We start from the raw sequence: 144,179 nt of genomic DNA on the forward strand, positions 1-144,179 counted from the left end.
CACTGTGTAGCCTAAGCTTTTTGTCTCGTTAAATGCATAGGGTGCTTTGAAAAACAAAGTAACATGTCTTAATAGCTGCTTTGGCAGGTCCTGTTCAGTTGAAGACTGAGTAAGAATCCTTGAAATTGATAGTACCTAATTTACTCCACACCTTAGTTTATGCACTTAACCAATAAGCAATTAGTTACAATGTAAGCAATAGGTAACCAATTTGGTCTTTATATTATACAGTTAAGTGAATTATGCACTTATCTGAAAGGTATGCAAGTAGGGTACACTGTAACATCTCTGGCCATGCTGACAACTGAAATCGTATCACTTCCTGACTAAACTGAAAGAGCAGTCATTGTTCATTAATACTTCCCACAGAATATGAACAGTTTGCTGTGATGCCACTTTTAATGCCTCAAGACCAGCTGTCCTTACATTGCCACAAACTAAATCAGTAATTCAGACCCCAAGGACAATACTGTCAATTTTCCAAGGAAATGCCCAAGGGATATCATTCCTTATTCAAAGGACAAACCTAACACAATGCATGTTCCCAAAGCCACTGTTATATATACTTCTTAGCCTATGTACAGAGAAGTTCCCAAAATATCCGTCCCTTCTCCCTCGTGCAATGGAGTACTTGTTGCAGAGGTGTAAACCTGGGTTCTTACCTGGTTTTTGGCACAAATTTCCAAACTGCCCAAAGTTATAAAACTGGACTCATAAGGCTTGAAACCTAAGCTTGATTGCCTGGATGGGGGTAGGAACTGGAGTTTGGGTTTCATTGTAAGTTCCCAACTCACCTACTTTGCAGTTGGGACAGAGGTGAAGCCCAGATTGTGGAGCTTGTGTTTTGATATCTTTCCTGGGCCAGCCCTTTGTTCCTTCAGCCTATTCTGATCCCAGAACAGACCACGCAGGCAGATGAAGGCTTGAACCATGTGCCAAGGGTCCCTTCAGGGATGGGCCTGAGGATCTGGTCACGGAAGAAGGGTCAGAATTCGAGTAGCCAGAGACATATCGGTTTCTGTCTTGTCTGTTCCACTACCAATGAGATCACACTGTTCAGTGCCACACTTCCATACAATGACTTTTGACTTGTTGGCTGCTGGGATATAATAGTTCCCACCACAAGCTGCCATTTAAATCCTTTTTATTTAATGAATCAGAGAGACTGTACAAATAGCAGGAGCTTCCTGCTTCCTGACTCAACTTTCTCCCCCTCACACACAGGCCAGCATATTGCTGTGTTGTCAGTGTTACTATCACACAGAGGTCTAACAAAACTGAGCAGGCATATAGCATCATATCCTCTTTGTATGGCACCCTACCATGTAAGAAAGAAGGCACACATCATATTTTATATCCTTTGCTGGATGATAGGCTCATTTGCTGGTTGCCGGAAGTTAGTTGCGTATTGAGCTCATCCTTAGCAAAAGCTTGCATTCCTAATCTCACAGATAAGCAGGGTGCAGAACAGCCCACTCATACAGGTGGATGCCAGCATGGCCAATACCAGAAAGGCTGGTCAGTACCAGCTTATGTTCAGTCAGACAAATGCTGAGCAGTTGTGGGATGGTGATGATGTGTGCATGTACCTTCTACTGTAAGGGGCTTTGATGTCAAGGAATATCTTGACTCAGGACTGTAGAGGGTAGGCTAGCCCCTTAAAATGGTCCAGCACAGTTTGGGAACCCATGCTCTCAAAGACAGCTAGTTATTCAGGCACACTAGCTATGCTCACAACTCACAGCGGTAGCCACCTCATAGACCTCCACTACCACAGTACAGACAAGTCACTTGCCAACATCCTGTTGGCTGGCCATGAACTCCACTATGTCCTGCAGCCCCTGTCTACATCCTGCTGCACCAACAAAGAGCAAGGCTTGTTTATTCATTGGTTTGTACCGGATCCATGCCTTGGCACTTGCAGAAGCAAGGCTGCGTATACAAGTGCCTCACTTGTATGTGCTTATATATGTGCTAGCAGCTATGAACACTTCTGCAGAGCTATATGAAGGGCAGAATCTATCACAAAATCCCTAGAGCAACTCAAAGTAGTGAGGTGCTGTGAATTCTGGGAGGTACCCCTGGAAATCTTAATACCAAACCCAAGCTATTGAAGGATCAGCATGGATGCAGCCACAGTGATAATACTGTGGCAGCACACAGCATTGGACCCACAGGCCTGAACCTGGGTAAGTTCTGCAGTGATGGCATACTTGACTTCATTTTGCCCAGCCAGAATAGATAGATGCTTGCTCGCTCTTTCTCCTTTGCTTCCTTTCTCTCTGTTCCTCCTTGGCACCCAGCTTCCCTTTACTGCCTCAGCAGCCACACTGGGAAAGGCACCTCTACCATTTCTCAGGTCCTTGTGGCCATAACCATGGAGAAGGGTATAGCATTCCTCCTGAACAGTCCCAGCTGCTAGCACAGGCCATTCTGCTGAAGGTTACTCCCTGCCATGCCAGTCACAGCAAGGAGTAGGGCTCTTTCTTACACCCGTGAAGTCAGGCCATTACCACAGGAGAGTCTCCATTTAAGTTACCTTCTGACAGGGCTTTCAGGTAAAGGGGGAAGACTCAACAGGAAATGAATGATCAGTGGGGGCCACTCTGATCCCTATCACTTACTGATCTGTTGCTCAGCTTATTGCTTCCTGCACAGACTACCACTGTACTTTCTGCTTCCTGCCCTGTGCTCCCCAATTGATCTGTTGCTCTACATTTTGTTCCCTGCCCTATCTACTGCAGGCCACAGAGGCTGCCCATGCCACAGGTCAGCATTCCCTCTAAGCCACACAGCCACACTCATGCCATGCTGCCAGGCACGCCTGTGGGGCCACGCACATTGCACAGCTTAGAGGGAATGCTGCCACAGGTTGGGCACCTTTGATGCAGACTGTTAATTTGCTGCGTGCGCGCTGAGGTGCACATGTGTTTGTCTGTGTATATGTTCCACACATATTTATGGGGTTGCATTACTCTCTGTAGGCAAAGTTTCACTTTAGCTCTTTGTCCTTGCCTAGGTGCTAGAGAACAATACAGATTTAAGAGCTATTTTGCCTATGCCATGATCCACTTCCAACAGGTAAACAAATGTTTTGGTTTCAAAATTCAGAAGTTTGATAACACTGCCTCTCTCTGCTGCCTGAACTCATTAAGTGAACTCATGTGTGACGATGATAAGGTTGCACAAGGTAGGATTCTGAGTGACAGCCAGCATGGCTTTGTCACGGACAGGTCTTGACTTAACAATCTCATCTCTTTATATGATCAGGTAATGCGTCACCTGGATAAAAGAGAAGCGGTTGACATTGTATACCTTGACTTCCAAAAAGCTTTTGATCTAGTACCCCATGATATTCTCACAAGAAAATTGGAGGATTGTGGGCGTAACTGTGAGACAGGTGGGTAGGACACTGGCTGTCATCCTAGCACCAAGCAGTCAGTGGTGTTCCTCAGGGGTCAGTGTTCGGTCCAGTGCTTTTCAACACCTTCATCAAAGATTTAGATGTGGGGGTGAAGAGTTCACTAGCCAAGTTCACCAAGTTATGGGGAAGCATGATCAGGCTTGAAGATAGGCTACAGATACAGGTGGACCTAGCAAGTTGGGCGGATCGGAACCAGATGAAGTTCAACATGGAGAAATGTAAAGTGCTCCACCTGGGGACAAACAATCCCCTGCACACCTACAGGCTGGGTAACACCAATCTGACCAGCACTACGAAGGAAAGGGACCTGGGGATAATAATAAACCACAGTATGAACATGAGCCAGCAGGGCTAATAGTACCCTGGTGTGCTTTCATTGATGCATTTCCAGCAAAACCAAGGAAGTGCTCCTTCCACTCTACTCAGCATTGGTGAGACTACAGCTGGAGTACTGTGCCCAATTCTAGGTGCTGCACTTTAACAAGGATGTGGGCCACCCACATGCTCAGAGACTTGCACAGCAAGCCATACAAGGAAATGCTGAAGGACCTGGGACTCTTCAGCCTGAAAAAGAAGGCTGAGAAGGGACAGTGTAGCAGCTTGGGGTGTACGTCAAGGGCTCATTGAGCAACTATTCACCAGGGCACCCTTGGGGAAAACCAGGAATAATGGTCACAAACTCCTAGAAGGCCATTTCAGGCTCAAAATTAGGAAAAACTTCATGGCTATGGTGTCCAGACAGTAGAATAAGGTCTCTTCAGGGATGGTGCAATGTCCTCTTCAAGAGGAGACTGAGTCCCCTGACCCCAGTCACCTTGCCAGGGTCACCTGACCCCAGTTGTCTTTCCTGCTTGGTAGAGGGGGGCTGGACCCAACCACCTTCTGAGGTCCCTTCCAGCCCCTACAATCTAGGAATTTAAGAGGGAGAGGATCTTTTGCTAGCAGCTGTAGCAGGGGTGACACACAGAGGGTTCACGGGGATGCACCTGCACCCCCTGAGCATGGCAGTGCACCCCTGACAAAAATTAACTACTCACCACCCCTGCCACCAACACCTCTGGGCAGCATCTGCAGGCGGTCAGTGATCCCCATTGGCCGCTGCTGTTGGCAGTGCCTGTGGGTGCTCGCCAACCCCTGGTTGGTGCTCACCCTCTCCCCCTCCTGACAGTGTCAGTGGCATCTGCAGGAGCTCCCACTTATCGCCACTGTGCTCCTGTGCCATTCATGGGCTATAGTTCAAGGCTTTCTCTAATGGCCTAATAGACCCACTCTTCCACCTCCCCTGCAGATTCCTGTTCTTCCCATTCGGACCTGCGTTCATGAGTTTCCTTCCTTCTCTCCTGCACATCCTCCCTCTGCTGACAGACTTCTTTGCATGCCCTCTATTTGCCTCCTGCTCCCTACATTGCCCTGTGTATGACCTGCCACCTCATTTTCTTGCACTCTGCTTTCAACCTCTCCCTGGTCTTGACTATTTATCTGTCTTCATTCTTGAATGGCTCCTGGGCAGGCCTCAGTGGACCCATTCCTGTGACCCTAGGGTGGGGCACACAGCTTGCTTAAATGAATTTATGCTTATCATTATACTACATAGTTTGATATTTGTAGGTTAATTCTGTCACTGCAGATGGAATAAAACGGGAGGCCTGTGGCAAAAAGGGTCCGTAGTTCAAGTGAAAAAGATTAACCCATGTAATCTCACATGCTGTGATAGCAGCAGGTAAAATGGTTTGTTGTTAGTATAGTTTGGGGAGTTTTATGGTTAAGTCTCATATGTTAATTTACATTGATATGGAGGTAGCGGCATGCTGGCAGGGCTTTGATAGAAAGTTGCCAAAATGTCATTGCCGACATTAACAGGGCACATATATGAGAAAAGGTCTTTAAAAAACCAGACACTCCTTGAGGAGGGATGTCGGAACAAGTTGGAAGGGGAGCCAAATCCACAGCCAGTATGCCCCTGCAAGAGCTCCCAAGAACTGGGGAGGCCATTCACTTATTTTGCTGTACTGTGAAGCCTGGAATCTCTCTTCAATTCTATTGCACCTTCCAACAAATAGTTAAGGTTCACCTAGTCTCTTAAATTTAACTATTCACCTAACCTAGCACTTCTGTATTATGGCAGATATAAAGAAACCAAGATCCATATAGTGCTTATGGTCATGCAAATTTAATAAAACATTTGTCTTCAACTAATTTGCATACACTTATAACCATTTATGTAAAAGTGCTTAAATTTTTTTGTCGTACAGCTCTGATGAGTGAATCCTGTTTACCTGCAGAGGAAGTGGTAGGGTAAAAGTTCCAGTATTCACAGCCCTGCTAGCATACCTCAATCTTGATTGGGTGGCAAAGGGTGAGTCTACACGTTCACTAATGCACCGTAGTTACAGTGCATTAAAATTTAGTACTTGGTTAACCAAGTACTAAATATGCAGCAATACCAATGCACAGGTTTTTAGTGATGCTTAGCCTAAGCCTGTGTATTGGCCTAATACTACTGTGCAGTAAGTAGCGCATTAACCTGTTTTTTGCCTGGCACGCTATTGGGCAGTGTTATTAGGCTACTGCACAGTTAGCATGTAGACATGCCCAAGGAGTAGCAGTAAAGAAATATGCCGCAAGCTTCCATCAGCAGTAATTTAGTCACTAGAGCCCCTGCAGTTCTTGACCTTTCTATTGCATCTGTGGGGTGAAGTGTGGATTACAGTCTCCATGAACTGCTAACAGTTTATGAGAACAGTGCATTTCCTGGAGAGGCAGATCTACAGTTCCAAACCTTTACAAAAACTTATTTAGGCAGGATCTTCCACCCTTCACACACACACTAATCCTTTTCTCCCACACTAGTCCATTCAGCCTTCTTCAAAATAAACCTCATCATGTTGGCTCCCATCTGTCAAACACAAAAATTAACACACATTCGAATTCTACTCACTAAATAGATGTTTTTCTTTTTAAAAAGAAAACAGCTATCGCGGGATTCTGACACAGCAACTTACATCTACTTCCCTTCAACATGGGTCTCATCAGTCAAGCCTGGAACCATAACCTTCAGAGACAGACCTTTTCCACTTCTGCAGTAGGCGACTGAAAGCTTCCCTCCGAGTGATAGCCCTAAAGGGACATTGTATGCCCTTTGATTACAGACTTTTGCTATCTGGTCACTAATAAGTCAGGGGAAAAAAAATCTGTGGTGTCACTACATCAGATAAGGACATACAGTACTGTATTTACTTGAATACAAGATGACCCTGAATGTAAGACGACCTCCCTGCCCTCAATTAGATCCTACACATGGCAAATTTATAATTTTAAAATAAGTTTTCATGCATGGGATCTAATTATTGGAGGATCATTTTAAATTGCCTCCCCCCTGCCACTATTGAAGGTGGTGGGAGGAAAGGTGATGAGGGGAATAGTAATGGGACATAGGGGGACAGACAGTGGGGGAAGCAGTGGAGGGGGGGATGTGGTAGGGCAGGCAGGGGGGCAAAAATGAGGGGAAGGGAGTCCAGGAGAGCTGGCTGTATTTTAAAGAACACAGGAACAAACCATCTTGATGCACAGGAAGATTAATAATTATGGCAGAAGGCCAGCTTAGTTCACTAAACAGTTCCTTGATAAAGCCAAAATAAAAAAAAGAAGTTAACAAGAAGTGAAAACTTGGACAAACAACTAGGGAGGAGTATTCTTTAAGCATGCAGGGATGAAAAATCAAGGAAGACTGAAGCGCAATTGGAGATGCAGCTAGCAGAGGATGTGAAAGGTAACAAAGAAGAGTTTCTACAAATGTGTCATCACCAAGAGGAAGATCAGGGAAAATGTGGGTCTCTTACCAAACGGGGAAGGCAACCTAGTGACAGATGACACCAAAAAGGCTGAAGTACACAATGACCTTTTCAACACAGGCAAGGGTAGCCCCCAGACTACTTGCAGCACAGTTTGGGGAGGAGATGAGCAGCCAACAGTGGTGAAAAGACAGGTTAGAGGCTATTTAAAAAAGGCTGGATGTGTACAAGTCTATGGGGCTGGACACAGTGTACCCAAGGGTGCTGAAGGAGTTGGCCAATGTGACTGCAGAGCCACTGACCACTATCTCTGGAAACTCAAGGTGATTGGGAGAGGTCCTGGATGACTGGGAAAGGGCCAATATAGTGCCCATCTTTAATAAAGGAAAGGAGGAGGATCTGGGGAACTACAGGCTGGTCACCCTCACCTTAGTCCCTGGAAAAATCATGGAGCAGGTCCTCAAGGAATCCATTTCTAAGCACTTGGAAGAAAGATGATTAAAAACAGTCAGCATGGATTCACCAATTAAAAACAGTCAGCATGGATTCACCAAGGACGGCTGACCAACCTGATTGCCTTCTATGATGAGATGACTAGTTCTGTGGATGCAAGTAGAGCAGTGGATGGATGTGACATAACTTGAATTTAGCAAGGCTTTTGATACAGTCTCCCACAATACAATCACAATCAAGCTAAGGAAGTACAGGTGGGATGAATGGTCTGTAAGATAGATAGAAAACTGTCTGGATCATTGGCTTCAGTGTCAGTGGCTCAAAGTCTAGCTGGCAGCTAGTATCAAGTAGAGTGTTCCGGGGTCGGTTCTGGGGCTGGTTTTGTTTAATATTTTCATCAATGACCTGGAAAATCGGATGAAGTGCACCCTCAGCAAGCTTGCAGATGACACCAAGCTGTGGGGAGTAGAAGATATGCTGGAGTGTAGGTCTAGGGTTTAGAAAGTCTTCAAGAAATTGGAGTTTCAATAAGGGGAAGTGCAAAGTCCTGCACTTAGGATGGAACAATCCCATGCACTAATACAGGCTGGGGGCTGACTGGTGAAACAGCAGCTCTGCAGAAAGGGCCCTGGGGGGGTAAGCTGAATAGGAACCAACAGTATGCCCTAGTTGCCAAGGCAGCTAACAGCATACTGGGCTATGTTGGTAAGAGTGTTGCCAGCAGATCAAGGGAAGTGATTATTCCACTCTGTTTAGCACTGGTGAGGCCACATCTGGAGTACTCTGTCCCGTTTTGGGCCTTCCACTCCAGAAACAATGTGGACAAATTGGAGAGAGTCCATCGGAGGGCACTGAAAATGGTCAGGGGACTGGGGCACACAACTTCTGAGAAGCGGCTGAGGGAACTGGGTTTTTTTAATCTGGAGAAGAGAAGACAGAGGGGATTTCAGCCTCAACTACCTAATGGTTGGTTCTGAAGAATATGGAACTAGACGGTTTTCAATGGTGTCAGATGATAAAAAAGGAGCAATGGTCTCAAGTTCCAGCAAGGGAAGCTTAGGATAGGTATTAGGAAGAAGTTTCTCACAAGGAGGGTAGTAGGACACAGGAACAGGTTACCCAGAGAGGTTGTAGAATCTCCATCCTTGGAGGTTTTTAAGACCCAGTTAGACAAAGCCCCTTCTAACAGCTGTGTGAAGGATGAATCTTGGCAGACTCTAGGGATTGAACCAGGGACCTTCAGACATGAAAGCAAGTATTACTATAAGCTTGAGTTCAAGGGTACAAAATGAAAGCTGCAATATGCCAATGTCCTCTGCGGATTAGTCACTGAAAAGGGCCATCCCACACACTGAGAAGTGGGTTATTAAAGTCTGTAATTCTCCTTCCTAGTGAGGAAGGAATGTATGGACCAAGGACAGAAATGATACATAAAACTTAAGTGATCAGAAACCAGTTCAGTTCTGTAACACAAAAGAAATTCAGCGCACATAAACTGCTTTCAATATGGCCAAAACGGATTTAAAATAAACCTGGATGGATGTAGTATCACAGAATCAAAGAAAATTCATAGAAAATTAGAGTTGGAAGTGACTTCTGGATGTCAGCTAGTCCAACTGGGTTACTGAACTTGTCCCAGATCTCCTCCAGATTCAAGTTAACTCGCAATCTCCCAGAAACCTGCCTGTTTTGGCCCAAGCTGTTTGCTCCAGCAGAGCAGGGAGGCATGCTCTACCACGCCTCGCCCACTGGCTTTTGGCCTGGGCCAGTGCAGGCACTTGGCTGCGTTTCCAGTATCAAAAGGGAATATCTGTTCACTTGCCTATGGGTTCAATCTACATAGCTTAGATTAACCTGCAAAGTTTGAATTGGTTCAGCCTTGGTATTTTTGACTCTCTATACTTAACCATTTTGATACAATCTGAAAAACCTTTCTGAATTTACCAGTATCATATCATTCAGATCTTCCTGTGGGCTTTCATGAAAATGGACATTTATTATTACTCCTTCTTCTCTATGTTACAACATCCAAAAATATGTTTTTTGTTCTACAGTCCAGAAAGAAAGCACACTCCTGCAGCCCAGATTTTAAAAGGTTTTGCTACTTTCAGTGCTGCAAAGTCCACGTGATTTAGATGGCCGAATCCCATTTTCAAAAGTGATAGTGTAAATCGCATTGACTAAGTAGTACCTAAATCCCTTCTGAAAATGTAACTGAGACCTTTCCATTTTGAACAGTATCTACATATGCAATCAACATGCATGAATCAACTCTGGAGTTTATTGCTCCTGTGTGCTATGTCCGCATGTGGGCCTGGGACTGCAGTATGTTGAGCCCAGATGAAGCAGTCTATCAGCCTGCCAGCCCAGGGTTGCTCCCCTCGAATTAACATGCTGCGGAGCAGCTGGCTAGGGCATGAGGGTGCTTCAGTGCAGGGCTAGCTGGCAGGCAGGTAGCCCCTGCACTGAAGCACCCTTGTGCCCCACTCACTATCTACACGTGCACTGCTGCAGAGTAAAAAACTCTGCAGCAGGATAGTACTTGCATTTACAAGTACTATCCTGTTTAAGAGTTCATTAGTTTATTCCAGCCTAAGTAGATGAGCTAATTAGTCTACCATGCAGTAAAGGTCTTGTGTAGGTGCACCAAGTAATGCCTAAATAACGTTAAAAATACGGGCTCATCAGTTTGCCAATAACACAGGGAGCCAACTAGATCTTGGCTACTGTGACATGAACAGTGTGTACTTCCTGCTGATTCAGTAAAAGCTTTTAAGTATGAATTCCTCCATTCCCCTTTCCTACTCTCCCCACACCACCCCACTTTCCCCTTTTCTCTGAGGACACTGAAATTACAGTATTTTAAACTTTTGCATCATAACAATGTAGACCTGGATTACACAATTACATAGTCTTAACTATAAATCTGACTAACCTACGATCATTTTAACAAAAACATTTCAGAGACCTTCCCAATGATCAGTTAAGAGACAAGAAAATAATTAGATATTGAAAAAAAAATTAAGTCACTGCCTTCCAACAGCATCATCTGTTCTCATAACTGTGAACTGTTAAAAAACCCAAACATTTGATATGGACAAAATTTTTCTCTTGTTTGAATGTTTAACTGAAAAGGGGAACCCATTAGCAGAAGTTTCAACATTTTATTAAAATAGCATATTCAACCACTGGTAACCAATAATACATTAACTTTTTTCCCAGAGTACGCACAACACAGTAGTGATTTAAAATATCCTTATTCATGATAATTAATGAAAATATTTCAAATTCAAGTGTGCAACTAAAACTAAACCTTTGAAAAAACTCTGATTTAAAGAATATGTAAAGCTTTCATACAGAATTCTTTTATACCTCTATACACTAAATGCCAGTGTTTCACTCACCTGACAATACTGCTAAGTTTTCTCTGATGCATAGTATAACGTCTGATTTATAGTACCCATTTTTATAAATAAATTGGCATTTCCCATCCCATTTATGTTCATCTTCAGCTTCACAAAGAAACCAGTAAATAAAACTGTCAAAGACAGTCACAACAAATGATCTCACAGCAAGATATAAAACTTGAAGATACTCGAAGATGTCTCTACTCTATTTTACATAAAAAGACAGATTTAAAAAGTGCAAGGCAAGATTTGAAGGGTTTTGTTTTGTTTGTTTTTTTAGGCACATCCACTTCTTTAAAGCAAGCTTCAGAATGAAATTCCAGTTTGTTCTTGATACTTGTTTCAAAGTCTCTCTTATGTAAAAAAAATTACATCTTGTTAAATGCAAATTAGAGTGTCTCCTGTCCTCTGTAACAGTTTTCAGTTATGTCTTGTTCTTCCCTTTTTTATCCTTGCAGGCTTAGGCTTAGGGATATACTGATTGTTTGCCTGGTATTCAAGTTCCTTACGGAAGTAATGAATTGCTTTATTCAAGCCTTCTTCCAATGGGACCTGTTTCAAAGAGAGAGAGAGTGTGAGTGTCTCATCAACCTACAGGACTTAGCTACTGTCATCACAGCGTCTGTCGTTATGGCCAAGTTCCAGCTACACACACAAATCTTTATCCATATAAAACATTAACAGCACCACACACTGGTTACAGCCTGCCTAAGCATTTCTAATGCATCTACCTATTGTATCTAGGTTTCATATACTAAGCTAGAAATACCCCATTTTATTCTAAACAGCAACACAGCTTACTTCTGGGGGCAAAAACAAACCAATATATTGTTTCGGTATACATCTGTAAGAAGGAAATGAAAAAAATGCCTTTGGGTTGTTTTAAATTATATTAAAAGATCATCCTCTTGGCATGCTCTGTAAAGGGTGAGGCTCACCTAGGTTTAACATTTCATTTAAAAATTGTTGCACTAAGATATAGAATTGGGAACATAAACCACCACTAGGCAAACTGGCACTTAACTGCATGTCATGAGGAACTGACTGCCTCACTTCTTTTTGAAAACTTTGTTTAATCCTAGTTATTTGTGCAGGTGTATGAACACCATTTTTTCCTATTCTTTTTCTGGTTTTAAGCACTTCAGTGTATGGATGCAGGGACATGACAGTAAATTACACAAGCTTTTTAAGTCCAGTTCTCTCCTCTTGCTCACATTACCACCTGAGATGGAATAGCAATTATGCTTTACCAACTGCCAGCTATGTCCTAGAGCAGGAGTCAGCAATGTTTTTGGCTGGAGTGCCAAAAACACTTCAACCTTGACCCACATCTAGACTTGGTGAGCCAGAGGCAGATGGCAGGGGAGCTGCGAGAGGCCCGATCCTTGTTGCTGGCAGCAGGTGCACGTGCGCCTCTGGGCAGATGGCAGAGGGAGGGCCCCATCCCAGCAGTGTGCCCTGCGGTGTGCATGCAGTCGCTGCCATGGAGCCCGGTGCAGCCGTTTATATATCCAGCTCGGACTCTGGGCAGCTGCTGCCTCCCATGGAGACCAGGCTGCTCACAGCAGGGCTTGCAGCCTCCCTGCAAGCAACCCAGCCTCTGTGTGGCAGCAGCCCAGAGCTTGGACCAGCTGTGGCGTACTGAGCAAAACAACCTCACGTGCCATGCTCTAGCATGTGTGCTGAGGGTTGCCAACCCCTGTCCTAGAGTTTAAATGCTGTCAGGCTTTGTATTGCATATAATGGGTACAAGAGCCTCAGCTTAGTATTTGGGGCAAGGGAAAACAAAATAAAGCAAAAAAACAAATCTGACCATAAAAAAATCTGAAACCCTTTCCTTAGAATCTAATTCTTGACTTTAGCTACTGCCAGAGATCTTTTTCTCTGATAGCCGCTGAAGTCAAGAGCTGGTCTGTAAGGAAAGGATTTCAGTTTTTTGTTTTTATAGTATCTCCAATAGTTTTTTTTTTAAACATAGCTTCTTCTAATGACATATTTTATACATAATATATAGAGAAACAATAAAAAAGCAACATCATATATAAATTAATAAAGAAAAATAATGGCAATATCAGCAGAAAAAAAATCAGTGATCCCAGACACTGAACTTCTCAGTTCTTCATAGATCCCACAAAAACTGTAAACCTTTATGCTCATATCAAGCAGACAGTGGCTAACTAACAGGGCTTAGCAGTCGCTGGTGAGAAGCAGTGCTCTGAAGGACTGGATTAGTCTTTGGCCACTACTGGTGCATCTATACTAGAATTTGTTTTCAAACTGATTTCCCAGGAACCAGCACTGGATGCTGGAAAAACAGCTACTAAGTTCTGTAGTGACTGAATAAAGAATAGTTAGTTGCCCTGGTCACTTAAGTGGCTCTGTAAGCAGATAGCTAAAACAAAGAGACAGGAGAAAGAATATTCTCTCTTTTTGAAGAGCTGTTTTTAGGAAGGAGGAAGAGTTGGGCTTTTGTTAAGAGTGTACGTGGACAGGGGCACTCAGCGAAAACATACATAATGGTATTATAAATATTTTATTTAGTTTTCCCCGCCTGCTTAATGCAGTATGAGTGCTTATTTACTACTTTTGACAGCTCTGGTGTACTAAGCACATCTAACTGCTACCCACAACAAATCCTAGGTGCTTCCAATCCCCAAACAGCAGTACATGCAACTATGTTCCCAGATTAATAAATAATTAGTTCTCCATTAGGTATGACCATCCTTTAATATAAAGCAAATTTATACTGGATCTTTAAACATGTTTGGTCATAAACTGAAATCTGTTCTCAGTGAAGTGAGTGGCAAAATGCCTCAAACCAACCCTGAGGGCTTTGAGAAATTCTACCTTTAGGGACTGTTTATGCAAGGAGACATTTCTAAATAGTTCTACACAGAGATGCTTAAATTGGCTTTGGAAACAGGTGAAGCTATTAATTATTTGGACCTAAGGAAGAGAACTTTCTGATCAAGTCTGCAGATGACAAAAACTGGGAGAGTTTACAAACACTTGGGAGACTAGGCTCAGAATCCAAAAGAATCCTGACAGATTATTAGAGACTTGATAGACTAGGTAAGAAAAAAAAGAACTGTATTGAATTTCATTAGGGAATAGAAACTAAATGCACCAATACAGAACAGGAGACAACTACCTAAGCCGTTGTTATTATGAGAAGGATCTGGGAGTTGTAGTGGATCACAGACTCAACATGAGATAGCAAAATGATGCAATCTCCAAAAATCAAATGCAGTTTTGGGCTGTAAGATAGAAACAGGAAGCGACAGAAACACTTCACTTATTAGGCCTAAGCTAGAACAGAAAGCAGTTCTGGGCACCAGAATTCAAGAAAGACGTGGAGAAACTTGGGAGGATTCTGAGTGAAAGAGATGATGAAAGGGTTGGAATGCAAGCCATATGGTGGAAAGGCTGAGAGAACTAGGTATGTGAAAATGTGATTGGTGGAAATGAAATGGGAGTGAAATTTGAAAGCAGTTTTCAAATATTTGAAAGGTTGCCATGAAGGAGAACTGTTCTCTCCCACCACAAGGGACAGGGCACAAAACCATGGCTTTATACTCAGAGGGACAAAAAAATTCTTACAGTCAGAACAGTAGGAAAAATAGAAGAAACTGCCAAGGGCAGTTGTGGAATAGTCTTTGCTAGAAGTTTTTTAGAAAAGACAGACATTTATGTGCAATAGCGTAAGGGGAGCCTATACCGATTCTGTCAAGGGGACTGGATTGGGTACTCCTTGAAGGCTCTTTCAACCCTATGCTTCTATGACTAAACAGAAATAAGGATCTCATAAGAGTGTTTGTTAAAACTTAGATAGTACCTTAAAACCAGTTAAACTTCAAGCGTAGAAAGACACTAGGGGCATGTCCAGATGTGAATGGATGTTTGGTTCCCCAGGGACAAGTAGTGGCAGTGCACCTTGCACCACCGCTTCTCGTTTCTGGAGGATGCCCATGCCACGTGCAATCTGGTGTGCAGCAAGTTGCCCCGGGTGGTGTAGAGGAGCACTGTACTGGCCCCAGCTGCCTTACCTGGGGTCCTGGAGGCCTTCTGGAGCTGAAGCTACAGTGATCCTGTCTGGGGGAGTCTGGCTGGTAGCTGCAGCATGGCTCTGCTTTTTAGCAACACATGCTGCCTGAGCATGCGCTGTTTCAGGTTTTTTCCACAGTTTTTCTGACCCCTGGATATCCAGAAGTAAAAAGAAAAAAAAAAACCCTGGGGGGAAAAAAACAAACTAGAGCAGCATGGTAGCGTGCCCTTGCAGTGCAGAGAACACCGGACTGTGCAGTAAGTGGTCTTGCAAATGTGTTTACAGCACCACATACTGCACATCTGTGCTTATTTGGACATGCCCTAGAAGTCCACTACACTTTTATCCAGCTATGGAGGTTTTTATTAGTTTTTCTGTTACCCCTCACAATTGACTTGACTAAGCTCATTGATTCAAAAGATGTTGCAACCGTCTTTAAAAGGATCTCAAACATCAGAATATGAAGACGTTCCATTTTAGTTTGCATTAAAAAAATCCACATGAAAAATAAACTATTTTTTTTCAAAATTGGACTGCCACACTGAATAGGGAGGACGACTACATGAATAAATTCATCAGACATATGTATGACATACCTCATATTTTGTAGGTACTGACAGGCTTATGCTGGACTATCCCCTTGCCAATAACTCTTATTAATCATATGAAGGGTAGTTGTTGTTGTTGCTGCTACTTAAGTACCTTTCATGTATTTCATGGATGTGGAGATTTTAAGGCAGGATGGTACAATTGTGATAGAAGCATAGCAATAATCTATTTTCAGCTTCTGCATATCACTGACCATATGTTACCCAGTACTTCCGAAAAAAGTAAGGGTTTCAATAACAGACATAATACCTTATGATGCTTGTACATGGAATGCTTTTCTTTAAAATAAATGTAACAACTCCAGGACATCTACTTTTATAAAAATAGACAACCACCATAAAAAACATTTTCCATATTTTTATATATAATGCCATAGTAGATCCAATTTACATACCACAGGTTCCCAGCCAAGCAATAATTTAGCTTTCCTGATGTCTGGCTTTCTTTTTTGAGGGTCATCTTGTGCTTCTGAGAGAAACTGGATTTCACTTCCACTGCCTGTCAAATAAAATCCTCAGTGTTTACCATAGATTCAGTTGATACATTTTCCAGTTGTGAAGAGGTCCCTCTAAAGCCTATTTAGGTTATTCCCAGTTCTTCCCCCAAGTGCCTCAAGCCTTGCTTTTATGTGAGGAGTAAACAATTATGACAGATTGTTTAGATGACTATATGCTTTAGGCAAGTCCAAAACATCCCACACTATATTAAGGTACAAGGGAGCATATTTGAGTTAGCAAGCAGTGAAGCCTGGCAAATAGAGATACAGTATATCCTTGGTTATCCAAACTCCTTTGGAAAGCACCTACCAAAAAACCATTCGGATCATTTAAATTGATCCAGTAAGTGAAACTGTGGCATCGTGTGTGAAATTATTCATGCTTACACAGGAAATATAATGTTAGACCATACCAAGTTGAATAGTACAGATATTAAATATAATAAAACTTAAAATGGTTACATAATACCAACAGTTAAAAGTTACTATATCAAACTTAAGAGCAGAAAGCTTTAAAAGAGATGCTTATTACACAATTCCAACATCTTCAAGTTAATAAAACAATGCTTCTATTTAGATAATCAAGGGTCTGAAAACTGAGGCGGATACCATATAGTTTATTTAGCTTAGTGACATTGCATTTTTCTTGACACAAGGAAACCACATTCAAGACTTAGGTCAAGTCCTTTCTTCTCCAATCTCATAGGATTTGATAAGTCTGTAAAGACAGCACATTCAACAGCAGGAACAGGAAAGAGAGGCACAGCTTGCCATATATTCTCCAGCATCCTCTCTGACCAAGTCAGTCAGGACTGGCTTTGGAGTGAATCGCATCAAGCCCTCAGTGGGTAGGTTGGAGAAATGAAAGGAGAAAAAAAAAAGAGTGCTACAAGATGAGGCCTTTGAGACTGGTGGGAAAAATGTACATGGAGAAAAATGCCAGGAAGGACCATAGCTAAAACCCATGAAGCATTTCACCTGATAATGTACTTTACTGACCTACATTCTTTTTCCTGTAAAGTTTTCTGAATAAATACATTAACGTGGCAGGAAGTTTGTGCGTGATTCCTACACTGAATTTAAACCACAAGTCACAGTATGTATCCTTCCTGCTGCCTGCAATCATCTTATGCTTTTTCTTTCTTAAAAGACAAATCTCATGTACAGTAAAACACAGTTTACCTGGGCTGGGGGTCTGACCAAATAGATTACAGTATTCAGGACTAGCTGGTAATTCCCTCTTTAGGTGCTGACTTTCTAGTCTCTATATAACCTTTACCAGACATACAGAGAATGGGGGGCATTTTTGGAGCGGGGGGTGCACTACCAAAGAAAAGTACCCGGCCTCTTCTCCTTTGAACTAAATATGGGATACAGCAAGGAAAAATAGAACAGACTCTTCATTTGCATCCATCAGCCTGCATACACAAATTACTGGAATGTGATATGCTGCCACATAAAAAATAAGTTATTCATTCAGTAAAGGAAATACTGAGTGAAGTATAATTGAAACCTGAACCAAATTCAGAATCTTTTACCTGACTAATATTTAATTACAGCAAACATAGACAATTGCATGTCCTTGATAAAACTGCTGTTAAGAAATCCAAAGAAACGAATTCAATTAGCCTTATTACACATACTCTAATCAAGTAATTATCAACTGATAAGAAGTCTGTGACCTTCACTCAAGAATCACTTATCATACTCACCAACAAGTTTTTTAATTAACTGGGCAAATTCTAGGATAGTGTGTTCTTCTGGGTTCCCCTAGGAATGAAACAAGATAATGGTTAAAGGAGTAATTAAAAAGCATCTTAAAATGCTCATTTGTGCCAGACCAAACAAAGCTAACAGGATTATAAATCACGTAAATGAAAGACCTAAATGAAAGGACACTACACATATCAATTCCATTTTGAAATAGCCACTTACCACCACCAAAACTGTCTGATAATATTAGAAAACTTTCCCTACACACCATTTGCATTCACAATTTATAAATACAATTGTATAATTATCTGATTCTCCAGACCTTTTTAAAACAAAATACAAATATGCAACGTCTTTATAAACAAACAAAAAAATGCTCATCTAGGATGGGATTTAAAAAAAAAACATTTATCATTAGCTTAACCCTGGCTCCTAATAGAGTCAACAGGAACAGTAGTCTGAAAAATACAACATCTTGCTGAACGGGAAAGTTTAGCATACAAACTGTAGGCAGAAACCAAACTAAAACATCTATTTACTCAAAACAGGTGAAAGACTTCGTTTTTTCTTTACTTTTTTATATTACTGGTCCACAGATGAAAGTTGTATCAAGTTAACAACTATATATTAAAGAATCAAAAGGTGTTGATCTTGCAGTAGACATGCACAGGCAGGCCCCTATACTTAATGCTTCATCGAAATCAAGGATGCAGTCCCTTGGAATGGGACCATAAAAAAACTAGTTAATTAATCAGCCTCCATGTAGCTCAGTGCAAGATCAAGGCAACAGACTTCAGCAAAGCACTTAAGTATGTGCTTTATGTCCTTAAGACCCCTAATTTCAATGGTCAGCAACTTGAGGGTTTGCTGAATCGGGACTAAAGATATATTAAGACTGTTTCTAAATTATACTCAGTATTTGGAACCCAACATTTTAACTTTAACTCCTCCAATCCTGCCCCCAAGCCAAAGCACTCAGTATGCAACCGCAATAAATGCTTTATTTTTGCATATACCCATTTAATAGCCCACTGTTTACAGCAAATCTCATTGTCTTCTAAATATCTATTAATTCCCACTATCAGCGCATCAACAGAAGCTTGTTTTTCCCTCCTGCTTTCTTTTCAAGAGGGTTCAAAGGCACCAGTTCTTCATAACTCAATTTTTCACCTCTCCAGGTCTTGTATATCAACCCCAGGTTGTACATTTATTGAGGTACAGATGTAACACAACAGACTGAGACAAAACTTGCAGAGTGGTTGAGAAACATTTGTAAAGAAACAGATAAATCTCTTTCCAAATATTTAAAACAATTTGCAAACATGAGACTAAACTAGCAAACAAATGTCTTGCAGTGCTGAGAGTGGGCCCACAAGAAAAATGAAAGATTTTAAATGTCCTCCTCCTACTTTTACTCTCCAAGCAAATGGGTACAAACAAATGGGACACAGCAAGCTTGTTTTTATGCAACAGTATAAAAGTCTAATACTGTTTTACAAAAACAGTATAAGACTTCTGCCCAATCCCAACCCCCTCAGACCAAATCCAATGAGAAGCATTTTCTATGCATTGAAACTAGAGCATTTCAGTATTCTGTTTACTCTGCCTTCCTCTTCTAAGAGTTAGTCTATTGAACAAAAAGTTAAATACTTCGAAATTCAATATATATGGCAAGATTCTATCATTCAAATCAGTGTTAAGATCTGGGATACAGGGGCCTGAAGAATACCATGCAAAATCTCTTATTTGTAAAGCTGAATCTACTGTTTGTGCATGACAAAATACTCTTAATTACATTTAATTCTTGTAAAAAACAACTTTGATGACAGGGAAGAAAAAGGAAGAAAGGTAGACTATTGCAGAGTAAATGTAATTGAATGACAGAACTGTATACTCACCAAGTTGACAGGACTGCTGACATTGCTGTTCATTAAGGCCACCAACCCATTCACAAGATCACTGCAAAAAAGGGAAAGAGCAGATGGAATACATATTCATTTTTCTAGGAACAGAGACAATTTTTATTCCAAAAAGAGATGCACAGCCCCTTCACAACCTCACTGAAACAGCTCAGTTGGACAACAAATGAAGAAATCAATATAGAGCATGTTAATCAAATTAGTTCTCTGACTGCAGTGGGAAAGACACTGGTGATGTCCGTCTCCCATCCTTTTAACCTGTGGCATGCCACAGAGTAAGGGTTCTCAACCCCTAGCCCACAGGCTAGATCTGGACCCAGTAACTTGTCATTTGGCCCATGGGGTTCCCCATGGTAGCATACAGAGCCACAGCCATCTGGCACACAGGGAGGTGCAGGGCCCAAGAGCCTCATCCTGGAGTGCAAGGTCCAATGGAAGTAGCATGAGCCTGGGAGCCCAATCCTCACAAGAGAGGCTGGACAGAGGTGGTAGGGCCCTAGAGCCTGATCGCTGCATGCAGGGCTGTGTGGAAGCAGTATGGCACCCTGCTGCCCTGATCCTACTGCACAGAGCCTGGCAAAGGTAGCATAGGGCCCTGATTGCAGCAAGCGGGGCCAGGTAGAGATAGCACAAGGCCTAGGGTCCCAACCTCTGCATGGGGGGCCAGGCATGGGGTCTGGGGCCCTAATCCCTGTACTGGGGGTGCTGGGCTGAGGCAGTATGGGTTCCTGAGGGCTTGATCTACACATACAGGACTGGGTGGAGGTGGCCAAGGGACCTGGGGCCTCAATGCCAGCACACCAGGTCAGGCAGGGGAAGCATGATCCAGATCTGGGTATGCGAGTCTAATCCTGGGGCACAGGATCCAGTTTGACCTGCGGCCTGGCCCCACCTGCACTCTTTATCTGGCCTGAAGGGCCAAAAGGTTGAATATTACTGATGTAGAGTGCTTTAGGTTTTGTTTTCATAAAGTGGTCTCTGGCTGTGAAGTGTGAACAACCGGAGTTCGTTTCTAGAACTCTTTGGATAAGCAGACATCAGTGACCCTAAGGGGCTCCTGGGGCCCAAGAGGTTTACCTGCTACATGTATTACAGTTGGAAGTCCACAGTACATATCAACTAGAAACTCAATGGCTGGCTAATTTCTACATTTAGCAAGTACCCTGGTGCTTGACATTTACTGAGCTGAATGTTAGTTTTAGAAGGATAAATAGCTACAGCAAAAGCACATATTTCAGGGAGATACAGACAGCATGTTCCTCTACAGACACGTGGAAGGGAGACAAAACCTCCAAGGAATTCTGAAGTACTGAAAAAATTAGTATTTTATTATTTCCCCTGTCCTCCAAGCTTCATACTCCTTTAGGAGCCATTACGTCAGATGCACTGCAATATACTGCTCCATGGAGCAGTAGGCACATTTCTATCAGAATGGTTTCTTAAAGTGAGACAAATCCATGGAGGACAGATCCATTAATAGCTATTTAAACAGAAAAGTTGGGGATTAATTCTGACATCCTAAACCAATGATGCCAGATGTCAGGGAAGGTATGACAAGAGATGGATTAGTTTAGCTATACCCTGTTCATGTATTCTCCCACTAAAGCATCTGCTACTGCAGACACAAGATAGTGGCCTGGGTGAATCACTGGTCTGACAAAGTATGGTACTGCTTATGCTCTTATGAGACAACAATTCTGTGCCACGGAAATGCTCGTCTCCCTTCTGCGTAGTCAGGGCACAAGGCTTCACTGTCCAGGACCCTATTCAAGGATCATCTAGTCAAAATCCCTTCTCAGGGCAGGAACACCCCTGTTTAAGCCATTCCAGACAACTGGCAGAATTTGAAAACATGTAGAGTGATATTAGGTGGAAAAGAGATTCAGTGTTCCATATTCTGGATGTTATTAGAAATTTCTTCAGTCCTTGAAAGCTTTCTACACATGCTTACCTTGAAGCAAAAACAGTCCTCATTGAAAAAAATGGGACAGCTATCAGTACTGAAAATAATGTACATGTATATAGTTATGTATGTGTTTTTACATGCATAAATCTGTGCACTCCTGATGCCTGAGTCACTAAATAATCCAAAAAATGCTAGAAGGAACCCCAAACGCCCAAGGGAATTCTATTATGTGCTATTGCTACCACAAAGTTGTGTGAACAAATGAGAAAAATGCTACCATGTTGTTATCCAAACAAGTAATAAAAGAATCAGCATTTTTTTTTAATTAAAAAAAACCCATTGGAACATCTATTCACTGTGTCATGCAATTAAGAACTCCTAAGTTCTTAGAACTGATGTCTGAAGCAAGGTTTAAAATAGAACCATGTGTGAATTGAAGCTCTACTTGTTCTAGTCGCACTTAACATGGAAATTGGGAATAAAAACTTCAGAACGTCATTGCTCTAATCTCTCTCCCAAGAAAGAAGTCTGATAACTAACATATTCTGATCTTGCATATAGGGTTTTTAGTCAATGCAAACCCTCACTCCCCAGGGTATACATATTCACAAACTCGCAAGGTGCCGTTTCCCCTGAAGACAACCTGATGCACTACTCCAGTGGGGTAAGAACATCTGTGGCAAAAAACTAAATGCACACAAAGCCTCAACCTAGATCTGACAGTGGTCTGATAACATGCTACCAATGGACACTAGGTGGCAGCAGTGCATTAGGATGCAAGAACAAGTCAAGCCACTAAAGCTGCAACAATCCTGAGAAGTGAAACAGAACATGCCCTTTTCTAGTAAGGAGGAACAAAAATGACTACAGACTATTTATGTGATACAACAGTCTTCCTTTTAAAAAGTATAGTTTATATTTTGGAATGCTTTATTTTCAACATAAAAAAAATAAGTTAACCAGGCATACCTTTCCCATTTTGCTTTATGTTACATAGAGCAGATCGAGCCTTAAGAATGTTGGGCTATGCAAGTAAAGGTTAGATGGTGGAAATGAGCCTTACCTGACATACTGAAATGCTCTAGTCTGAGTTCCAGGGCCATAGACCTGAAAAACACAAAAGTTATAGGAACATGAAAAAAGAGGGTGCATCTTCAGTAGACAGCCATGCCCACTGGAGGCCCAAACACGGGACACAGGACCAAGACTAGCATTTCCTAGTGGCAGCTCATCTTACAGAAGGGTCATCTCCTCCTCTTCCTCTCCCCCACCCTTCCCCCAGCAATGACACCAAGTTGCAGAAGCCCACCTTAGAAGGTGGTAGATTTGTACCTTTCAAACTAACCAAAGTAGATATTTTTATATAAAAATAATCAAAATACCTACTTTGGTTTTACACACACACACACACACACACACAAACTGCCCGTTGCTGCCACCCACTGCCCCACAGTGCTACCATTTCGTCTCCAGCCCTGTGCACCACCTCCAAAACCTGTGTTCCCCCCACACCCGTGCGTTAGTTCCAGGGAAAAATGCAAATCTTGCCAAGTCTTATATACTTCTGAGACCAAACTCTTTCTTGCAATCTACAAAGTAAACTCATCCAGATATTTTTCACTTGTCTCGACTATCACCCTTCTTTCTGTCAGGACCTTCAATCACCCACCACTGTAGCCCCTCTTCACTTCATACACATTGCAGCTGTTTAAGTCATCTTCTCTGCCTGATCACATCACCTAACTGTCCCAGTCCACACACTTACTGCACTCCCCAGTTCATCACCACATCAAGCTTAAGACTCTTGTGAAGAAGCTTCTAAATCCTACAGAGTTGTGCGTCCTCCTGCCTACACACCCACGTCTCACTGCACCAGTTGTGTAAGTGAGGGTGGGCGGCCAGAGCAGCAGCCTAAGGCACTAGGAGGGTGGGAGGAGAGGGGGTGGGAATAACCACTGCTACAGTTGTCTGCCAGCCATGTGCCAGGAACAGAGCTGCCCACCTACACAGCTGCACTATATGGTCCTGTTCCCACCCAGCAATGATGTCAGAGATCCAGTGCCTTGCTCCCCTACACTCGTCTTCCACAGCACTCCAATAGGCATAAATAGCCTTCCTGACCCCTGGGCTTTCTTTTTAAGCTAGTTACTTCCCACACATAAGAAAGGTCTTAATCACATAAAACAATACTATAGCAACTTGCCTTTAAAAACGTTAGCTGCTTTACAGTCTTTAGTATGTTGGTGGGTCAAGAGCTCTTGGAAGAGATATTGCTAGAGAACAGGTGACGCAGTCAAAGAATAATGATAAATGCATCTAGCAAGGGTTTACAATCATGTAGTTAAAAGCATGACCAGTGCCAGGTCTGTGAAACATTCTGTTACATATGATTTACTCAACTGTGAATCTGAGGTCTCAGCCACCACTGAATCCATTCATCAACACCCAGTAATAGGACGTCTTGCCGATCCCCCATCCTTCAAGGAAGTCTGGTGTGCCATAATTCAGACCAAAAACAATAACGTGCCAGGCACGGATGGCATCTCTGCAGAGGTCTTCAAAGCACAACACTAGCACAAAAACTTCACCACCTTTTCATCAAAATATGGGTTAACAAGGAAGCTCCACCCGACTTACAAAATTACAACTCTGTGACTATATTCAAGGAAGGGGACAAGACAGTGTGTGGGAACTACTGAGTATTGTCCCTCTTCTACGTTGCTGGAAAGATTTCTACTTGCATCCTTCTGAATCACCTCCATCCACCCTCTTGCCAAAGATATCTTCAAGAATCCCAGTGTGGCTTTAGACCACCTCGGGGCACCACCAACATGATTTTTGTTGCAAGACAGATCCAGGAGAAGTGTAGAGAGCAACACCAGGAGCCGTTTATGGCATTTATTGACCTAACCAAGGCCTTTGATTCCATCAATAGTGAAGCTTTATGGAAGGTGCTGGCTAGGTTTTGTTGTCGACTAAAGTTCAGTATCCTCAGGCTACTCCATGATGGGATGACTGCCACAGTCCTTTCAATGGGTCAGAGATGGACCCATTTACCATTCGTACTGGTGCCACGCGCCATCGCCTCAACCCTGTTTTCCATCTATCTTGTGGTAATTTTGATTCTCATCTGTGACAGCCTTGATCCCGGAACTGGGGTTGAGTATTGAATGGATGGTCAGCTTTTCAATCTGCAGTGACTTCACAGCAAAACAAAAGCTACCAAGACTGGAATCACTGACCTTCAGTACACTGACGACTGTGTACTCCTCATGCACACTGAGACTGATTTGCAGTCCACCTTTGATCTATTTTCAGGTGCCCACCGTACCCTGAGACTCTTCCTTAGCATTAGGAAGACAAAGGTGTTCATCAGCCTGCCCCAGCGCAACCTGCCCCCTCCCCCCAGAAATTACTATTGATGGAGAACCCCTGAAAAACATCAAGCATTTCCCATACCTTGGCAGTCATTTTTCCCAGTCAGTCTTGATCTAGAAATCAAACATAGGATTCATCTCCCAAAGCAAGTCCTCTTCTCTCAACTTAGTCATGGTACGAGGACCCATGGAGGACAGAGAAAACACTACAAGGATACCCTGAAAGCACACCTTAAGAAAGGTGGCATCAACCCCACAAATTGGGAAGTGCTGGTTGGTAACAAGTCTCAATGGTATTGCTCCATACATAAGCTACCACCCATTTCAAAGCGAACTGTCTTGCTCAGGAAGCCAACAAATGGCACAGGAGGAAGGAAAGCACATAACATCCCGGCCAACAGTTGTGCCGCACCCAAGGCATCCCTGGTCCTATGTGTGGAAAAAACCTTAGCAGAGCATGGACTGGACTCCCAAGCCACCTTAAAATTTGCTGGTAATCCCCTGCCTTGGTAGACATCATCCTTGTAGTGAGGGATAGTTAATGATGATTTAGAGAACAAATAAGACCCCCTTTATTTTGGAAAAGAAGTGCACTAAGTGGGAACAAATAAGAAAAATATTTAAGTCTTTATCTAAGTGATTCATTTAACACCATATGGAAATACTCTCTCACAGTTCTGTCTTCCATCTAGCGATAACTCTTCATACAAGATGTATTTGATAGCTCCACTTATGCGTTGAGTCTGCAGTGTTTCAAAGCTGCGGGTGGATTTGTCTAGCTACTAAAATCCTTAATGGAACACATTTTGTAAACACTGGTATTATCAATTCACTGTGGCACATTTAATAATACTACAGTAATACACAAAGTCATTATGTCGTGTCTTGGCTAAATTTGATGTATACATAATACCTACCTGGAAGAAAAAGCATGGGAGCAAAGAATAAAAAAATTAAGGCTCCTTCTACACTTCCCAGGTATTGTGCAATTAACTGGTTAATTGCACAATTACCTAGAGACCAGCTACAAGTGCAAAGTTGCTATCACAGGATAATAAAACCTCCAGCTAGCTATAAAGTTAGACCTAAAACATGTGTACTAACTTTGCAGTTGGCTAGGGAGGAGATGAGCAGCCAACAATGGTGAAAGAACAGCTCGGGGACTATTTAGAAAAGCTGGACATATACAAGTCCATGGGGCTAGATGGGTTGCACCTGAGGGTACTGAGGGAGTTGGCTGGTGCGACTGCAGAGCTGCTGGCCATATTCTTTGAAAACTCATGATGATTAGGAGAGGTCCAGGACAACTGGAAAAGGGCAAACGTAGTACACATGTCTAAGAAAGGGAAAAAGGAGAATCCAAGGAACTACAGACCAGTCGGCCTCCCTTTAATCCCTGGAAAAATCATGGAGCAGATCTTCAAGGAATCTATTTCTAAGCACTTGGAGAAGAACGTGCTTAAAAATGAACAGTCAGCATGGATTCACCAAGTGCAAGTCTTGCCTGACCAACCTGATTACCTTCTATCATGAGGTGACCGACTCTTTGGATGCAGGGAGAGCAGTGGATGTGAACTTTAACTTTAGCAGGGCTTTTGATACGGTCTCTCACAACATTCTCACAGGCAAGCTAAGGAAGTATGGTCTGGATGAATGGACTGTAAGGTGGATAGGAAACTGGCTGGAACATCACGTTCAGAGGGTAGTAATCAATGACTTGCTGTCTAGTTAAGAGCAGGTATCAAGTGGAGTGCCCCAGGGGTTGGTCATGGGGCTGGTTTTGTTCAACATCTTCTTCAACAACCTGGAAGATGGCATAGAGTGCACCCTCAGAAAGTTTGCAGATGACACCAAGCTAGGGGGAATAGTAGATGCATTGGAGGATAGGGCTAAGATTCAGAATGACCTAGACAAATTGGAGGATTGAGCCAAAAGGAATCTCCTGGAGGTTCAACAAGGACAAGTGCTAAGTCCTGCACTTAGTACAGAACAATTTCATGAACAGTAGAGGCTGAAGGCTGACTGGTTAAGCAACAGCTCTGCAGAAAAGGACCTGGGGGTTACAGTGGACAATAAGCTGAATATGAGCCAGCAGCATGCCCTTGTTGCCAAGAAGGCTAATGGCATATTGGACTGCATTGTTAGGCGTGTTGCCAGCACGACAAAGGAAGTGATTATTTCCCTCTATTTAGCACTGGTGAGAATGCATCTGGAGTAATGTGTTCAGTTTTGGGCCCCCCACTAAAGAAAGGATGTGGACAAATTGGAGAGTCTAGTGGAGGGCAACAAAAATAGTGAGGGGAGGAGAGGCTGAGGGAACTGGGCTTATTTTGTCTAGAGAAGAGAAGACTGAGGGGATTTAATAGCAGCTACCTGAAGTGAGGTTCAAGAGGTTGGAACTAGACTGTTCTCAGTGGTGGCAGATGACAGAACAAGGAGCAATGGTCTCAAGCTGCAGCAAAGGAAGTTTTGGTTAGATATTAGGAAGAATTTTCTCACTAGGTAGCAAAACACTGGAATAGGTTACCCAGAAAGGCTGTGGAATCTCCATTAGGGCTGTGTGAAGCTTTGGTAGCTGATTCATTTCCGCGGAGATCTGGCCCGATTCGGTGGCTGAATCATGAAATCTGAATCAAAATCAGCAGACCCTTTAATCTCTCTGAATTGAAATTGGAACCCTCTGAATCGATTTGGAAAGACTCGACGATTTGGACATAGACTCAGCTTTAAATGGTTTTTCTATGTACCACAAGGTACAGAGGCTTGTGAATGATGAGATGGTAGGGTAGACAGAGTGTCCCACAGAAGCATGGGGGGGCGGGGGGGAGAGGGGGACCAGCACGCTCAGCAGCAGACCCAAAAGTGGATCAGAAGCACTTCCAGTCCACTTCCCAGTCTGCTCACCACTGGCCCCCCACCACGAGCTCAGCAGCAGACCCAGAAGTGGACCAGAAATAATTTTGGTCCACTTCCGGATTCGTTGCTGAGCATGCGGCCCCCCACCCCGTCCTCCTGTCGCACACTCCATCTGCCCCACCATCGCAGCGTTCATGAGCCGCACCAGGTACTTTGAGGCGTGTAGAAAAAACATTTAAAAGCTGTGTCTATGGCTGAATTGCTGATTCGGAGAAACAGCATCAAATCTTCAGAGTCAGCTGAATCGAGTCAGGACAGTAATCTGAATCAACAAATCAAATCACTGTCCTCGATTCGGGTCGAATCTGAATCAAACATGGCCTGTTTTGCATGCCCATAATCTCCATCCTTGGAGTTTTTTTATGATTTGTCTAGACAAAGCCTTTCTTGGGATGATCTAGCTGGGGATGGTCCTGCTTTGAGCAGAGGAGGTTGGACTAAATGACCTCCTGAGGTCCCTTCCAACCCTAATTTTTTATGACCATGTAGCAGGGTATCCCCTGTGGTTGAGAGCCCTGACAGATGACAGGGCTCCCAGTCACAGGGGTTGCAAGCCCTGAGAATTGCCCCTACTGCAATTCCCAAGGCTTGGGGGTGTGCAAAATCCCTGGACTCACGTGGGACTCTGGGTCCCGGCTGAGCCTCATGTGCAGCTGGGACCCAAAGACCCATCAGCTGATTGGGCTCTGGGTCCCAGCTGTGTCTCATACCCATGTGAAGCACAGCCCAGACTCAGAATCCTGTAGCTGATGGGGTGACAGTGTGCCCAATCACATGCCACAGTAAAAATATGAGAGCTGGATTTCAGTAAGTAAGGGAGAATTAGCACTGAGGATGAGCTAAATTTACGATGCCCCACAGAAGCCACCACACCAGAACACGTTGATACAGTCCATAAAAATGCGATAAAAGACACAAGATCCAGAGACAGTTACAAGGCTGTGACAGTGGACATCAGCACTGGGCCAGGACCTTCCTTCATGAAAACTTGGTCAGAGGAAAGGTGCAAAAAGGGTGCTCAAAATGCTGGGTGCTGTTCAAGGGTGAGTGTAATCTGGCATTGCCAAGAAATTCCAGGGGAGGGGAAGTTGGAAGCAAACCCAGAAAACTTCAGGAACAGGACTGTGACTCAGGATGGGACACAAGTTTGCCACTTTGATCCTTGATCCTGAGGTCAAGAAACACAGCATGCGGTGGAAACGCACACAGTCTCTGACCTTCCCAACATTTAAGAAGATAGCATCAGTCGGTAAATGTCTCAGAGACCATTTTTATGGGACATTAAGGCTAGGTACAGACATTCAAAAAGCCCAAGGGAGAATCGATCTAAGTTGTGCAGTTTGTTGTAAATGGCAGAATTTAGATTGGTAGCAAACAGAACACACGCTCGTCTTTTGGGGGTGGGGTGGACAGCGAAAGAGAGAGAGAGAGAGAGCGAGTGCAAGCGAGCATTGGGGGGGCATAAATCTCAGACTGTATTCCACCATTTTTAAATCAGTCAGCGTGCCAAACTTCTGTTCTGTTATGGGTACAGATTGGTTTCTGATCACTTACGCTGGTAAAATGTAATGTCTGTACCTGGCCTAAGGGGGTAAACAGGACTGAGTATCACTCAACTGGTCAAACCATCAATAGGTGTACTGGGTTAGTGAACTGTTGCTTTTCCAAGAAACCATCAAGAATGAGAGCTGTGAACATTGCTTCTCTAGGAAAATTCATCACTACACACATCCCGGGTTTCAGTGAGCACAGACATAAAAAACGATCACTTTACCATTCAGCCTATTCACTAGATTTGGTTCCCCCCGACTTCTACCCATTCCCTATGTTGAAGGAAAATCTTCATGGGAAGAATTTCAATGACAAAAATGAACAGCAGCAGCAGTCAGGGAATTTCTTGACATGCAGGAACTAGGTCTTCAGCAAGATAGAGCCAACCTCCACTGACCAATTCCACTGATGCCAAGTGGAACTATACTGAAGAAATGAACAGATAGTTGGAGATGCATCATGTTTGTACTTCCCCCAAACTAAAAGCTACCTACGCACCCCCTCGAAATTTGTGCCATGAAAAATGACGTTCGACTAAACTTCTGACATCTTCTAAAACATGTCTTCCTGTTGATTCCAATGGAGAGACTTTCCCCCCCTCTATATCCCCAACACAGCTCATTCAGTCTCTATACCACTTACCCAGCAAACTAGAGACTAAATAGTCAGCCATCACCATGGCCCTCCTCTTTAGTGACCCAATTAGTCATCCCAATTTTGTGAGATTAAAAGGGAGTCATTCTTGCCTTTGTTTCTGTCCACACTAGATTTGCTCAGAAATGTCCCAGAGTTGCAGCTGGTACTGCCAGAACAGAAGCTCTAGTATAATTCGCTGTTGGAGTTTTGAGAGTTAATAGCAGTGTTTGTCTGATGTCACGCAGTTAACTTACAGATTAACTAAATTAGAGTTGTACTAGCCTTTGTAAGCAGTGGCTTACTTCATCAGATTCTATGAAGGAATTTTTTAAGATGATTGTATCATCTAAGCCTGCTCAGACAGTCAAGAGAATATGGTAGTTATGAAACAAAATTTCCAGACAAGTCCTCTCACTAACTTCAAGCTTCTTTTGTTGATTCTCTGATATACTCATGATGAATGTGTATCATTTATAAAATTAACTAACTACTGCATACAAATGTCATTTATAAAAGCCTTCAGGGAATATCCTACCTCCTTGGTGACTTCACTTTCAAAGCTATTAAACAAAGTAAAGGCAATTCTGAATAATTGAGCAGTTCAGTACAATCTTGCAATGTCTTTATGCCAAAATACTATTGCATTTGAGCTCCTTGAATGACAATATCAGTAACAAGAAAAGAGGCATAAAGACCCCACAGCAATACCCGACTCCTGCAGCTCTCAACCGGTGATCAACTAGAGTGCCATGGCATGCTGCTAGCACTATTAGTTGTGCAAACATGATTCATAAGATAAACTCAGAGATTCCAAATAGGAATTCATAGTGTTAAAAAAGCCCACAACAGGTCAAAATGTTTTTGAGTTCTCTGCAACAAAAGAATTGGTCTATTATTTTTCTGTAGTTAAAAAGTTGGTGACAACTAAGAACTGCAAGTCCCAGGCATGCCTTGAATCTATCAAGGCTGAGAACCACACTATTCTATAAAAAAAATTCTACTATATAGATACTTTCATTCCCTCTGTATCACACCATACACAGAACAAATGCAGCAAGTGGTGTGAAATCCTCTCCCTATTTTGTCTAATCTAATACAACCAAAAAGTCTCAGACTGAAAACAGAACTCTTCTGTTTCTTTTTTTTTCAGCATCTTTCTGTCTACGCAGCAAGTGCTAGCTAACTCTCAGAAGCTTTTGAGAAGAGGTAAGAGATAGGAGAAAGAAGGCCCTTCCAAAACAATTATACACTGGGAATGGCCACAAAAGAGCAGCAGCAGTGGTGCGCAGGCAAAGTGGTGGCCACTGGAGGGCTTGTGGGGGGGGAGTGGCAGCAGCAGCAGGCGGGAGCAAAGTAGCAGCTTGGTGGAAACGTGGAGCCTGCACCAGTGCCTTGAGGCTAGACCAGTGGAGACCCAGGGTGGGGCGGCAGGCAGGTGGAGCCTGGGCCAATGGGGGTGCGGGGCTCACCTGGCTCCATTATGCAGTACTCATGTGCAGTTCCCAGATTGTCTGCCTGAGCCACATGTCTGGGAAGAGCGCTGCATGATGGAGCCTGCAGCCCGGCCCTGCTCACTACTACACACAAGTCATGGGCAACAGTAGGGAGCTCCATGCTATGGAGCTGGGCTGGCTCTGCCCCTCTCCCTGCTGCCCTGGCCAAGCCCCACGATCTCTACCACTGGTTTTACCCCGCAGGACTCGAGCATGTAAGCCCCATCTGATGGAGTCAGCAGCCCAGTCACGTGCAGTCGTGGGGCTCGCCAGGACCATGCACCACCAAGGGGATCCACCTGCTGTTGCCGCTGGTGACAGAGACTGTGCGCAATGGGGGCATGCACCCATACTCCACAACCCTCCCCACCAACCCATTTATCCCCAAACATACCCCGTACAAACCCCTCATATCCACCCATCCACACCCCCAACCCTCACATCCAAACATCCCCCCACACCCACCCACCATACACAAAGACTTGTTTTGAGCTATTATGCAATCACTTCTATGCACAAGACACGTACACAAATCGGGACAAAAATATTTTTTGAAATAAAATTCAAATATGTTATTGTAGATGTTTGATTTTTAGTATATAATTTGGTTTTATTCTGGTTCCAAGATAGCAAACCCATTCCCAAAAGGAGTACTTCTGGGGGTAAGAGGAGGGACTTCTGGTCCCAAAATAGTGATGAGAAGACAGGGAGCAGCTACCCTTGTGGCTGTTGACAGCTCCCCAAAACTTGTTAAGCAGCCCTCCAGTTGAAGTAATTGCCCACCCTTGTTCTAGGAAAACCTTGGGGGATTTTCCTGCTGTTAGAAGTGAATGCAATGCATCAAAACTGTTCTTATTGGAAGTCTTTCCTGAAAGTTTCCCTGTGAAACAAACCATTCTGCTCTCAACAAAACAGTAACATGCAAAGTTAAAAACAAAAAAAAAGACCAATTATAAGTGGCCAATTATTCTCAAACAGGATTTTTTCCCAACATTCCCTTTGTTCTAAAGTTAATCCATGCAGCTGTTAGTGCGTCAATAAGAAAGTGAGCAGCAGGATCCCTGAGAGAAGGTAAGCTGACAGAAGGTTAGAGATTCCAGGGAACAGATCCAGGGGGATATGATGGATTTCGATACAGTGATGTATTTCCTTTTCAAGGGCTGGACTGCCCTACAGACCTGCTCTGAGTTTGGGAGGGGAAAAGATAACCAATGGGATACTGACCAAGACTCTGTAGTAAGCACAGAACAAGATTAATTATACTTATGTTGAACATCATGCAATTAACTGCGACTGAGCCCCGACAGCCACAGCCAAACAACACAGTGGTATGAAAAAAAAAAAAGTGAGAGAGCCTGGCGGATCTCCGTTCCTTTAAGAGAAGCAGCAGCCTAGCCAGGGAGCCCTGCAGGCAAGGCAGAGTGCAGCAGTTGCAGGTCACCAGGGCAATAGGTTAATGGACCAATTAGCAGGTACCTGCAGGTGGTTAGCTGATAGGAGGCAGGCAGGGCCCTAGGAACTTATAAACCCAAGGCTGGGGCTGACTCAAGGAGCCTCTCCCTTACCGCTGCAGGGGAAGGAGCTCCTGCCCAGGAGAGCCACCCAGGGACACAGGTCTGATTGCTCTGCTGCCTCCAGGAGCACTTGGACTTGGGAAGCTCACAAGGAGCCAGGCTGGGAGGTAGGCTGGCCCAAGGGTGAAGGAAGTTTGCTCTCTTAAAGGGCCAGAGGGCTACCTTCACTGTTGAGATTTATGTTATAGCCTGAGGCCCTGTGTTTATACTGGAGGTTTGGGATAGGGCTGTCGGGCAGTTACAGAGGTCCCATTAATACTTGAGAGGCATGCAGTAGCTGTGAGCCCTGCCAGGGGTAGGCTCAAGCAATTATTGAGCCTGGAGTGGGCAGAGTGCAAGGCAGCAGTGAGACAGAGGCCAAGGGCCCGGTGCCAGAGGGCCGGAGACACAGAAGTCTGGCAGACAGGGGCCAAGCAACCAGAAAAGACAAGCAACAGCTAGTGCCTCAAAGCCAGGTCCAATACAGTGGGTACAAGCTAGAAGGCCTAGCTGTAGTAAAGAGACGGAGGCCGAGGAGACTGAAGCCCCAACAGAGGGAACAATGTTATAGTACTACATGGCGCACAACACTGGCAGACTGTGGCAGTGGCAGCAGCAGCAGGCAGGGTTCTCAGGGCACTTGTGCCCGGTGGGGTACAGCTCTGGCCAGTGCTGCACATTGCAATGAGGAGCAATGCATCGGTGCATCTCTACTCAAAGCCTCAGACATGAAGGTATTTTTTCCTTGAAACTCCCTCTAAAATGGTAAGTGCTATTATCTCCACGAGACAGGGGAAACTGAGTCACAGAGAAGTGAAGACTCAGATCTACAAAGAAGTATTTAAGCATTCAGCACCTGAGCTCAATATAAAACTTTTCATTTTTAGGGGAATCAATGGGATAACTTTTTCATGGATCTAGCTTTAAGAAACCTGCTCACAAATCACAAAAGGAAGTTGGGGTACAATTCTTCATATTCATTAGTATTGCATCATTCACACCTCTAAGACTGTAAGAATAAAGGCCAATATTATCAGTGATTGAGATACTGGAACTGAAGATATTGAGGTCTAATGTTTAGGGGGAGAGGACTCAGCACTTTTTGAAAGTCCAGACTCTCCAAAGCGTCACAGGCTATGTACCCACTATGCACCTCTCCAAACAAGCTATTTGACCAAGATTAAGTGGGGGAATTTCAAACCCAGCACCAAGTGGTAATGACTTACTGTTAGAGGTTCTCCCTGAAGAGCCTGTAGGATAAAGTTACTGACAACTCTGCCATCATTCATATGCATCCGAGGACCAAAGGTATTGAATATTCTGGCAACTCGCACTTCAACTCCTTCCTGTAAGCAAACAAAACAGCATGTCCATATTATGAAGATTCCTCCCTGTTGCCTATAATGGAGACATCCAGATTAACTTCCCTCCTAAAGATTTCCTTCAGTACAAGAATTTCTAATAGTTTTTTAAACACCTGCTGCTTCCTTACCTTAAGACACACCTACCCCCCCTTCACCTCTCTGGCTCTAATAGAAAATGCATATTACAAAACAGTTTATTCCAATTATTTATTACAATTATGCACCACTGTTGGAACATCTGATGCTTTCTTTACCACATTTCCTTCTATGGAGAACTGATGTCACATTTTTCAGTTTAATAGGGTCTTCCAACAGACACACCCGCCAGATTCTTTTAATATCACAACTTTCCAGTTAGAAGCATATCCATACATTGCAAAGTGGGTACAACTATGTGAGGTTTTCCCCGGCCTACAGAGTAGCTAATGGCTAAGCAAAAAGCAGGACCTTTTTAAGAAGGGTTTTTTGGTGATATCAGTTATTTGGACCAACTGAAGAGTTGCTGGACAAGGTTTCAAGCATCAACTGCTCTTCCTTGGGTCTAAGCCTTCATAACTGTGAGTCATTAGCATTACTGATGCACTGTATGTAGATCATTGGCTAGCATCCTGCTCAAAAAAAAATCTGTTATTTATAGGCTGTTTAAGCACTTTAATGCTTATTGAAGCTTTTAATCTGAGAAAAATTCTCATTATTCTCAGTAAGGCTTTGTAAGAACTATGTTAAATCTTGAAGTAATCAGCACAGCAAACTGAATTTCAAAAAGCAGAGCCAATAGTGATCTTGATTCTGCAAAACAGCAGCACTGAGACAGTCCATCTACAGATTTTTTAACCCCCCCCACCACTGTGAACAAGCTTTGCTTCAGCTAAATTCTTAGAGCCAAATCCTCAGCCTGCAGTGAAAAGTTCCTCAGTCATGCTGAGTCTTTTTACAGTCATCCTCAGCATGACTGAATGTAAACAGAACATACAGCCATGCTGAGTCAAAAACACCGGTTTGACTTCTGATGCATCTAGAAAGCTTCACCTCTGGAAGTGATGTATTTGCTGCTGATTCCCAAGTGGCTAAAGTCATAGCCACAGCCTCTCTGCATTGCAAAAGAATCATGTAATCTCTTTAAAAAATGATTTTCAATGAATACAGGGAGCAGTATTTTTGAACAGCCTACCCACTATCTTTACTATAGCTGGTTGACATTCCTTGTAAAAGTGAGACTTGAAAAATATGGTAGGAAATAAGCTTGTGGATTTTCTTCATAAGAGGATACTCTCTTCTCTACAAACACATTCAGCTTCACTGCAGCTTGAGCTCATGTGCTCCTCATTCAAGGGAGATCACGAGGTTACCATTTTCCTGGAAACAGGTTTGCTTGAAAGAAGCTTAATTTTTGATCTATCCAGATCTCAAAGTAATTTATAAACAAACATATCTGAATATCAGCTTTATGAAGGCTGGCATCATCATTTCACAGCTATGCGAGTAAGAATTAGCACAGTGGGGGGCAATCTTTTTGGCAGGTATGCCACAAGGCAGGAGAGCCTTGCTTCTTCCCCAAGTACCACTCCAATCCACTTCTCCTGCCCTCTCTTGCTTGCCCCGTCTCCTGTTCTCCATGCTCCCTGACAGATCTGCCACATGTCACACAAAGTGCCTGCTTGGGCCATGCATGCCGCAGATTAGCCACCCCTTAACTAGAGAATGGCTAAATGCTTGATTACATTAAAAAAAAAAAAAAAACCTACCCATTGCTGTGAGAGGGAAGATGTCACCAAGTGGTGCAGGTGAATATAGAAAATTACTGGTGTAAGAGAAAGAAGCAGGGTTCAGCATTTCAGAAGCTAAAAGTAAGACTTAAGATAGCAAACAGCAAGGTCTTGTTCACAGTTGCAATCACATGGTGAACTATTACAGTATCAACAACTTTTATATGAACACAGAAAAAGCATTAGTCACTTGCTCAAGGTCACAGAGCCAGTCCACTCCAGTACGAACATCACAGTGCACTCTCCTGGCATTTTTTTCTTCTCTTTTCTTTCTTTCTTTTATCCATAATTGGTAACAAACACGTTATGTTACGCACCATCACATTTCCCACCCATGCAAAGAGAGTACAATCAAGAAAGTGTTCCTAATTTGAAGTTATTTAAAGAGCTTTGTTACAAGGTGCATTATGTGTTCATGCTTCTGGCAGGACATTACACAATTCATGCCATGTTTTTGGATGCACTGCACTTTGAAACAGTTCACTTGGGTTGCTCTTCTTCGTTTCCCCCCTTCCTTGCTGTCCTAAAAGGACACCAGGTCCTCCAAGGACTGACTTTATTCCACAAGGATTTCCCAACAGTATAGATTTAATATTAAATGAAAATAAGGCATTTAGAAAAGTGGTTACCTTAAGGCAAAATAGTCATTGGTTTAATTGTGTTGGCCCCAAAACAGAAAACCTCTTTGTACTACACATACTGAGTCTGCAGACAGCTGTTTTCCAGTGCGTGTTGGAAACTGGCAGGGGTCTTACTGAGAGAGATAGGTAGACTTATGCGTGTGCGTGCCCCCTTCCCCTCCTACATCAATATTCAAGATATACCATGGGAGCAGGAAAACTTAGCAGAGATTTTTCAGGCTACATAACTGTCCCTAGGTCCTCTGTGAATCTGGAGGGGGACAACAGGAATCGCCCTCTCCCGCAGTGGAGTATTATTCCTGATGTTTATTTTCCACTGTTTTTTGCAGCCTGGTTTTCAGATGTTCTGTGAAAGCCAGACTTCTAAAATTTTCATTGTAAACTATTCCAAAATGGAGAGATCACACTGCCAGGAATTTTTTCCCAGAAGTGCAGTACTCATTTCCCCTCTTGTTTTGAACCCACTTTTCTTGGTGACCGCTTCCAAATTTCACAAAGAATTCCTCTCAGCTTTGTATATGATACACATATTTGATGGTTGTTACAGCAGCTCATACCCCATCATTAATTTCTACACCTACAATCCTAGGTTGCATTACCTATACCCCTCTGATCCCTGTCCCTCGGAATATATTTCCACCTTTAATCAGGGCAATGGCCTGGGCATGTTTTCTGGAACCTGGAGGAGGGAGTGAGGGAAGGTATATCAGCTTCTGCTTACAGATAGAGTAGGTCTGCCCAAAGAAGAACGAAAAGTCCAACAAGCCAAGCTGGTGGCATGAACAAAGGAAGAGATGAAAGAGATGGGCAACAAGTCAGAAACAAATTAATTGTTCAAAAGTAATTTAAAAGGAAAGCATGTTGATGTAAGGGGCAGCCAAGGATAAACAACTGAAAGTGCAGAATAAAGTTAACAATAGTAGAAGCCATTAATTGCCCCTAACTTCAAATTGGAGTGTAAACACTATAAATTCTCTGCATCTTTTTTCACAATAGCTATGGCTCTATGCTTGGTGAGCCACATTCCTTAACTGCAGAAAGCAGAAAGCTTGTTTTAATCCTTCAGTTTTACATGTGATGTATCTGAGATGTTGCTTTTGCCTGCTAAAAAAAATCCTAATTTTCTAATAATCTTTATGACCTTAGATTTATTTTTCAACTCCTCTAAAAGCTCTGGGTATTTACAAATGATTTTCAAGTTTGTATCTGTTCTTGTTTTACATAGATATCAAATCAAAGGCTAAACAAACAGACTGCAGGACTGACTTTTGGGAGCAGTATAGAAAGTGGAATTTTTCACACTCAAGTCTATACTAGCGCTTATATAATCAGTCTATATTATACTCCTACCCGTTTAATACTATTGGTTAGAGATGTAATTTTGGTGACATTTCTATGCTAGCAAGAACCATGGACTGTTATGTTATAGTAGCATAAAAGAGCTTCTGCTGGTATACATTTATTTTATTCAGAAATAACTTGTATGACAGTATCCAACAGTACTAACCAACTCAACTGAGAGTGGGTTTTTTTTGAAAATCATGGCATTGATTTAAGCATGCAAAGAAGGTTAGTGCTTTTCAGTCCAGTCCTGATATTTTTCCAAAGCACTGATATCCTAGAGCTCTCAGGGAAGTTAATGAGGACTCAGTACTCATAACTTACATAAAATCAGGCCACTACTTTAGTAATGTATCACTGGCACCCACTTTTGAAAATCTTTGCTCTTGTAATTGCTACAGGAAGGCATAATAGGATATTATTGTGTATTAAGGTGTATATGCATGTTTTGAAGAAATAAGTTGTATTTTCAATTCAACCAATTTTATGAAAAGACAACTCCTTGGTCTACACATGTTGGAAAACAATTCAGTGCAAAAATAACTTGGACATGAAAAGGTTCCCAGGGATGGTTTTTAAAAGTGAAATAGCTTCAAGTACTAACACTGTAATTGAGAAACAGAACAACAGGTGATTGCTTCTAACTAATTAATACTTTTAAGCTTCCATGCTTTGTGAATTTTGAACCATGTTGCTAATCATCTACTATGAATCACCAGCACAGCAAGCAAAAAGTTTAAGCCAGGAAAAGGAATAACTGCATGCATAAAATGAGGAAATGGAGAGCCAAGCACAGTGACCCAAGCAATTAGGAGAGTCATTGACATCAGAATTTTTAGAACAAAAAGGGGAAATAATCTGCTAGAAAGCTCAGATACCTGGCATGGCTATCAGAGTGAACATAATGGGGCTAATCAGCCTCTTTCAGATAAAATTATTAAAACTGCTGCCTGTATCCCTTGCTTAAACATCCCTTGTTCAACATCACCTCTCAGTATCTGAAATTCTGCAATCTGTCAGAAAAACACATCCTGATTACTAGGAAAATAACTGCTAGTGTTTGAAATGGACCATTTAAAATTACACCTTTATAATTTTGATTTGTAATCACACTGAAATTATTGGCAGACAGTCTTTTTTTAAATATGGCGGGATCTTATAAATACAAAATCCAATCCTGAATATATGAAAACACAGAGCCTCAACTTACTGGTTATGGCAGTGGTTTTAAACCTGGAGTCCAAGGACCCTAGGGGGGAGGGGGCATCACAAACTAAGCTTAAGGGGTCTGCGAAAGACAACTATGGTCAATCAAAAAGTATGTGAATACTTGCACTTACAATTCAAAGGGGTCTGCACCTCCATTTGAAATTTCCAAAAGGGTCCATCCATCATATCCATTCACAATTTTTAGGGGTCTGCAAATTAGGGGCATGAATGGTTAAATGGAAGGTCTGGGCAGCCTCCCCGATTAATTTAGCTAACCGCTTATCATTTGGCCTGGGGCTGTCAGATTTTGGGAGGAAAAAGGGGGGGAGGTGGCAGGAGAAGGAAGACCCGTAGGTGACATAGCTGGGGCTGGGGCTGCTGCCAAGTCAGGCAGTGTGTGGGGTTTGGGGCCCAGGACCACAGTGCGTAGCCATAGGGTGGTTTCTTCTTTCAAAGTCTAGCAACCTGCTCGTGGACCGCTCAACTACCATGTTCAATGCTCAGCCAACAAAAATTAATTTAAAAACAAATGCAAACAAGCTTTGCCTGGTATTTTCTGTTGAACTGCACTGGGTGGCAGCAGCACCTTTTTTCAGTGCAACATAAGGGCAAGCAGTTCAACACGTGGTTTTGGGGCTTTTTAGGGAAAGGGAGCCACCATGGCCAAAGAAACCAAAATTAATTTTTCCTGAGGTTCACATAAGCAACATTCAATAAAAACCAAATAAACAGCGAGGAAGACAACACATTAGGCAACCTCTGCACCTTAAGATTTAGTGCATCTAATCTTCCTAGGACACAGCAGTACAATTGCAGCAGTACAATTTCAGGGCCACATTCACAAAAGTTTGTCACCGAATTACATCTATCCCTGCCTTGTACCAAGGCCCATACTTAGAGCTGTCTGACTGCTTTAAGGAAAAGACATTTCTGCTGAATCAGAGGAAATGAAGCTCATTTCTGTAATTGATGCCGTTTAAAAATGGTCTTCTTGGTTGTTCCGACAGTTCTCTGTATTTGTTTAATTTGTTTGGCTCAATAAAAAACTAGCAATAATTATTTTCTGGAACTGCGGTATAAAAATGCACCTTCTGGCATGATGACTTGTTTCCGTAACGTACATAAGGAACACAAGTAGTAGTACTTAATACAACCACTTTTATAGCATCATTTTCCAATGCGTATAAATTCTCTATCTTGCTGTGCACAGTCTGGCAGAGGATCTGCGGAAGATAATACCATGGAATACAAGTGAAAGGATTGAGACAATATATTTTTTATACAGTACGCTGGGGGGGGCGGGGGGGGGCAGGGAGAGGAATCTAACAGCAGTATCTAGACTGAACTGGTCTTCCAGGAAAAGCAGTTGAAGTTGCCTCAACTGATGTTTAAAAACTAGACTAGAATAAAACTCTAAGAAACCTCATAATGCAAGGATGCATCTTCTCTTCGTAATTACTTAGTAACTGTATTGAGAGTTACCAATTATAATGTCATTCTTTTAGTAATTTAACCAACAATTTTCATCATCCCTATATTTTACATCTAGGATTTTTACAATTACTGAAACCAACTCAATTTGTGAATTAACAAGAATTAGAGAAACAAGTAATAATGCAGAAAAAACCAACAGGCAATCCACCACTAAAGAGTTATATTTACAATGTATTTATGTATTCAACATGTAGTCAAGTGTTTGCTTATCCATATTAAAAGCATGTTCTTTACTGTTTTGCAGTTATACAACTTAATTTTTCCATTCAGTTGTGTTTATCCTTCTACCAGTCACTGTTCAGCTTTCTGTACATTGAGTAGGATTGATAAAACCTAACCAACAAGGAATCTGGGAAGGATCACAAACCATATTTAAACAAAACTTAAATATTCCATATTTTTGTATAATTATCATTATACTCAAATCCTTCTTCTTTGTTGGGATTTAAGCATATAGAGTAGATTTTTAATTAGTAGACAAAGAAGGTACCCAAAAGCAATTTGGAAGCTATTATAGAACAAAGACCAGAAGACCCCTTATTATCACTGTTGCTTAATATAGACACCCAACAAGTATTATTCCAATTGAAGACTACCAAAAAAAACAGAAGAGGTACTTCCTATGAAAAGTATGGTTTCAAAAAGGCAAGGTGGGGGGGAGGGGAAGAGAAGTAATCTGCATACTTGCAGGTCTAAAACAGGTCAGCAGTGGTAACGAGGGGGGAAATTTAAATTGTAAAAAAAAAATAGAGAAATTCAACTCTATCCACAATACCGTATAGATTTTTTTAGTCACAACATTTAACATAGTTCAGTTACACTCCTCACTGGAGTAAAGTGAACATGTTTGATTCATACTCAGGGGTAGTATCAAATCCTAAACAGTGTTCAAACTAAATTTAGTGGTTAGAATGTGTTTAAAGTAAGTCTCAAACAGTTATTTAGTTACCATCATAAAATTAAAAAAAATAAAATTAAAAAAACGTAACTACTGACTTGCTGAATACCAAAGTGAGCACGGCATTATAATGTACTGTACATACAAAGAAAAAAAAACACTGGAGAGGTTATTTCTTCTCCCATGAGAATCAGAGAAAATTAGGGTTGGAAAGGACCTCAGGACATCATCCAGTCCAAACCCCTGCTCAAAGCAGGATCATCCCACAATAATATGCATTCCAACTTCAAACTCACAGCCTAACACAACACCTCAACAATGACCTCATGTTTTTGTATAAATTAATTCAATAGATCAGCTCCTCTGCCTACCTTTACCTTCCAAGCATTTAGGAAGTTATTCTTCCTTAACACTAGTGAGGTCACTGTTAGTTTTGTATCTCCTCTTTACCAATAAAGCAATTCTTTCTTGAGCTTCAGGAGTATTTTGATGCAGTAATCTCTATCCTGTGAAGTGAGTGAACCCCTTCAAATTTATCAAATGGAAATCTGTTAGATTTTTCAACAGCACACCTTGATGACTTAAAATGAAATAAAGAATATTTTGAAAGACAAAAGTATCAGCACTCTGGAAGTTTTCCAGTTCAACATGTAACACCCGAAACCTCATACCCACATGCCACCAGGTAAGCAGTAGGCCTGTGCAAAGCAGCTAGCATTCACTTTGGATTCAGACGATTCCGGGGACAGTGATTCGAATCGATTTGGCCCAATCCAATTTGGAGATTTGGTCACTGCCAAATTAGCCGAATCTCCAAATCAAAAAGGCCCCATCCTCTGCCCGTCCTCCCAGCCCCATCAATGGCTGCCCCGCCCAGCCCCAGCATCCCGGCACTTAAAAAACGAAAAACAAAGCCCCGCACTGACCGGCTCCTGCCAGGTGATGGGGGCAACCCCACTGCCCCGCGCTGCATGGGGGTAGGGGTGCTCTGCCACAAGCTCCCAGAGGCCCTGATGACTGCTGCAGCAACCAGTGAGTGCAGGGCTTTTTTAAAGTACCAGGACACTAGGGCTGGGCAGGACAGCCATTGACAGGGCTGGGAAAGCGGGCGGAGGTCAGGGGGAACTCAGTGCGGGGGGGGGGGAGTAGGCAGGGGATGAGGCCCAATGGGGGTCTCCCCATGATCCCCTCCCCCCTCCTTCAGCACCCCACCCCTCTACTTACCAGCACAGAGCCCAGGTCCAGGTCCCTGCGGTGATGAGCAGAGACTGCCCGAATCTCCTCTGAATCTATTTGGATGCTTCAAACAGATTTGGACTTTTATTGGACTCCCGATTTGATTAGATTCAGAGTCAAAGATTTGGCCACCGAATTGGGCTGAATCTCCAGTGAATCTTCCAGCAACCAAAGCTTCGCACAGCCCTAGTAAGCACCTCATGGCTAAGTCACTCTGGCTGTAAACAAATAATTCACTTGACATGATTCTGATCGAGTCAAAACTTGGGAGAAAAGAGGGCTACACACCTAGCCACTGCAAGCTGCACTTCTGCCAGGGAGTGGCAGGGACAGCATGCTGGTGGCCAGGGAGAGCATGCAGCTTGATAAGTTTACCCCTGGAAAGACGAGTAATTAACATGAACAAGCTGCTGTCAACTTAAAGACACAGCATTATCCTGGGAAAAACTGCTAGCATATTTTATTTGCAGATTTCACAGGTATTTAAAGTGAAATTATGAACTCTGCAGGATTTCAGGGAGAAATACTATGTCTGTTTATACTCTCTACTATGCAATCTCCTTACAGACAATCTCTTTCACTGAAGATGCCAGATCTAACTGCTACCAAAAAAAATTACCTTTTTTTCCCTCCAAGAGGTAGCAGAACATCCACAGAGGGACAATCCTATGAAAGAACCAGCGTAAAGGGGCTTCAGCATCAATGGCCTCATGGGACCAGGCTACGCAGAATCCCTTGAATCTTCACTGACCTCCACAGGAAGAATCTAACTTAGCTGCCCCAAGGACAGATGGCTTATTTATACCACCAACTTTCATTTAGTGCATGGTAGACTGGTTCAGTCCTACAAACCTTCACAACCAAAATACAGTGCACATATAGATCTCATTGCACCTAGAGTCCATAAGCAGCAATGATTTGCCAATTGGGCTGTAAAACAGCAATGCTACAGTACAGCAATACTGCACAGGATTCGGCACATCACAATGCAAGAACTGCTCATAAAGCTAATTTCCACAAATCCTTATATGAATGGCTACTGTACTGAATTCAATTACAGAACATATCACCATAACTGTTAGCACCATCTGCATTTTATAGCTTACAAGGAAAAAAAGAGCAAAGCAGATACAAATCTTGAAATTTCTTTTCTTTTCTGGTCCATAAGAGGAGTGGGCAATGACATCTATATGTTCAGACAAAATAGAATGTCAAGAATATTATGTTACTTTTTTTTTTTTTTTCAGGTTTAATTCAGGTTATGTTGGGTTTCTTTTAATGAGTATTTTGTTTATTTTAAAGGATATGGAATTTTGTACAGAAACACTAGAATTAAAATTAAACTTGGATTAATTGCCTTAGTACAAAACTGAAAGACATTCTACCCAATTTGTTACACTCCATACACTGACATTTTAAATTACCTCATATCTGTCAGCTTTATTCATGCAAGTCCAAGTTAACAATGATTAGGAAAAGAAGCTCACCTTGAACTACCCTATTTTTCCATTTTTAAAAAAAAGTAAAGTTGATATGTCATGTTATAAATACATTTTAAAAGTTATATTATCCTAGTGCTAAGTTACTAACCCAGTGATTCTCTCTCAGGGTGCCACAGTCATCATGGAGTGCCCTGAAATCCTTTTAAGGGCATTGCTCAATATGAGCACATTCAGGTACGCAAAAACCTACATGATGACTTGCAACATAAACCCAGAGATTTCAAACAGGAATACAGTGTCAAGAACATTTCTGGCCTGCTATGGCTTCTCTGATTTTTTTTCCACAACAAAACTGCTCTTTTTTTAGTCAGAAAACAAGAGAAAGCATTTTTTGAGTGGTGCCTTAAGTCTAAAAAGGTTGAGAATCACTGAACTAACCTGTCTGAAACAAGTGTTAAATAGGAGGACTGTTATTTCAGCTGCAATATGTTCAAGGCTTTAAAAAAAATTAAAGTCATTTGCCTTTATTAGAGTGTTATGACTTCATTTTTACCTATATTTAGATTTAAAATATTCATCTACCTGCTCCATGCTACTCTGTAAGGGCCAGATTCAGCTCAGCACTTAAGCACATGATGATTTAGGACTTAAATTAGCAAGGTTACTTCAGTTTAATCACTGCCTAGAAATTATCTGTGATATCAAAGGGCTCAGTGAGTCTAACAAAAAATGTCTAATAAAAAAAGTAAAATGTCCTTTCTTAGAGAGCACTGTTCATTAGAAATACCAGAGCAGATGGAAGTAATAAAACTACATTTAAGAAAGCACAGATTTTGCAATTATAGCAAGAAGTCCCCTACTCAAATTTTTTTACCCTTCTGCCACCAAATGAGTACTCTCCAGTTTTTTGTGCTTTTGTAGTCAGGAAATAAAGCAAACACATGAAATCTGATAACCAGTAATACCTGCTTCATGTAGGCATAGCACATAGTTTCTGCAACCCTCTTTCCTTCATCATAGCAGGCTCTCGGTCCTATGGGGTTCACATGACCCCAATAATCTTCATTCTGGGGGTGAACTTCAGGATCTAGGGAGAAAAACAAAAACTTGAATGGCTTCCTCTTTGCAATTAATATGAAAGGTGAATAATTCCTTTTTTGGTAGCAGTTCTTTTGATGTATGATTTGCTTTTATATAGTTTTTCCTCCAAACATGGCTTCTATTTTTTACATGGAATTTCAACATCGTTTACCAGAGAAGCACTCAGCACAGTCAAAAAAAGGATAAGGATTAAGGAAAATATAAAATCCGTAAGATCCACAATTGTGCGATGAAAGGTAATTAAACAAGGAGTAGTGGCTCTCATGTTTGCTTTGTCTCTTGACATGCTCCTGCATAATAAGAGCTATTGCTCTGTCAAGCTGAAACTTAAATATTTGTCTGGAAAAGGACCTTCAAGACAAAAAAAATGGAACAACTCTTGGCACATAAGATTCTGATGTAAGCTAATTCAATAAAGAGATTAAAGGTTATGTAAAAGTGCAATGCCAATTTCTATTTGATCAAAAATGAGCTAAGACACCTTGGCTTTTAAAAAAGGAGATGAGAAAAAAAGATAAGTGAGGAAAAAGAGGGGATTTAGTGGAGATCCGGGCATAACATGGCAACTGATTTAGTGAATGCAGAGACAAGTCCCTGTTTTTTCCTCATCCCAGTATGCGAGATCAGCAAATGGCAGACAGGTGGGATTTTTTCACCATCAATTGTATTAGAAGGATCTAGATAAGGCAGAGGCTGCTGAAGAAAGGGAAGAAAGAGTAAGATGCTTTATCTGAAATTACTTCAGATTATGCCCTGCTAAAATTTTTTTTACAAGCTCTGCTCTGGCTTCAGCCTCATCTATAACACAGTGACCTAACTGGTCTGACTTCTCTTGGGAAGAGAGAAAGGCCCGATTTAAGTATCTCTTTCAATTGAGACTATTCTACTTAATTTGCAATTTTGTGGTTTTCCCAGACACCACAAAAACCATCATGGTCTGCGATCACCAGGAAATATTGCATTGGCTATGATTTGCCACAAAATCAACCTGCTCCACCACATATTATTCATATAACACGCTGTTTTAGAATGTCCCAATGCTTACTGAAATACAAAAAACAGTGAGACAATCACTGCAGCCATGGATTATGTGAGTGAGAGTTACTGTCTGCTAGTGACATAGACTAAGTGAAGGCACCAATCAGTGCAGTGAAAATAGTTAAATGCGATGTTGCAATCTGAAGATGGGTGAAAAGAAATAAAACAAAGCTAAATACATTTCACAGCTCAAGATTCTGTAAGGCAGTCCCCTGTAGGAACCTTCCATGCAGATGGTGCAAAATTGTTTTGTTCATCTTGCAACATGACTCCAGATGTATTGAGGAAAAGCAGCATTGATTGCCACACTTAGAGTCTGAATTGGTTATAAAGTGAAAGGCTTCTGCAGAAGCTGAAAGTCAGAAGAAAATACAAATAACTGTCCCTGATGGTTAGAAGAACTACTGAAACAGTTTAACAAGAAGAAAAGCTACATTCAAGATGGTGGAGCAACCACTACTGCCAATATACCCTTGGAAAAAAATTGATAACCTGAAACTAAGGAAGTACTTCAACAAACATGCACAAAATACTGGCAGTTTCCCATGTGCAAAGCAAACTTTGCCAGGATTATCTACCAGGAGTAACTGCTTTACAAAATCTGCATTGGAAGAAAAAAAAAATCAATTTTGATTGTAGCAGACGAAGCAACAGATGCACAAGATACAAGATGACCACAACCCGCCTATTTTTCAAACAGCCAGTTCAACTCACACCTGTAAATTTTTCAAGTGTAACACAAGCTGTAGTGAAGACTGTTTGTTGTAAACTACAGCTCAGAAAATAGCAAGATCTCAGCACTTCTGTCTGATAATGCAATGTATATGTGCAACGCTTTCTCTGATGTGCTCCAGGGAAAGATGACCAATACAGTTCATATTACCTACAATGCACACATTCTTTTTTTTAGTAAGTGATATATGGCGCACAATTTCCTGATAATTAGACCGATTTTCTCTTTTAAAAAAGCCTTCAAACATTGTCCAGGCCATAAGCTTTGATACAGGGAGTCCATCTCCAAAGAGGGGATCTAAATGCAATGGTCACTTCCACCAGAACCAGTGCTTACAAGGTGGAATTTGCAGTTTGTTACCATGCAAAGAATATTAAGTACTACTAGCAATTTGTGTGTGATGAGCTTGAAATCACACTGGGCGGACAGTACGTTCTTAAAACTACACGATCTCTTAAAACAGGTGACACTGAAGATCAAGCTCAATTTGTGGCTGAAAATATGATCCGGTTCATCGAGCTTCTACTGTGGTTTAAAAGGCATCAGGTTTTGATTCACCAAGCACACAACAAGCTGGCACCGTTGCATTTAGATCCCCACTTTGATAAACTGGGTCAAAGACATGGCATTGCAACAACTTTCAGACTGTTGAACTGAAAACTAGCACAGACAAGAACTGTTCCAGGCAATAGGTGCAAAGTTAAATCAGTACTTACAAGTATGATCAGTCACTACCACCTGGATTTAAAAACTGGCTGCCTACTTTTTTAGCACTGTTCACATTTTTGACCCAAATCAAAATGCCTTTGAATACAACTGTGTTGTGGGATTCTACTTCTGATTGGTTTCCACATCTTTACAACTTGGCAAAACGATGCCTTATAATTCCAACCAATTCAGTGGACACAGAACATGCGATCTCAACATACTGCAAAGTTTTTACACCGCAGAGACAGACGATATTAGCTGCAACTGCTGATGGATGCTGCATGCTAGCATTTAACAACTAAAATGAATGGTTTCTGTTAAGGTTAGCATTAATTAGTATTACTAGATGTTTTGTAGAATATAATAATAAATTATGATTGTACAAGTTACAATTTATAGTGTATATAAATTTATAATATGCTTAAATTTAGATTTTAATTTAAAATTAAGATTAATAACATGATAAATTGTACGATACAATTTACTTTCCATGGAATTTGCTATTAAATTATATGGTATATGCCTCTCCTCCAATCAACAGCAAGGGATGGGGCCACCAGGAAATGCCCATTAAATAGGCCCTTCATGCCACGAGTTAAACAGACCCCTATTAACAGCTCTCTCAAGTGCTATCCAATGGTGGCTTTAATAATGAAGAGACTTTCCTGATGTTGTTGGACAGTCATTCTTGCCTTCCCATCACCTCAAGAAAGACCCAAACAAATATAAACAGTCATCTTAGTTATCTGTAGGGAGACAGCTATCATACCCTAATCAGTAAAAGGGTATTTTAAGGCAACGGCAGAATCTCCTACATGTTACTTGATATAAGGTGGGGGGAGGAGATAAAGGACAAGAAAGTTTCAGATGATTTTTAACTTCAAAATAAATTTACAACGGGTCACTATTAATATCTAAACCAGGAGTGTCAAATCTCATTTGGCCCTGTGGAACAGATGAATGGCACATGGAAGGTGCACGGGCCCAATGAGGCCCATGGATCCTACAGATCTGATCCAGCACAGGTGGCAGTCACTTGGGCTGGCCCAGGACAATGTGCCAAGCGAGTGCCACAGAAAACGCAGCCCAGGAAGGACCTGGCTCGAGCAAGCCCTGCAGGCAGTACACGTTCTGGGCACTGTACGTATGGTCTGGTGCAGCAAAAGGGGCAGCACTAGGGGTTGGATTATGGGAATCCATGAGCCATAGGTTTGGTGCCCTTTGCTTTGTGCTGCGTTCAGAAATGTTTTTGCCCCCGCTGTTACTCTGTCTTTGCAGCAAGAAACAAATGCTTTCTGGAGTCATTTTTTTCAAAATCATTATTATACTGCATACACTCATTTTGAATGTTAAATGTGACTTGACTTTTCTGTTTGGTCAGCCTGCCTTCCCCAGTCCCTTCAATAACCTGTTGGCTGTTACCTATACATCCTAGAAAGTAGAGGTGCACTGATACATTGGTCCCATATTGTATCAGCACTGATATAAGGAAAATTAATATTACTGGCAATCAGTTTTTTTTATGGCAGATAATGCCTCTGATAAAAGCCCTGTGCATGCATGCCCCCAATCTACATGTGGGGTGAGGGCAGGTTGCTGCTTTGGGCTGGGGCCAAGGCAGTGCTGAGCTCTTCCTGGTGGGAGGCTCAGATGAGTAGCATTCAGAGCAGTTGGCAGCACTCGGAGCAGGCTACGGCAAACTTTGGGGTGGCTGCTTCCCCCTTATAACCTCCCTCCCAATGCCAGCACTGTCCACCAGGAGCACAGCCCAGCCAAACCCCTGCTGGGAACAGCCCGGCACTACCCTGGCCCCAGCCTGCAGCAGCAACCCACCCTTGCCCTTTAGCAGCAGCATGCAGTGACAGGAGCTGGCACCACCCCCCCAGACAAGCTCCTCATGGCTCTGCCCCATGCCCCACCCCAGCTGTGTAGCACCTGCCACTCCCTGTATAGTTGGGAGATGTTAGAAAAGCTTTTGGGTACTAAATGCCCTTCCTCAGGGCTGGACAATCCTCAGTGAGATTTTTAAAACTGAAATTAGTATGCAATGCCTTCTTTCCTTTTTCAAGTTGCCAAGGCAGTTCTATACCTATTGCAACTATAAAGCCTGATGTTTAGTTAATCATAACAGTCAATACAAATAATCAGAAGGCAACAAGCTGCAATGCTCCTTCAGTTTGTGCAGATACTTCAGCACTCAGACAGCAGCAACTCTGCCAAAGTCCTTTGCAGGGCACAGTTTAAGCTCCTTTATGAAAAAACAGATAGACATCATAAGAGCTGCCGAAAACTTAAAACAACTCACCACTTACAGTTTATTCAGAGAGTAACTGATATGGGCAGACCCTCCTGCCTGACTGAATTTATCTATATTAAGTCTGACAAGCTACATTTCCTTAAGTCCCCTCCCTCCTGCCCCCAGTCCACTGCAGTCAGGTTGATTGGGAAGAGATGCTGCTCTGGAATCAGTTTTCCTGCAGCAATATTTCATCTTCTGGAACAGAGTATATACAACCCTGTTAACTTAAAAAGTGGCGTCTATGATTCTAAGAGCTAAAGAGACTGTACTGAAGAGCCTATGCTACAGAGAACAGGACCAGCAAGCAAAAATCAGAATTGCCCTTAGAATGGTTAGCCTGATTAATGGAACATCAAGACCATAAGAAAGGAAAGGCAACTGTTAATACCTTTAGAGTGAAAAATGAGCCAGTAAGCCAATTTACTCCATCAACTGTTGCACCGTGAAGCAGGACTCAAACAAGGGTGATTCTAACTTGAGGCAGAATAAATCAGCTTCCCATTTACTACATGCACAACAATTTTGGGGGGCCGATTTTGACCAGAGGTGTTATACATGAGGAAATACAATAGGCACTGGTTTACATAGTGCTCAGGTGGATAAGGAAAAAAGGAAAGATCAGAGTGCTTAACTATTAGCAGCACAGCATAGTTACGTGCTGACTAACCCTGCTTAGGACTCAAAGTGCCTTTGGCTACTAGCTAATTGTCTACAGCAAAGTCTGAATCTAGCTACCACCAGATGAACTAAGCATGCAACAATATCAAGACATTTTTAGGCAAAAGGCAGGATAGAGATGCCCCTTTTAGATTCACTGAGTCAGAGAAGCATAAGATTTTGTGAGCAAGAACTAACTTCATCAGATTCTATCAAAAGACATGCCAAGAATAGGCTATCAAATAAGAGTGATCTGAATACAAAAGACAAAGTGGGGGTAGGTAGGATGAGGCTGTGCTAAGAAAGGGGAACAAGAGTTTTTTTATTTTTGAAGCACTCTAGCCTCTGGATTGCAATGAGAAAGCTATTATTTTGAAACAGTCATCCTTTTATTAAGAAAGTACTATTAATAATTTATTTTACTTGTCAGCTACACACACCAGTTATGGAACAGTTCTGAATTTACACTTAGATCATTTTATGCTAGTTCGGCAGTACAAAAGGGCTTGGAAGTAAGTGTTAATGTCTTTATTTTAAACACTACAAATTAAAAACTAGCAAGGAAATCCAAGCTAAGAATGGCATAAATCCTAGCAACAAATTGTTTGCCCTCTATCATAAGCAACAAGTCCCCCAAGGTTGGTTATACTCATCTTACCTCCGTATACTTCAGAGGTGGACGCCAGTAGAAGCCGTGCTCCAACACGTTTTGCTAAGCCTAAACATTTAGAAAAGAAGATGTGAATATCAGCAAACTCAAGAGACTTCTACTTCTGTTTAGTGCTCAATCTAGGTCATGCATTGTCTACATATTCAGGGCTCTCCTAATCATTTTCTTTTAGGCCTAGCCTTTCTTATTCCAAGATTACAATTACTGACTCCAGTCTGGAAGGACTGTGACCAAGTTTTTCTGCTGCTACTCAGATCTCAGAACATTTATTTTACAGATTCAAAATTAGGCTGAACCAAGATTCTGGGCTGGCTATATTAAGTCCTGGATCAGGGCCCAGAACACACCGCTGAACTCAAGAAGAAGTGACTGTTTTAATACCCGATTATCTTGTGATCCACCAAAGCTAGACGTAGATGCTATGCAAAAATAGGAAGGCAACATAGTGTATGTCGTTCAGAAGATGAAAGGAAAAAGTTATTTTCTCCACTTAAAGTTGGCTAGAACTTCGTAACTCCTTCTAAATACAAGAGCAGTACAACAAATCCTTCTCAGTGTTTAAGGAAGCCTTTAAAACATCCCCTGCCACAGCAGCCCTCAAGCTGACTTAACAAGTGATAGGAATATCTTGCCCATGCAGGTATATGGCATTATGATGAAGAACTATTGAAGTAGTTTCTAAAATTACCTTCATCCTTGAATTATGTTCAGTGAAACATTTCATTGTTGGAGAAAGTCGGTCAGATCCCAGCCTGACCAGTTTCTCCTTTACTTTCTAATGAATCCTCAGGACTACTTGCAGCCAATATCAATCACAACATGATCAACAGCAAGAAAAATAGAAGCTCCCAAAGGTGACTTCACATCACCTTTCCTTCCTGCATACCCTCATCATGTGAACCAGAACCAAAACTGCCAAACATTAAAGCCTGGCCCAGAACTGTATCAGACTTTAGCAGCAGCATGGGAATTGCATGTTTTCTTAAAGTATACTATGAGGCAGTTAAAATAGGCGGCACTCAATCTTCCTTTTTAGATTTTATAGAACCAACATTAATTCTCCTGAGCTAACTTTCATGCTACTGAAATGGAATAATTTGTTATTTGTAACACAGAAATGCTCTACAGCAGGGGTGATCAATCTACAACTTGCATACCAGAAGTGGACTGGGAAGCCTCTGCATGTGGCAAACAGATCAGAGAAGGGACATGTAGCACAGTGAAAGATGAAGCAAGAAGCAGAAAGCAGAGCAGCATATTGGGAAGAGTGTACAGGACTGGAAACAACTCAAAGCAGAAGATTGGGCAGGAGTAGGAGATTGGAGTGGCACTCAGAAAAAATCCTAGAATGGAAGGAAAATTTACTGAAAGTGCCATTTTAGAAAATGCTGTTATTTGACTTATTCATTTCTTCCCTCCATCTCTTTAGGTATTCAAGTATCTCATTCAACAAGAGAAAGTGAAAAACAAAATAAAAGAATGAAAATAAATTGTTTTTAGGGTCAAAGGATTTTATTTTAAAAGCATGACTGAGATAGTTGTAGGTTATATTAATTTAAAATACTGATATTTTAAAATTTTATTAGAAACAGTATCTTTAACCTTCTTGACATCTTGTTTGCAAACTGTGTTAATAAACTCAGTCTCAAGATGTACAACAGGTGGGAGTCACTCTACTGCAAATGGATAAGGCCCAGATGTGAAGAGTTCCACTATTTTTTTTTTTATAATTGGCTAACAGGACAATTATGAACATACGTTATTCGGACATCTAAGTACCCTGGCAAAGGGGGTGGGGTTCTCAATTTTAAGTCCAAGAGTTGCTAATTGTTCTGAGTATTCCAAGTAAAAAAAGAATTTAATTAGAAAAAAAGAAAATATTTTAACTTACCCAACATGTTTAGTGTCCCAATAGTATTGGTCTTTAATGTCTTTATAGGATTATACATGTAATTTGGAGGAGAAGCAGGAGATGCTAGATGATAGATCTGGTCCACTATGAGACAGGAAAAAAAACAGTTATATAGTAATTTCCTACTACAGTAAACTAAATGAAGAATCATTACAGCTACAGAAACCAGACATTACAATGAAAACCTCACAACTAGATTTCTAGCTGAAGTTGCAGGTTACACTTAGGGCCCTGTTACACATTAATTTTGGGCAGCTCCTAGAGCTCTTAACCCCTGGAATGTCTGCAGATTAACACCTGAAACTAGTTTTAAGCACACTTTAGGCAGCTTGAAGTTATACCACTCTAGGGCAAGTTTCTTTCTGATCTGTATTACCCAGCTCATGTTCCATAAGTGTATGGCTACTCCCCACAGTTAAGCCATCTAAGTCCAGATCTCTAACATCCCAGGATGCAGTATCTCCTTTACCTTCCTGTTCTTTGTGGACAAACTTTCTACCCCCAGAACTCTACTGCCAAGTGGGAAGTTCTGGCACCAAGCCAACTCTCCCTTCTGTCCCTGGGGGGTACGGCCTTCCCACTCCTAGGGGTGCAACCCAATGAAAGCAGCATGCACAATACATGCCAGCTAGCCAAGTCAGAGGGCACAGACAGATCCAGGAGTGGTCGGGGGGGAGAGGCAAAACAAGGCAGAGGTCCAGATCCATGAGCTGGGGCTTCTGTCCGAGGGCAGGGGCAGTAGCTTCCCCAAAAATCACCTCCCCTCATTTCTCCCACCTCCCAGCCATTCTAGAATGAGCACCCCCTGCACCTCAATTCCAAATTACTAAAACATGAGACCTTCTTTAATTTACGTCCTCTTTCTTTTTAAATTCTCTCTGAGAGAGTTCTACTTTGAGCCAGTAGCTGGCTGATTTCATTTCACCCCCATTTCCTTTCCACCTCTCATTTCATTATCCACCCCCATCCCATTAACTCTCCACCTCCTAGCTTCATGCTCCCACCCCACCCCCACCCAACTCATCTTTCACACCCCCACACCTAGAGCAGGGATAGAAGCCTGCCCTGGTTTACAGCCCTCTAGTGGCAAGTCACAGCTGGGGGACAGTCAGAAAAGGGTTTGGATCACCTTAGCCTTATGCATCCAACCACCCATACCCTCCACCTCCCCCCCCACAATATACAGAAGACAGATGTCATTTTAAGCTGTTGTGCAATAACCTCTATGTACACTACACAAACATAAATCAGGAAACAAATATTTTTTGAAATCAAATTAATGCATGTTGTTTGATTTTTAGAATATAATTTGTTGGGGTTTTTTTCCAGTTCCAAGATGGCAAACCTCTAGCCAAAAGGAATACTTCTGGGGGCAAGGGGAGGGACGGGGAAGGGGGGAAGGAATGGACAAACTTCCGGTTCTAAGATGGTGACCAGAGAGCAGGGCTACCTTTGCAGCCCTTGACAGCTCACCATAACAAGTTAAGCAGCTCTCTAGCCAAAATAATTGCCCGCCCCTGCACTAAGGGTTAAATCATTTCTTGCCTGCACAGCCCTAGAGGGATGGCAAGCAAGAATGTGTCTGGGAGCCAGGAAACCTGAGTTCTCTCCTGCTGGGGGGTGGGGGTGGTTTGGAGTGATGCATTCTGGAATGCTACAGAATTGCAAATTGCTCTCTTTATCTCCATGGAGGAAACTGAAGTTACCCTAACATTTTAGGATTAAAACATTTTACTGCTACCACCAATGTGGAGACTTCAATTCAACAGCAGAAGAGCAAGCCGTATTTTATTCAGTCCCTTCTACCCTCAGCTTTAAGATGCTTTCAGGATGCATTTCTGATGATGTACTACAGAGAAACAACAGCTCAGTTTTCAGATACCAGGAATCCTTAGTTACAATACCTAGAAAAAATGTTGGGCCCTGACTTGGAAACTGTGCAGATTTGATAGCAAAACAGTAACAGTAATAGTAACGAACAGTGCGCTTATATTCTAGTACCAATAATACTAGTACTTGGGGAAAACTCAAGATACAGAGGCTAGGTTGTGCCTTTATTCCAGCAGTATCAAGTACTACTTTCCCTATTGTTCTCTGGGAGCGCACATGGAACAGTACCATCCTTCATAAGTCATAATTATTTTTAATTATATAATGCCTAGCACCACGTAATCTGAAGGTTAGTAACTGATGCAGGCCATCTCCAAAGTAGGCACCTGCATTAAACAACCCAGCTACAGTACTAGTAACAACCTAGCCAGTGACACAGAGCATAGTAACCTCCTTTTCAGAACATATTTTGTCTCCAATGTACATACATTTAAGACCACACAACCACTTTTGTAAATTAACATTATTGTAGCTGTTTAACAAGACAAAACCTACTGAATCTGAAATTAATAGACCTACAATCATTCAATACACAGCCTGAAGTCTTAACTCTTCATTTTTCCCTCTCCAGAGTATGCACTCTTGTATAGCAGACTGCAGGGGGTAGGTGTTTATTTTTAGTTCCAAACTAGGATCTAATGCACCGTGGTGATCGAGTGGGGGAAAGCATATACATACTACTTCTACCCTGGCTCACTTTCTCATTTGGTCCACCTGGTTAAGCAAAACAAAGAATTAAGTATCTAGCTATGTGCAAGCTGGGGTTAACACATTTGTCATCAGACAAGTACATCTGCTGGTGACCAATAATTCATTTTCCAAACAAGCACCATCTTTTTCAGTGAAGGTGGGTCTCCCTATGGGTCCATGGAAAGCCCCATGGGCCATGGCTCTGTGTGTTAGACCTGGTGCATAGGGTACAATCATAGAGAACTGGGTTAAATGGAGACAGCATGGGGCCCCAGAGCCCAAACCTGGCATGTTGTCTAGGCAGAGGCAGCACAGGGTCCCAGGGCCCCAATCTTATCATGTGGGGTCAGGCAAGAACACCATGGTCTAGATCCAGGTGTGTCGGCCCAATCCTGAGGCACAGGGTCTGATCTAACCCATGGACCAGCCCCATGCACTCACTTTGCTCATTGGGCCAAAAGGTTGAGTACCACTGTTCTACAAAGACGGTATTATTTCAGAGCCTGTAATAAAATAGCCTGCTCAGGAAAGAAAATGAAATAAAAGTACAAATTTACAGAACAGAAAAGAACCTTTCACTAATTGTCCAATGCAGCACAGCCATGAAAATACAAGACCATTCAAGGGAGCAATTTTACCAGTTTGTTTAGTAAAGAGTGTTCTTTCTACAGAAATGGAAGAAAGAAACTTTGGAGGGTCTCAAAACTGGAGGCTGCCTAATGTAACAGGTTTAAATCACATGAAACAGGAATATGAAGGTTGAAGATGACTAAAAGTGGTTTGTTAGCAATAAAACAAAGAATGTACAAAGATGCCTTAGCTGAAAACAGCTGTAAAATCACAAGCCAAAGATTCCACAGAGCCGGTTCACCTGTTTTTACATTTTGTGTCCTTTATTACAGTGCTAAGCAGGATAGAAAGATGATCTTCTAGCACTGACCATCATAATCAGTTCAGAGTATCCTATAGCCTTTTTTTGTTTAAGGAAGAAGCTGCCCAAGAGGATGTCAAAAAACTAAATCACAAGAACTCAGCTGAGTGCGTATGTAGATTATGTCCAAACACAAGGCAAATTTAAGATAATAAGAAAATAGGTCAGCCACATGAGCAAACCCTTCACTTCTTTATAATGTCCAAAGAAAGCTGGATTAAAAAAATAAAAGTTTAAAAACCTTTAAACCTTAGGACAAGGATCAAGTTTGGTCCCCACTTTGCCAGAGAACTGAACACTGTATAGTGCTTAGTCTTAGCCTTAGTGCAACCTCAGGTATTACTGGATTAACAGTAGGACTTTTATACAGACTGTTTAATTGCATACTTATGTTAAATGGCAGCAAAAAAAGATAACACCACAAAACAAAGAGAAAGTAGATGGAGAGTGAATAAATCTCACCCCTCTTTTCTTTTCCTCTTCTCTCTCCCTGGTCCCACAGTAGGTTTTACTTCCACCAGATCAATGGCATAAATTAGTTTCCCTATTCACATAGTGAATGCCTCAGCAAAAATAAAAAGTAAAAATAGGGAATGCACTTGATGATCCCTGAATTCTTTTCCAAACCTATATCAGGATCAGGATTTAAAATATTGATGAGCCATATGTCTATGTATTCCTCATACACTGCAGAATAAAGACAAGGCACAGGCCTATTCACAATTCATTACCTTTAAAAAGGGATGCACAGAGAGAAGATGAGATTCATAACCCTTTTCTATTTCTCTGCAACTTTTATAAGGAAAGTCCAAATCACAGGAAGTGTTTCCAACTGTCCATTCAAGTCCAGCAATTCTAGTGTCCACCTAGGCATCTTATAGCTACTTTTATGGACAAAACATTTCTCATTTAAGTGTATATACCTGCTTAGACAGCATAACTAATTTACTTCTGCTGTTGCACAGCAGATGCAAGACATGCTTACGAACCATGGGGCTAGCATCTGTTAACTAATTTAAATCAATCAGACAGCGTGTCAAAAATGTCTGAATTCTCTGTTCCTATTAAAGAAAAAACAGTCCCACAGACTCACTGAGCATGAAAGTTTCTCCTGACAAACCAAGCATGCAATTTTCTGTTGAACTCTCTTTTGTCATTTTGCTTTTTGACAATGAAGTGCAAAAGAGTGCATAAGTTACTTGATTTACCCCTGTGGGATGTATTTACTACTTTTCAATAATCCTTTAAGTGACCTAAGCTTTTAAACTGGATGAAAAGCCTCCAATGCATAAGTATTTCTTTCATATTGAAACCTTACGTTCACTTAAGATAAACACATGCTCTGATAACAAAGCTTAAAAGACTTTTCCAACTTTGACAGCATGCCTAATATTTAACCTACTTTTTCCCTCAAATCCCTTGGCAATAAGTGCGTCTGTGCTGGTGCTCATGTTTCCTTACCCTAAGCGTGTCATTACACTGCAGCTCACTGCTCCCATTTGGCTCCTATCTGCAGGATAGGCATCAACACTCTGTACCTGAATGCTATGATCCATTTCAAATTAAACCCAGACTTTTTGACAACAGGTACAACCCTGTTCTTTACGACAACTCATGTGAAGACAGGAGTCTGAGTTACTTCTCTGTTCTCTGTAAACTGCACCGCTGCCTTGATCAAAACTACCCCATCTTCATCAATTACCAAATATTAAGTCAAATGAAAATTAAATATTTGGCAGGGGGGAATCAAAAGGAAGAGAAGAGAACAAGGATACAACATCAAAATCATTAATAACCCTACTGTATCTTTAACAACATTAATAACCCTATTCACAGCAAAACGGCCTGTGAAATTCCAGACCCTTTAACAAAGGTTTTGAAATCTCAGTATTATGCTAGTTCTTTATAGTACAAACTGTACTAAGTGACAGAAAAGGAACAATACGTACAACTAATTTATTTCTCAGCTCAAACTAAAGTGAAAACGGCTCATCTCCAAAGAGCAGGTGACCCACGACTACTGAAAACACCAGCTTAAAAGAACTAAAATCTTTATTCAAAAGTCTCAGTCAATAGGGATGCCAAGCACTTGAGCACAAGCTCAGTTAAGGCTCTGTATAAGTCACAGTAAAGTCAGTACCTTAATTTAAGTTGTACATAAATTTATGTTCATAGGCTATTAGCAATTTAGATAACTAGAACCCAAATTGACAAACCCAATTTATTTGTTGCTAAAGATGTAGATTTAGTCTTGGCATTTCTCTCAGCTGAAACTATGAACCCAACTTCCCCCCAATCAGCTTTCAAGCTCTTAGTGCTACAGTGGTTCCCTTCACCTTTCTATCATCTAGACTTTTATCTGCTATCTGGAAGTTTTAACTTGATTGCCTCCCTTTAAATGAAGTCAAAAGTTATCTGTTTATATATAGCACTGGTAACAGTTGGGGAAATTAATAATCACCCTGCCAGGAGCTGTTACAATGACGAAATCAAGAAAAAAAAATAGCTGGGTTAACTAAACATGCCACTTCCATCAAAATCCAAAAATTCAGGAGGGAAGGGGAGCCAAAAGGGAAAGGGGGAGTAACTGATTAATCAACTAGTGCCATCTAGGTTTCAATTCATTTCAAAGAGGAGTTTGTGCCTGGCAAAAACTCACTGCCAGCAGTTGCATCAAATGACATGGTGCATAGTGCAGGCAAACACTTCTACTGCAGTGTGAAGTAACCTCATCTCTGAGAGCTGCACTGTAATGCTTTTTCATTACACTCCACAAAGATCCCCATTTAAATCAGTCAAAACCCAATAGTCAGACTCCAAGAGACAATGTCTCCCCTCTGGTGTTTATCAGAAGTGCCCAATTTTTCAGTGAAGGGATGTAAGAGGTTAGAAAAATTCCAAATGTGCAATTGCTCCCATGATTCACTGGAGATTCAGTACAGCAATCTAATCAAGACTGAAGGGGGAGAATTTTCTAACTGAAGTTTATTTCTAAGAACGTTCTGGAGTAACACAGTGACTGTTTTTTTCTATTAAGAGCCTCCTTTTCAACAGTTTTTCTGTGTGCTTGGTGTGATGATTAAGTGTTCAAACCATATCATGTACTTGTGGTTATGGGCATAAAATCAGATTAACTGACTCATCATTTATAAAGAACTGAAGACTGCAACCTATCTTTAGTACTTTCTGATGAACAGGGAGCAAACTACAACCCCCCGCTCAGTGCTCTTAATTGGTTCCTGAAAAACCAAGCGTTAAGTGAAACGAGTATTTAATGAAACCAAAAGTATTTGATGACCCAAGATGGCGACTGCAATTGTTTTTAATGACCCAAGCTAGCAACCGCGAACATTATAGTGAAATAAGGTATCAATTTAAAATGAGCATTATAGCAAAATAGTGCTAAGTAAAACAGCGATAAGTGGGGGGTTCCCTGTATTAAATGTTCCTATAATGCAAAACAACAAAGCTAAGATGACGGTGGTGGCTGCCTTCCACACTTACTCCCTTTTCTCCGACAGAAGGATAATGTTTCACAGGCAGTAAAGGACTGCTGATTCAATTCAATTCCCCATGTAGTATGGGGTTTATTTTGCCCACAAGATTTCTGCTGAAAGACAGAGCTTAATGTTTGCTGGGTCGTTTAAAATGCTCAAATATGCGAAAATGTGCTATTACTAGGTACATCATACTGTGCATAGAAAGCACAGAGCACCATTATAGTGCAGCTTCATAGTTTCTAGGGTCAGAAGGGACCTGAGCAGATCATCTAGTCCAACCCCCTGCCATGGCAGGAAAGAGTACTGGGGTCAAACGACCCCAGCAAGATGTGCATCTAACCTCCTCTTAAACACCCCCAGGGTAGGAGCCTGCACCACTTCTCTTGGAAGCTGGTTCCAGACCCTAGCCGCCCTGACCGTGAAGTAGCGCCTCCTGATATCTAACCTAAACCTACCCTCTGCCAGCTTGTGACCGTTATTCCTGGTCACTCCTGGCAGTGCTTGGGGGAACAGTGACTCCCCCAATGCCTGCTGGTCCCCTCTGATTAGTTTATAACAGGCCACAAGATCCCCCCTCAGCCTTCTCTTTTGGAGGCTGAACAGGTTCAGGTCCCGTAGCCTCTCCTCATAGGACCTGCCCTGTTGTCCCCTGATCATACGAGTGGCCCTCCTCTGGACCCTCTCCATGCCGTCGACATCCCTCTTGAAGTGTGGCACCCAGAACTGGATGCAGTACTCCAGCTGCGGCCTGACCAGTGCCGCATAGAGGGGGAGGATCACCTACTTGGACCTGCTCGAGATGCATCTGTGGATGCATGACAAGGTGTGGTTGGCCTTCCTAACTGCCTCTCCACACTGCCGGCCCATGTTCATCTTGGAGTCAATGATGACCCCCAGATCCTTTTCCGCCTCCGTGCTGACAAGAGGGGAGTTCCCTAACCTGTAGGTATGGTGCTGGTTGTTCCTCCTGAGGTGCATCACCTTGCACTTGTCTGTGTTGAAACCCATCCTATTCTCGTCTGCCCACCCTTGTAACCTGTCTAGGTCTGACTGTAGCCTGTTGCATCCTTCCAGTGTGCCCACTTCCCCCCACATCTTAGTGTCATCAGCAAATTTGAACAGGGTGCTTTTTACCCCCTCGTCCAAATCACTGATGAAAATGTTGAACAGTGCGGGCCCGAGGACCGAGCCCTGCAGAACCCCACTCCCCACGTCTTTCCAGGTTGAGAAGGACCCATCCACTACCACCCTCTGGGTGCGGCCCTCCAGCCAGCTGGTGACCCATTTGACTGCGTGGGTATCTACACCACAGTCCCACAGTTTCTTAATGAGAACGGGGTGAGAGAGTGTCAAAAGCCTTCCGGAAGTCCGGGAAGATTATATCCACTGCTACCCCTGCATCTAATGATCTGGTGATCTGATCGTAAAAGGCCACCAGGTTGGTCTGACAGGACCTGCCACTGATGAACCCGTGTTGGTTGCCCCTAAGCATGCAGTCCCCTGCTGGCCCCTCCTGGATGTGTGCCAGCATAATTTTCTCGAACAGCTTGCCTAGGATAGAGGTGAGACTAACTGGCCTATAGTTTCCCGGGTCCTCCTTCCTGCCTTTTTTGAAGATAGGGACCACGTTGGCCCTCTTCCAGTCCTCCGGTACCTCACCAGAGCACCATGAGTGCTCATAAAGTTGTGCCAGGGGACTTGCAATGACCTCGGCCAGTTCCTTTAGAACTCTAGGGTGGAGATCATTCGGACCGGCTGACCTGAATATGTCCAACCCCTCCAGAAGCTCCCTAACTAAATCCTCCCTAACCTGTGGCCCAGGTGTGCCTCCCCCGGGGCCCAAGGGGGGCCCAGCAGGGAGGTGGCTGTCCTGGTCCCTACTTAAGAAGACGGAGGCAAAGAAATTGTTAAACATGTTAGCTTTGCCGTCTGGTGTGACGACCAAGTTTCCCAATGCGTCCTGCAAGGGCCCCACATTACCCGGGACCTTCTTTTTACCCCCTGTGCATTTAAAAAAGGACTTCTTATTGTCCTTAATCTGGGAAGCTAGTCCCAGCTCCATCTCTGCCTTGGCCTTCCTAACTACCCCCCTACATCCCTGAGCAACTACAGAGTAGTCCTCCCTGGTGATGACCCCTTCTTTCCATTGGGTGTAAGCCTCCTTTTTAGCAAGGAGACATTCCCGGATGCTTTTGGTGAGCCATGGAGGCTTGTGTGCTCTCCTGCTCCCTTTGATCCTCACTGGGATTACCTTCCTTTGGGCTTGGAGGATCGTCTCCTTAAGGAGCGACCACTCTCCTTGGACACCTGGCTCCCCTCCCCTCCGGGACCTCAGCGCTTCTCCAACTATCCTCCTTAGCTCCTTGAAGTCTGCCCTCCTAAAATCTAGGGCCGCTGCCTTTGCCACCTTGCGCTGGATGGTGAATTCCAGCAGGTGATGATTGCTGTCGCCCAGGTGGTCGAGCACCCACAGCCCCCTCACCAGGTCATCACTCGTGGCCAGCACTAGGTCCAACGAGGCATCTCCCCTGGTGGGGCTGTGCACCTCCTGGGTTAGATGGAGGTCCTGCACTCTGGCCAAGAACCTACATGAGCGATCAGACTTGACTGACTGTTCTTCCCAGCAAATGTCCGGGAAGTTCAGGTCCCCCATGACTACCACATCCTTAGCCTTCACTACCTCTGTGAGCTGACCCAAGAATTCCTGGTCAAGCTCTTCTCCCTGTTTGGGAGGGCTGTAGTAGACTCCCACCGTTTGTTTTGCTTTAGAACTGTAGATGTTCTCACAGTTGTAACAACCACCATAATGATCAACTTTCAGGATTTGTATTCACTGTCACTTTTTTGTCATCCATATCCACATCTAAACCGGTTACACAGGCTGCTTTTACTAAGCCTAAAATAAAGATGGGGAGAATATGCACACTTCATCCCACTATGGTCAGTTTTGAAGCTTTCCATAGCTTGCTTCCAGAGGAGGGGAAGGACTGCTATCCAGCCCTTCACAACACCCCTCAAAGCCATCCAAGTTTGCCAGTAGCATAAGACACTGCATTCTCACTGTGAGAACTGACTCAGAGAAGTCTGCACCTCCAAGCATGCACACAACAGGACTGATGGTCTGCAAGCTGCAACCCTGGAGATAGAGGGATACTAACTGCTTTTAAAGAACCCCAGCATTGCAATCATCTCTTGACTCTCCCCAGAAATTTAACATTTGGCTGCAACTGGGTCAAGGTTTTTCCATAAAATTCCACTTGAATTATGTTTCAGTGTTAAACTCCTAAAATTTCTCAGTGTGAACTTGCTTTGCAAAAAGCAAGGTAAAGCGTTTCTTATATGGGAATCAATAAAGCCACTTCTAATGAATATGAACTGTAAAGCAGAGACAGTATGATAATCAAAAGAATACGAAAAAATTAATCAGGTGCGTGGTATTACACTTTACTGCATCTCATTTGGTTCAACCCAGATGCATCATTATAAGCAGGGATCCTAGTTTTCTCCGATTTAAAAAAATATCTCCAATTTCTGGTGAAAAAAAGTAACCCCAAATTCACATTTTCCATTATTTATTATAGATATCAATATAGTAGTAGTATTTCACTTCAAATTCACATTTTTCCATGATTAAAATGAAACATCTCTCCCTCTGCCTCTCTGTGAATAATGTTTCATTTTAATCATGGAAAAATATGGATTTGGGGTTACTTTTTTCATCGAAAATTGGGAATTTTTTCAATCAAAGACCACTAGGATCCCTGATTATAACTGAAAACACTTCTTCTCAGATTGTATCCTGGGGTCTTTTGCTATCCTTATGGATTTTTATAACTTAAAATTTAAAAAAACAAAACAAACAAACAAAAAAAACAAACATGGGGGCAAAAGGAGCCTAAGCAGCTATTATTTCATCTTACCTTTGGGGCTGAAAAACTGCAAGGCACCGACATGCTATTTTCTTCAACGACTAACAACTAACACTCCAGAGATGTTCATTCCATTGAGACTGTTGCTGCCAAAAGTGCTTGTGTGTTATTTTTGTTCTTTTTTTTAATTAAAAAAAACACTAGAAAACTTTTACTATTAGATTACTAACAAAACAAAAAACCCCCACATGGACGAAATCTGTCCATTTCTTAAACACATGCATATATATGTAAAACAAGTATACAACATCAGTTTCAAACTCCCATTTTTGTACTATCTTTGTGAATTCCTAGACAACACTCTGTGGACAGTTCTGTTATTTTTCAATATCCCAGTCTGTCTCTTTGTTAATAGAAGAAGTCACTGATCTTTGTTTCCATTACAGATAGTTTTAAAATGAATGCCTTATATTTTGGTAAGTCCTTTACTACTACGCACAGTGATCCATTACACCAACAGTGTCACAGAGCAGAGAGTAAAATCTTTTTTTAGGGGATCTGCTAGTATCTTGGTCAATTAAAATCAGAAGCATTCCCAAGAAGCTGGGTGTCATTTCATCTCATAAGGTCTCAGTCAGGTCTCCATCAGGAATCAAAGAGGTGGATTTCAATGTGGCCTTGTGGAAGAAACTGCTGCAAAACTCAAACTCACCTAAACTCATTTAAATCATATGTGGAGAGCTCATGCAGACTAAATTTAAAACCCAAGAAAAGGCCAATCAAGAACTTCCTCTTCTTTGTGGATCAGAAGTTAGCTTTCATTAATGAATAAGTGCTAGGCACCACAGAAAAGGATTAAACCATCTTGCTCAGAGAAGGCAACTGTTAGTGCTTGAAATGTCCTCCCAAACCTTTCATCTCTGGGTGTTCAGCCTCGTTCAAACTCCTGCTCAAAGCCCTATCTAGGTCATAGGTGATAACCTAGGGGGAAAACCCCCCAAAAGAACACACAACACAAAAAACAAAACCCAACACCTCAGGACTGCAAATGGAACCACTGAAAGATGCAATATCCCAAAACCAAAAGTGAATCTATTGTAATTAAATGTCTTTCCTTACCTCATCCTCCATCTAGTTTATTCCTTCTATTTACTGCATCACTTTTACATTCAGGCTAAGAAAGACATTGAAAAAGCCCAAGCCTAAATTGATTCAATCTTTGCAGGTTAATCTAACCTATGCAAATTGAACTGGCAAGCAAGTGAATAGGGATTCCAGAAATGCAGGCAGATGCCTGCAGTGGCTCAGGCCAGAAGCTGGGGGGTGCTAGAGCGAGGGAGGAGGGACCAGCTCCTGTTCTGGTGTCCTGGGAAGCACAAGCCTCTTCCCAGTGGAGGGGCTGTGCTGCAGGCAGGAGCAGGACAGGAAGAGCTGTTGCAGCCCGTGCAGGGCAAGCAGCGGTGGCAGGGTTGGATGGGTGGCTACGAGGGCTAAGCTGAATTTTGGGGTGGCCACAGTCCCCACCCCTGGAGTAGCGAGAGGGAGGGACCCAGACAGGTGCTGCTGTGCCCTGGCTGGGGTCCTGGAGGGAGAGGGGAGGGAAGGGGGAAATAAACCCCCCTCCCTGCCTCTGCCTTAGGGGCCATGACAGCATGCATCTGGCCACGCCCCCACCCTTGAAGCAGCAAGCGGGGACAGAGGAAGACCCTGACAGGGGATGCTCTGCCCTGGCCAGGCAGATCCTGGCTGGAGTCCCCAGGGGGGAGAGGGAAGGAAGAGAGGGAATAAAACTCCTTTCCTGCCCCCTTCGCCTCAGGAGGCCATGCTGAGCCAGCATCTGGCCACGCCCCAGCCACTCCTCGGGCTAGAGAGTGGATGGGCAGAGCCAGCCCTGCTCTCTGAAGCAGACAGCACAGCATAGCCCAGCTCAGTCCAGGGCTGCAGAGCATGCTGGGATACTGGGGGACTCTGGTTTAACTTAAACTAGGAAAAGGTCAAGGACAGAAGTTCCATAAACTGATCAAACCTCAAGCAGTTAAGTCTGACTGATTCTACATTCAACCAGGTTTATCTTAAACCAGTTTCAGTCATTTTGAAATTGGTTTATGTGCACTGAAATTTTGTTCTGTTACAGGTTTAAACCAGTTTATGATCACTTAAACCGGTTTATATGTAACTTCTGTCTCTAGCTTCAGACTGCAAGCTCTACAAGCCCGCATACAGGTCCTTCTCTCTCTTTTTTTATGTATTCTCTTTAGCATGATTTAGGTGGAGTATAAATAATATAAAATTAAAGCAGGGATTTTCTTTTTGGAATATTTTGCTTTACTTGTCATCTTCATTAACAGGGCTGGAATATATAGAAAATTCTAGTTAACTGCTCGCCAAACACTGTATTAAAATGTACAGTTAGTACAAAAAAACTGCTGGTTGATTTCTTGTGTGCAGCAAAGGAAAGGCAGCAGAAGCCTTTTGGTATTCCTCTAAATTAAAGGTTTCAAAATTTGGCCACAGTATTAAAAGACTGATAGTCTCTGAAAAATAGCTCAAGTATAATTAATCAGAATGAAGTAATGCTGAGGGAAATTAGGAAAGCTGACAGACTACACTGGCTAAGATGTAAGCTAACAGTATCTTCAGCAAAAATAAAGCATGCTAATAACATCCTTGTCTCAATATTCTGTCAGTAGAAGCTGAAGCAAAATAATATACAATAATTGAACAGATACATTGGTAGAACACAGAAAGACCATGTGCCTACAAAACTATTTTGGTACTACATGCTTTGATATTGTCAAAACCCCTTCACAAAGAGTGCTAGGGGGATATATTTACAATAGATTTCTCTGAACCTTTCCATCTGTCAGATATCAGCAAGAGAATAGCAAATGAGGCCTCAGCTTCATTTATCTTTTAAATACATAGTCACTGCATATCTGCAAAGTTTCAAATTAAAAAAGAATGGACAAAGTTCAACTATGAATAAAAAAAACCCCTCTCTCATCAATGCACCACATGCTGTTTAATCCAGAGGAAATCATAATGTGCCATAATGTGAATTCATGTTACAACACAAAATTAGTTTTGGGATCCCTCTCTCACCTAATCTAAATGAGAGGTTCTTCTCATAGTCCAAACACCAAACCTCTTTGTAAGTTGAAGGTATTCATAGGGCACTACGTTAAAAAAGGAAATATTGATGAGAAAGACCACAGAACAGGTACCAGAACAGACCCATCTGCATACCTATATGTAAATCTAACTGGTACCCAAGCACACCTACGCAGGGTGAATACAATTAATTGAAGATACCAAGGAATACCAGATTCGAGTATGTTACTTACCTTCAATGTACAGGGGCTCTACGACATCATGATTAATCAGTTCAAAGTTCTCATGGCCGATCCAGTGTTCCACATTTCTTTTCCTGCCCGTAAAGAAGTTGTCCACAACTGTAACCTCATGGCCATCCATCATTAGTTTGTCAGTAAGATGAGAACCCACAAACCCTGCTCCTCCAGTTATCTGCGTTAGGACAGTTGGTATAAATTTTTTTTTCTTTTTACAGAGACACCAGACAAAGTCCACAAACAAGACAGAAGAACAGCAGCTTTCAGATCTTTGCTTACCACAGAGAGACAACTCCATTTCTATTTTTAATGTATTTTTATTTAGGCAATATAAATGTTCATGATAGGCTCCATCTAGTTCATTTAATCACTGAGGGTTTACAAATCTAACTACTGGCAGGAAAAAGATTAATATAGATAATTTTGGAGGTTATCAGAGGATTTTGTTTCATCTTAAAATTGGACTCATCCCCTTTCTGCACTGCAAAGTCTTGGGGAAGGTGAGTGTATGTGTGTTGTATGCATGAAAGAGAAGTATGCAGGAGATGGACAAAAAGGATTCATCCTCAGCACAAGAAAGATGTAGAGGAAATGTTAAGGTTGCCTCCTCCCCTTTTTAAATCTTTCTAAAATCAGGAATATCAAAGTCTAGTTTTGGTTTTGAAAGACGACATCTCAGATATCTCAACCAAGTCTTGTAAGTGCTATCTTCTCTTAACCAAATGAGAGGAAATGTTTACTATTTTTGACTACATGCTTTTTTGTACCAAATAAACGCATTACAAATGAAAGCTGCTCTGAACTTCCCTCAATCCCTTCCCTACTTTATTGCTGAACTCTCAGCCTTTCATACTCATCCCACTGTCATCTACAGAGTTTCAGACTAGAGAGATACTGACATTTTATTCTAAACACACACAAAAATCAAAAACACCAAACAATATGAGAAATAATTCATACTCTTCCCTTATAATGACATTAAAATGGCAAAGTTTGTTTTGCTTTTTGCTGGTCAATCTTAAAGTGCAGTAAATCATTGAAGTCAGGAAAAGTGCAATCACCAAAAAAAAGGCAATCCAAACAACAAGCTTTGGGACATGTCTACAGAGACACAGCTTTCTTGTCTACTATACTTCACAAGCAGTCTGTAAGACTACATAAGGGAAGAGCAATAGCCCCTGCCAAAGGTAGTTATCCAGAAAAAAGAAAAGGTCCATATCCAATAGAATATCACATATGCATCATACAACTATGTGACTGCACAGACTGCACAAGGTGATCCAATCATGAAGTTACTGTATCATCAGTGCACTTCAGTAATTAATCAACCTTACCAGATAAATTAAAAGAGTAAAAAGTTTTGCTGTGGCCATGAGATAATAATCTAACTAGTACAGTATGGGTTAGACTGTACAATTCTGATTCAGTTAATCAGAGAAATTCCCTCACTTGTGATCAATAAAAAACAAAGTATTTTCTGGAGACACTGAACAAACAAAATCAACTTTGTAAGAACTTTTTTTTTTTAAATCAGGAAAGTAACAAAGACCAATAAAAAATTATTTAATCTGAGAGGTGACCCAAAAAGGTGGGTGGGTGGGGGGGGGGGGAGGCAGGAGGGGGAGATAATTGTTCATGGTGCTTTTATAAAAGGTATGAAAACTCCCCTCTCATTTGCCCATTGCTTTCATTTTACGTTAGCAATTTACACCTGCTGGTATGGCAACAATACCATCTTAAGTACTCCAGCAGTGAAACATGAAGAATTAAGAGAGTGAATGTTTAGTGAGATATTAGACTTTATTTTTATACCTGGTGCCTCACAGACTCAAATATGTATTGCATGCTCCTTGATACACCAGCACTGGATACTGATTAAGAATAATACACCTCTTAAAGAATGTAAGAAATGAAGATGAGGTTCCTATGCCACAGCCGGGACAGAATCTTCTTTCCTATGCCCTAACTCTCATGACTGATGGGTTGCGTAATCTCACCAACAAAGCTGAGACTAAGGCTTACTAAAACTGGGGACTGAAGGTAGTTCTTCAACAAGTGACATGGATTAGAAAGAAAGGATGTCCCGCATTGAAGTTATTAATACAACAGGTCCCAAAATGTATTACTTATAAAGAGTTGCAGTCTAGTTAAACTACATTCTGTGAGTTTGCCTTATTTTTCTTTGTTGTCCAGGACAAAAGACATTTGTGGGAAAGACTCTGTTCTATGCTCTGACTAAAGGTAAAGAGGCAACCTAGTTCCAACTTCTGCTCGAGGATTCTACATATTCCTGGGCTTGCAATTTCTTGCGGGGGAGGGGGGAAAGAAGGTTGGGAGGGGAGCTGGTACAATAAAATCTAGAAAATCAGTTCTTCCAAAAAGAGCGCGTTGCAGAGTCCATGTCTGAGGGATGGTTTTTTTACATTTTTGAAACGTGAAATAGTGCACAATTTTTTAAAAATGTAGTCATATTTAAAAATGGCTATAGAATTTTAATAAAGCAAAAACACAGATTTATGATGTAGGGGTCCGTAAATATTAGATAAAAAGTGATTTGGAAAAGGAGCTGAATTTCCCCAGAAAAGTAAACAACTGTTGCACTCATTCAATCTTTTTTCACCCACTTCAGGCTACATCAAAAGAGAAAGATGACTACGGTACCAAAACACTCTATATATACTTTCTGCAATCATTCATAAAAACAGGGTTGGTGCACTTCATTTTAAAATACAACTGCTTACAAATAACAATGATCTATTAAGACCCAAATATTTTAGATCAACAATTTTCGTTTGTCAGCTGTAGACCTGGCACTTGAAAAAATATAATTTTAAAATATAAACAGTACTTTCTCGAAATGGTGCACTTAACCATTTTGACACTAAAATGATTAATAAATGCTGATGTCATTTAAAGTGCACTAAAAATATTCAGTAAAGCAACTTCCCTCTATCTGAAGCACTTGAAGATCTGCATATTTGCCAGGCCTATCTGATACTTTTAGTCAGATCCAGGGCATGTAATATCCCAAATGTAAAGTATAATGAAGTTTCATATATTGTATAGGTGCACCACAATCAATTTGGGCAAAGTACAGACAATAATAATCCCAAGTTGACATTATCATTTATAAAGTTAATAAAAATTCCAATTACTAAAAAAAAAAAAAAAATGCTCACTGCCTATTCATCTACTTAAAGAAAGCATGAGTAAACAGTCAGGCCTTGAAGCATGGCATGAGTTCAATAGACTTGGGCTCTTTTAGACAAAGGTAGTCAGGAATAAACTTTAGTTGAGGGGCCCTGAACTGTAAATTGTCTAGTCCTAAAAATGTACAAGTACAGGAAGTGTCAGGATGAATGATCTCAACAACTGGACAACCATATGATTAGAACAGTTGTCTATATAGGTTAGGCTACTGATTACCTTAAAGGTTCTTATGAGTTAAATGCCATCTAGAACTGCACCTGGAAGCAAACTAGGAACTAGAGATTTCAGAGTACAGGCAAAAAAAGATGCAGAAGCTCTTCTGCATGGTATGAGATCACTGAACGTGTAATTTCTTTGTGCTGCTTTCTAGACTTGCATCTCACCGAATTCAAAGATTAGTTCAGGATCTCTAACATGATACTTCTTCCTTTAGGTCCCAGCAGAGTGAAACCATCAACCTGAGCTTGGCACAGAAACTGAACTGAGGTCATGAGGCTCCCTCCAGAAAAAGATATGAATGACCAGGATTATTTCCTTGACTTAGCTCTAGCTTTAAAATCACCCTCTCTCTCACTACACAGGATGAAAAACTATTTACCTGTCTGTATGTGTGACAGGCATTCTTCTGCCCACTTGTACCCAGAATTGAAGCAAAACAGTTTTTAGCTCTCTCAACACAGCTATTTAAAGAATTTGTTACCTTGTTAATCAGCCTGCTATATATCTTTCAGTCGCATTAAAAAAATTCTACATTTAAAACCAAGCACTCAAACTAAAGAAAGCCAAAAAGGCTGTCGTTGCACTTTAATTCAGTACCCACTTCTCAACTTCTACAACAGAAGAAGCAGAAGACCTATAAATGGTTACCTTTAAACTTACTGCATTGTGTGTTTCAGTTATAGCTATATTGAAAATAGCAGAAAATACTGCAAGCCACATTCTCTTAGCTTAGCTTTTCTTTATTCCTTTTGTGAATGTTTGCATAAAACTGATAGAAGGTTCCAGAAAGTTGTGTTCATAATATATAAATGCCATTATCTAGGGTCTGGAAATTTAATTTTAAGAGAGAAAGCAGGCTGCTTGTTTTCACTCCACTCAATTTTCTAAATGGTGAAGAGATGAGAGCAAAAAGAATACTAGGCAAGTCAAACTTAATGGCATTGAATGACATGGATCTGTATTAGCACTAAACAGAAGAGCAGAAACTTCTGTACGTTCTACAAAATTTGCATTTCTCTCTACCCCTTCGAAACTACAGAACAAATTCATATCTGCATCACAGGGTGGCCTCAAAAAAGAAAAAAAATCTGGGGACACAGCGAACTTCAATCCTGTTTCAGTAGCAATTAGGGACCTTTGCAGAACCTTCAATGAAGTGCATTCATGCCCTGGTCACGGTTCTCCCTGACAAATCATGTCCTTTCCTTCCCTTAGCATACCCAAGAAGATTATCTGTACTTAGCGATCCTGTAGAGGCAAGAGAGGATTGCTGATTACTGAAGATGGGGAACCTGTATTTTATACATGCCCTTTCTTCATATAACAGGATGGAAGGGGGGCTACCAGTCCAGCTTAGGGAACTCCGAATGTTGTCATGACATTAAGTTGCATTTTCTAAATATCAGCCCTTTTTCAAATGGCTCCCAGTCTCAAGAAGTTTCCAACAGCTGCAGGTAGTCAAGTACCCTTTTGTAAACACAGATCAGACCCAGTGTAGCTCCATGACACTACCATGACAGCAACTACTTCATTGGTAAAAGACAACTTCTGTTGAGAGCCCAAGCCTATTACCCACATGCCGTATTTGAGCACTTCACTAGTACAGGACAAAAAGGAATAAACTGGCTCCTACTGAACTATATAGCACCAAAACTGTTACCACTTCTGTCATTTCTTTTAACTAATCCAAGAGTCATAAAACGCTATACCAACACTTCTTATTTCAAGAGCAGGAACCCTGATAAAATACTAACTTACCAGAATTCTCTTACGGTCCTTTTCTGATAGAAATTTCACTGGTGGGTACTTCTGAGTGAAACTACAGAACATTTCAAACCAAAGAAAAAATTAGTCGTTTCACTTTTGCTGTTAGAAGAAATACAAAGGATAAATCAGCAATTGTCACAAAAATGACCCCACTACATTTATAGCATAGCGTACCACCCACTGAAAGGTAAAATCTAAATACATTTACCCTGACAAAATTTTCAAATTGCTACCACTCCCTTAGAAAGGAATCTATAGGAATCTGAGCAGACATGAGAAGCTGCCCTAAATGTAGTAAAAATAAATGCAAATAAAATAAAATAATGGAATGTGATAAAAAACCCAAAAATAATATCCCTGTACATTTTATCTTAGGAGTTAATCATATATTTTTCTCCTTGCTTGATCTTAAACAAAAATCATCACAGCCTCCATCTATGGAAAGCTAAGGGAATGGCAGCAATTACAGTATCTCAGAAGATCAGGTTGTAAAGGCTGAGGACAGATGCAACTCTTTGCTGCTTTAAGTATGTGTCTTGGAGAGGGAGGAAGGAGGAGCAATTGCTATGCAAGACAACTGTTACATTGTAACTATGATGTTTGAATGCTCCTACAGCTACATAAAAGCATGCTAAACTATTTTAAACTTTAATCTTGTTACATTTAAGTTAAAAATTACAGGAGTTTCAATTACACTTGTATTACCATGCATGTACAGTATGCAGATTTAGTACTTACTTATAAAACCTTATACAGATACTACTGTACTGGTTTAAAAATCAATGTATTTTCTCACATACCATATGCCCCGCAGATAAGACACACACCTTGTTCTGGAAGGCAGAATGTGTGCATGTGCGCACATGCTGGCGTATTTCCAGAATCATGGCCTACAGCTGGCTTTTTAATGGAAACAGCTGTCAGCTTCTCTCAGCCACTGAGCTGAGAGCAGCTGTGAAAAGGTTAACACTGAACTCCATCCCTAGTGCTTGCTTGCTGACAGAGAAGCTGGCAGTCATATTGCAACATGGTGTCTTTGTGCTTCTTCTATTTTGGCAAAGAAAACCAGCTTCCCTACCAAGACAAACAGCCCAATTTTGGAGGGCTGATTTTTGAGGACAAGGTATATATGGGATAAGAGAAAATGCATTACATTAATCTAAGAGGCAATTATTTTTAGATTTTTTTTCCTTCATTTTTGACCTAACAAAAAATCCCCAAAAACAAGGGAGTAAAGAAAAAATAAAGAATTTTAAAAAATTATTCAGTACCCCCAACTTCATACACTTCTCTTTTCCATTTCTTGTTTTAAATGTTTATATTAAAAAGTCAAGGAAAATTCTATTTTAGTCATCCCAAGAAACTTACTGTAGAGCTACTTAATAAGAGAGTTTAGGAGATTTTCCCCAGAAATAGCTCAAAAAACCTGTCAAAACAACTTAAAATAGTCACATACAAATAAGCCATGGATACTCACTTCTAATAGTACAATAATCCTATTGGCTGCTTGCAGATGTTTAACCCCCCCCCCCAAAACAAAACAAAACAAAACAAAACAAACCCACACACTTTACTGGAAGAAGCAGCACACTATTTCAACTTGGCTACACAGCACCTGTATAGATCAAGCACTTCAGCAGGGCTTTTGGGTGCTTTTATCTCAAGCTGAGTGAATCAGCTATTAGATAAAAAGCACCAAAAACTCCCCACTAAAGCATCCAGTCTGTGGCATCACAGGGATCCCCGCTAGCCACAGCTAGCTCCCCACCTGTCTTTGGGCATGCTGCCTGCCTATCTCACCCTCTACGCCTTGCTGGAATAATGAAAAGTTGTTAAATAACGCAGGAGGCTGCCCATTAGTGTACCCCCAATGTTTGGGGCTGTCCATGCCTCCATACCTTCCCTACACCGTGGCCCAAGCCTCGCAGATGGCATCCAGATGTTATTAATCATACCAGCCCCACACTCAGCTTCAGAATCCACCTGGCAGGACCCTTCTTTGATCTCTCCGCTCAGGCAGTGTACGCTGCCTTCTTTCAGGCTGCCGAGCTCCCTGTAGCTGGCTCCCCTCTTGGGTGTGGTCCCTCCTCAGGACCTTTGGCCACACATAGGCCCTGGCCTCACCTCCAAGGCCAGGCAGGGCCCCAGGCCCACAACTCTGGGTGCCCCTTGCAGTGGGCACCTGGTCTTTTTGACCTTCTTGGTCCTAGCCCCAGCATGGACCAGTCAAGGGGGCACTCCACCTCTGGCCTCACTTGCCCCACACTCTCTCCAGGTCCCCTTCCTGGATGTGGGGAGATGAATAATACTGGTGCTCCAGGGTCTCACAGGGGACTCTCACTACCTTCGTGGAGCAGCAGGTCATGGTGCTACTCTGAGAACTTACACAACGCCCCCTCTACTCAGGGCCACGGGGCTTCCCTCTTAGGGTGGGCTCAGGTGGCCGTAGCCGTGCCTGGCCTCCTATTCCTCCAGTGTCACTTGATCCACCCAAAGGTGGGAGCTGGGGTTAAGGCACTCCAACCCACCTTTCACTCCCATCAGGCGGTAACTGGCCTGGCATTTCCTGGGGGCTCCCACACCACTGACAGCCCCACCAGGCCACCCACTCCCATCAGGGTGCAGTTTTAGGTGGTACCCAGGACCAGGAGCCTCCTGACCATCCCCTACAGCTTTTGCCCTTACCTCCAGGTTGATACCAGCAGCCCTGGAGCCAGGTGATGTTGTGGCATGGCCTTCCAGCAGCAAAATGCCCTGTTTCTATGGGCAGCCCTAGATCCAAAATGGCTGCCCTAATCAGGCACCTGCCAGCTGCTGGCTTCAGGCCCTTAAAGTGGCAGGCACTAACAGTGCCCTGCCACACAGTCTATACAGATGTTGGGTGAGCTGGGTCCAACTAATGCGATACCTCTCCTGGGTATGTGCTGGGCTTGTCACAGGAGCACGCTGAGTTTCAAATAAAGCATCTGCAGATGACCACTGGATTAACTTTGGTTCTGGTTCTAAGGCACCAGGCATAGGCCTGCCTCCTTTTCACCCACAATACTTCCTCAATTAGGATCCTTATGAGACTAAGGAAAAATGCTGTTGTTCTCTATACAGGGGGTAGGGTTGGGGGTAGAGGTAACAAAATCTTCACACTTAAATACACCTCAATACTAACAAGGGTCCCCAATAGAAAACAAACTTCTTTGCCCCAAACTGTAACAAGAAGAATGGGCTGAGGGGAAAAAAAAAAAAAAGTGTGAGAAGAAAATGACAAGTCTTGTGTTATTCACAGATCATCACTACTAGAAACAGAGGTCAAGCTATTTGGGTGATTGAACTGTAAGTGTTCATGCTTTTAACTACGTGGTTCTTAACATTTAACTCTAAATTCCCTGTATTCTTAAGGCTTGGTATGGGCAACTCCGCCATTCCAGTGACTTTTTTACTTCTGAATTATTTACTGATTTATACCCTTAAACTAAGCCTCAGTTTAACAATGTTTTGCCAGGAGATTAATACTAAAGGAAGCAGAATGAACTGCCTTCAGGTTTGTCAACCTATGGACAATGAAAAGCCTTTATACCCAAATGGACTACAGTATAAAGAAGTTTCTATTACTCACGACATCAGTCTCAGTCTTCTAACTACAGCTTCCTCTTACTACTAGGGGTACATCGATAGAGATTTTTGGGGCTGATACCGGTAAAAGGTTTTTAAGGAGGCGTATCGGCCGATACTGATTTGATTTCCAATACCAGCCCAGCAGCTTGGAGAGCAGTGTGCAGCTGGTAAGTCTGGTATGGTGGAAGGGGAGGGAAGGGGTGTGGAGGGGCAGATCAAGAAGAGCCCTGCACAGCCCCAGCACACCCTGAGCAGATCCACGGGCACACCTCCCCCCAGTGCCCTCCTGGATGAGGGAGCAGCAGCAGGAGTCACCAGACCAGCGGGAGCCACCAGATCAGCGGCTCCTAGATGAGCGGCATGCAGTAGTGGGAGCCACCTCCACCCCCCAGACAAGACATGCTGCAGCTCCATCCCGCACCTTCCCCTGCCCCACTTCTCCCTCACTGCAGAGGCCTTCATCTGCCCACCCCCCATGCCCTTTCCATCGCACCAGACTTACCAGTTACACACAGCTCTGAAAGCTCCTGGGCTGTGCTCCTCGCTGCCTACATGCTGCACCGTGGCTGCACACATGCACGGGCATTTACTGGCCAAATTATCTGCCACATCAAGCTGATTTCCAATACAATCCATTTTCTTTATACTGGTGCCAATCCGATATCGGACCAATGTATCGGTGCACTTCTACTTACTACTCATCAGTCTCAGTCCTTTAACTACAGGTTCATAACTACCCTTGGTAATTATTTACATCTCTGATGGCAATGGCAATAACAGTTTATACTCACTTTGCATATGAATAAATAACTGCACAGATACAAAACCAAAGAATTCATCTTTTATCTTGTGAAATTATCAACACAAAAGCAGACTCCTAGGGAAAACTAGAAAATTTAGCATTTTCCCCTCACTGGCAGGGAGATACTGCTAACATTTGAAATTTACTACATTAAACGGCATATTGCAAGCACTATTCAAAATGAAACACCCTGCATTAGCACCTTGAGAAGATATTAACCTTCAGGCTCTGATTCAGGGAGAACTAAAACTTCATTTGACAATTGCCCCAAAACAAACTGTTGATCAAGCTATTATAATCCATATCCCATTCATGAGTGACAACAGTGACGTCTGAATTAAGAGCAGCACAAATCAAGGACACACAAACCTCACTCATTACAGCTAAAGATTAAATAAATTATCAAATGGTAAAAATCAAATGGGCAGAGAGAAAAGTCAGGACAACTTCATACACACATCATTACTTTTTTATTTGTTCATGATTACAGTTTAGTAAGTATGACAACATGGTTTACAATAGTTAATGGTGACCCAACATATAAGGAATGTTTGCACCAAGGTCATCCAATCTGATCAAGCAAATTAGTACTTATTTGAGAGTTCAGTAAGGAAGGATTACACTTGTAGTAAAAAAATGAAAACAGTCAATCAGATGTAGAAAATTACATCTGTGTTTTAAGCACAAAATAGAAAATTATATGTGCTGCTGAGAGAAAAGCATGCAGCACCTTTGAAACCATGTGAATACTGTGCATGTTTTCCTACCATGAGAAGCATGATTCCATGGAAGAAGCACAGTGATAGGCAGAATCTCATGTGAATTCAAATGTGCTTATCAGCACTGTCAGTTTAGGGCAGATCACAAACCTTCATAAGATTGCCTTTCATAATAGCTGTTTGCCAGAAACAAACAGAGGGTCTAAAATAATGTTCCAAGTTCATATCATTTATGCTTATTCAGAGTGCTGCTTACATGTCCTACAGGGACCCAAAAAACCAAATTTTTGCATGGGAGTTTCAGTCTAAAAAAAAGAGCGAGTAGTTCCATTTATTTCAGTGGGGTCACTCATCCTGCGCATTGTTAAACCTTTCAATCCCAGGAAAAAAAAATAAAAGCCTTACATCTGATTTACGAAGGAGAAATATCTCATTGCTGAGCTTATATACAAAATGCACACGTGTCAAACTCAAGATCAGGAGGCTTGGTCAGGGAAAACCAGAAATTCGGCTCTATTGATGAAGTTCCCCAAACTGCAGAACAAACATACCTTTTTTCCAGGTCTTTGATTTTCTCTCTCAGTGGTGCAATAGCCTAAACCAAGAATAAAATTAGTTCTTTAAAGCCAAGATACAGGGATTTACACGTCAAAAAATACCCATGTAAAAATATTTTGGGATAAGGATGGATAAGATGCATTTCATCTTAATAACTACAATCAAAATAGTCCAGCTAAAGAGAACAACTTACATTTTATGCAGTACTTTGTGAGCCAAGAGATACCAACACTTTTTTTTTAAACAAGAAAGAAATAAATCTGATATAAAAAAACCTACTATGTGTACAGAAAAATCACTTAGTCTACCACTGTAAACAACACATCAAGCATGTACAGTTGCACTCTGAAGTAATAATTGAGATCAGTACTAGTACCACCTTTTTCATGCAGGGAAATAGAGGATTACAGAAAGAAACAGTTTAGGATCACAGGAAAGCAGGGATGGAAGGGATCTCACAGAGTCATCTAGTCCAGCCCCCTGATCAAGGCCGGATCACCCCGATCACCCGTGGTTGGACAGACAGTCAAGGGTCTGCCCAACCTACTCTTGAAAATTTCCAGGGATGGAGATTCCCTAACTTCTCTAGTAGCCTGTTCCAATGCTTGATCATCCTCAGTCAGAAAGTTCCTCCTAATCTTCCAATCTAAATTTCCTCTGCTGCAGCTTGAGGCCATTACTCCTTGCCCTGACTCCTACAGCCATAGAGAAAAGCCCATCTCCATCTTCATTGATGTATTTGAAAGCTGTTACCAAGTCCCCTTCAGTCTTCTGTTCTCCAGACTAAATAACCCTAGTTCTTTCAGACTATTCTCTTAAGTCATGATTCCAAGGCCCCTAATCATTTTTGTTGCTCACCTGGACTCTCCAGCCTTTCCACAGCCTTCTTGAAGTATGGAGACAAAAACTCTCCAGGTGAGACCTCAGTAATGCCCAACAGAACAGAAGAATCACTTCCTAGTTTTGCAAGTGACACTTCTGTTAATACAATCCAGTATACTGTTGGCCTTCCCCCACCCCAACAAAAGCATGCTCAGATTCAGCTCGTATTCGACCTCCAGGTCCTTCTCTGTAGCACTGCAGACTAGCCAGTCATTCCCTCATTTCTCCAGTCATTTGCCTCAGATAAGCCAAAGGAAAGAAGAAAGCAACACCATGCTACTGTTTAGGATGGCAGCTGGAATACCCTATTTGTAATTTGGGGGAAACATATGAGGACAGAATATAATTGCACATGCTAAAATACAGCCATCATACCAAGACTAAATTACCAGAGGACACTAAAGAGCTACAAGCAGTCCATTCCTCAGATTTAAATAAATGGTTGTGGGGGCGGAGGTGTTCAAAATGTAACATTATTTTGTAAACACCTCGGTCACCCTAAGACTTTGCTGGGAAAGGCAGCATATAAATGAAATGAATAAATACATTTTGTCAGCTAGTTTTTTAATCACCATATCCTATTAAAAGAAATGCAAAAAAGTCACAGAAGCATTAATATATAAACTAGTTTAACTTCTTACATTTCTCTCAGCATGAACAAGCAGTGCATTAATAATGCAATGCTAAACTGAAGTTTCAAATAGTGGGAATCAGTTTTGGAACTCATTTACTTGCATGTCATATATACCTTTTCCCCAAAAATCAGCCATCCCAAATTGGGTTGTACGTTTTCAACTGGAAGACTTATTTCTGGACTGGGATGGAGGCATACAAACACTGTAAGGGCAGCCAAAGGCTGTGCTGTTTTCCTGGGCTCATGCAGGAGAAGCGGAGTCCAGTTCTGCCCTCTCCTGCCAACTCCAGAGTTCAAGCTTTAAAACTACCACTGTCATACTGGCAGCAGCTTTTGGTGAGCTTGTGTTATATAGCAGGGAACACTAAAAAAAATTTTTTTTCCCTTCTTCATTCTACCTTCCCTAAGCAAGGTGTGCGTATTATTTTGCGAGCATATGGTGTGTAAGAAAATCAGGTCTTTTTCTTGGCCTCAGGCTTTAAAATTTAAATTTGGACCCAAACGTAAGCTGATAGTATATCTTTAGGGATCTCCAGAGATGGCACAAAAAGTATTGACTACTAACAACAAATTAATTTTCAACAAATTAATTTTTGCTACCCAAACAATGGGTTAGATTTGGACAGTTCTTTGTCCAAAGACTAAAACAAACATGTTTGTGTTAACAAGCAGACTACAGTAATTTAGGCTCATTAAAAACCTAGTTCAGTAACTTGACTCGCATTGATTAGTACCTTAAGTGAAACCATTTGAGTCACTTGTGAAGTAAGTCCCACCACAACTTATGTCTAGTTCTGGAAAGATGTAGAGAACCTTTACCTAAGAGATTCTACAGTAACTTTTGCATATTGGGTACCCAAAGCATTTTATGTCTGATCAGTCTTAAAAAAGGCATTTCCAAATCCAAAAACTCCTACTGAGGTTGCTTACACGGAACAGGCATAAGAGAGAAACAAAGCCTACTGAAATCAACATTTCAAAGTGACAATTGCTATATAGTTCTCTTGAAATTCACCTGAGAGACTGACAAATTAGAAATATACCCTGCTGACACCCTCACCTCAAAATGTGGTCACACAAAATAGGTACCACATTGTATAAAGGATCTCCATATATGCCAGCTAAATTTTACTTTTTCAGTATTACTGGACTGGATGCCTAGTATAAAGAACCATTAGGTTTTTCTATGAAGTCCATCATGGTAATATTTCACCACTAACAACTCATTAACATGGTTATGGGTTAGATACAAAACAATGTTCATAGGTTCAAAGTTAAAAACTGTAAAAACTCATTAAAATTACTTGGTTTTTTTTTCAGAGGTGGTAGAGAAAGTAATTAGTACAGCAATCCTGAATTTAGTAAAAAAGGCTTAATTCCCAGCAGGACCTTATGACAAACAGAACTGGATTTAAGATTTTCTGAGGGAAAACAAAGTTATTGATTAGTGCCAGAAGTTGGGTACATAACAATGAAGAACAACGTAGATGCAAGAAGTATGCTGAATCTTATATTAGTGGAAAATAGGAAAGAAGGTAAAATATTCTGATCAGAGGGAAAACAACAAATGGGGAAGAAAACAAGGGGAAAAGAAGATTATTATACACCTAGGAAACTAACCTCTTCTATCTTATTTTCAACTTTCTGGTCCCCATTGTCTTGAAGAGACCTATTGGAGGAAAAAAACAAGTCATGAAGGCAAGAGCAATTAGATTAGACTTCCAGTACATTCTGGATGTTTCCAAAAAACCCTCCCCCACCATTCACAGGGAAATTTATTTCAGATATTTTGGAATGGATTCTGTAAAAATATTCAACAGAGCAAATAAACAATAGATCTTTATCTAATCCCTACCAAAATCAATTCCCCTGACTTCACGTAAGCCTAACAAAAAGCACTATCATAGTACCTTACTTCAGTGCAATGCATGCTGGATCAGTCACCCCTTACAGAAGTAATTTTGTAGTGCATTTCCATGACAAGTGACTAACATAACTGCTAAGGATCCATATGTACTGATACTCAACTCCTCAAATATGGAAACAAAACATTTCCCTTATTTCTAAATGTGTAAATTCAATCTCGGTTAAGAGAGTACGCTGGGATCTTCTTACCTTTATAAAAAATATTGCAGGCTAACAATACCTTTAATTCAGTCTCAGAAAGTGCCGTGCTTTCAGCAAGGTTTTACAAAGATTTAAGCAGAAATACTATAAATAATTTTATTTAACATAGCAGAATAGAACCTGAATCACTTTTACCTATAGGTGAAAGCATCGGCTTTGGGAGGTCAGAAGGAATCAAAGCACATTTTTGTCTTTAGAGAAATTAAATCAAACTCTGAATATACAAGCACACAAAAAGGCATCAAGTAGGAAGGTGATATTTTAACAAAGTCATTTCTCCAAAGTACGCCTTGTATAGGCATTAACATTTTTGATGCAGAGTCAAAAGTGGCACTACAGCTCCCCTATTAGAAAATACTGGAGATGTTCACTGGATGCTGAAATGCAACGCTGCAATTACGTTTATTAAAATTAACTCATGTTCTCTAAGCTGAACTTGTTAATTTTTTTCAGTCATATTCTTCATTAAGCAGAGATGTATTCCTTAAAAAGATACACCATCCATTTAGCAAAGGTACTTACAACAGAGAGGAGTATTTCTAAATTTCAACTGAAAGAAAAGCATGCAGAAGCCTAGTTAAAATGGTCACTTGATGAGCAAACAAAAACAGTTGCTTCACCTAAGTCTGCCTAAGTGAGGTGAAGCCAGGCTATATATTTGAGGCAGTCTCTTCAAGTTGCCTTATAAGCCCAACATCATTTAAAGGCTTAGTGGTAATATTTAGTCTTTCCCCCATATACAGCTCAAAACAATTAGTTAAATTCTTCCTTGGACTAAATCATTTCTAAAAACTTAAAATATAAAGTTATAAGCTAAAATAATATATCTAGCTTAGGTGATTTTGCTTAAGTATGCATTCTTGTTTAAGTTGCATTCTGAAAGGAAAATTATGAACTTATTCAACAGGCTTTATAAGTAGCAAATTTTTTCCATACTAGAGGTTTCATGGGCATCCTACACAAAATGTACTTCTTTCAAGTAAAACAGAGCTCCTTTACTTGGGATCTACAGTCACTACACCTAAGAAAACAGAGGGTCCTTTGTTAACTTGACACACACATGCCACGGTGTTAGAAATCAGGGTAACGAATCCTCTGCAAAACTATCTTAAGCCAGTGTGTCTGCAACAAAACCTTCAATGACTCCAGTACTTGTGTCTCAGTAAAGCCAGTAGCGTGGTCTCCAAACAAAATCCATCATGTCACTGCATGTCACATCCAAACAGTCACTGCAGCAGTAGTAGCAAATGCCAGCCTTATCACTCCAATAATCAGTTTATTGTACACAAGTGGCACTGTACTCCACAGGACATATTTTATTAAATGCTTTTCTCCAAGCAAACAAAATTTACAGTTTTGAAAAATTATCTTTAAAGGAAATAAACTTTTTCTTTATGCTAAATAATTATAGAAGCTCCCAAAATATTTAAACTTCTGAAAGCTATCTTAGAAATGGCACTTCCTGCAGTTGGTATACATGCCAGAAGGGGGTATCAAGTGCTGGCACACTGCAGTTTCATTTTACATAATTTTTACTCCCAACATATACATGTAGCTACACAGAGGGTGTCTACACGTTGCCCTATAGCAAGGTTGTTACTGAGTCATACTTTACTACTTCATTTTGGAAGTACTTTTGGAAGTACTAAAGCACAGCACAGTAGCAGCCCATACTGTGCCACACACATGGTACATGGTTCTTCTTAGCAGCTACTTCAGCATAGTGGCACGCTATAATGGTACACCACTACAAAGTAACTGCTGGCCATGTGTCGACACCTGTGGATGCTACAGCAATGTAGTGTCATGTGTAGACGTGCCTAGGCTGGACCTATGTGCTTCACTTCTAGGGAATGATGCCAAAGGGCTCTCTGTCTTCTAAAGATTCATTGTCCCTTTGACTCCAAAGGGACTTCTCCAGGAAAAGAAGGAAACTAATTTTGACTGAGTCTGTACTGAGCTGCCTTACCTCATAGTGAACCCATTGCCTTACCTCATAGCGAACCCAATCCCAAATCACATGCAGCAGCAAGACTTTCTCATGTACAATGGTTCAAGTGGACCCAACTCTTTCCCAGATATATCTAAGTACCTTTCCATACCTCTGTAATAAAGGGAATGACCAGTTGTGTTTTTCCTCCCTACTTGGACTACATCCTCCCTACTCTGGCTACATCTTCCCCAGATTAGCTTATCCTAGATGCGAGCAGCAACACTGCTAAGACCTATTCAAATTATCCTGTCCCTGCTTATAATGGGGACATTTAGGTTTTTCTTGTCTTGCACTAAATCAAGCCATTCTATAAGCCTGAAAAGACAAAATGATTGAACCAGTTCAAAATGTCACAGATTGAGAACTGGTTTAAAAGGGTTATGGAACAGGATGCAAACAGATATAACAACCGAACCATTCCCAAAAGTCATTGATTGCAAACTGGTTCCCAATCACTGTGAAGTGTTATGGCTCTGATGCCAGGAAGTGGAGTAAGCAACCACCTCAACATGCCTTGCAATGGACAAGCAGCAAGGGAAGGAGAGGTTGCACACATGCTTTGAAAGTCCCAGTGGGTGACCTGTGGCTGGAGGCCTTTCCCTTGTTTCCTAAATATGATTGCAATGAACTTCAATAACCTGCAAATGACCAAAGTGTGTAGTCTGCTCATGTGACTTGGAGGGAGGGTGGGGAAAGAGTACTCAGACTTATGCTTTTTCGTTTCCAGGGGTTGAGGAAGTGGGGAGGCATGATGGCTGGAGGTGGAGAGGCTGCAGTCAGGGAGTGACAACACAGCTGATTGTTAGAAAGATAGCTTTTATTGAACAAGCTGTGGAAGGGAGCTCATTGATCAAAAGTCACAAGAAAAAGGGGAAAAAAAGAGCAACCAACTGCAGTAGTGACAATGTGTGCATGTGTATTGCGGGAAGAGCAATATAGTGTGGGATACCTGGAACACTGACCAGATTTGTGTCACAGAATGCTTATTGTCCACACAGAACTAGGAACTAGTGCCACTAAACACTTGATTTGTTCCAGGTACATTTAAACCAATTTAATCCATCTACATGGGGAGGTTTAAATGTTATATTTTTCTATTTCCTATGAGTCTTTCCCAGTGAATTATAACTCATCAGGTGTTGAGGAGAATATCAGGAGAATAGTGGGGGAAAGGCACAGAGGAGGTGGCAAAAGGTAAAAACTGCTGAAAGTAGAATGAAAGCAGAGCCCAGGTTCTAACCTGAGTCCACTTAACTCAGATCAGTTTGCATGTGTGAAAGAGAAAGGGGACTTTGACAAAAAAAGGTAAGCTGTTGAGTTGAATCTGCAGTGAAGACGTTCTTTGGGGTTGCAGACTTTCTTTTTTTTTTTTTTTTTTAATTAAGCAGGAATGTGTTCTGTAACTATATTTTTGCTAGCTGAAATGCCAGTAACTTTGTTTCTAGGCTTTTTGTTTTCTTCTTGTTGCTGCGTGATGAAGGGAAAGGTAACCTTGCTTCAGATAAAGATACTGATGCAAAAGTAATATGTTACCTCATGTTGACAAAGTTTCCCCATACAGCTGAAAGAGAAAAAAGAAAACAAAACAATATTAATATTACCGTTTAATAATAAAATGAGCCACTTCTCAATTTTATATCATGTTTGCATAAAGAGCTTTGCACAAGATTATACTTTATGACATGTATTAAGACCAATCGTCTTCAAATAGGTCACTTATCAGAACACTTTCTATATGGCAGGGGAAAAAAACTGGAAAAGTCAGATGAGGCTCTCCCAACATTATAAGAAAAAGAGTTTGGAATCCGATTCTGGGATATTCTAGATAGAAACCTACAGCTAAATGAATGATGTACTTTCCTTCTTTTTTCCCCCCACCTTGCACCATAAAAGCATACAAGATCATAATCACTGAACTGTGATTTGACAAAGCACCAGCCAGACGGCCCTCAATCACCAGGGATGAAAGTGTACACTGAATGAAGATGGGGTACAACAGGCATGTGGCTATTAACTGAGCACCACGAGCAAGAGGACTAAGCCACTACCTCAATTACCACAGTACCCAAGTAGAACACTGGGCACGCAAACATTGTGCACTAAAAATAACACCAAACAGATGTGATGCACACACTTCAGAGAGGTCAGAGTTGCATTTCTTAATTTCTGAATGCTTCACTTGGCAACATTAAGCTTTTTCATGTAGCTTTTTTAAAGCCATATAATGCAATGCAACAAACAACTGCTGTTCCTTTCCTTATTGTCATACAGAGAAATAAAATACCATAGTCTACCAAATCAACTCATTAAAAACACATGCATGCACATGCACACCCACCCCTCTTCTGGAGATGTTCAGGGCACAATGATTATAGTAAGGGTATTAGAACCATTGAATTTGTTCCTTAATACTTTCAATTGGGAGGGGAAACATAGATGAACTTACAGGGTTATTAAATTTGAAATTATTAACCAGACAATTTTGTCCATCAAGGTAAATTGACTTATGTTCTGGGGTTCCTCTCACAAGCATATAACTAATGAATTTCCCAACAATCAAAACACAAATAATGTTAATAAATCTCCAGAACCCTTTTTGCAAGTTGCCCTTGCAAAAAAGGATAAGCACCCAAATTAGTAGGTTCTTAGCAGTAAAGGATATACAGTTATGGTATTAAAACAAAGTTCCCGAAGTCACTTCAATTGTCAGACAGGCTGCTTCCATCCTTGAGTGGTCTAACAAATAAGACATCCAAGCATAACTATCTCGCTACAGGCTTGTGTCTAATTCCTTGGGAATATTATTTATTTACAGCCCCCAAGCGTGCAGCAAAAGTACTTTATAGAAACATAACTAAGACAAAAAGCCCAGAACAACATTTACAGCACCTGAGGCCTTCAGGTGACACCTAAAAGGAAACAACGCAACAAAGCTGAGAAAAGGGTGAGGCAACATAATAAAATGCACTTACTACTTATGTATTTGGAAAGAAAGAAAATGTTAGTATTACCTACACAAAGTCTTTTAAGGAATTGAGATGTTTATGTTGTTAGGAGCTACTTAAATGGGGATGGTATTTAAATAGCCTTCAGAGAGCATTTCAGACATGGTGTTAGCACGAGTGTTGTCACTGAAAAAAGCTTGCTTTACAATGAAGATGGCTACCTCTGAAAGATCCCCAGTTAAGACTTGACACTTTTTACTTAAACTAAACTATGTCAAGGTAAACCCCAGGAGGTGAGGTTACAGCACTGACCTATATTATTTAAAATGAAGTGAAAACTACCTGAGAGTTGCCTGCACTAGGATTTTACCAAAGTCAGAGTGGAGTTGCACCTTATAGATCAACTGAATCAGAGAAGCAGTTAAATATCTTTTTCTTGCAGCGAAGACATAGCAAGAGCAAGGCAGGCTGTAGAGCAGTAGTGAACCGAATTCTTGTCTCCACTATTCATATTTACAACAGATTATTTTCCTTAACTGCAAAATCCTATAAGCTAAGATATAAATTTGTTTTCAAGTGGAAGACACAAAATTTGGCTGGTAAAGAAGAACTGGTGAAAAGGAGAGGTGAACCTCAAGACAAAAAATCTTGAGTTTTTCACTTTGCTGTTCCAAAATGCTTACTGCAAAGTGAGCTCCAGTATAAGAAAGTGGCCTCTTAAAAGTGGCAATGTAAAAATGCTTTGCTACATCTGAGGTGGAATTTGGAGTGCAGACTTAATGCGGAGAACAGGAAGAGAGCACTCAACATGTAACACCTATACTTTTCTTTCCCCAAATGCATTCTGCTGCGATATCACAGCTACTAACCAGCACCAAGTGAAGAGCAGCAAAGTTTCCCACTTTTCTATATTAAAAGAGAATGTCTGCAAGTGCAAATTGTGGGGACACAGCAGCAACTCCATGTTTATGGCACTGATTCTTCTGCAAGGATTTCCTTTGCATTTCACATACAACATAATATCACATACCACTTTCCTTGCATTAGCCCTGGGGGGCAGGAGGAGAGGGGAACTTTTGCTTTGACCTAGTTTAGCTTTCCTATTAAGAATGTATTCTCTACCTTCAGCCAGTGTACATACCTGTATACAGTACACATAAGCACTGCATGTAAGAAGATTTTTTCCCCCTGCATGTTGTGTTTCTGTGCATGTGCAAAACTCTCTCATGGAGGGGCAGAGCTCACATCAGGCATCCTCTCACCTACATTCTGTATAGCTCTTATCTTAGCATACCTAGCAGACACCAACGGGACAGAACTTTCTGCAACCGATTCAACCCCACCCCCCCAAACCTGACCTAGTGGGTAGGTCCCTCCTCTCATCTTGAATCCAGTAACTCAGGGGAAAGAACTGACATCCTGAGCAAGTGGGAGGCTCAGGGTGTTTAAACCCACATTTCCTGCTTCCTCTCAAAAAAAGGGCCCTGACAACCTGAATAAGGGGCTGTTGTGGAGGGGGATGGGGGGAGCACGTTCCACCTTTCTTGCTTCTTTGTGTCACTTCAGAAAATAACTCAAAATTTCACTAGGTCACAAAGAGGAAGGGAGACTCCACAAGCCCAGTCATTAGGGCACATCCCTGGGTATCAAATCTATTTTTTTTAACACTAAACAGCCATTAGATAAAAAACACAAACAGCCCCTGGAGCAGTCACCTTGCATGTCCTAAGCAACGTGGCCTCATTTAATGGTCTGTGCAAGGGAGAGAGAAATTGTAATTCCATTCTAACTGCCTCTGATCTCAGGCAAATCTCTCAACTTCTCTTGCCTCTCTGGAAAACAAAGATGGAGTTTTGCAAGGATTACTAGAACATGTGCTTTTAAGATTAAAAATGTAATCATAAGCACTCATCATTATTGCAGACCTTACACTTTTAAAAAAAGTTTCAGCTTGTGAAAAGAAAGAATTTGGAGAATGGGATAAAACTTTTGCCGCTGGGAGACAGGAGGAAGGTTTCTAAAGCAAGACACTACCATACTTCTTAAAACCTGAGCTGCTTGAATCTTTTAAACAAAATGTTAAAAGTCATGATTCTCAAGAGACTCAAACTCCCTTTTACCTCTTGCCTCTCAAGATTGAAGTTGTGTCCTTACAGCAAGTGCAATCTAGCAGTATTTTTTTCTCTTTTCCAAACCCTTCCTTCCCTCAAGATATACTACGTCATATATACCAAGTCAACTTTAACAAGAAGGGACCAAAAGGCAAAGTCCAAAGGATGCTTTTATTTCTGCTGAATAATTCATATTTATGGGAATTTTAAAAGTGGGCTCTCTAGAGGCATACTGAACATTTCCGACATCATGCTAATGGATTTATACAGATAAGATACAGCCACTTTTAAATATAACAAGGACCATTACAAAGACTCTCTCTTGTCTGGATGTTTTACTTAGGCAGGAGACTATGTGAGTTCAGGAATAAGAGTTCAATTATCTTAGAACAAAAAGACAAAAAAAAGTCAGAAACTAAAAAATAAAAATGCCATGCTGCAACTTAAAAAACACCCTCCATTAAACTAACATCTGCTTATCTGTCAAAGTCACTTATCTGAGCACCTGTAGATTACAGGAGAAATGGATCATCTTTTTTAGTACATGGAATACAGAAACCAAGGTTTCTCTTTACTTAGAGAAAGCAGAGAATGTAGGATCTGGCCCTAAGAGTGTCATTGTACAGGATGTTTATTTGAGTTCCATCTGTGCAAATTATTAACATGCAATGTATGTTTTTTCTATAAATTCCTTGTTGTACCATAGGCTACAAACAACTCACATACATTACTGAATTAATCCCCAATATCCCCCACGAAGGATGAAAATATTATTCCCCTTTAAAGGGTGGGAAATAAAATAAGGTGGCTTGCCCAGTCACAGAGGATATCTCTGCCTTCATCACAGGTAATCCCTTCTCTCTCCCCCATCACATGTAAGAAATCAACAATAGCTGAAACAACTCATAGTCCACCCCAAAGTACTGCATGATAGTAAAAACATGCAGAATTTCAAGCCTTGTGCCATGGCATTAAACACAGCAGTTTCCGAACTTTCTGGGCTATGGAACCATTAAAAACTCTCAACATTACCTATGGACCATCATGCACCCTTACCATCTGATTGACTTGAATGTGGCAGAGAAGGACACAAGACAATCTAAGAACCAAATACCATACCTCTGTAAGACCACTTGTAGTCTACAGCCCTCATCTTCAGAACCACAAGCTTAGGGAGTTGCAGAATTCAAAACCAGATATTTTAACCGATGATGAGATTGCAAGGTCTGTCTGAGATTGGATACTACTTTGTACTACAGCTGGTGTTAAAAAGGGACTGCGGTAATACCGGCTTTTAAAAGAAGTGTTTCCATTCTTAACAGCTGTTTTGTACATCTTCAAATGACTGATAGTCTCCCGCTGACAATGATGAATGTCTTGAAACTCTTTCCCAATCTCTAGTCTAGTGAATTCAGCTGTTAATAATTACTAATTTCCCCCTTCTACCTTCTCCTTACCCCAACACAGCTAAACCTATGTTCTGGCCATTACCTTCTTGCATTTTCCTATTTAAAAAGTAGTGGCATACCAAAAAAGAAAGTCTGAATTGATATTGTTACCTAAAGTTTCCAAAGCAGAAATAACATTTGTTAGTGTCAGTCAGTGAAGAAATAATCTTCACTGTCTGCCTGTCTTGCATGCATACCAGCCTTTGGCTTCTTTACTATTCATTCCATCTAGGAAGAGCACACACCAACTGCAGAGGCTCCCAGCCTAATGAAGGGTTTTTAAATGCAAAAGCTTGCTAAAAAATTTTTTTCTAACTATTTACATTGGTGTAATAAAAGATATCAGATTCACCCAGAGAAATAACACCCTTGTCTGAAATAACATTTGAGAATTTAAAATGGATCATTTGATGCTAAATACTCCATCTAGGAAGCATGCATTAATATTAAGAACAATTTAATCTACATTCTCAAAAAGGTTTTGTTTTCTTTAGAATCTGCATGGTCACTCAGCAGGTAGTCTCCTGGTAATGACAGACTATTTGAGGAAAACTTGACAGACTGGAAAAGTATACAGGGAAAGCTTGTCAAAAATGCTGACTAGTGTACCAGCTGCATTAAAAGGAACCTACTTTAATTGCCTTGTGGATCCCAATTAAATCTGTAATTAGCCATTACAAAACAAAGGACTAGCCAGAGTATATATTGATAACAAGCAGAGACATATAATAATCAGGTGTTCCACAGTAATCCTCAGCTCAGACAATAATACTGTTTTTCCCATACAAATATTAGGGGAATTTGTGTGCTGAAATGACAGTATGTTGCAAACTAACCAGACTGAAATAACTTATAAAACGGCACACTTTTGGAAGAAAAAAAATAAGACTGATAATAATTGCATACAAATTTTCACATGGAGAAATAATTATGATCATGCCTTTCAGCAAGGTGTATCAATTTGTTCTTTTTTTTTTTTTTAAAGTTACATTAGTTGCTTTGACTGTTAAGATTTTTAAAATATTTGTTCCAACCACACTGCACTGATAATGAACAGGACCTTGATAGATCCCTTCTCTGAATGAGACAGACTATGAATTTGGGCCTTCAGCTTCCCAGGAGGCTATCCTAACCACCTACAGAGTAAGGTGTAACCTACAGGGTATATTAACATGAGCTTTCCTCAACCCTTCCTCTCAGAGCCATTCCATTACACGTGAAATAGTTAATGAACAAGAGAATACAAGTTATCTTCTAAGCCTGATGGCTAGGACTGGATTCTAATCTCCACTCCGGTAAACATTTAATTATTTAAACAAAGCAGAACAATGTCAACAGACAAGACTGACAGCATCTTACTCTGAATACTGTGTAGCCTGGTAGGTAAGGCACTCTACTGAAAGGTGGCATGTCAAACCTGTCACACAAGAAGACAACAAATCTGAGTCTCCCACACCTCAAGTACTGCCCTCTTGCAAAATCTTGTGCATATATTCAACACCACTTAATACCCTGTCAAGCAGCTCCCTGAAAGTGCAGCATCCTCTCTCAACACAAATCACTGAGCATATGACATCACAAACCGGCCCATAGATAGTTTGGAGTTCTGCACTGCCCTGTCACACATGGTGCAGCTCTTTTACCTTGGTATCCAAGTGGTCCTGCATCTATAGAAATCTGGCCTGTACTTAACAGACAAATATTCCATCCAAATGATCACTAAGTTGAGGTGGGCTAGCAGGTTTTGTTGGGCTCTCCTTTTCACTTCCAAGCAGAAGTCAAAGTGTTAACAAACTAATCTTAGTAGTACCTGAACACAAAAACTGAGAGTTTGGAATTTGTTTTGCTATTCCATATCAACATGAGCAGTAACTGGGACGGCAGTAGAAGTTGACAGAACACTGAAAAGTCTTTCACTCCATTCTGTCCAAATCAGAGCTTGTGCTTTCATACCACATAGGTAGAACTTCAGCCGTTCACAAACCACTCTGCTGTCTGTTTCCAGCTTTAGTCAAACCATAAGCCCAAAAACAGCTCTGATCATATATCACCCAGCTCCCTGGATGTCAGACCTTCCTAATGATAGGAAATAGACTGACCAATATCATTCAGAAGCAACCTTACCAGCTATGCCTGTACTGGTGAGGAGATGAGCTTTTGTATCCAAGAAAGCTAATAATACTGCTTTCAGGGGCTCACTAAGCTGATGTGAAGTCACCAGGGGAAATCAAATGCCCCACTGTGCTGAAAATCTACAGCAGCAATACTGTCAACTTTGCCACATGGATTTAAGAAGTTGGATAATATGGAGAAGGAATAAGTCAAAGGCTCCTGAGTATCTTGCTTTATGTTAACTGGTGTAACAGAGCCACACACACTGGAATTTTGCAATTCATTAGTTGCGTGACAATTGGCATGTTAATTGTGAGGGCTTGGCTACATTGAGCTAGCCATGTACTATCCATGGTTACATGAAAGTTGAGGCAGCTGCTATACAGTGAGAACATGTCTGCTTCTGAAGAGTGTCTTTAAAAGATGTGAAGGGATACCTAGAGCAAAACAAAATACCAACTGATTTCTCAGAATCTGAATGATGACAGGCACCAAACTAGGAAGAGTTCAAGAAATGACAGTAGCGACAGAGTTTGGGCTATAATGTAACTGCGATGGTTCAGGAAATATGCAAGAAGCAAGAATTCCAGGCGTTTATCTGTTATCTAGAACAGTTGTGTAGTTAGGGGACACATGGATAAGCTTTCAGTTATCTAATCCGGAGGTTCCCAACCTTTTCATGCTGAGGAGCGGCAAGCTGCGGACCAGAAGTGACCAGCACACTCAGTATAAAGAGAGATTATTTACCTCACCAAAGCAAGATATTTCTTCAAACAGATTTGAAGGCTTATGACCCACTTTAAAATCCTGGCTAAGATTTGTCAAAAGAAAGACTTCAAAGTCCACAGATAAGCATCTCAAAAAATCCTACCCTATAAAACCTTCATACATCTATGAGATTATTTCTACAATACACATAAAGCTGAGCAGATACCGCTCTTTACAGGATTCGAGTTTTACTTAGACAGCATAGTACAGGCTTGCAAGCTTGCATTTAGGCAAGTGTTTTAGAAACTCTGGACCATATGGTGTAAATAAACTACTCATCTTAATAATGACATATGTTTGACTCTTAAAAATATTGTGTTGATTGCTGTTTATTTACCACTCACCATAATGAAAATGAAGTATAACATCTCACTTGTACTTCTGGTTGTTTTCATGTTCTCAGCACAGGGAAACTTAAGTTTCAGATTTTAAACCACATGCAGTTTTAGTTCTGCTGCTGTAGAAATATTCCTTTGGGGGGTTTTTTCACAAGATACAAATTGCAGGCCTTTCTGAGTGCACTGTATTCCTTGAAATCAGTTTAAAGAAACTGCGAGTTACAATATCTTGATGGGACCTTAATGGATGCTATGTCCTTACCTTCCACTTCAACAGAAGTTACAGAAGTCAATGAGTTCTGCAAGAAGAGTACATAATTACTGCAGGCCTCATTTTGCAACTAAGTAATTAATCTCTTTGGCAACTTCATTGTGATCCAAGGATTTTCTTAGAGAAAACAGAGATTGTAGCATCTGGCCATAAAAGAGTGTTGTTGTAGATGTTTGTTTTTTGGGGGTCCTACTTACATCTTTCTAACTCTTTCAGGCTTCATCCACACTACATAGCTTTGTCAACAGGACTGAATATATATCTACACTCACAGTTGCAGCAGAACACCTTCTTTCCGATGGCAGAGGAACTCCGACACTGCAGTCAGAAACTGGCTTCTGCCACCACCCAGCAGGTCTTCTCCCAGCTGCAGCAGTGAAGCTGTGCAGTTCCAGCAGGAGCTGCACAGATGGGCACATGTCTTGGAGGCTTCCCTATGCAAGTGCTGTCTGCTAGTACAAGTCTGCTAATCGACACAAGCCCTCATAGAGGCAATGTAGCCCTTTGGGAAGAACTTTTTAAGAAAAGGCATCTCTTATCAAATAAGACACCAAACCCCTTATGAGAAGGCTCACTTCCATTCCATGTTATCTGGGGCTTTTATATGTGTGCCTGCAAGCAATATTCCATCAAAACTTCAGAGGCTTGGAGCTCATATTTCCTAAAAAAGGTATTTGGATTACTTGTTCTGTGTTTCTTATGTTCAAGTATTAATGCTGTACTGTACTCCAAATATGATTCATTATGTAAGAACTATGAATGGGAATTCGTGGAAAGAAGGTTCATGGCCTTCAAACCCTTAATCATTTGAAAGAGAGTATTTGGGGGGGGAGGAGCAAGAGATGCATTTACTGACACTAGCACAAGTAGCTCAGTTTCTTCAACTTCCATTCTATTTCAGTGTGGTATGATCTAACCACTTCCATGTGCTGTGGAAATTCACTGATATTCCAAGAAACATACTTTCAGGAGTGGGAAATAAAACAGAAAGTTTCTTGGAAAACTGCAACATTATCTTTTTCTACAGAAGCAACTGCTCAGTACAATCTAACACCATGTCCTAAGATACTCAAGACACAAGTCAAAACCAATGATTCTACTGCAGAGATTGACTAGAATAACCAAGTGAGATAGATTTACAAAAACCTTCTTCTCATGAACTAACTCACTATTTAATACATCAGGCTACCCTTTCCATACTGAACAGCAGCATCTCTCTCAACGGAATCTTCAGGAAGTTAAAAGTTGTAAAAACCTCGAAGCTTAGAGATTCAGGCAGCAAAAGTTTTTGTGGTTTCTTCTCCCTAACAACTGAAAGTTAGTCACAAACATAGGAAATTCTGCCTGAAAACCATAATATTTTTTCCATACCCATAGCAAGTAACCTGGAATAACTCAGTGAGTTATAAGGCTACCCTAGAAGTTGCTGTTGAAACCTACATAATGTTAAAGATGACAGAAATATCCAATTAGTTAAAATGTCACGAGTTACTTGCTGCAGATACTGACATGCAATGAGACAGCAGGTTGCTGTCCAGGGTTGTTGTGGGGAGAAAGGTTTGAAAGGTGTTTCTCTGCACCTCTGCCTGAGAAGGAAAAAGGAAAACAATCATTTCCTAAATATGAAGAGCCTTAGAGACCTTTCTGCATACCCAAAACACCCCAGCAAATTAGTTCACCTGTCTGCCTCTGAGTATCAAAAGCTCCAGCTGCCACCAACTCAGCTGCCAAAGCCTCAGATCTCATCCCTGACAACTTCTACAGTCTTCACTGTCAATGTAAAACCTAGAGCAAGCTGAAGACAAAGTATACACCAACATAAAAACCAAACTGAATATGAAACAGTGCAAAACATACAATGGGCCTTGATGGAAAGGTGGAAAAGGTCCGGAAGGCAATGTGGTACTTTCCCCTTTCAATTGGGGGGAGTAACAAGCCACATAAAGTCTTTCAGTCACAACCCTAATTCTCCCAGCCACCTTTACGCTTCTGTCTAGATTCTTAGATCACAACAATGTACTCACTGCTATGCAGAATCAAAAGGACAGGTTTGCATCTAAAGGATATTAAGCAAAATACAGGACACGAGATATGATCCAGGACCTGAGAAACTTTGTCCTAGCCTTAATATTATTTCTAAACCATGAATACAGTCTGGCTCTCTAGTTTTGCAGACCACCAAGCACAAACACATCTCTGCACAGACAGGGTGTTCCATTGCCCCCCATGCAAGATACACCCTTGAAAGGCTGTCACAGAGGCTGAAATCCGCAAATGGACCCACACGGATTGGAAGTGAGCCTTATCTGGGGCTTTCACGTGTGCCTGCAAGCAATATTCCATCAAAACTTCAGAGGCTTGGAGCTCATATTTCCTAGTTTGCAAAAAAGGTATTTGGATTACTTGTTTTGTGTTTCTTATGTTCAAGTATTAATGCTGTACTGTACTCCAAATATGATTCATTATGTAAAAACAGTGAATGGGAATTCATGGAAAGAAGGTTCCATGGCCTTCAAACCCTTAATCATTTGAAAGAAAGTATTGCAGGGGGGAAAAGGGGGAAGACATGCATTTACTAACACCAGTGCAAGTAGCTCAGGCACCGGGCCACTTCAAAGCACTACTATAACTATTAAGGGGCCTCCCAGCACCAGCCCAGTCCTGGTTATACCTGAAACACTGCTCTGCTTCAGCGCAGAATGCAAATATCAAGGAGCTAAGACGCACGTGCATACGTTACAGGTGTGAGCATGTTGCAAGCACATGCATGTCCTGTCGGCGGCACACATCTGTTGTGTTGGGAGAGGTTTCCCGTTCTGCCTACATTTCCTTTTTTGTTTTGTTTTTTTAAATAACTGCAAGCAAGTGGAAAGCCAGGCACTTCAAGAGCCCACAGCACTTAGCACGCTGGACATGCTAAGGCCGAGTAACCTGACAGCAAAGTAAACACCCAGGGCTCCCCTGCCAGCTGCCTCCTTCTCTCTTTTGTCTCCCATCAGCCACTTGGGAATCTGGGCAGGTCTCATCCCAACCACACTACAGATGTCAGGGCAACAAGGGAGGGAACCGGGCACCCCTTAACCAACTGCCTGGGGGACTGGGTAGGACACATGCCCACCCAGCAGCCAGTCAGCAACAAAGGTGGGGGGCCCCCGTGGCCAACCCCAACTGGGGGGCTGGAAGGGGTCCCTCTGCAGCTGATCCCGCCAACCGGGAAACATGAGCTCCCAGAAGTGCCAGCAGCGCTTCACCTGGTACCCTCACTCCCTGGACGGGACAGAGGGCACTGGCGCTCGTACCTGGCCCCCCTGTCTGTAGCCTAGGCAAGGAGCATTGCCTGTCAGGGGGTACACTGGAGCTCTCAGGAGGTACACGTGCACCCCCATGCACCCTCTACACATCACCATTGGGAAGGGGACAGTAATGAAGGGGCAAAGGAAAAACTCCCCCAGCTTTGTGCATTTATGTGGGCATGCACACACACAACGTACGAGTATGTCTGTGTCCCCACGTAGAGGGCCACACACACGCATTTACCCATGCACATCTGCCTGCCTAGATGTGCATGTAAGTAAACGCCTACCCGCACACGCATCCGTGCAAGTGCGTGTGCATGAGTACGCAAAAACACTTTTTCCAACTCTTCATTGCCCGAATATAAAAGACATCGCATCTCCCCAAAGACCCCGGCCTGCCGCCGTCTGGAGCCCAAGGCTGCTACAACCACCACCCCGTGCAGCACACGAGCACGACAGTGCGCGTGCGCGCGGGTCCCGCTGCACCCCCTCCACCCTCCCGCCCGTCGCCCCCAGCCCCGCCGCACTCACAGGCGACGTAGGCGACCAGGGCGATCCCCGTGAGCAGCTTCATCCTCCGGCGGTTGAGGGCGGCGAGGAGGCGCAGCAGCGGGCCCTTGCTCACCATCCCCGGCGGCTGGGGGCGCCCGTTACCGGCCGCGCTCGCTCGGTCGCGCGGAAGGCCAGCGCCGGGCCGGCCCCGCCCCGCCCGGGCCGCACAGGCGCACTGCCGCCTCTGCCAACCGAGAGAGGAAGGCGGGAGGGTGTTACTGCGCACGCGTTGGAACGGGCACGAGGCTGTTGGCTGCGTGGCTCGCGCGCTGCCTAGTGGTTCCCGGGCGGGTACCCCCTCCCCGCGGGGTACACGCGCCGCCCACGGTGGGGCGCCGGCGGGGAGCGCGTGTGGATGAGCATGCGCAGTCCTGCCTGGGTTACTAAGGCTCTGCGGGGGTGGACAGCGCTCAGGGAACCTGGTTTTCTCTGATTAAAAAATCTCCCGCAGCCTAATCTTCAGATAGAAATAACCCGAAGTCCACATTTTCCCGTGATTAAAATGAAACACCACTGTATATGTATGTATATATACTTATATGTATGTGGTGATCCATTTTAATCGTGGGAAAATGTGGATTTGAGGGTTTTATTCGTTTTTATTAGTTTATAATTTTTCATTGGTTAGTTTATATAGTTCTCTCACCAAAAATTGGGGATTTTTTTTTATCAGAGAAAACCAGCATCCCTGGACATGAGACCACAGTGGATACCCAATGCCACAGCTCTGCCCCCGTGCCCATTGGCGACGCGTAAGGGGTGCATGCAGGTGCACTTGATCCCCTGAGTGTGGTGGTGCACCCCTGCAAAAAGGTGCCGCTGACACTGCCAACAGTGCCTGTGGGTGGTTGTTGCTAGCCGCCTCACCTCCCACCTGCATCTGCAGGCAGTCCCCAGTTGTCACTGGCCATTGCTGACACTGCCGATTGCATTGGTTGCTGACTGCTGGTTGGCACTTGCCACCCCCTGCACTGCCTGCAGCCACCTGCAGGAGCTCACCGCTTGCCGCTGCCATGATCCCGCTGCCAACAGCGCTGCCACCACTTACGGGAGCTCACCATGCCTCCCCAGCCTCTGGGGGCACATAGCATTCATGCCTGTGCCCCTTGGCACTGGGCATAGCAGGCTGCTTAGCACTGAGTAGCCTGGGTTGTGATTTTGGTTCCTGCTAGAGGACACGTTACCAGTGCAGGTTTCCCTCGATTTATGCAGGTTAGATTTATGCAAATTCGCTCTTATGTGATGACCCTTTTTATAACTGAAATTCATTATATGTGAAGTAAATTAGCTGCTATGCAATTGGTAGAGATGCACTCTTCCCTCCCTCAAGCAGGTAAGTCTGTGAGTTTGTGATGGGAGGGAAAAGGGGAGGAGAAAGGGCTGTGGCCCCCACACACCACAGCCCCTGCTGCAGCTGCTCTGGGAATGGCCAATGCCAGTGGCTTGTAGCCACTAGGCTGCGCTGTCCCCCAACCTCCCCGGGGCTCCACTTCCCCCAGGGCAGCGTGCTCTGAACCCCTGGTGCGGCATAGCCCAGCAGCTGCAAGCAGGCGGCATCCACTGTTCCCAGGGCTGCAGCAGGGCCAGGCAGCCACCTGCAATAGGATGAGAGCAGGCTGGAACCAGTGGCCACTACAGGCTGGGGCCGGCAGTGGCACCAGGTGCTCAGGGTGGGTTGCAGCAATGGGAGGGGGGCTTCTGCCATCCCAAAATTCACCATAGCCCCCCCACCCTGCAACCTGCCCTCTCAACACTGCTGCCGAGCGCCAGGAAGGGCCTGGTCTTGTCTCACTGCAGGCTGTGGCCCACCCCTGCTGCAGCCCTGGGAGTGGCGGACGCTGCCTGCTTGCAGCCACTGGGCTGCACCGCGCGAAGCGGTTCAGGGCACAGCGCAGCCCAGTGACTGCAGGCAGTTGGCATCGGCTGCTCCCGGGGCTGCTGCTGCAGCACGGGCTGTGGTGAGTGGGGAGAAGTGGAGTGAGTGGAGCTCCTACTCACCCTGAGCACTGCGAAGAGCCTGGTGCCATCCCTCCTGCAGCCCCCGGAGTGGCAGATGCTGCCTGCTTGCAGCCACTGGACTGCGCTGCGCCACTCTCCCCGCCCCTTCCCTAGCCCCAGCCTTCCTTCCTCCCTCCCTCACCGCTGTGGGAACACATCCCTATCTGTTTCATTGTAAAATGGGTTCACTTAATGCGAATTCGATTTATGCGCCGTGCCCTGGGAACATAACTACCGCATAAAATCGAGGGAAACCTGTATTGTCAAGTCTTATGATTTTTACTGTTGTTTTTAAGGTCTACACACGGGAATGTGAACGGGAAGGTCTACACAGGAATGTGAAAAAAATTTACTGATGGAGGGACAGATTTAGTGCTGCTCAAAGAGCAGGAAAACACACTCCTGTTTTATGTATGAAGAACCTGTGTCAAATTGGGCACAAATAAATGTCTTTACAGGACTGTGGGCCTATTCAGCATGACAGAAAACAACAAAATCTGTCCCTGAAGAAGCAAGTCACATGCCTGACAACATGCAGGAGATTAGTGGTGGGGCTGATGAACTGAGCTTTCATAACTCCTGCTGCTGCACTGTAGTGATAAGATCACCATTGTCTCTTAGTTTTAGTTTTCCTGGGTTTCTGTTTTGATAGTCTACACTTGTATGCTTTTTTTATTGTTTCATAGATAAAGAACAGGAAATAAAGATACAGTGATACAAAACAAAATACAGAGCCAAGTCTATCTTCAATAGAGTTTTATACCAGGGATAAATTGGGCCATGGGGAGATTAAGTTAGGAATTTTAACATAAAGAGAAGATACCCATGTGATATAGAAATATACTCTACTCCTGCAGTCATTATTTAGGCAGAATTCAATAGGAATGCTAAAACCTGCAGGACTTAATCCCCAAAACAAAGAGGAAAAATGGAAAGTCCTTAGATAAATATTCAAGTAGTAATAATATTTCCTAAGTCTCATGTAGAACTCTTCATCTCTAGGTCTCAAAGTTCTTTACTAAAGGACTTTGATTTTTCACTAAGTGACTTCCTCCAAAATCAGAATAAATGTGAGTATTTAGGTTTACCTGTCTGAGGACCCATAGACAGGTACAGTTATGTAAAGGCACTTCTATCCCAATTTAAAAGTTACTACTATTGCTAGTTTGGCTCACATCCCTTGCTGATGTAGTGTTGCTGGCAAAACCATTGGTGTGGACACAGCTTCTGAAAAAAAGGGCTTCTGTCGGCTTAATGTCATTTGGGAAGAAGCATAACAATGCCAGTGGAAAAATCCTTTCTGTCAGCATACACTGCATCTCACCATTGGGCTTTGCCAGCAAAGCTATAACACCATATGACCCTCTGTGTCCCATAGTATAGACAAGCTGTAAAATAAGGATCAAACATGAACAAAAAATACAAAGGAATGGTAAAAACAGGACTTGGAAGAGAGTGGTAAGTATGTGCATTTGCATAAGTGCACAATTAAATTAAATTACAACTACGACGTCTCCCTATGCCTGTAGAAGGGTGCTTTTGCCCAAAACCTTGCAAAGAACTTTGCTCCAACTACTCAGTTGGTCTATTAAAAGATATCACATCAACCCAAAGAACCTTGCCTGCCTGTTAGAGATAGCTAATTTTAAAAAAATGCAACAAAAATAAATAAATGAAATACATTTGAAAAATTCCTACTGCCCACATAGATGAGTCTTTTTTTAATCAGCGTTCCATAGAAAACTTGTGTTATTAAATTAAATGTACTCTCATCTATAGAAGTTAAGATCCTTTTATACAAGAAGAATACAGAAATCTAACCGACCAGCCTATTCAGGAAGATTGTTCAAGGCTCCAAGGGATGTTTTGAAACCTATATGCTGTGCTTACATGAAAACTTAAAGCCAAATAATGCGCAGTAATCTCTTTATAGTCCTATGTCAGGTATCCAGGTTGTATTCATATTGGTCTAGAGGAAAAAACAATCAGAACTCGTGGTAGAGATGACACCTTTTATTAAACCAACAAGATTTTTCCAAAAAAAATCTTTAATTGCAAGCTTTCCAGGTATAAACATCCTTCATCAGGCATTGGAGAAAAGACTGTAAAAGTTCTTCTGGGTAGAAATGAAAGTTCATATTTCATAGGATTTCACAGAGCAGTCAATAGATGGAAAGCTCCTCTGAGCCAGCAGTTCTTAGCTAGTAATGAGTCGCTCCACTCTCTTGTGAGGCTCTGTTATCATGCAAATTACCTTGAACCAAGGCAGGAACAGTATCTCGGGTTTCTGGTGGTCACAGTTGCTTCCTGCTTGGAAAATTATGAAGATTTCATTTTTAAAAACTTGATAAAATGCATATCTTCCATATGTCATTTATCCAGTTTGTAGCAGTATTGGTCTAGAAGAAAAAATAATCGGGGCTTATGGTAGAGGTGATATCTTTTATCAGTGTCTTTTATTAGTATATTTTATTAGAGGTGATTATCTTTCATTGTATTAAAAATTAAAGAAACTTTTTTGCAAAAATCTTGTTGGTCTAATAAAAGATATCCTCTACCATGAGCTCTGATAGCCCTATGCACACAGAACACCAGTTTTTCATTAAGCATTTTGCTGTAAGACAACAGCAGACAACTAACAACAATTTCAAAGAGTTGCAATAAGATTTAGAATCACTGTTTTTATGCTGGGAGTGTGGAGGGCCATACCAAGTGCCTGATCTGTAAATATGCCAATTGAAATGATATGACAAAGAATTTAGACAGCTCTGTTATGTCTGGTCCTGTAGCCTCTTTGAGTTCTGGCTGTGCCACAAAGAAAACATATGTCCAGTTTTAGAAGGATGACTTGCCAGTGACTACAGTAGACCATATTCCAATTTATACAGGTATGACCACGACTTGAATCAGGCCTACTGTGAATAGTGGTGCCTGAAACTGACCATTGAGATTTTACTCATTGTCACAGGGCAGGGACCCAGGAGCGGCCGTGATCTCTCCTGGTGCCCCCTACCATGCCAAGTTGTCTGTCAAGCACTCTCGTTCTCACCTGCCATGTCTTTGATAGTATATGTATTCTAAGGGAGGCTGCCTTCTTGTCCCCCTGGACACGGTGCTCTTATTTATCCTGGTCTCTGTTCTGTGAAGAGTGATTTTGGTGCACCCTGCCCTATGGGCTATGCGTGGCTCCTACCACGCCTTATGCCACGGCCCAAGCCTCTCAGATGTACCAGACGTTGGTGAGTCAGTTATTGGTGCCCACGCCCTCGCGGACGCCCACTGGGCTTATCTACTACTCTCTATGCGGTCGGCCTCCCTGGGGCTCTTCTCTGTATATGGATAGAGTCACCCTTCCTGGGGCTCTTATTCCTGCACGCCCTTCCTGGGGCTTAACACAATACTCTCGCCCTCCCTGGGGCTTAACACAATACTCTCGTGCGCCCTCCTTGAGGCTTCTATTCATAGATTTCATAGACATTAGGGCTGGAAGGGACCTCGGGAGATCATCAAGTCCAGCCCCCTGCCCAAAGGGCAGGAAGTCAGCTGGGGTCATAGGATCCCAGCAAGATAAGCATCCAAGATAAGCATCCAATTGAAGGTGTTCAATGTAGGTGCTTGAACCACCTCCGCTGGCAGACTGTTCCAGACCTTGGGGGCTCGGACAGTAAAGAAATTCTTCCTTATGTCCAGCCTGAAACGGTCTTGCAGGAGTTTGTGACCATTCGACCTCGTCATCCCTTGGGGCGCTCTGGTGAACAAACCTTCCCCCAGATCCTGGTGGTCACCCCTGATAAACTTATAGGTGGCCATCAGATCACCCCTGAGCCTGCGCTTTTCCAGGCTAAAGAGTCCCATGTCTCTCAGCCTGTCATCATAAGATCTGTTTTCCTGACCTCTGATCATGCGCATGGCTCTCCTCTGGACTCTCTCAAGCTTCTCCACATCCTTTTTGAATTGTGGAGCCCAAAACTGGACTCAGTACTCCAGCTGTGGCCTCACCAAGGCCGAGTACAAGGGGAGAATGACGTCCCGGGATTTGCTCGTGCGCCCTCTCTGGGCCTTCTATTCTCGCGCTCATGGCCTCCCTGGGGCTTCACGCAGGCACCCTCTGGGCTTCTTGCTAGTGCCCACACTGGTGCTCCTCACAATTGGGGCTCAGGTGGCCTTAGCTATGCCTGGCCCCAGACCCCCTTCTCAGGTCTATGCGACACTCATCCAATTAAAACTCTAAATTGAAGACTGGCATTTTTTGGAGCAGATCCTGATTACAAGTTACACCAGTATAAATCCAAAATAGTCCACTAGGGTCCCGCCAGTTGAGGAACGCTGACCTAACATGCACATACCATGCACATTAAGCCAACCAGGGGTTACATAGGCATTGACAACAAAAGCTAAGGTGTATCTTTACTTTAAAGTCAGTGGAAAAAATCTTTTCTGTCAGCATATACTGCATCTCCACTACTGGGCTTTTCCAGCATAGCTATAACACCATTTGACCTACTAGCTGTGTCTACATAAGACATTGACTGCATAATGGGCACAGGGGCAGACCCATGGGGTTGGGCATCCAAGCCAACCATGGACTTATGTCCAGGGAATCTGGCTTTCGCTGATAAAAAGGAAAATCCCCAATTTTTGATGAGAGAAATTAATAAACTAATAAATTAAAAACCAATAAAACCCCCACATCCACATTTTTCCATGATTAAAATGGATCACCACATATATATGCATAAATACACATACATTGGTGTTTCACTTTAATCAAATTTTTCTATATTTAGTATAAAGAAGTACTAAACAACTGCGCAATAACCACAGTTACAGCACAGTAGCATCGCCAAACAGCTTTTAGGTAATGCTGATTGCGCAATAGCATTATGTCATGCTTCCTGCCACACGATACTACTGCACAGTAGCAATGAGCTACTGCATAGCCAGTGTTGCAAGTAGACACGGCCACTGTGACCCTATATTAGTGTCATAGAGTCATAGCTAGAGACCACTGGAATTTGTGCAAGAAGTGCTCCGCACGGCAACACCTTTAATTTTGGGATTTCCCTTGTGCCCTGCTGCTGCTGACTGGTGGAGGGGCCCCATGGGACACATGGCTCGCTGCTTGCTTCTGATGGCCAGGAGGTGAATATTGCAGTTTTAAATATGCTGCGGTTTTTCCTCCCATTCAGACAGCAGCAAGTGGCAAGGCTGGTGGGGCCCTCTGCAAATACCATGGCATATTTAAACTGTGGGTTTCACCTCCCTGCCAATCAGGGGTAGGTGGTGAGCAGCAGGGCTGATGGGGCCCCTCTGCCAATCAGTGGGCAGTGGGGGCGTGCACAGGGGAAACTCCAAGATTAAAGGAGCTGCTGTGCAGTGCACTTCCATTGTGAATTCCAGTGGTCCCTAATCACAGAAAAGTAAGGTTGGCAGCGATTTTCATAGATCATCTAATCCAGCATTTCTCAACCCATGGGTCTTAACGCAAAAGGGGGTCGCAAGAATATATGAAAGGGTTGTGAACAAAAATAAAAAATGGAACAACGAAGTTTAAAAATGGATTTTCCTTTAAAGGAGAAAAGCATGAGAAACCATGACTTTTCCCTTGCAGGCTGGCAGAGCTCCAGGCTTGGGGCCCCCCATGTTCCCCACACCCACCCCTGCCCCACACACTGTGGGGCTGGGGCCTGGGAGTGAGGGGCACTGGGTCAAGATTGGCCATCAGTGTTTACAAATGGGTCCTGGTACAAAAAAGGTTGAGAACCACTGATCTAGTCCAACTGTTTGCCTAAAACAGAATCATTCCTATCCCATCTTATTTAAATCCACTATCTAACCTCTTAGCAAAACTACACAGCAACCCTGAGACAACATAAGACATTACACCCTAACTTGCCACAAGTAAAGCAAGGGGTCAAAGAGGCCAGCATCCTGCTGCCATAAGGGTTATTAATATACACTGAGCAGATCCCAGGAAGAGGGCCACACCCTCTATTATTTAAGGTAGGGGGTGGGAATGCAGAGGCTGGGAGGGAGTGGGCAGAGGGGACAGGAGGGCTCGAGGCTGCAGGTGGACAGTCAGAGTGGTAGGTGCCCAGAGGTGGTAGGGGTGCAGGCACAAGCAGGGAGCAAACTCCTTTTCTTCCCCACACCACCTGCCTGAAAATGATATCAAATTTATAAACCTTTCATGTATAAACTCTAGTTATTAAGGGGGTTTGCCTTAAATTCAGGGTCATTTTAGATTTGAATAAATATGGTAGGTAGGTAACATGATGATGATGAAGAGGAAGAAGATGAGGATGATTAAATGCTCATATCATGTAGCACTAAAGATTACATCTAAGGCAAGACTTACTGAGCCAGAGACCATATAAATGTGTGATAAATGACAGTTCCTAGCCAAAAAGCTTATGATTTAAAAGACGTTTCATCTGGAGAAGAACAAAACAGTAATTCATTTTGATTTCCAACAATCCACTCTAGCTAATTCTTATGACTATTTAATAGGTTCCCATTACGCTGGGCTCTGTGGAAACACAGAGAAGGTCACATTCCCTAGAGATTTACTAATGGAAATTTTGAAAGCATTCAGCATAGGTCTAATTCTGCTCACATTGATTCCAATAGGACTAGTTACTATTAATTAGTTACCTACCAGCACCCTACTTTTCTGAGGGAAGCATCAAATAGACTAAAAAAAAATCACCTTTTGGAAATCCCTAAAGATGAGGAAAGTCCTAGAGGTAGGAGGTGGGGAAGGGGTTCAATTCCAGAGTTGTTTAACAAAGAAAATACAAATCTTAAAGGTGCTTTAAAAAAAAAAAATCAGACTGCACTTTCTGGCCTTCCCTTGTCTTTATTTTGCATAAACAATGCCTAGAAGGAGGGAATGTTTTGTGGGGAGGGGAAGGGGAATTTTTATCTTTTTTGTGACTTTAATACTATATTTATTCAAATTGAAGACAAGGTTTTTCCCCTCAGTAAATGGAGGTGGGGAGGGCAGGGGAGAGAGAAGGGAGACTCGATTTAGATTCAAGTACTGGCTTGATGATGAAGCCAGAGCTGAGCCACCATCTGCCTTGGAGTAACTGATATGGTCAGAGAGGGGATTTGTGGCAAAAGAAGCACAAGGGAGACTTTGGTAGTGGGGGGGGCACATGGAAAAGGCCCATGGTATGTGGCTTGGGGGAAGTATAGGGGAGACTGTGCAGTGCTGGGGAGGGGGGGCATGGGGGAGACCTGTGATGTGCAGCTTGGGGGAAGCATGGAGGACACTGTGTAGCCTTCACTCTTCTGTTACCTTCTGTGGCCTCCAGGCCTTGAATAGTCGTTCTCGTGCGACCTTTGCTCTGGTGGTAGACATAAGGTGCCTTACGGACTTGTGCCGCAGACCAAGCAGATGTCTCCCCCTTGAGTCGCCTCTCCCTTTCTCGCCTGCCACGACTTGTTGTTCCTCAGTAGGCAGAATTGGTTGTCTAGTGTACTCGGTGGCCCATGGTTCGCCCAGCGGTCATTCACAGGGCTCCACCACCCCTACACTCTGGCCTCATGCCTCCTTCAGTGCGTTGTCTTTCTGTTGGCCTCGTCCCCTCTGGTGGGATAATGCCTCATGGCTTGGGATCTAGAGGCCCGCAGCCTGTGGCCAGGTTTGCCAGTGTGGGCCTGACCCCTTGACCCTCTTTGCCTCTGCCCCTTCTTTTGGGGAAACACCAAAAAAAAAACCTTCCAAGGCTCCTCCTCAGCCCCGCTCCTTGGGGGTACCTGCACTTCCCACTCTTCCCCTTCACATGGGGCAACTAAATAAAACATATTAACAAAACACAGATACCGAGCAATTTCTTGATGTGGCTTCACCCTGCCCCCTTAAAATCTTTCCCCTGGCCCTAGCTCGGGGGGTGCACTTTACTCCTGGCCCATCGCCTCTAGGATTCACTCCCATTCTCCCATCAGCCCGGCTGGGACCAGAGGCAATACCCGCCCCAATTGTAGACCCCTTGGGGTTCTCCCAGAGTCTTCTCCCTCTGGCGTGGCTTCCTCCTTGCCCTGGTCGTTCCAGTACTCCCACCTGGGGTCAGTGTGGACTCCAGGTGCAGCTCTGGCTCCATCCTTGTGGCTGGTGTGCCTGTTGCTCCCTCGCCGTCCCATGTGTGCTCCTATTGGGGTGCTCTGCTCTACACTGCCAGCATCTGCCCCCAGCTCGTCGGGCTCTGCAGGTCCCATGGGGAGGATCCTTTCCTCTCCCTGCGGCAGATGCAGCTCCTCTCTTGTGCTGCTCTCCCTCCTGCCTTCTGCGGCATTGGCCGACATTTTTATTTTTGCCGGCTAGCATCTGAAGCTGATGTCACCGGCCAGCCTTAATTGAATAGAGAGACGGCTGATGAGCTGCGCAGGCTCTTCCGACCCTGCTGAGCTGCGTCTCCTGCTGCCAGTGAGTACCCCTCGTTATTTCTGTCCCTGGGACACCTTCCCTTCTAGTCACTTGCCCCTCCCTCCTTACCTTAAGTGGTGGCTCTAACCTTGCTGGGCCCAGAGCTGCTAGTGCTGACTGCCCTGAAGCTGTGCATCATATGCCTACTTTATTTTCTACATGGGTCACTAGTAGCTATTGAGAAGGGGAGTTAAGGATACAGCCTCTGAATTAGAACTTCCTAGTCCTTAAATGCTGGAGACTGCAAGTGAGAGAGAAGCAGTGGAAAAACCCCTGGTCTTACCCAGTTCACCGCCCCCCCCTTTCAGCATCTGTCCTCTGCCACTGTGTGACACAAGCTACTGAGCAAGACAGAACTATGGTCTGACCCAGTAAATGGCACTTCTTACGTTCTTACGATCTGAACCTACAAGAGGCTGAGCATGTGCCTGTGTTCTAAGACAGGGATTAGCAAGTATGGCTTGAAAGGAGGTTGGATCTGGCTCAAGAAGGTCCAACCCAGCTGAGGGGTAGTACATTAAATTGGGTGGCATAGGGCTGCCCTGAGCTGTCTGTCCTCACACCCAGTTATTTTTCTCCTTTGTACATCACCTTTAAGGAATGAGTCCTTTCTGATAGTTCTGTACTCTGATTCTACCCACAGTTGTGGGTATAAACGACTCCTGAGAGTAATTCCACAGGGCCAATGGGAGAAGTTACATGAATAAAAATACCTGTGTACACCAGATTTGTTGGAGTGAGGTCTTTCTGTGCTGGAGCAGGGGAGAAGCTAAAAGCTTTCTGATAAATTGTCTGGTTTAGCCAATTATATTTCCATGACTTAATTTTAATTTCTGGTCTTAGATAAACGGTATATTAATCCAGTAAATTCTTCTTACTTTATGAGCTATAGTTCAATTATTTTTATTAAAAGAAGCCCCCTTTGGTTTGTTAAAGTGATAAAGAACTTGGACAACCAAATACATAATTGCTGGTAAAAATCAAGAGCAACTCTTTTGACTTTCACACTGAGCAAACATGGGATATCTCACATAAATATCCCTATCTATCCTTATTTGTAGTTTTCATTGTAGTTCCTATCACTGGAGCCAAGGCATGAATAATCTTTGCAGTGCTCACTGAATACTAAAGGAATGAAAAAGCATTAGGACTGATCCAACGTTTTGGTGTTCAGTTAGGCAAGTAGTGCATAAATAATTAGTATAAAGCTGATTTGTTATAAACTTTTAACTCTACTGGCAGGTTTTGCAAATAAGGAAATTACCATCATAATGTAAATCATACTTGGCAGGCTATTTGCTTCCCTAGGACCCCATTCAGCAAGGCTAAGCAAGTATTAATGATTGTAAAATTAGGGATGGACTATAAACAAGTGATAAACTTGAAGTCAATGGGTCTTAAACACATTTTACTTTAGGTATATAGCTGAATGCATTGCTGAGTGGGAATAGACTGCTGAACCTGAACCTTAATTTTAAAAGATTAATATGGATATATCAGTTGTGGGTGATTTCAACAAAAGCAAGGTTCAAGGGCTTACCTATATTTAAAAGTAATGTTGCTTAGATATTTTGCCACTAGCTCTAATGACTTTTGGGGCTCCTAGTAAGAAAGTGTATGCAATTAAGGGTCTGGTATCAGTACGTCAGGTATAATACTGGTAAATCTGAAGGCAATGTCTGGTGAATCGAGGTGTTGCTCATGAAAACGTGTGCATCTCTGATTCAGTTCACCTATAAGGTGCACCTTTACCCTTACACCTTCTGTCTGACTTCAGATGAACAAGGCTATCATTCTCTGGTACTGGTAAACTGTCTAGTGATATTAGTGACAACTTTAGAAGATTACCCTGGAGACATATAGTTAATATTTGAGATTTGCCTGGGAAAATTCTGCTTTTAGGAGCTGGGAACACCGCTTAAAAGGGTTTCCAAACAAACCTTTAGCAATAGAACTCTACAGAGCAAAGGGCAAAGCCCCCTAGTGGAGTTGCAGTTTATATCACCAGGACAGTTCTTTAGCCAGCCTAGTTTAAACAAGTTATGCTTAAGCAAGGGTAGAAAAGGGACTTATTTGTGGATACAACTACATCTACCCTAAGAGGTTTGCTCCTGGCTATATCAATTTTTCCCATGCTCTTAAGCAACATAACTACATTAGCAAAACTTTTAAGAGAGCAGAGCAGCGAGTGTCAGAATCCCAGGAGAAATTACTGTGGTGCCAGAAAGAAGAAATCTATATGAAAAATGGAGATTGACAGGAAAAGGGGAGAGAAAAAAGATTTGTGAACATGGATACAGTCTCCAAACACTTTAAAACAAATGCTATAATTATCAGTGTTTCTCTCCGTAAAAAGAAGCCTGAGAACATGATCTGGTGATAAGATCTAAAGTAGAATTAAAAGCTTTATTTATATCCACACCCAACAGTACACAGTATTGTTAAAAGGAAAATAATGCTTGTACTAGCAGAGAAAAAGAACAGATGATATCCACATTAATAAAATATAAAATTCAGTACAGCTGCATGCACTTTTAGCAGAAGTAAAATGAACTGCAGAGATTCTTGATTGTTTTTAGACTGCCTCTGCATAAGTTGGTTCTGGTTCAGAAACAGTTATTTTTTTTTATGTAAAAAATTTACCCTGGCCCCTGCTACCAGCTTAGATTATTGTTTGTAACTCTCTCCTAAAGCCAGTAGTTATTTCTTGTGTTTATAGCATGATTATATTTTTTTATTAATCCTTTAGCTTCCAATCCTCACAAATAAGGCATGGCCCCATAACATTTTAACAGTGTAATTAAAAATAACTTTGTGTGCCATCTCTTGACCCATAGATAATCCATCCCATGGCCCATATATAATCATATGTTGAAAAACATTTCTCTTAATTTCTCTTTGATGCATTGCTTCTCTTTTACATTTTTTAAGATAAATGGTTAGATCTAATTCAACCTATTATGCCCTGAAGTGGTAGCTAGATATCTAAGAGTAATCAAAACTCAAATAGGAAAGGGTAGGAGTCCTGGAAACACTCTTAATGGAATAGGTAGGTGGGTCCTTGCCACTTCTTATGATTCAGTCTTAAAACTAAGATGAAGGTGTGTTACAAAAGAAGATATATTAATAATTTTTCAGGGACTGTAGCAGGCTACATCAAGATCACATTCAGATGTTTAAATGCCTCATAGATGCCTAATAGCTGAATAGGATCTTGTTCATTATCATTGTCAGTTTAACATTCCTCTAACAACAATATATGCTCTTCACTTCAGGCCATCCAACATCTTGACAGATGAAAGGAGATGCGATAAAGTCAGTCAGTGGTGCTTGGCAGTGGTGTGGGAGAAGAGCTCGATGTGCAAGTGGCAAACCTTCCCACAGTGGCTATAGCTCCATTTGCCAGATGGAGGTTGAAGCACGCTCTGCTTCCTGGCTCACCTGTGGGCCTCAATACGGGCTTTCTGGTGGCTCTCTGCAGAGATTACGCCAACCTTGACCCAGCTTCTCCAGACTGAGTGGTTGTGGGGAGGGTTCTCCTAGTTGTCAGTGGGAATGCTTAATTTCTTGAGACCTTGCTTGACCTTGTCACTGCATCAGAGCTTTGGCCTTCCTCTGCATCATGGGCAGTTCTTGAGTTGGACATAGAGTACAGCCTTCAGCAGATGATCTTGAGACATTCTCCATGTGTCTCAACCAGCAAAGCCTGTGAGTGTCCAGCTTAGTCTGCATAGACTGTAGGCTGGTTCTCTCAAGGATCTCATTGTTGATGATCTGTTGGACTCAAGTGACTCTAAGGATTTTTCTAAGACAGCAAAGGTGGAAGCTGTTCAATCTCCTCTCCTGCTTGGAGTACATGACTCAGCTTTTGCAGCCATAAAGGAAGGCATTGAGGGCACAAGCCTGATGGACGGACTCCTTTGTGTTCATGGATAGCAGTTTGTCTTTCCAGACATATAAGGTAAGTTTGGCAAAGGTGACAGAGGCTTTGCCACTTCTCACATCAAATTCTCTATAAAGGAAATGCAAGCCGTTAAGAGTTGAGCCAAGATAACAGAAGTGATCTATGCTGTCCGGAGCTTCATTACTGACATAGATTTTGGGTGGGATGTTGGTGCCCTGTGACATGAGAACTATGTTCTTGATACTGATTACCATGCTGAACTATGTGCATGAATTAGAGAACTTGTTTCTCATGATCTGCGATTCATCAGGTGAGTTGGAAATGAATGCAGCACCATCTCTGAAGAGCAGATCCCAAATAGTGTTGTATATTGCTTCCTAATCCTAGAAGGGGAAACCCTTGTGCTTGTGTCAATGGAATTTGAGAACAAACCCAACACTGTGAAAGATTATAAGCATGAGTAAAACGCTGAATGAATTGGTGATAATAATTTTCCCACACTATCATTTAACAGGGGAGAATATATTGGTAAAGACATTCCCAGGTGTAAGGCACAGACTAATAGGCCCAAAGATGTAGACTTTCTCATGATTGCCCTAATTTGCCATGGTATCCTGGCTGCCAACACACAATTACCACAGTTAGGACAATTACTATTGTAATGAATACAACAAGTTCTTGCAGAGATCTAGGATCCCAATAATTTCCCACAACCGTCCAGGGGTCTGTAGAATTATTCATGCAGTAAATGGTTGATCCATTGATCTTCACTCAGGTTTAGATGCCGGGTCCGGGTTCGGTGCCTTCTTCACGTGGCTATGGTGTATCCAGCTGCTTTTGCCTGCAAGCTTTAAAGCAGAATAAGTACATAACAAAACTTGATAGGGCCCCTCCCACCGAGGTTCCAAAGGGGAAGTTTGTGGTATCTTTTTAACCAGTACCCAGTCACCTGGTTTGTATTCATGTATCTGTAAACCCAAAGGTGGACCCTGGAAAAGTTGCACCTGAGTATTATTCTCTTTAAACTCCTTTTGTAATCTAAGAACAAACCTAGACAACATTTCATCTCCATCCAAGAGGCTGGCATGTGCAGGAACATACGTTCCTGGGACCAAAGCAGGTCTACCAAAAAGAATTTCAAATGGGGACAAACCTAAGGGCATCCTTGGGTTACGCCTAATGTGCCACGGTACTATTGGCAGTACCTCTGGCCGCTTAAGTCCAGTTTCTTTACAGTACTTAGCTATCATAGTTTTAAGAGTTTGATTCATCCATTCCACTTGTCCAGCTGATTGTGGATGATATGGGGTGTGGAGTTGCCTAGCAACTCCTAAGCATCGATACACTTCTTCCAAAATCTTTGCAGTAAAGTGTGACCCTCGATCAGAACCGATTACTTCTGGTACTCCAAAGCACGGTATAATATCTTTCATAAGAAACTTCACAACCAAGTGAGCATCTGCTTTTCTAGTAGTAGTTGCTTCCGGCCAACCTGAGAGTTGATTGACAATAACTAGAAGGTGCTGGTATCCCGCGCTCTTCAGCATGTCTGCATAGTCAATTTGAATGCGTTGAAAAGGAAAAATTGCCCATGGTCTCCCCCCTTTTGATTTAGCATCGAGCTTCTGTCGAGCTAAAAAGGCTAAACAAGTACTGCAGGTGCTCAAAACACGTTTGACAGCTGGATAAACATGGGGTGCAGACCACCATCGGATAATCGTGCTCATGGTGCCCTTAATCCCAGCATGGCTTAAAGAATGGAAATAGTGGACAGCTTGCAGAAGATAACGTTTCAGAAGAACAGTCTTACCTCCATTCCGTCAGATCTTGTCAGGACTCAGTTCCCCCTCCCAGCATTTCCAGTCAGCAAGTTCGTCATCGGGCACGTCATTGTAAAGGTGATGCCAGTCAAGAGGGGGAAATGTCATATCCGTTGTGTTCGTCGCATCAGAGACAGAAAGTTGTATCGGTTGCAAAGCAGCCGCCTTGGCGGCGCCATCAACTACATTATTACCACGTGAGACATCAGAATCTGATTGAAGGTGTGCGTAGCAATGAACAACTGCCAGTTCCAAGGGCGCTAGGATGGCATCCAATAAAGCAGAGATCAGGTTACCGTTAGCAATTTTGCTACCTGAAGAAGTGAGAAACCCATGTTGTTTCCACAACTGACCTGTAGCATGGCAGACGGCAAATGTATGCTTGTAATCAGTAAAAATGGTGACCCGCCTACCAGAAGCAAGTAGACATGCCCAAGTGAGGGCATGTAATTCAGCCGCCTGAGTGCTCATCGAAGGAGGGAGGGAGGCGGCCTCAACAACTTCCCATAAGGTGGCAACAGCATATCCGGAAACGCGGCGACTATCTGAATAAAAGGAGGATCCATCTGTGAACAAAATCAGATCAGAATTCGGTAGGGTTTTTCTTGTAAATCCTGGCGTGGCTTACCACTTTCAGCAACTACGTTCATGCACACATGGTGCGGTTCTCCATTATCCGGCAGTGGCAGAAGGGTAACTAGATTAAGAACATTACATCTCTGAAGAGAAACATTATCCGCTGCTAACAAAATAAGTTTGTACCTATGAGCACGTTGTGGAGACAAAGCCTGTGTAGTATGTTGCTTCAGCAAAATCTCAACTTCATGGGGAACCCACGCCGTCAATGGGTGCCCAAGAACAATAGGGCATGACCGCTCGACCATCACAGCCGCCGCCACAATGGAACGAACACAGGATATGGAGCCTTGAATGACTGGATCCAGTTGTACAAAGTAGTAAGCTACAGGGTGCGGGCGGTTTCCAAGATATTGTAATAAGACTCCACTAGCTACTCTTTGCCGCTCATGACTGAAAAGGAAAAAAGCCTTAGAGTAATCTGGCAAACCTAAAGCAGGAGCCAACATAAGAGATCTCTTCAGGGTTACAAAGGCAGCATCCATTTCATGAGTCCAGATTAGTGGGTCTGCGGCTATGGAGGTAGTTGCCTGCACTAGGGGCTTGGCAGTTTCTCCAAAAGCTGCAATCCAAGCGTGGCAGAACCCCATTACCCCCAGGAAAGCTCGCAACTGCTTTTAGTAGCAGGGCGAGGATGATCTTGGATAGCCTGCACCGTCAGGGGAAAGCAATCACTCCCCTGGCCGAATTACAAAGCCCAAATAGTTTACCTGAATTTTGCACAGCTGTAACTTGGATGGAGATGCATGATGACCTTTAAGTGCCAAAGCTTTGAGCAAAGCTACAGAATCAGACAAACATGCGTTACAATCAGGGCTGGCTAGCAACAGATCATCAACATATTGAACCAAAATAGACCCTGCGGGTAAGACAATATCTTTCAAATCATCTGTCAGAATACGTGAAAAAATCATAGGAGACCCAGCAAACCCCTGGGGCAATCTGGTCCGTGTAAGCTGCTTCCCTTTCCAAGTAAAAGCAAACAAATATTGTGACTCAGGATGGAGCAGGATGCTGAAAAAAGCCGCACAAAGGCCAACCACAGTAAAACAATTAGCAGAACAAGGGATTAAAGTAAGAATAGTACTGGGATCAGGAACAACAGGATGAGGAACAATAACATGGTTATTAATTGCATGAAGATCTTGCACAAAGCGGTAGATCAGCTTCCCATTAGGGCCTGGTTTAGGCTTCTTAACAGGCAGAATAGGGGTGTTACATGGGGAGCTGCATGGAACAAGAACACCTTGCAACACATAACTATCAATTAGCACAGAAATCCCCTCCTCTGTCTCCCTAGGCAGAGGATACTGTTTCACCAACGGTGGTGACCCGTCCTTAACCTTAATACAGACCTGAGTAGCAGATTTAAGGAGGCCTACGTCCATAGGGTCCATACTCCAAAGTCCTTGGGGGATTTCTTGCAGTTCTTTAGGAATGTCAGGAAATGAATTGGACAAGGCAAGGAGAGATTCAACCGCCTCTTCAGGAACAATCAGGCGAAATCCCTCAGGTCCACACTGAATGCATGCCCCCAACTTTCCTAAAACATCACAACCTAGCAAATTAGCAGGACCTCCAGGCATTACCACAAATTTATGAGAGAGCTTTAGAATCCCAAATTCAATGGGAATCGGGACTGACATCGGGACCAAATGCTGATTACCCTCAATACCCTGTACCAAAACCCAGTCCTCGGACAAACTGTCAGGAAGAAAGGTTAAGGTAGAAAGGCTGGCACCAGTATCAATAAGAAAAGGTTCAAAATGATTCCCAATTTTAATATAGAGTTGGGACTGGGGTCCCAAATCCTATTCTAATTCTCCAAGGGTTCCTAGGGTCTCCGCTTTCAGTCACAGAGTGGCATTAGGATCCAGGGGAGCGTTTGGAGGGAAGGGAGGTATTGGCAGAGCATTTGGAGGGGGAGATGGCAGCAGCCCCTGGTGCATCCACGGGGCCTCACGAGGTCTCAAGGGACATTCATGCTTCCAATGTCCTGGTTGTTTGCAATAATTACAGTTACCCCAATTGCCCCTTCCTCCTGCTCCATATTCACTTCCAGCTCTGTCACCACCTCTAACATCCAGGTACCATCTGCCCCGACCTCGTCCCCCGCGGCCGCGCCCTCCATAGGGCACTTGCAGAGCAGACGCTAATATACTAGCTTCTTCTCTTCTCTTCTCTGCTTATGTTTCTCGTTAATTCTCTCTTCATCTCTCCCATTATACACAAAAGTGGCTAACCTTATTATTTCCTCTAGAGGCTTCCCGGGCCAATCTGGAACATGCTTGGAAAAATACTTCTTTATGTCAGAGGCAGATTGGTCAACAAAGGAGGAAACTATCACTGGATGATTTGCCTCACCCTCAGGGTCAAGTCCCCTACCATACATGCAGATCTGTTTAAGCAAACGTGCCATAAATTCTGATGGGTGCTCCTCTGAACCTTGTTGGCATTCCCTAATTTTTGACCAATTAGCAGGCTTCTGTCCGGCTAGTCTAATAGCTTCTTCTAAACCCCTTCTCACAGTACGACATAGACCAACTTGCTGTTGATCTCCATAATTCCACCCCGGGTCTTGGGCAGGCCATAGGGTACGCACCGTGTCAGTGTCCGCCCAATGACGGTTAGCGTCCAGAATAGCAAATTTCTCATCTGGGGTGAAAAGAGTTTCTAACAACTGCTGATAATCTGCCCAAGTTGGATCATAAGCTCGAAAGTTCCCTCTAATAGTTTGCAAAACCTTCTCAGGATCGTCTCACAGCTGTGGCATTTGCTGCTGCCAGGAAATTAAATCTGCGGGCTAAAGGTGCGATATACGTGGGCCTCAAGGGCAATCTGCCACCCTTGTGGGGGTGGAAGGGCCATAGATATCAAGGGAGCCTGAAGAGCAGTAGAAATAGAAACAGGATGAGGCAACGATGGATATAAAGGAGGTACAGAAGAAGGAGAAGGGACTGAAGGGGTTCAGCAAAAGTGCTGCATGGGATGAAGCGGATCCCACAAGCTGTGCACAAGGATTACCGGTACAGTCCTGCCGTTTTAACTCCTGCTTCTCTCTTTTCTGGCACCCTGTAGTAACCCAATTATTCCATACATACCAATAATCCACCTGGCCAGGAAATTTGTCTTCCAGTTCATGTCTGAGAAATGTTAGCCTGTCCTGATCAAAGCTTCCACCTGTGCGCCATTCCAGGGGTGTCCCCCTGGTACCTGTTGGCCAGTCCACTTTACACAAAACAACTGCCCGCCGTCTGGATAACCCCTGAGTACAATCTATCTTCTTCCAATTCCCCAGAATTTCAGCCAAAGGAGTCTCCTTAACAACACTCTGCCCAGAACCCATATCTACCAAGCCCCCTTACCACCAAAGCAACGGTCCTCGCTCCTCCTCCCTGGAGTCGTCTGTGGGTGAACTCATCCAGTGCCAGCTGTGGAGTCATTCCAGGAGGATGAGCGTGGCACTCTGTCACTGGTGAGCCTAGAGTCCCATCTGGGTCACCAAGAACTGTTACGAATTATGCTCTTAAAGCCACGTGCGGTTTGCTGTAGCCTGGGGCAATGATCACGCAGAGCAAGTATCCAAAGTCAAATACAGAATCTTTATTTGCTCGAGCAAGGTGCCTCTACAGAGAGGGACCCCGCCTACTAGTTATAATACTTTTTTATACTATCTAAGTGCATAAGCATTAGTTCGTGATTAGCTCGTGCTCGTAAAAATACCCAATCATCTATTAACTAAATCACTATTCTGTCCATTCAAGCAGCACAGTGGGCATGAACACCGAAGTTTAACTCTCATGAATTACATGCCCCATATGTTTTGTCTCAAGATGTTTCTTTATCTAACAAAAACAAATCATGCCTGACTTTCAAGGTTCTCCTGTTGATGAGACTCCCCTGTTGACTGAATTCAGCTAGCTTCATATCTTATCAGTAACCCTCACACAGTAACCCTCACACAGTCCCCCATTTCCCTGCCCGCCGTCTTGTAAGTGCTGTGTCCACTTTTATGAAATGGAGGCAAAAGGACAAAGAAATGGCCTCACTTTTAGCATTACAAAGCCTTGCTTTAACCCTACAAGATTCATATACAACAATAGCAAGTTGGGTGACATGCCTTTTGCTCTGAAATCGTCTGATGTTGAACAAGCTGCAGTCTGTCCTCAATTCAACTAGTATGCCAGATGGATTGTTTCCAAAAGAGTACTTGAGAAGGATAGAGAAGATACCAAAGCTGATAGGTGCTAAGATGCAGCATTGCTTCATACCAGTATCAATACTAAACTCAGATGATGTTTCATTTTCATACTGGATGGTTGCCTTCATTCCCTCATGGAACTCCTTAAATAGGGAGAGCACCTTCTGTGGAAAGCCAATTTTTGACAGGATCTTGTAGATACCATTCCTACTAACTGTGTCAAAGGCCTTTTGTAAGTCAACAAATGCTACATAGAGAGGTACCTGTTGTTTTTTCTTGCAACAAGTGCAGTGTGAAGGACATGTCAGTCATGGAGTATCCAGCTGTAAACCGACATTGGCTCTCAAGGTAGACTTTCTCAGCAAGGACTTGTAGTCTTTTTCTCTGGACCCTTGCAAGCACCTTGCCAACCATGCTTAGCAGAGATATCCCTCAGTAGTTGTTGCCATCTGCTCTGTCCCCTTTATTTTTGTATAATTATCTTTGCATCTTTCAGATCCTGGGGTATGTGGCTTTCCTCCCAGCAGGTGTAGAGAACTGCATGGATATCCCTTACAAGATTTCTTCCCCCTGCCTTTAGGAACTTCTGAGGTACCTGATGATCATTGCCTGCTGGTTTCTCAGACGCAATTGCTTTGATAGCTTTTTCTACGTCTTCAAAAGTTGGTGTTTGGTCCAGCTCCTGCATCACTGGAAGCTGGGGAATGGTAGCTAAGGCAGTATCTACAGACTATGGCATCCAGTAGAGTTTTTTGTAATGCTTAGTCCATCGGTCAAGACTGACTGTCATATGGTTTTGCCTGTCAGTCAGGATGGTACCATCTTTCACTTTCAGGTTTGCAGTCTGTTTACAAGTTGGACCAAGTGCCTCTGATTTCATCAAAGGTACCACAAAGGTCCCCTCTTTCAAAGCAAATCTGAACCTTTTTGCACAGGTCCTGCCACTACTTCTGGGCACATTCTCTGGTGGCTTTCTGGACCACAGTCGTAGCCTCTTTGAACTTGAGAGTTCTGGACCAAGTTGGTTGTTGAAGTAGAGTTTGAGAAGCTTGATTTTTCTTTTCTATGAGTGGGAGCAGCAGATGTTCAGATGCTGCAAACCAGTCAGTTGTTTTTGATTTGGTGTTCCAAAGACATCCTTGGCAGTAGCCAGTGTCTTGAAATTTTCCCACAAAGTGTCAGAATCAGGGAAATCAAGCTGATCATTTTTAGAAACATGCTCAAGTGCACATTGAAACATCGCACAAGTGCTCCCACAGAAGGTGCACAAGTCAGAGTTCTTCATGTTAGTGATGTTAAGGTGAGGTGTTTGTTTTTTCAGCTTTGCATGATGGATTGTTGTAGGGTGTAATTGGAGCTTGACTCTGACAAGGGCATGGTCAGTATCGCAATCAGCACTATGCATTATTGTGCATGCAGTACATCGTGAATGTTTCTGTCACGGATCAGGATGAGGTTAATCTAATGCCAATATCCTGAGCGGGGGTGCTTCCATGTGACCTTGCTGCAGCTGCTGCCAGCAAACTAAGTGTTTGAGACTATCAGCTCACACAAGGCACAAAACTCAAAGACACACTGGCCATGTTCATTGAGGCTATTTGTGCTGTGTTGGCCAATGATGTGTCCCCAGTGTTCCTAGTCCTTACCCACCCAGGCATTGAAATCACTGGGAACGGTGAGTCTGTTCCTTGCAGGGTCATTTCATGATTCTAGATGAGAATAGAAATCATCTCCTTGCTGTTTGGAGTAGTCATATGTTGGCCCATAGATGGACAGAAGAGTCAGGGTTCCTGAGTTTGTGTTCACAACCAAATGCGCAATCTTCTCCTTGATAGATACCAGAGGGATACATGCACTGAAAACAGACTTCTTGACAGCAAATCCAACACCACGTATTCCCGGTTCATTGTCAGGTTTCCCAGACGGGCAGAAGTGGTAGTTTACTTCATCTAGTGATCCAGTTTCCAAAAGTCTCATCTCCATAAGGGCTGCCATATCAATGCCCAGTTGATGTAGTTCTCTATCAATTATAGCTGTTTTCTGAAAATTTATGGTCTTTCAGTTCAAATCTGGTTAATGGAAGATTTGATTAAGCACCTGGAACCATTGGAGCTTCCTAAGGGGAGACAGTTTTGTTGGCCAGTGCCTGTCACTTGCTGTTGCATTGCTGGCTGCACTGTCTATGCATCTGGTGGTGAATCCTGGGAGGGGACCAGCCAGACAGCAATAAATGCTCTAGTACGGGGGTTGTTAACTGGGGGTACACATACTCCTAGGGGTACTTAGGTCACAGGGGGTATGCGCAGGTGGATGGGGATGGAGCATTCCTAGGGCGCTGCAGCAGTGTCTCCCCTGGCACGTTCACCTCTTACGCGAGGGATGCACTGGGTGCCACCAGTCCCACAAGGCACATCGTGGTGCCTCCCCGCCCCGCCCATCTGAATGGCCCGTGGAGCCACAACTCACCCCATCCTTGCTCTTGAATGTACCCCACTCCCTCCTTCACCACAGAGGCCTTGATCTGCCCCCATGGCTCCTTCCCCTCCCCTCTCCTCATCCCTTTCCCCATGGACTTACCTGCTGGAGGGGGGTGCACACATGGGTGCTCAGCACCCCCCAATCATTTTTTCCCCAGCAGCACATAGGAAGCCAGCTTCAGTTGCGTGCTGTTCCAGATTGGTCGGCACCAGCCAGCAGAAGTGGCAGCGGAGCTGTGTGCTGCTTAGGACTGACCAGCGCAGGTGGGGGGAAAGTGCAGCTCAGCCCCTGCTGCTCCAGCTGGGCCTATCCTGTCCCAAGTGGCACATGGCACTTCTCTTCCCACACTCACCGTGTCGGCAATGTCAAGCTGATGCGGTGCATGTGAAAACCTTGTTCCTTCCCCAGCCCTTCAGCAGCCATTAGGAAGCTGCTGAGGGGTTGGGGGAGGGAAAAGGGGCGGGAACGAAAGTAAACAACGTTTACTTTCATTTACCATCACAGCACCGTGGGCCTCAGAAAATGGCTTGGTGGGCCGCATGGTGGCCCGCAGGCTGTATGTTAGACAAGCCTATTCTATATGTTTTTTGACAGATATAGTTGTACAAAAGTGTTTGTAGACTAGATCTAAATGATGGCTATTTCAAAGGCAGGTCACCTACTTAGAAAAATGGTTACAGTTTACTACCCTGTACAAGGAAACCCCTCTTTATGGTAGTAATTGTTTTCTACTCTGCCTCCTTCATAGAACAAACACCCATGTACAAAAGAGTTTGGCTGCTGGAAGGAGTGTGGGCAGGTTTTCAACGGGCTTATGAGCTGTGACTTACTGGGAACGTCTACACAAGGCGCTACATTGCTATAGTGACAAGCTACAGCAACATAACTTGTTGCTACAGCGAAGTCGTTTTGGTGGGCACTAACTGTGACACTGCTGCTACTGTGCAGTAGTGCATGCTACTGAGCGGTAGGGTTGGAAATGACCCATATGCCACTGGGACTGTACTGGCAGGTGCTGTGTAGTCATTTAGTACATGCTTTAGCAAGTGTTTTAGTAAGTACTAAATGACTGTGCAGTACCAACTGCGCAGTGGGGCACACGTGTAGATGTGCCCACTGTGACCTTTCCCCCCCACCCCCTCCAAATCCCCTGCACCTATTTGGCCCACTTTCCAATTTACTAGTTCAATAATTGGCTTGGAAGTTCTCACTCTCATGGGAAGCGTGCACAAAATAGCATTTATTAATTAAATGGGAACAAAGCAGTCCCAAGGAAAAGAGCATGTGGGTATTATAGCACTTCACAGAGACTAACCACCTTGTTACATATTACACTGGGAGCTGTATAATGTTGACTGGGTTAGTGCAAGCTTGCAGTCACACCTTCAACCTGAGTGGCACATCTGCAGGGAGTGGTCACACTGTAACAGAACAGGAGCTCAGTTATGCGGATCAAGAGATAATCCTGCCCTGGAGTGGCATAACTTTGAGCCACATAATGAGTGCTTTAAGCTCCTTAAAGGTATTAATGTGTGGACAATACAGGGGTTAAGGGCTTCAGAAGCCACCCAAAATTAATGTGTAATAAGGCCCTAATTTGTCATCCCTTATGACTCGATGCTGAGCTTTTTACTTGTAGTAAAAGCTTTACTCTGGCTTGAGACAAATTAATTTTTTCTCAATGGCTTTTGTTCTTTGACTTCTTCATTCCAGAAGTCCATGTCCTCTAAGACACAGACATGCCCTACCTCAAACACATCCTCTTTTCATGCTCAGAAAACTTGGGATGTAGAGATATGGATGGTGAAATTCTCAGAATTTGCATGTCACATCCGCTAACCCAGTCTGAGCAGTTGCTCCAGTTCAGGTATCACACTCATGCATTTAAGCGTTCCTTAGTCGTGTACCAGTTCATTCTCTAGTAAGGCATTTGGTCACTCGAGGTGACATAGTCTGGAGGATCTTCTATCCTTTGCATGAGCACAGTAATTCCTGTTTGACTAATGAAAAAGAAAAGCTTTCCAGTTTGTAGAGCATTATTATATAATCCAGATAAAGGTGAAGTAAGTGATTGGGAAGATTTATGCAAGTCACTGGAAAGGTACTCAGTGCCTGAGGTTTTGTTAGACTTCACTGATTTAATTGCCTCCTGAGGCTTCTGATGATATGTTGATCTATATCTGAATGTAATAGCTGAGTCTTCTCTGATAGTAACTCTATATACTAGCGATAGGATCAAAAAGGGTAATCATTATCTACCCTGACAGTTTTCCAAAGAAAACCTGGAGGAAAGTTGTAAAAAACCCCTTCCATTAGCAAACACACTTCCCTTATATAACATTTTTTCTTCCACTTCAATGTTGCAAAATTAGTTTCCCTATTTTTAGTCTCTCTGCTCACTAGCTGGTTTTAATACAGACTAATTATTTGCTTTACATCACCATTGTAGATGGTCCCACCAACTCAGAGTCTGAACAACCCAGTGAACATGGGAAATATTGTTCCTTGTCTGCCCTCCAACCAGATTGTTAGTGTTTCTTTGTAAAAGGCACCTCCCAAATCATTGTGCCCTGGAGCTGGAATCTTGAAGGTCATAGCGATGCCCTTTATGTACTTGCAACTCCAGTGAAATACTACATTTTCTTGTGGCAGTAAACCTGGCATGTGGTTCTGGACCTAGCACACAGGGTCAGACTTGGAACTGGGGTCTGGGGTTGGACTCTGTGCTGGAGCTAGTGTAGGGTCAGACTGCACATGTGGGTTCAGAGTCTGCTCGCCAGATTGGACCCAGCACATCACCCTTGACCCAGAATGTAGGGTTCACAGGCCCCATCTAGCACATGGAGCCCCATCTGGATCAACTGCTGCTATTCAGATTCTGCAAGGAACATTTTTTTTCTTCAGCCTGCCTCTTAAAACCAAGGTGCATATAATATACAGGGGTATGGAGTATGTGAAAGAAATCTGGTGTGAAAGAAATCTGGTGTATTTACAAATACAGTACAGGTATGCAAGGTCTTATGCTAGAAAAAGATGAGTTTCATTAGATATAGATTGAAAGCAAAGATATGATAATGATCATTTAGAACTAATTTCGAAAGAGGGAATAGTGAAAAATGGATATTATTTATATCACATCAAACACTATTTAGCAGGCAGATAGATAGGTATCATTTTGAAATTGCTCCGAGTTGGGCAAGACAGAAAAGTGGTTATACTCAGTTGCATGATAAAGTGGAAGACACAATAAAGTGTTCTGAAGGCAGCTATTATTTCTCTACAAACTTGTCTGTTGCTTAAAATTAGCCAAATTCTTAAAAAACAGCCCAACTAATTCAAAAGTCCCCATCTGTCCCCTGCATTCAACTGGAAACTGCATTCACTGCCCTAATTTATATCAGGCTGGATTTATTACTCTGAGAGTAACTCTTAAGGTCACATTTGCCCTTACCACATAAGTGTTTTGGAAACTCATGTAAAAGCATTTTAATAATTTCTTCTGCTAAAAACATTGAACGACTAGTTTAAATGAATCTCAACTATTTAAAACTTTTGAGTGAGATCCACACTACCCTTCAACCCCCTTAGGCTGGCTAAATGGGTCAAAATGGCAGAAAGGGGCCATATAAGCCTTGTATCTCCTTAGAGCAGTGATTCTCAATCAGGGTGCTGAAGTACTCTGTGGTGTCTTGAAATCCTTTCGGGGTGCCATGGGGTATCACGTGTTAGTGTTAGTACCGTTAGATATGCAAACATGACTCATAAGATAAACCAAGATATTTCAAATAGGAAGCCTTAGTGTTAAAACCATTCTGACTTACTGTGGTCTTTCTGAGGATTTTTTGCAACGGAAGAACTGGTCTAGTATTTTTCTGTAGTCAAAAATCAAATGAAAACTAAGAACTGGCATTTTCTTGAGGGAGGCCTTGAATCTAGTGAGGGATGCCTCAAGTCTAAAAAGACTAAGAACTACTCATGAATGACATGTGGCTCCAGAGGCATGGGGGCGGGGGGGGGCACAGACGGCGGCAACAGTCTTAGTGGCAGGGGTGTGGTGGCAGCGAGTGGGAACCACCCACAGGTGGCCACAGGGATGTCAGTGGTGAGGGTAGGCTGAGTGGGGACCACTCACAGGCAGTCACAGCATTGTCAGTGGCGAGGTGGGGGGGGCAGGCGGCAAGTGGGGACTGCCTGCAGCCACCATCTATGCTGTTGGCAGCGGCGAGCGGGGACTACCCGCCACCATGGGTGGCTGCATCAGTGGTAGGGGGTGGCAACTCCCCACAGAAGCTGGCGGCAGCTTCAGTGGTGGCCAATCTCAGGGGGGGCATGTGCCCCCACCATGCTCCCCCTACTCGTTGCCTATGGAACTACTGCTCTAAGAGAAAGATTCACCTGGTATGGGCATTGCAGAAGGCTGTGAAGCTATTTTTGAGGCCTTTCCTCTTGCAAGGCATGATGTAGGTCAGGGATTGTCAACTGGAGGTACTTTGAAAGGTCTTTGGGGTAGGTGGGGGCAGGTAGGGACAGAACACCACCATCCCACGCTGCTGCCTCACAGGAGCAGGGCTGGGGTGAGGTGAAAGCAGGGCTGCACAGCTGCCGCGCTGCTGCCGCTCTGCTACTCGTCAGCCCACCCTTCACGCTGCTCTGCTTTTGGCCACTTGCCACCTCCCCTCTTCCTCCAGTTCTGTATCCAGTTGCTCGCCACCCCCCACTTGGTGTCCAGCCACTTGCCATCCCCCCAGGGGTACACTTATTAAAAAATGTTGAAATCCCTGGCAAAGGGCTGGAGGTTGTAAAGACACGTTGGTGCAAAGTGGTAATAAGAGCTACTAATATTCTGGTCTTGACTCCACTAAATACTGCAGTTGTCCTTTAAATATTTTGTACAGGAAGATTACATGTAATATAAAGCATCTAGGTGAGTCATTATATAAAACTATAGATTAGTGATTCATATTCACAGTTTGAAATGCAGACTGATAAATTATAGTTTTTAGTCAAGATGACAGTTTTTTCATTAGAAGTGTGATATGGCACAACTGGACAGCAAGTAACATCATCTACTATCCAGAGGGAAGCTGCCAGTAGTATTGTAAGGGTTGGTCTACGCATAGTTTTATATAATCCAAATTACAAATGAAAATATTGGGCCTTGGACATATGTCTGCAGTACCAAACTGGAAATCCCCTCCAATTTACAGAGAACTGTTAAAAACTATTTTGAGTACCAGTTTTTCAACTAGTTGTTCACACACATTACAAAAATTACACGTGAACCATATTTCTTTAGCTTGATTATCCATCAAAAGTCTTGCTAAAGTCAAAATATATCACATCGAGTACTTCCACTTTATTCACTAGACCAGTTATCCTGTCAAAAAAGGAAATCATTTTGATTTGACATGTTCTATTTTTTAAAAGCCCATGTTGGCTGTTATTTATCATATTATTAACTTCAAGATCACCTTTGGCAATCTTCAGCAATCCCTCACAGTGGAGGATGATTGATTCAATGGCAACCAGAACAAGTCAACTGGGGATCTCATTTTGCTGCAGCCTTCATCCACCTTTACAACCATTAAGATTCTAACATTTTCTCCTGCCTGCTCCTCCACTGAAGACTTGTAGACCCATGGCTGGGCGCTGGGCAGGCTTATTATAGTGGTGACCTGTTCTTGCCATGTCACAGCACCGTCAAAAGATATATGTGGCTTTTCAGGGGAGAAAGCATTTCTATCTGTTGTCCTCACAACATGCTCATGGTGCTGCCAATGCTTGGTCCACAACTACTTATTCATCAACTACTTATTTCACAGCTAACCTTCCCTGAAGGTCATTCCATTATCTGCCACCTGTGGATGCACTTGGTAGCAGTACAGCTCTGCCCCAGCAATAACTTCAAGGTATTTCTACAATGATCATTTAATTTTTTTCCTTTCAAAATCTTTCCAAGTATTGAAGTTAGGTTGACTGGTCTGTCATTCTCTGACTTCTTTTTCCACAAATTTTTAAAGATAAATAACATGTTTGCTTTTCTCCAGTGCTCTGAGGCTTATTCTTCCAGTATGTTGATTTCCCTTGATCTTGTTTGTTACAGAGAAGAAGACAGCAAGAGGAAGAAAGAGGTTGGATACGGACAACAAAGAGAGAAAAAACCTGATTAATCAACTTTGATGATGATTTAATTGTCTGAAAAGATAAAACAATTCAGTATGTTAGGATCATCACAGTTCACTATGAAATGAGATGAGACACAAAGCCATAATCCATATTGCATGAATCTCAGAATATAAATAAAGCACTTTTGCAGTGTCTGGCACTAACAGATGTATTTATGACCTCATAAAATATTTCCCAGTCTGCATGTGAAGTCACAACAGCTATCAGACTACTTTTCTGGTAGCAGCTTAAATATTAGCAGGAGACAATTGGCTTTGAAACAGCTTTTAAGCAGCATGAATAATACTAAACAAATTACCAGACATACTAACAGGTTAGCATCATGAAGGTTTTTGCAGTTGATTTGCCAAGAGAGAAACAACAAATACATGCTTTTCCCAGGATTGCATTTCACATTTCAGTCATATACAGGGTTTCTTAGAATTATGGATAACTATATTAGAAAGACTGTCAAAAAGCCAACATTAGATGTTTCATTACAAAACACTATAGGTGATGTTAGCCAAATTAATGAAAAGGTCAAGACAGTATGTCTGACTTAGCATAATCAACAGAAGTGAAGTCTTTCAAAACTGGACTGCCAGTATTACTAGTTTTTCTCTCTTTTTATTTACATCCATATCACTCAAAAGCTTACCACTTGCTTTACCAATTGCCACTTTTAAAGTTAAAAAGAAGGGAAAGGTGGATTTTTCCCCTTGCTGTTCAGGAATCATTTTACTGAGGTGAAGCTATGAAGATGCTCAATGAATGCACATTTTTAAACTACCCTTTTGGGAAAGGAGAATTGAAGATGAGTTCAGTCGCAAAATGTAGTTATAAACACATGAAAAAGTCACCCAACATACTGGAAGAATAAAAAATGCCATATACCAAAGCGGAGAATAACCATTATTAATATAGAAGGTGTTGAGATGCATTTCAAATCAAAGGGAATTAGTCACCTAGATGCTATTAAAATCCAACTAGGTGCCTATTTGCATGTTTATGTGCCTAATACTTTTGAAACTCTGACCCCTAGTGGGATATTCAAAAGCTGCTAAGGTAGTTAAATCTTTGAGACAAGGATTTTTGGGGGTGATAACTTTTACTGGATCATCTGTATGGTTGGGATATAATTCAAAGCCAGACAGAAGGCAGGGTGACTCCAGCTAATGATGACAGGGGAGACTGATTTCTCTGATTAAAAAAGATCCCCAATTTTTGGATTAAAAAAGTAGCCCCAAATCCACATTTTCCATGTTTAAAACGAAATGCCACTAATACATACATACTGCAGATCTGGGGGCACCCCTCACCATGCCTCCTGGGGTGCACATAGCAGCAGGAGCTGTGCCCCCCAGAAAAGCCGCTTTTGTCTCAGTCCCATGCTTCACTGGCTGGGCAGTGCTTGCCCCACTCCAGCCCCAGACTGCCCCAGCCCCACTCCTTCCTCACTGCTACCTGCACGCCCCTCCCTACCTCTGTTGTAGCCACTGGAAGCCTGCAGCTGGGCTGCCTTGTGGCCCTACTGTTGCTCCACATTTGGAGGACTAAGCCCCGTTAGCCCCCCCTTCCACTGCCCATGCTAGTTAGCCTGTTCCAGTGCTTAACTACCCTCACAGTCAGAAATTTCTTTCTCATCTCCAACCTAAGTTTCCTCTGCTGCAGTTTAAGGCCAATGCTTCTAGTCCTGTCCCCTACAACCACAGAGAAAAGTCTATCTCCTTCAATCTTCTCTTCCCTAAACTAAATGATCCTAGTGTGATGCTGTGGGTTGGTTAAACCCTCAAGAGAAAGGGTAAAGACAGCTGCTGAACTGGGTTGGTCCCACCCTGGTATGCTTGCAGCCAATGCCAGGCCTCCAGGACTGGTATAAAAGGATCAACCCAGGCTCAGTGAGGAGAGGACTCTTATTGCTGACTGAGTCTGGTTTCTAGTCAGATGTCCTCTGAGAAGTAAGTCCTGTGGATGCCTAGGTCAGTGTTTGTGCCTGGGTAGATTGCAGGGTGGGACCTGGAGAGCTGCCCTGGTGTGCTATTATATCTAATTATTTTAGTTTTCCCTCATAAGTCATGCTCCCCAGTGTTCAAATCATTTTTGTCCCCTTCTGCTGGACTCTTTCCAGTCTGTCCACCTCTTTTTGAAGTACACCCCAAAACTGAACAGGTGAGGCCTCATCAGTGCCAAATAGAGCTGAAGAATTATTTCTCTTGATGTGCAAGCAGCACTCCTATTAATACAACCCAATTTGCTGTTGGATTTTGGTTTTTTTGTTTTGTTTTGCTTTTTCACAACAAAAGCACATTATTGGATCATATAGTCCACTGTCTACTACCAGGTCCTCCTCTGCAGTACCATAACTTAACCATGCATTCAGTCAATACATAGATTCCACAAATCATCACTATGATGAATGACTGAAAACCAGCCAGTTACATGGAAAACAATTTATCACTTTACTGTAGTCACACATTTTTATATATATATTCTGAACATAACACCTTGAAATCAACAAATTTGGGCTCTTTTTGACACAAAGGACAAGCAAATTCTGGATACTTCATCCTATAGCCCATCAATGTGATAAAGGTATGTCTTCACTGCAGAACTAGCTCACATTATAGCCTGGGTGATGTCCTTAACCCTTTCTTCCATCCACATAGAAAACTTCCCACCCATGTTTGAAGGCACTATAAACTCCTGAGCTATCAGGAATCTTAAGGTATAGCTAATCTGGGAACAGCCCTCTGTTGAGATGATACTACAGGCCAGTTAAGCTTTGGTGTTGCTAGTCCTCCAGTGCCTCACCGGAGTTTCACTCAGGCTGTACTTTCTGAATTCTTCCTGCCATAATTGTCTGTCTGATTTTGACTGCACTTCCACAACATTTGAAGAGAGCTGCCATCCAAGAACTCTTCTTTCAGTGAGGTCACATTGCCAGAAGCTGGTAGAGATATGATGAGATATCAATAAGCCCATTCAGTTGGGGAAATGTCCCTAAAATGAAGTCTTTCTGCTTAGTAGGAAAGAATGATGTGAGAAAGCAGAAAAGATCAATTACGTGCTAGTTTGTAGGCTGAATTCCTTAATGCCATCATCATTAAGTTCATGCTGCCAAATGCTGTTTACTTTTGCCTTCAGAGCTGTCTGCATTAATAGCGTACTCAGCTTGGGAATTATTTACATGAAGTATTGTTCAAATATCACTGCTACAGACAGCAGCTCCATGCTAGATGAGAGACATAAAGCACTTTAGAAATGAATTCATAGAGCAGCCCTGCTTAATGGAATGCTAAGAGCCACAAAAGCTTGAACAACACTATGCATAGGTCAATCACAAACAGGGCTTCACACTGGGGACTTTTTAGCCATGCAGGGCAAGTCTAAAGTGTAGGCATAACCTTAATAACTGGAACCATAAGCACCTCGGTTGCAGTGGTGCCTGATGACAGTAGTGATCTCTCAGAGAGCAATGGAGGGCTTTCAAGGCCTGACTGGCACCCATTAACAAATAAGAAGCTAATGCACTTCCTGGAGAAGAAATGCAGTGACAGAGGATGGCATTACTTGAGAGACAGAAAGATTCATAACCCATATACTGAGGTTTTTGAGCAGAGATTAGGGTTTTGCTTGAGAAGAGGATATTGCTGTTAGAAAAAAACAAACAAACAAGATAAAATTTCTCCATTATGCTCTACTCTGCTGATTCTGGCTTACTGCATGCTATGGAACCTCTGCTGCTAAAGTAATCCTAGCACAGCTATGTTAACAGAGCATCCCAGTGAAGACACAATGCTACCCAAAAGGCTACCCATAGCATTCTTTTTGCTAGCATAGCTCACAACAACTCTAACTGACCACCTGCCAACCAAAGACCTCTTCTGTAGGCATAGCTGTGTCCACATAAGGTTTCTGTGACATAGCTAAGCCAGCAAAAATTTTAAGTGTAGATCTGGCTTCTCTGAGATAATCAAGGGGGCAGACCTGGCAACAGGGCAGTGATAGGAGTGAAGGCATGGAGATGGGAAAAATCCCTTATTGCCTGGAGGCACTGTGTAGCACAGCTGGTTGCATCAGTTCTTTTCATCTCATCAACAACTCTGTAGTAAGAAACCGGCTACTTGGGACACTGCATGAAGGCTGCTTAATTTTAACTTCAGCTTTAGTACATAATTTTATCAATGAAAGGTCTAAGTCTGCACTTCTTTTTTAACACAATACATTAAAAATGTTCACAGGCCCAATTATGAAATTAATTTCCTTGCAAAACTGTCTTATAAGGTGATAGTAGTGTTGCTTTAGCCTGTGATAGTCCTGGGAATATGCAAGAAGCAGGATTTGTTTGATAATGTCTTTTATTGAACCAGCTATATAGCTGGGAAAGATTTTAGATAAACCTTTGCAGGCACAAAATGCCTTTCCTGAGCTTTGGCCAGAAACTTGGTCTTACATCTCTCCCAATTACGTAATCGGTCCAATAAATACATTGCCTAACAAATTTCTGCCTGTGTGATGCAATGACACTTTAGCATTGCATTCAGTTTTGTTCTAAAACATGTTACCAATGAGATTTTTTTTCAAGACTTAGTAAGAAAGGTTAACTATTCTCAGTGGAATGATAAAATGAAATTATTTGTGAATTACATCAATGTCATGGTTATCAGGAAAAAAAGTTTCATCCTGTATTTGACAACAGTGAAGCCATTATGCATGTGAGCGATTTCCTTTGACAGGATATTAACTGACAACAGAATATAGCCTCAAGGATTCCAGATAGAGTCTCCCTTATAGTCCCTGATTCCCACCCTTTACCATTTTATGAAGACTGAAATTGTTTGAGGTTTATGAAGATAAATAGTTTTAAATAAAACCACGTGAAACTCATCCACTGATATTACATATAACATATATTCATTTTACCACGTGTTTTGAATTAATTGCTGTATCAATAGCCTGGGAAAGGTCAACCAACAAACTAGTATCAATCATTCAGCACTCACTTCTAGCAGGCAGCATGTCATCCCATGTGACTAAGGAACAATATAATAATATAAAGTTTTGGTCTAAATCCAGATTAGGATGTTATTCAGTCAGATAATCAGAATGTACCTAATCTTTCACTAAAGATGACCTACAAAAGAAAATAGAATTAGGTCGGTGCTATTTTTTTTCTTTTTCTTTTTGCTTTGCAGTGATGGATACAAAAGGCATGATCAGTTTGAGGAGGATTTATTAAGTTTTCTTATGTTTACCTTAAAAATATCAGGAAGAGCAAATCTTGCCTTCCATTGTTTTGTTGAAAGGCTTATTGAGGCTTCAGACTTAAATGACTGAGAACTTCTTGAACTTTTAGGTTAAAGAGCAGGTGTGACAAGTCATTAATAAACACTGCATGTGTCTACACATGCAATTAATTTGAATCAATAAATTCTGGTGCATATCACATTGGAGTTTATTGTTCCCAGGCACCGTGCTTGAACACGTGCGCAGGACTGCAGAACATTGAGCCAAGTCAGAACAGCCCCAGCTGGCAGGGGACCCAGGGGGTCAGCCTGCCAGCTCAGGGCTACTCCAACTTTGTTCAGTGTGTTGGAGAAGGGCTGGTTGGGGCATGAGGGTACTTCATTTCAGTGCTAGCTGGTGGGTACCCCAGCACTGAAGCACCTTTGTGCCCCAGCCAGCCCCATCAGGGTCTATGCATGTATTGCTGCGAAGTAAAAAACTCCATGATAGGGTAGTGGAGGCCAGCAACCAAGGAGCCAGCAAACAGGGGCTTCAAACAGAGTAAGCAGTTTGCCAGTCAGTTTACAAGCCAGTTTGCTCCCCTCCCGTGTGCCTTTTGAGGGGAGAGCCTTTCAGCTTGGTGTGAGGAAGCAGGAAAAAAGGAACCTTTTGGGAGCAATTAACAGGCCAGCTTCCAGGTTAGTTCACTAGGGAAGGTGTGTTGGGAAGAAGAGCAATAAGAGAGAGGAGGCAGATTCATAGACTCAGGGAAATGGCTGGAGGACATGGCCATGCCAGAGCCACTGCAACTGCTTCTGTTTGCATCTGCGAGGTTTCTGTCCAGGCAGAATCACTCACCATTGAGGCTTCCACCTTGGTCCAGCTTTGGTGCTATGGGGACTGAGGGTTGCAGGTTCCTTCCTGTGATGGCCAGGCTGGTATGCTGCCTGCAGTGTGAGCAGTGCCTCTGGGTGGTGTCTCTCAGGGAACAGGTAAGACAGCTACAGGAGGCAGTGGTGAGGTGCTGAAGCATCTTCTGCCATGAAGAATTCATTGATTTGATGCTAGAGAAGACCTCTAGAACAGTGGAGGAAGAGCGGCCAGAAGCAGTAGTAGAGTTGAGAGAAGACAGGGACTCCCAGGAAGGTGGAAGCTGGAAGCTTGTCACCTCTGGCAGCAAGCAGAAATCTTCACCTCTACCTGCAGCAGTTTGTCTGGAGAACAGATCTGCAGCCCTAGCAACACAGGGAGGAGTGTGTTCTATTGGTGGAGAAGGACAGGCAAAGCCTCACCAAGGTGGGAAGGAACGAGAAAACCAACACCAAGAAGAAGCAATGGGTTATGGTGACTGGAGATTCTCTTCTATGGGGGATGGAGGGAGCCATGTGCCAACTTGATTTCTCATCTCAGGAAGTCTGCTGTTTGCCTGGAGCCCAGATCTGAGATGTCACAGAGGGATCACCGAGACTCCTCCAGTCCTCTGACTGCTACCTGATGCTGCTCATTCATGTGGGCACCAATGATACTGCCAGGAGAGATTCTGAGCAGATCAGAAATGACTACAGGGCTCTGGGTACAAGGGTGAAGTGGTCTGCAGCTCAGGTCATGCTCTCTTTGATCCTTCCAGTCAAGGGAAAGGGCCTAGCCAGGAACTGGTACATCCTGAAGATCAATACCTGGATGTGCAGGTGGTATCCCCAGCAGGGCTTTAGTTTCTTTGACCATGGGATGTTGTTCCAAGAACAAGGATTTCTGGGAAGAGACTGGATCTACCTGACCAAGATAGATTTAATAGATTTTATAGACATTAGAGTTGGAAGGGACCTCCAAGATCATTGGGTCCAGCACCCTGCCCAAAGGACAGGCAGTCAGCTGGGGTTAAAATATCCCAGCGAGATAGGCATCCAAGTGTTTCTTAAAGGAATCCAGATAGGTGCCTGTACCACCTCTGGGGAGAATCTATTCCAAGCCCTGGGGACTCATATAGTAAAGAAGTTTTTCCTTATGTCCAGGCTAAAACGGTCTTCCAAGAGTTTGTGTCCATTGGACCTAGTCATCTCATGGGGTGCCCTGGTGAACAGGTGTTCTCCCAGTTCATGGTACACACCCCTTATATACTTATATACTGTCACCAAGTCACCCCTGAGCCTGCGCTTTTCCAGGCTAAAGAGTCCCATGTCTCTCAGCCTCTCCTCATAAGACCTGCTCTCTTCTCCTCTAATCATTTATGTGTCTCTCCTCTGGACTCTCTTGAGCTTCTCCACATCCTTTCTGAATTGCAAAGCCCAGAACTAGACACAGTATTCCAGCTGTGGTCTCATTAAGTCTCAGTAAAGTGGAAGGATAACTTCCTGGGGCTTGTTTGAAATGCATTGGAGGATGCAGGCCAGAGTTTTTTTTGCTTTGCTGGCTGCAATAGCTCATTGGTAGCTCATGTTCATCCTGTGGTCAGTCATGACGCCCAAGTCTCTTTCAGATGTGGTGCTAGCTAGTGTAGCACTGCCAAGCCTACAAGTGTGGTGTGGGTTCTTTCTCCCAAAGTGGAGCACCTTGCATTTCTTGGCATTGAAAGCCATCAGGTTTTGATCCATCCACTTTGTAAGCCTGTTGAAGTTGGCCTGGATTTCCAGCCTATCCTCTAGGGTGGCTGCAGTTCCTCATAGTTTAGGAAAGTTCCTCATAGTTTCCTCACCCATCAGGAAACTTAACCAGTCTGCTTATAACACCTGAGTTCAGATAATTTATTAATACATTGAAGAGTACAAGTCCAAGAATGGAGTCCTGGGGGATGCCACTGGTTACAGTTCACCAAGTTGATATGGTTCCATCAACTATCACTCTCTGGGTCCGTCCACAGAGCCAGTTCCCTTGCCATTGGACCGTGAAATTGTCTAGGCTGCAATTCCCCAATTTTTCCATGAGGACATCATGGGACACCAGGTCAAAGGCTTTCTTGAAGTCCAAGAATATGATATCCACCTCTTCTCCTTTGTCCAGGTGATGCGTCACCTTATCATAGAAGGAAATAAGATTGGTCAGACAAGATCTACCCGCTATGAAGCCATCTCTCAGAATATTACCTTCTCTTAGGAAGTTGGTAATGGTTTCCTTGATAATTTTTTTCCAGGATCTTTCCAGGAATTGAGGTCAAGCTAATTGGCCTGTAGTTCCCTGGATCTTCCCTTTTCCCTTTCTTAAAGATAGGCACCACTTTGGCACTCTTCCAATCATCAGGCACCTCAACCAAGCACCATGAGTTCTTGAATATGCTCACCATAGGCTGTGCTATAATGCCAGCTAGTTCCTTTAGCATTCTTGGGTGCATTTCATCTGGGCCGGCTGATTTGTGGAGGTCCAGCCTCTTAAGGTGTCCCCTCACAAGATCAGTGGTAACGATGGGTGCAGGATTGCCCTTTCCTGGTGGTCCTGCTTCTTGTCAGGAAGGGTGATTCCACTAGGCTGATGGAAGACTGGCGTGAAGTAGTCATTAAGGAGATTGTCTTTTTCCTGAGTGTTGGTTATCAGCTGCCCCACTTGGTTAAGTAAGGGTCCAAAGTAAGGGTCCAATGAGATGGAAGAGCATCTTTGTAGACAGGCTAGCTAACCTAATGAGGAGAGCTTGCTTTAAACTAGGTTCTCTGAGGGATGGAGACCAAAGCTCTGAGGTAAGTGTTGAAGCAGGAGACCTGGAGGAAAACAAAGTAGGAGCAGGCAATAGGGAAGGTGTTTTCATTCTTTATGAGTAATCAGGACAATTGACCAGTTACCTTAGGTGCCTCCATATGAATGCACCGAGCCTGGGAAACAAGCAGGAAAAATTGGAAGTCCTTGGATAGTCACAGAACTATGACATGATTAAAGTAACAAAGACTTGGCAGGGTAGCTCACATGACTGGATCACTGTCATACTTTCACAGTCTACTTGGTAGGGTTGTAAGGGATCTAAGCAGATCATCAAGTCTGACCCCCTGCCATGGGCAGGAAAGAATACTGAGGTCAAATGACCCCAGCTAGGTGATTATCTCACCTCCTTTTGAAGACCCCCAGAGTAGGAGTGAGCACCACTTTGCTTGGAAGTTGGTTCCAGATCCTAGCCACCCTGACTGTGAAGTAGTGCCTCCTGATATCTAGCCTGAATCTACTTTCAGTCAACTTATGGCTGTTATTCCTTGTTACTCTCAGTAGTGCTCGGGGGAACAGGGAATCTCTCATAGCCTGCTGGCCCCCCTTGGCCAGTTTGTAGATGGCCACCAGATCCCCACTCAGCCTTCGCTTGTGGAAGTTGAACAGGTTCAGATCCCTTAGCCTCCACTCGTAGGGCCTGCCTTGCTGACTCCTGATCATGAGAGTGGCCCTCCTCTGGACCCTCTCAATGTTGTCCACATCCTCCTGAAGTGTGGCTTCCAGAACTGGATGCAATACTCCAACTGTGGCCTGACCAGTGTTGCATAGAGGGAGAGGATCATCTCCTTGGACCTGCTTGTGATGCATCTATGGATGCATGACAAGGTGTGGTTAGCCTTCCTAACCACATCCCCACATTGGCCGCCCATGTTCATTTTGGAATCAATAATGACTCCAGGATCTTTTTCTACCTCTATGCTGATGAGAAGGGAGTTTCCCAGCCTGTAGGTATGCTGCTGGTTCTTCCTCCCCAGGTGCAATACCTTGCACTTGTCAGTATTGAAACCATGGAGGGTACAAATTGTTCAGGAAGGGCAGGCAGGGGAGAAGAGAAGGAGGAGTTGCACTTTGTGCAAAAGAGCCATATGATTACTCAGATTAGCTCCCTGGGTTAAGGTTAAAGGGGAGAGCAACAAGACTGATGTTACAGTGGGTGTCTGCTATAGACCACCAGAGCAGAAAGAAGTGGGGGATGAGGCTTTCTTCAAACAGCTAGCAGAAGTTTCCAGGTCACAAGCCCTAGTTCTAATGGTGGACTTTGGGTCACCCTGACATTTGCTGGGAGGGCAAAACAGCAGTATGCAGACATTGCAGGAAATTTTTGGAGAGTGTTGGGGACAACTTCCTGGTGCAAGGGATGGAACAGCCAACTAGGGGCCATGCTCTTCTTGACCTGCTGCTCATAAACAGGGAAGAGTTGGTTCCATAAACAGGGAAGGGTAGTGGATGGCAACTTGGGCAGCAGTGACCATGAGAGTTGGGGAGCAGGAGCAGAGGGAGCAGGGCACACGTGTGCCACATGTGTACCCCCGTACCTCGGTGGCGAAGGCAGCAGCTGTGGAGGAGACAGTGGTGGGGGCAGCAACAGCTGATTTCCCCCTAAGGTAAGTGGGGCAGAGGGTACAGTACAGCTAAGGTGGATCTGGAGGGGAAGCCCTCTGGAGCCCTCTTAGCTCACCTGAAAGGGAGCTGTAATCCTGAGCCTTACGCAGGCAGGCACCCGCGGGGGTGTAGGGGTGAGATCTAATGGAGGCCTTTCCCCCAGGCAGGGGGACAGCTCCAGTTAGTCCCTTGGGGTGGTATTCCCTGCCACCCCAGGATCCCAGTGGGAGGGTCGGTAGGGGGCAGGACCCCCGGCATGCACTTCTGGCCTAGCCGGAATGCCTGATTGGCTGAGGGGTCAACCACAGGAATTTCAAACCATGGTCTTTAAAAAGCCATGGTTTGAAATTCCCCCACCAGTTGGGGAGCAGGAGCAGAGGGAGCAGGGTGCACGTGTGCCATACGTGTACCCCCTTACCTCGGCGGCGAAGGCAGTAGCTGCAGAGAAGACAGCGGCGGGGACAGCAACAGCTGATTTCCCCCTAAGGTAAGTAGGGCAGAGGGTACAGCACAGCTGAGGCGGATCCAGAGGGGAAGCCCTTCAGAGCCCTCTTAGCTCGCTGACAGGGAGCCACGCTCCCGAGCCGCGCGCGAACAGTGTGCACAAACAGGCGCGCTCTATAAGGGCATGCCGGTGTTTGCGCCGGCATTCATGTAAGGCGGGGGTGAGGTAGCTGTCCAGAGCGGCACCTCCAGTGAGCAAAAGCAGCAGGCGCAGCTCTGCAGACATGGTGCAGATGCGGAGCGTGGCTGCCAGGGGCCCTGCCCTAGCGCTGCTGCCTGCCATGGGCTCTTCTGAGTCCTCCACCCAGATGGAGCTCATGGCTGGGTCAGTGGCCCCTTTCTCCCCTGTCTGTGGGGGGGGCTCAGTGGGGTCCAGGGAGGGTGGGGCCTGGTGGTCCCCTTGCCTGCTCCTCCTGTGCATGACTTAGGGCCCTGGAGGAGCAGGTGAGGGAGCTCCAGGCTGAGGTGAACAGTCTGAGGGGAATCAGGGATGCAGAGGATGAAATGGATGCCTATTTCTGTTCTCTGCAGGCCCGGTCACCTACTGTACAGCCCCCACAGGAGATGCATCCAACGCAGGAGTGGCAGAAGGTGTCCAGATCCAGAGCTCCTAGGCCTAGAGTGGTGGAAGCTCCCCAAGTTCACCTGGGGAACAGGTTCGACACCCTGGCAGCTATGATGAAGAAAGAGTGAAATTGCCTCTGGCGGGGATGATGCCACTCCCTACATGACAAAGAATGGGCAGAGAGTGAACACCAGCAGGAAGAAACGCTGGGTCCTCGTCATCAGAGACTCCATCCTACAAGGACTGGAAGGTCCCATCTGCCAGCCTGACCCTATGATACGAGAGGTCTGCTTCATGCCTGGGGTTAGGGACATCACGGAGAGGATCCCGGCTTACATCCGACCTGCAGACCAGTACCCCATGGTTGTCATCCATGTGGGAACAAATGATGCGGCCAGGGGCAACCCTGACCACTTTATGAAGGATTTCAAGGCTCTGGGGGACAAGCTTAGGGAGACGGGGGCTCAAGTGGTATTCTCCTCTCTTCTTCCGGTGAGTAGGCGGGGATGGCGACACGGGGCCTGCATTGGCAAGGTCAACCGATGCTTACGAAGCTGGTGCCACCAGGCAGGCCTTGGGTTCCTAGATAAGGAAGGAGGAGCCGGGTCCCCCCAGCGGGGGGAGCGCAGGGGGGCAGGATCGCCTGCAGGCACTTCCGGTGAGTCCGGAGTGCCTGATTGGTGGATAGGGCAGCGGCAGGAAATTCAAACCACAGCCCTTAAAAGCCATGGTTTGACGTAGCTTCCGGCACTCTGGAGCTAGGAGCAGTGGGGAGAGGAAGGACACGGGCACATGTATGTCTTACACACACGTGTGCCCCCTTTACCGGACCCAGAGCAGAGGCGAGAGCAGCAGAGACAAATGGAGCAGCAGCAGGGGCAGCAGCAGGTGATTCCCCTAAGGTAAGTGGGGCGGAGGGACCGATGCAGCTGAGCCGGATCCAGAGGGGAAGCCCCCCTTAGCTGAGCTGGTAGGGAGCCGCACTCCCGAGCCGCACGAACAGAGCGTGCAAACAGGCGTGGTCTGTAAGAGCATGCCGGCGTTCGTGCCGGCGTTCATGCCGGAAGGTGAGCAGGAGGGGCCCAGAGGCTGACTCCTGCTAGCACGGGGCAGAGGACCCAAACTCAGCTAGAAGCTCAGTGACTCCTACAATGGTGTTGACACAGAGTGCTGCCAGGGACCCTGCCCAGGGGGCGCGACCTTCCCAGGGCTTGTCTGAGGCCTCCACCCAGATGGAGCCCACGGGGGGGCTGGTGTCCCCCAACCCCCTGGCCTGCGGGAGCTGCCCAGCAAGGCCTGGGGGGGCAGGGACTGGGGACCCCCACACCTGTCCTGCAGGCGCCCATGTTAGGGCCCTGGAGGCGCAGGTGAGGGAGCTCCAGGAGGAGGTTAGCAGGCTGAGGGGAATCTGAGAGGCAGAGGAGGAAATTGACAGGTATTTTCTTTCCCTGCAGGGTTGTGCGACCAAGGAGGATGCACCTCAAGAAGAGCCCTCCACTGCTAAGTGGCAGACGGTCACCTCCCGTGCCAGGGCTGCTCGAAACACAGCAGCACCAGTTCCTCCAGTCCGGCTGGAGAACAGGTACAAAGCCCTGACAGCCCAGGAGGAGGAGGAAGTAGAGGAGGAGAGGAGGCAAAACCAGGGAGGAGGCAACTCCACGCTCACCGCGTTCTGCGCAAGCTGAAGGAGGCAAGAAGGCCAGGAGGAGGAAGCGTCACGTGATCGTCATTGGTGACTCCATCCTGAGAGGTACGGAGGGCCCCATCTGTCGCCGGGACCCCTCGGCACGTGAGGTCTACTGCCTACCTGGAGCAAGGTTTCAGGACATGACAGGGAAGCTCCAAACCATAATCCAGCCCACCGATTATTACCCCATGGTCCTAGTCCATGTGGGCACTAACGATGCGGCCAGGAGAAGCCCTGATCACCTGATGGAGGACTACCACACTCTGGGGTACGTGCTGAAGGAGATGGGCGCACAGGTGGTTTTCTCTTCTATCCTGCCAGTGAGTGGACGAGGCAGACGGCATGAAACGTGCATCGCGGAGACCAACTGGCACCTACAGGAATGGTGCTTCGAGGTGGGCTTTGGCTTCCTCAGCCATGACCGGCACATCACAATGAGAGACATGCTGGGATGGGATGGGCTCCACCTTTCCCCTAAAGGTAAGCGTGTGTTCTCTTCGAGGCTGGCGGACCTACTCCGGCGGGCTTTAAACTAGGCTCGTCGGGTGAAGGGGTAGACACGGGTGGAGGAAACATCAGACTGCCAGACCAAACAGCCCCCACAACTACAGCCCAGCCCAGACCACCGAGCAAAGCAAATAAACAGGTAAGAGATAGGGGCCAGAGTAATGCTGGGACTAGGGGGTCAGTACACACATCTACAGGAGGCCTCAAATGCCTCTACACAAACGATCGTAGTATGGGTAACAAGCAGGAGGAACTCACCCTCCTGCTGGCTGACACCAGCCCGGACATAGTGGGGATTACAGAAACGTGGTGGGACTCAACGCATGATTGGGCAGTGAATGTCAAGGGCTATAGGCTGTACAGGAGGGAAAGGATAGGAAAGAGAGATGTGGGCGTGGCTCTCTATATTAAGGAGGAATACACATCCTCGTCAATTAGTAAGGAGTCAGGGGAGGGGCACTCTGAAGTGCTTTGGGTTAGGGTACAAGGCAGTCGAGGGGAAAGAGACTTAACGGTGGGAATCTACTACGGACCTCCCAACCAGGGAGAGGAGCTTGACCAGGATTTCTTGGGTCAGCTCACAGAGGTAGTGATGTGGTAGTCATGGGGGACCTGAACTTCCCGGACATCTGCTGGGAAGAGCAGTCAGCCAGGTCAGATCATTCACGTAGGTTCTTAGACAGAGTGCAGGACCTCCATCTAACCCAGGAGGTGCATATCCCCAACAGGGGGGACGCCTTGTTGGACCTAGTGCTGGCCACGGGTGATGACCTGGTGAGAGGGCTGCGGGTGCTCGACCACCTGGGTGACAGCGATCATCGCCTGCTGGAATTCACCATCCAGTGCAAGGTGGCAAAGGCAAGCAGTAAGGCAGTGGCCCTAGATTTTAAGAGGGCAAACTTCAACGAGCTAAGGAGGATAGTTGGAGAAGCGCTGAGATCCCAGAGGTGGGGGGAGCCAGGTGTCCAAGGAGAGTGGTCGCTCCTTAAGGAGACGATCCTCCAAGCCCAAAGGAAGGTAATCCCAACAAGGATCAAAGGGAGCAGGAGAGCACACAAGCCTCCGTGGCTCACCAAAAGCATCCGGGAATGTCTCCTTGCTAAAAAGGAGGCTTACACCCAATGGAATGAAGGGGTCATCTCCAGGGAGGACTATTCTGCAGGTGCTCAGGGATGTAGGGGGGTAGTTAGGAAGGCCAAGGCAGAGATGGAACTGGGACTAGCTTCCCAGATTAAGGATAATAAGAAGTCCTTTTTTAAATACATAGGAGGTAAAAAGAAGGTCCCGGGTAATGTGGGGCCCTTGTAGGACGCGTTGGGAAACTTGGTCGTCACACCAAACGACAAAGCTAACATGTTTAATGATTTCTTAGCCTCCGTCTTCCTAAGTAGGAACCAGGACAGCCACCTCCCTGCTGGGCCTCCCTTGGGCCCCGGGGGAGGCAAACCTAGGCCAAGAGTTTGCGAGGATTTAGTTAGGGAGCTTCTTGAGGGGCTGGGCGTTTTCAAGTCAGCCGGTCCAGATGATCTCCACCCTAGAGTTCTCAAGGAACTGGCCGAGGTCATTGCAAGTCCCCTGGCACGGCTTTATGAGCACTCGTGGTGCTCTGGAGTGGTACTGGAGGACTGGAAGAGGGCCAACGTGTTCCCATCTTCAAAAAAGGGAGGAGGGATGACCCGGGAAACTATAGGCCAGTTAGTCTTACCTCGATCCTAGGCAAGCAGTTCAAGAAAATTATTCTGGCACACATCCAGGAGGGGCCAGCAGGGGACTGCATGCTTAGGGGCAACCAGCACAGGTTTATCAGTGGCAGGTCCTGTCAGACCAACCCGGTGGCCTTTTACGATCAGATCACCAGATCATTAGATGCAGGGGTAGCAGTGGACATAGTCTTCCTGGACTTCCGGAAGGCTTTTGACACTGTCTCTCACCCTGTTCTCATTAAGAAACTGGAGGGCTGTGGCGTAGAACCCCACACAGTCAAATGGGTCGCTAACTGGCTGGAGGGTGGTAGTGGATGGGTCCTTCTCAACCTGGAAGGATGTGGGCAGTGGGGTTCCGCAGGGCTCGGTCCTCGGGCCCGCACTGTTCAACATCTTCATCAGTGATTTGGACAAGGGGGTAAAAAGCACCCTGTTCAAATTTGCTGATGACACCAAGATGTGGGGGGAAGTGGGCACACTAGAAGGAAGCAACAGGATATAATCACACCTAGACAGGTTACAAGGGTGGGCGGATGAGAATAGGATGGGTTTCAACACAGACAAATGCAAGGTGATGCACCTCAGGAGGAACAACCGGCACCATACCTACAGGTTAGGGAACTCCCCTCTTATCAGCACGGAAACGGAAAAGGATCTTTCCTTTTCATTGACTCCAAGA

The 144,179-nt window shown here is 43.3% G+C and overlaps 1 protein-coding gene across 3 annotated transcripts; it reads right to left on the reverse strand.

Annotated features, from left to right (window-relative positions):
* Nucleotides 1-10,812: 10,812 nt before the first annotated feature.
* UXS1 (UDP-glucuronate decarboxylase 1) lies at nt 10,813-98,597 on the reverse strand. 3 transcript variants are annotated; one of them, XM_090021130.1, is made up of 15 exons: nt 98,369-98,597; nt 86,082-86,109; nt 82,049-82,097; nt 78,906-78,949; nt 73,216-73,276; nt 68,023-68,203; nt 53,778-53,882; nt 51,875-51,934; nt 45,646-45,767; nt 34,516-34,635; nt 22,827-22,870; nt 19,837-19,897; nt 17,938-17,995; nt 16,124-16,227; nt 10,813-11,627 (listed from the first exon to the last, which is right to left on the reverse strand). In XM_090021130.1, exons 1-15 carry the CDS (start codon nt 98,463-98,465, stop codon nt 11,496-11,498), a joined length of 1,266 nt encoding a protein of 421 aa, XP_089877256.1. In that variant the 5' UTR covers nt 98,466-98,597; the 3' UTR covers nt 10,813-11,495. The 3 variants fall into 3 exon arrangements, with proteins under 3 accessions (XP_089877256.1, XP_089877272.1, XP_089877266.1); XM_090021146.1 differs by lacking the exon at nt 86,082-86,109 and having other exon boundaries at nt 98,369-98,465; XM_090021140.1 differs by lacking the exons at nt 68,023-68,203; nt 73,216-73,276; nt 78,906-78,949; ... (1 more) ...; nt 86,082-86,109; nt 98,369-98,597 and adding an exon at nt 64,730-64,753.
* Nucleotides 98,598-144,179: the final 45,582 nt, after the last annotated feature.

Source organism: Crocodylus siamensis, chromosome 1 (assembly GCF_052110815.1).
Source record: "Crocodylus siamensis isolate JL-2025a chromosome 1, ASM5211081v1, whole genome shotgun sequence".
Lineage (NCBI taxonomy): Eukaryota > Metazoa > Chordata > Crocodylia > Crocodylidae > Crocodylus > Crocodylus siamensis.

Coding starts and splice junctions, on each gene's coding strand:
- UXS1 (XM_090021130.1), bottom strand. CDS start 98,465: ATGGTGAGCAAGGGCCCGCTGCTGCGCCTCCTCGCCGCCCTCAACCGC. Junction 17,996..19,836: donor TCAGCAGTCCTGTCAACTTG/GTGAGTATACAG, acceptor TTTCATTCCTAG/GGGAACCCAGAAGAACACAC. Junction 16,228..17,937: donor GTTAATTAAAAAACTTGTTG/GTGAGTATGATA, acceptor TTTATTTGACAG/GCAGTGGAAGTGAAATCCAG.